At 31.3% G+C, this 144,179-nt stretch overlaps 3 protein-coding genes across 3 annotated transcripts; all 3 read left to right on the top strand.

Annotated features, from left to right (window-relative positions):
• Positions 1-60,649: 60,649 nt before the first annotated feature.
• Positions 60,650-97,295, top strand: LOC134684342 (leucine-rich repeat-containing protein 15-like). The gene is made up of 18 exons (XM_063543630.1): positions 60,650-60,785; positions 77,913-78,051; positions 81,424-81,492; positions 81,903-81,974; positions 82,973-83,035; positions 83,308-83,379; positions 83,930-83,998; positions 84,508-84,579; positions 84,786-84,863; positions 86,319-86,390; positions 87,326-87,397; positions 88,797-88,949; positions 90,783-90,860; positions 91,305-91,439; positions 92,067-92,216; positions 92,937-93,089; positions 94,834-94,899; positions 97,226-97,295. The coding sequence occupies exons 1-18, from the start codon at positions 60,674-60,676 to the stop codon at positions 97,293-97,295; spliced, it is 1,695 nt and encodes a 564-aa protein (XP_063399700.1). The 5' UTR covers positions 60,650-60,673.
• A 2,007-nt stretch (positions 97,296-99,302) lies between these two features.
• LOC134684341 (uncharacterized) lies at positions 99,303-132,130 on the top strand. Its single transcript, XM_063543629.1, has 34 exons — positions 99,303-99,442; positions 100,373-100,516; positions 100,929-101,078; positions 102,493-102,861; positions 103,075-103,281; positions 103,829-103,972; positions 104,525-104,716; positions 105,247-105,434; positions 106,110-106,254; positions 106,725-107,080; positions 107,725-108,013; positions 111,812-111,901; positions 112,625-112,797; positions 113,282-113,379; positions 114,673-114,898; positions 115,204-115,326; positions 116,091-116,275; positions 117,076-117,245; positions 117,590-117,843; positions 119,370-119,492; positions 120,131-120,342; positions 120,877-121,033; positions 122,229-122,392; positions 122,900-123,065; positions 124,173-124,498; positions 125,148-125,399; positions 125,936-126,085; positions 126,945-127,049; positions 127,511-127,618; positions 128,603-128,762; positions 129,800-129,977; positions 131,010-131,146; positions 131,664-131,759; positions 131,973-132,130. The coding sequence occupies exons 1-34, from the start codon at positions 99,303-99,305 to the stop codon at positions 132,128-132,130; spliced, it is 6,135 nt and encodes a 2,044-aa protein (XP_063399699.1).
• Positions 132,087-141,189, top strand: LOC134685216 (uncharacterized). The gene is made up of 9 exons (XM_063544728.1): positions 132,087-132,328; positions 132,669-132,859; positions 133,488-133,660; positions 136,188-136,412; positions 137,136-137,335; positions 138,288-138,358; positions 139,180-139,260; positions 139,794-139,994; positions 140,958-141,189. The coding sequence occupies exons 1-9, from the start codon at positions 132,307-132,309 to the stop codon at positions 141,003-141,005; spliced, it is 1,212 nt and encodes a 403-aa protein (XP_063400798.1). The 5' UTR covers positions 132,087-132,306; the 3' UTR covers positions 141,006-141,189.
• Positions 141,190-144,179: the final 2,990 nt, after the last annotated feature.

The following is a 144,179-nucleotide window of genomic DNA, read 5'->3' as shown; positions in this document are numbered from 1 at the left end:
TTTTTTTTATCACAAAAAACAACTACAAAGGCAGGAATACGGCAGTTATAAACAATTCGTTGGATGTGTTTGAGTTTTTGAACTTTCCATTATATAAGGACTTTTCGTTTTCAATTTGCCTTGGAATTCTTAGTTTTTTTATCATTAATATGTTGTACAGTTGTACACAGTGCAAAGTAATTATTCGACACTATTGTTTTTACAGCTATATATCATATTGTCTTAGCTGTATTTGGCATAACATTTTCGAAATTAGGTTATAACTTTTTTGTATTAGAAGCTTGAACTTCGCACAACATAGATTTTACTGAGCCTAATCAAATTAACCTAGCGACGCATAGCACCAGCGCATACCATTTTAAAGCACAGAGAAGAAAATACGCCGCGCAAAACACACTAAAGATAAAACCTGAACATTGGGATAATTTATGCCAACATGCCTTTATATTGAGGATTAAGAAGCTCGGTAAATAAATATTTGGCACAGAAATATCATGGATTTCGCATAATCACTATTTTAAAGCGAGCCTCACTATGCAGACGAAACGCGTGGTAATTGTATAATAAGCCCTTATAAGCATATTAATGAGTGTTTTCTTTCCTCATATACTAGAAGATAATTCATACAAGTTTGTTCTTGGACATGGTGATAATTTTCTTCTCTATTCAAAACAATGTTCGTACAATTGACAAAACAGCAGGTGTATGTATATACCATTAACAAACACCCACGTTATTTCATTGGTAAGGGATTTATAGATTGGTCGTTTTTTACTGAGACTTGAATGTAAGTGTTGCTCTCTACCTATTGCAGCTTATTCAATATACTGACCAAATTGCAATTTATTTTATTAAACCAAACTGTTCAACTGTTCAGAAATTTGAATGCACTGCTGTAGAAACCGATTTTCATGTCGTGAAAATACAAGGTGATAATATAAAGTATATTTACAATCTATTAAAACTTTACCTTTAAATGTTGTTATGACATAATCAGTCTACGAATATGTATTTCATTTTTCATTTTTATTGTTATTGTCATGCTGAAGGTGATAGGCAGTACTTTTGAATTGCTATAAAAATGTTCAATAAACTAAAGAATAAATTTTAGATAATAAATTGTCTTATAGAAATTGAAACCAAAAAGTAAAGCATAGACCTAAAACTGATTTCTAGTGTAGGGTTTGTCTTAAATGTAATGTTCTGTAGCCAGGCATTATTCTATTTACCCCTGTCATGAATGATGGCCATTATATGTTATATAATTATATATCTTTTCATTCGACTTTCAGATTTGGTATTACACTTTACCATCACTGTTGGCCTCTTTCGAAATCTGTCAAGCATGTGTTCTCTTTAAAATATAACAAAGTAACAAAGAGTATTCTACTATCCTGTTGAAATCAAAACATTAAAACTCTTTTTTATTCCAATCCTTTTTTTAAATTTTTATTATGAATGTATGATTTTGATGGTCTGGGGATTATTTGTTTTCATGTGTTAATTAAGACCTGTTAAGTCTTTGTTTAGAATATGCAGTTGCACATTTACCTGAACAGATCAACAACACACTGAATTGACTGAATAACTATTGAACAGTTCTTAATTGACTGTAAGTAAATTGTCTGCACAGTACTGAATTAACCGCAGTCGATAAGTCTGAAAATTGACCTGAAGACTGAACGTTATTTATTGGTCAGACACTTTAGATGATTTTAAGATCAAAATTTCCGTTTTAGACTTAATTTTTTCACTATTGTGCAACCCGGAGAAAGCGTTTTAATAATAAATTTTCTTTTATATTTCGATACCATATTTGTTTGATTTCGATAGGTTTTTTTTGAGGAACAAAACAAAAAAATATTATTTACTAATAAACCTATGCTGTGGCTACCAATATTTAATAAAAGGCTTCTAGGTTCACAAATTTAATATCAATCATGTTGTCATGCATAAATAGTTATCAAAGGTACATAATATATTCAATGATTCACTAGAAGTTTGTAACGAAACAGCAGAGCAAAAACACTTGAAAGTATACCTACATGATTTTAAACAGCTGTTAATACATTGCTAATACAATATGCTGTATGTTTATCTGAACTAATTGGTTAGAAACGCTATCCATAAACTTGTTTGCATGCAATAAGAAAAAGTATCTAAATCTAAGAAAACAGCAGTTTTGAGCGCATCTGAGTTCACACATGAATCTGCTTTATTTTTAAGTTCAGATCTGTCGACGTCATAAATTTGGCCATAGCAAATCAATTCGATGATATTGTTTTCATTCGCTCAATACTATCCAATAAAGAATATGATGTAGTTTGATTCTGATGGTTGGAGGTCAAACTAACATTTTCAGAACAATGAAAGCAATTACAAAAATGTGAAGTCTTGAAAAGAACAACTGTTTAGTTCTTGTTCAGAAACTTAAATACTTTATATATTTGTGATATTTTCGAAACAAATCAAACCATAAATTTATATCGGGTTGTGGTAATTTTGGTTTGAAAATAGATATATCTATTGTGTATTTCGAATGAATAAAAATAACAGTATTATACCGCTGTTTAAAAGTCATAAAGTGATTAAGAGAACGCTTTTGCTTCCGAAGAAAATAAGATAGTTTTAAGTTTAATATTCAATTGGCCGTTGGGTTTCTGTTTGATATTGGTTCAATTGTTAATCCTACAAGTTCGTTTTATTTTTACATAGTTGTATAAGAGAGGAGCGAAAGATACTAGTGGAATTTTCAAACTTATAGATCGTAAAAAAAAAAAAAAAATTGACAACGCCATGGCCAAAATAGAAAAAAATCAAACAGACAAATAATAGTTCAAACGACATAACATTGGAAACGATTCGAAATGATTACTAAAATTAAAAATGTGTTAATAATAATCTTAATTAACTCCGTACAATACATACCTTATACATAATTTCTATGTTTTTTTTAAATAAAGGCAACAGTAGTATGCCGCTTTTCAAAATTCCTAAATCGATAGAGAAAAAACAAATCCGGGTTACAAACTAAAACTGAGGAAACGTATCAAATCTATGAGAACTACGACACAACAGAGACACAACATCGAAACGTAACACACACAGAAACGAACTGTAATGTGACAATGGCCATTTTGCTGACTTGGTACAGGACATTTTTTGAAAAATGGTGGGTCTAACCTAGTTTTGTGGCATGCCAAACCTCCCGCTTTAATGGCAGTCTTAATTCTAACATTGAAATGACAACATTACACGACAGGGTAACAACAAATAAACAGATGAATTGAAGAAAACATAGGACAGAGAAACAAACGGATAATAGCCATCAAAAGGTAACAGGTAAAAAAAAATCCATACGCCAGACGCGTGCTACGTGCACACAAAACTATACTCAGATATAAAAAGTTTGAAAGCCATAACAACTTTAAAGTTGAAGATAGCCTAGGACCGAAAGTTCCAATATGTTGTAAGACCAGGGTCATCCGCCTGCCGCCTGGGACAAAAACATCATTATTATCAGGAATAATACATAGCCTTGCTAACAGCAAATTTTGTAAAATGACTATACAACAGATAAACATGATTAAACTGAAGTGGTTACCAGCTATTGAACAAAAACGAATACATTACAAAATCACAACCCCGTCCGTCATAGTCAATGCAACTGTTAGTTTTTTTCCCCGCTCTGTTTCTGATGATAACATACATGTAAAAATCGTTTTATACCAAACCGTTGATCAAGGGCCTAAATGTAAATCATGAAACAGGTAGCAGCTATTGTATGTTTTCTTTATTCATTTTGTTTTGCTCTAAGAGTTAAATGTATATGAAAATCATCCGTTTAATATTTGAGTAAAGTTTTTATTATGACCAAAAGCAATGGATTTTAGTAAGAAACTCATTATGCAGTATAACTGACATCTTCAAGAGGCAAAATTATTCCATAGGCAAGCTGTTTGATATATTGTGCTGACCTTCATTTTATCAACAAGTCGACATTCATACGGCGTGATAACTGTGAACCTGTTTTTTTTACCTAGTTTAGTCTTTAGTAGACGAAACGCGCGTCTGCCGTAAATACAATCCTGGTTTATGCTTTATGATTAGTTTATTTACAACAACTGGGTCTATGACATTGCTGGTGGAGTTTTAATTAACCGAGAGTATCACCACCAGGTAGTCAGCAATTTGACGCTGACATGAACTTTCAGAAATTTTGGTCCTCAATGCCCTTTAAGTTTGAACTTTATTTTTTTTATTTTTTTTTATTTTTTTTAATTTTTTTTATTTTTTTTTTCGAGCGTCATTGATGAGTCTTTTGTAAACCAAACGCTCGTCTGGCGTAAATATTTTTTATTTTATCCTGGTATATACGATGAGTTTATTTCCATGCTGCAGACCACTTGCAAGGCTGAATGAAATGAAAATGTAATGAAAACTATGGGTTCATCATTTTTCTTCCACCTGCTGCGACAATCCTTTCGTATAATGTGCGATAATTACTCACCAAATGCGACAATCCTTTCGTATTATGTTCAATAATGACCAATTCTACTTATGTCAACTTATTTTTTTGTCATGAACAATACGCGTTATGCCTTACGGTTAGTGTTTTAGATAAAGGATAAATCACTTCTTTACCCTTCTTGAAAATCCTACTTTTTGGTGAAATTGGTTTTTGCTCAATTTTTGAAAGATGTTCGTGTAGTTTTTATTATAGACACAAAAATATCAAAATCCAAAAAGCGAGCGCTTGAGATTCTTGCTGATAAAGTCAGTATCAAAAACAAAAATGCCATTATTCTATAAATAAATGTATTTGGCATAAATGATAATGGTCTATATAGAGATAGGAAGATGTTGTGTGAGTGCCAATGAGACAACACTCCATCAAAGTCACAATTTTGTAGAAAAACCATTATAGGTCAAATTACGGTCATTTCAATATGGATCATTGCCTCATACCGAACAGTAAGCTATAAAGGGCTCCAAAATATGACTGGTGTAAAACCATTCAAACGGGCTTGTCTATATAAAAAACAAAAGAAACGAAAAACACGTATGAAGCTCATCAACAAACGACAACTACTGAACGCAAGATCAGATCTTCTTCCATTCATTTGGCCTTTCAATTAATATTGTTTTGATTTGATACCTTCTGACGCGTTTTATCGCGTGTGGTTAGGAAGCCACTTGATTGATATTACTCATAATACAGTATATGTCCTTGAGGGTATCTTAACATATTTGGGGTGATATGTATGGCGTCAAGTACATTTTAATATATCAGAGTATCATTTAAGCTGAAAACACCACGACAAGACATCCTAAACATTAATACTATTTAACATTCATTTTATCACACAGTGCGGCCAAAATCAGGATCAGAAATATGCAACATCTTCTTTTTTATATAATGCATGTTTTTTCTTTAATGGTTAAATATTGATAATTCTTTTATGATTTGCATATCTATAACTACTTGAATAGGATTGGTCAATAAGAATTATTAATTGTATACACTTCGATAAACCATGTTTTCGAAATTACTTTCATAACCTTCACTTTAAAATTGACACCATTTCAGGTGAGAAAGTACACAAACATGAGTTTTCTGTAGATTTAGACCTGGTGTTTAAAATCAATCATTCAACTTTGTCAACTTATCTTATCATTTTATAGATATAAGAAGATAGGGTAGGAATACCAATGATACACCTCTTAAACCAAGTCACAATGCGTTAAAGTAAACCATTATAGGTCAAAGTACTATCTTCAAAACGAAGCCTTGGCTCACACCGTTAGCTATAAATGGCCAAAAAAACAACTTGTTCAAACCCATTCACTCTGTTAAACTAACAGTCTAATGTATATGAAAAAAAAAATAGAAATGAGAAACACGTATGATGCACATTTTGTTATTTTGGCTTTCTATTTCTGTTGTAAGGAATACTGACACGTTTAATAAGAGAAACAAAGTTCAAGTTTCAATAGTATTCCGTGAGATTTGGCTTTTAATAAACCTTTTTTTTATCACATTATATTGCATAAGTCATATTTGTACCTTGGACCTTTATAGCGATGGCATTTGGAGTTTGGATTTAATTTTGATAGGAGTCTTTTGTGATCGAAGTAAATACATTCGTATATCATTACAAGGTGTGTGACTTTGGCATTATTTATGTGTCAATTAAGATAACTAAAATGTGAATGAATCGAAAAGTGTATGCTTAAATAATAGTAAAAACTGTGTAATCAGTTTTTCAGTATTTGAGTTGTAGCAATATGTTGCAGATATTAGAGATTAGACAAAAGAGTCTAGAGAGATAGGTTATATATTTTGTAAAAGGAGTCATTTATCATTGAGAAATTTAATAGGAAAATTACAAGTATGTGTATAGCGATGGTCCATTTGAATATAGTATCAAATAACAGGTTGATTGAAGGACGGCACTTTAGTATGAAACATGAAGGTACCTCCACGCAACAAGTTTATCCTTTCTTAAAGGTTAGGTAACATTATCTGTTTGTTCGAATAATGATTATTTTGTTACGTACAACTGAAAGTTATCTCGATTCCTTATTATTGTATATTCTGTTCTATTTCTAAAGAATGCTTCATCATGAAAAATATTTCTGTGAGTTATATATCAAGGTTATATCACGGATTTGGCTATACCTTTTGGACCTTTTGGATTATAGCTCTTCATCTTTTATATAAGCTTTGGATTTCAAATATTTTGGCCAAGAGCATCACTAAAGAGACATGTATTGTCGAAATGAGCATCTAGTGCAAGAAAATTGGTACCGGTAATTTTATTAACATGTCAGTAAAACCTTGAGTGAACTAAAAAGCGTTCACCAAAGTTTAATCCTGTATCAAGGTTCAGATGATCTAAGATGATCTTTTATCTTTCTGGCATTTGTGCTAATGATCTATAACTCCGTCTCTAATTTGGCTTTTATCTGAATTTAAGCTCAACTGACGCATTTAAACTACGCGTGTAATTAGGCAGCAACTTGGGAGATCCTACTCATTAACAGGTTTTGTCCTTGAGGGTATCTGAAAAGACTTGGGGTGATATTTAGAACGTCAAGTACATTTTCATATTCCAATGTATTAATAAAGCTGGAACCGCCGCGACAAGAAAAAAATATAGAAATACTATTTATAATACTCATTTTATGATTCAGTGCGGCCAATGTTTATAAAGTATATATGGATCAGAAATTTGCATTATGCATGTTTTTCTTAAATGGTTAAATATTGGTGTTATCTGAAAAATAATTTACATACAAATAAATAGATATTAATACATGGCCTTTTCCATATCAGCCTGGGTATCATCCCGAGACCCCCATATCAGCCCGAGATGATACCCAGGCTGATATGGAAAAGGCCATGTATTAATCGCTTTATCATATACTTTCGACAATAGTTTTATGTAAGGCAAATAAACAAAAGCAATAACTAAAACAGTCAAAAACTTTATAAAAAGTTAAATTATGAATCAAATATGCCCAACAACAGCATCAGTACCTCTATATATATGTATGGTAACATTTCCCATAGAGGCCTTTTGAAACATTGAAAATTGGAAGAGTTTTATGATCAGTATTACTCCCAAGGTTGTTGTACGATAAAATGATTCATTATTGTCAATGGCATTTGTTAGCAAGTACTAAACTATACTCACAAAAGTTCCTGTAAATTTTGACGTCGTTATAAAAAATATCTGAGGTCACAATGGAAAAATAAACAACCGATACCGGGAAACACCGGAAGTAACTTGCACGAGAGGCACTGATAGTGTTTTTTTGCATGAGAGACACTTGCTATGAGTTATCAGCCCGGGTGGGAAATTATGGCTTATGCATGTCTGCCCATCACACATATACAAAAGCTATCATATTATTGCTAAGAATATGATAAAACATCATGTTGGATTCAGAAAAAAATCAATCCTAGATAAAAAACAATCAGTCCTTTTAGAAACTTGATGATTTATCCAGTATAAAACTGAGAAAGGAAAGGGGAAATGTGTCAAAGAGACAAAAACCCGACCAAAGATCAGAAAAAAACGTAAAGCCTTGAATGGATCTTCAATACAACGAGAACATTACGCACCCTGATGCGTGCTTCAGCTGCCCCCTTAACAAACCAACAAAAAAAATATGCTAAGTTCATCTTATGAAACTATACAAGAGTAAAAGTTCTAAAAAAGCTAATTGTAAATAAATCTGGTTGACAAGTCTTTCAAAGGATAATAAAAAAGCATTCAACAGTTAGAACATGTAAAAACAAGTCTAGACAATTTAGTTAATTTGCAAATATTTGAAAATAGAAAAATATTTAAGAAGTTGCATTAAAAAGGAAAGAAGATGGTTTCCTGAATTCATAGTAAGCTCGTATAAACATTTAGAGGGGTATATTATGTAATAAGGATCTCAGTGAAAATACTTTTTGTTTGTTTTCATATATTTGGTTTCTTTTAATGTTGTGTGTCTGTGATATATGTAAACACAGTTGTAGTTGTGGATCCAAATTATTAGGAAGGTGCATATATGGAATAATGGTGTAAAACACAGTATGCACTATCAAATGCAAAACTGGTTTGATTTTGTTGTTGTATTTCTCAGATCTATTTGTAATGTTTATTTCAATTTTGTCAATACCACGGAATTCTTAACAACTGTCATCAAGTGGAAAGTGAAGCAAGATATAATATATAGAGATAGGAAGATGTTGTGTGAGTGCCAATGAGACAACACTCCATCAAAGTCACAATTTTGTAGAAAAACCATTATAGGTCAAATTACGGTCATTTCAATATGGATCATTGCCTCATACCGAACAGTAAGCTATAAAGGGCTCCAAAATATGACTGGTGTAAAACCATTCAAACGGGCTTGTCTATATAAAAAACAAAAGAAACGAAAAACACGTATGAAGCTCATCAACAAACGACAACTACTGAACGCAAGATCAGATCCTCTTCCATTCATTTGGCCTTTCAATTAATATTGTTTTGATTTGATACCTTCTGACGCGTTTTATCGCGTGTGGTTAGGAAGCCACTTGATTGATATTACTCATAATACAGTTTATGTCCTTGAGGGTATCTTAACATATTTGGGGTGATATGTATGGCGTCAAGTACATTTTAATATATCAGAGTATCATTTAAGCTGAAAACACCACGACAAGACATCCTAAACATTAATACTATTTAACATTCATTTTATCACACAGTGCGGCCAAAATCAGGATCAGAAATATGCAACATCTTCTTTTTTATATAATGCATGTTTTTTCTTTAATGGTTAAATATTGATAATTCTTTTATGATTTGCATATCTATAACTACTTGAATAGGATTGGTCAATAAGAATTATTAATTGTATACACTTCGATAAACCATGTTTCCGAAATTACTTTCATAACCTTCACTTTAAAATTGACACCATTTCAGGTGAGAAAGTACACAAACATGAGTTTTCTGTAGATTTAGACCTGGTGTTTAAAATCAATCATTCAACTTTGTCAACTTATCTTATCATTTTATAGATATAAGAAGATAGGGTAGGAATACCAATGATACACCTCTTAAACCAAGTCACAATGCGTTAAAGTAAACCATTATAGGTCAAAGTAATATCTTCAAAACGAAGCCTTGGCTCACACCGTTAGCTATAAATGGCAAAAAAAACAACTTGTTCAAACCCATTCACTCTGTTAAACTAACAGTCTAATGTATATGAAAAAAAAATAGAAATGAGAAACACGTATGATGCACATTTTGTTATTTTGGCTTTCTATTTCTGTTGTAAGGAATACTGACACGTTTAATAAGAGAAACAAAGTTCAAGTTTCAATAGTATTCCGTGAGATTTGGCTTTTAATAAACCTTTTTTTTTATCACATTATATTGCATAAGTCATATTTGTACCTTGGACCTTTATAGCGATGGCATTTGGAGTTGGGATTTAATTTTGATAGGAGTCTTTTGTGATCGAAGTAAATACATTCGTATATCATTACAAGGTGTGTGACTTTGGCATTATTTATGTGTCAATTAAGATAACTAAAATGTGAATGAATCGAAAAGTGTATGCTTAAATAATAGTAAAAACTGTGTAATCAGTTTTTCAGTATTTGAGTTGTAGCAATATGTTGCAGATATTAGAGATTAGACAAAAGAGTCTAGAGAGATAGGTTATATATTTTGTAAAAGGAGTCATTTATCATTGAGAAATTTAATAGGAAAATTACAAGTATGTGTATAGCGATGGTCCATTTGAATATAGTATCAAATAACAGGTTGATTGAAGGACGGCACTTTAGTATGAAACATGAAGGTACCTCCACGCAACAAGTTTATCCTTTCTTAAAGGTTAGGTAACATTATCTGTTTGTTCGAATAATGATTATTTTGTTACGTACAACTGAAAGTTATCTCGATTCCTTATTATTGTTATTCTGTTCTATTTCTAAAGAATGCTTCATCATGAAAAATATTTCTGTGAGTTATATATCAAGGTTATATCACGGATTTGGCTATACCTTTTGGACCTTTTGGATTATAGCTCTTCATCTTTTATATAAGCTTTGGATTTCAAATATTTTGGCCAAGAGCATCACTAAAGAGACATGTATTGTCGAAATGAGCATCTAGTGCAAGAAAATTGGTACCGGTAATTTTATTAACATGTCAGTAAAACCTTGAGTGAACTAAAAAGCGTTCACCAAAGTTTAATCCTGTATCAAGGTTCAGATGATCTAAGATGATCTTTTATCTTTCTGGCATTTGTGCTAATGATCTATAACTCCGTCTCTAATTTGGCTTTTATCTGAATTTAAGCTCAACTGACGCATTTAAACTACGCGTGTAATTAGGCAGCAACTTGGGAGATCCTACTCATAAACAGGTTTTGTCCTTGAGGGTATCTGAAAAGACTTGGGGTGATATTTAGAACGTCAAGTACATTTTCATATTCCAATGTATTAATAAAGCTGGAACCGCCGCGACAAGAAAAAAATATAGAAATACTATTTATAATACTCATTTTATGATTCAGTGCGGCCAATGTTTATAAAGTATATATGGATCAGAAATTTGCATTATGCATGTTTTTCTTAAATGGTTAAATATTGGTGTTATCTGAAAAATAATTTACATACAAATAAATAGATATTAATACATGGCCTTTTCCATATCAGCCTGGGTATCATCCCGAGACCCCCATATCAGCCCGAGATGATACCCAGGCTGATATGGAAAAGGCCATGTATTAATCGCTTTATCATATACTTTCGACAATAGTTTTATGTAAGGCAAATAAACAAAAGCAATAACTAAAACAGTCAAAAACTTTATAAAAAGTTAAATTATGAATCAAATATGCCCAACAACAGCATCAGTACCTCTATATATATGTATGGTAACATTTCCCATAGAGGCCTTTTGAAACATTGAAAATTGGAAGAGTTTTATGATCAGTATTACTCCCAAGGTTGTTGTACGATAAAATGATTCATTATTGTCAATGGCATTTGTTAGCAAGTACTAAACTATACTCACAAAAGTTCCTGTAAATTTTGACGTCGTTATAAAAAATATCTGAGGTCACAATGGAAAAATAAACAACCGATACCGGGAAACACCGGAAGTAACTTGCACGAGAGGCACTGATAGTGTTTTTTTGCATGAGAGACACTTGCTATGAGTTATCAGCCCGGGTGGGAAATTATGGCTTATGCATGTCTGCCCATCACACATATACAAAAGCTATCATATTATTGCTAAGAATATGATAAAACATCATGTTGGATTCAGAAAAAAATCAATCCTGGATAAAAAACAATCAGTCCTTTTAGAAACTTGATGATTTATCCAGTATAAAACTGAGAAAGGAAAGGGGAAATGTGTCAAAGAGTCAAAAACCCGACCAAAGATCAGAAAAAAACGTAAAGCCTTGAATGGATCTTCAATACAACGAGAACATTACGCACCCTGATGCGTGCTTCAGCTGCCCCCTTAACAAACCAACAAAAAAAATATGCTAAGTTCATCTTATGAAACTATACAAGAGTAAAAGTTCTAAAAAAGCTAATTGTAAATAAATCTGGTTGACAAGTCTTTCAAAGGATAATAAAAAAGCATTCAACAGTTAGAACATGTAAAAACAAGTCTAGACAATTTAGTTAATTTGCAAATATTTGAAAATAGAAAAATATTTAAGAAGTTGCATTAAAAAGGAAAGAAGATGGTTTCCTGAATTCATAGTAAGCTCGTATAAACATTTAGAGGGGTATATTATGTAATAAGGATCTCAGTGAAAATACTTTTTGTTTGTTTTCATATATTTGGTTTCTTTTTATGTTGTGTGTCTGTGATATATGTAAACACAGTTGTAGTTGTGGATCCAAATTATTAGGAAGGTGCATATATGGAATAATGGTGTAAAACACAGTATGCACTATCAAATGCAAAACTGGTTTGATTTTGTTGTTGTATTTCTCAGATCTATTTGTAATGTTTATTTCAATTTTGTCAATACCACGGAATTCTTAACAACTGTCATCAAGTGGAAAGTGAAGCAAGATATAATATATAGAGATAGGAAGATGTTGTGTGAGTGCCAATGAGACAACACTCCATCAAAGTCACAATTTTGTAGAAAAACCATTATAGGTCAAATTACGGTCATTTCAATATGGATCATTGCCTCATACCGAACAGTAAGCTATAAAGGGCTCCAAAATATGACTGGTGTAAAACCATTCAAACGGGCTTGTCTATATAAAAAACAAAAGAAACGAAAAACACGTATGAAGCTCATCAACAAACGACAACTACTGAACGCAAGATCAGATCCTCTTCCATTCATTTGGCCTTTCAATTAATATTGTTTTGATTTGATACCTTCTGACGCGTTTTATCGCGTGTGGTTAGGAAGCCACTTGATTGATATTACTCATAATACAGTTTATGTCCTTGAGGGTATCTTAACATATTTGGGGTGATATGTATGGCGTCAAGTACATTTTAATATATCAGAGTATCATTTAAGCTGAAAACACCACGACAAGACATCCTAAACATTAATACTATTTAACATTCATTTTATCACACAGTGCGGCCAAAATCAGGATCAGAAATATGCAACATCTTCTTTTTTATATAATGCATGTTTTTTCTTTAATGGTTAAATATTGATAATTCTTTTATGATTTGCATATCTATAACTACTTGAATAGGATTGGTCAATAAGAATTATTAATTGTATACACTTCGATAAACCATGTTTCCGAAATTACTTTCATAACCTTCACTTTAAAATTGACACCATTTCAGGTGAGAAAGTACACAAACATGAGTTTTCTGTAGATTTAGACCTGGTGTTTAAAATCAATCATTCAACTTTGTCAACTTATCTTATCATTTTATAGATATAAGAAGATAGGGTAGGAATACCAATGATACACCTCTTAAACCAAGTCACAATGCGTTAAAGTAAACCATTATAGGTCAAAGTAATATCTTCAAAACGAAGCCTTGGCTCACACCGTTAGCTATAAATGGCAAAAAAAACAACTTGTTCAAACCCATTCACTCTGTTAAACTAACAGTCTAATGTATATGAAAAAAAAATAGAAATGAGAAACACGTATGATTCACATTTTGTTATTTTGGCTTTCTATTTCTGTTGTAAGGAATACTGACACGTTTAATAAGAGAAACAAAGTTCAAGTTTCAATAGTATTCCGTGAGATTTGGCTTTTAATAAACCTTTTTTTTATCACATTATATTGCATAAGTCATATTTGTACCTTGGACCTTTATAGCGATGGCATTTGGAGTTGGGATTTAATTTTGATAGGAGTCTTTTGTGATCGAAGTAAATACATTCGTATATCATTACAAGGTGTGTGACTTTGGCATTATTTATGTGTCAATTAAGATAACTAAAATGTGAATGAATCGAAAAGTGTATGCTTAAATAATAGTAAAAACTGTGTAATCAGTTTTTCAGTATTTGAGTTGTAGCAATATGTTGCAGATATTAGAGATTAGACAAAAGAGTCTAGAGAGATAGGTTATATATTTTGTAAAAGGAGTCATTTATCATTGAGAAATTTAATAGGAAAATTACAAGTATGTGTATAGCGATGGTCCATTTGAATATAGTATCAAATAACAGGTTGATTGAAGGACGGCACTTTAGTATGAAACATGAAGGTACCTCCACGCAACAAGTTTATCCTTTCTTAAAGGTTAGGTAACATTATCTGTTTGTTCGAATAATGATTATTTTGTTACGTACAACTGAAAGTTATCTCGATTCCTTATTATTGTTATTCTGTTCTATTTCTAAAGAATGCTTCATCATGAAAAATATTTCTGTGAGTTATATATCAAGGTTATATCACGGATTTGGCTATACCTTTTGGACCTTTTGGATTATAGCTCTTCATCTTTTATATAAGCTTTGGATTTCAAATATTTTGGCCAAGAGCATCACTAAAGAGACATGTATTGTCGAAATGAGCATCTAGTGCAAGAAAATTGGTACCGGTAATTTTATTAACATGTCAGTAAAACCTTGAGTGAACTAAAAAGCGTTCACCAAAGTTTAATCCTGTATCAAGGTTCAGATGATCTAAGATGATCTTTTATCTTTCTGGCATTTGTGCTAATGATCTATAACTCCGTCTCTAATTTGGCTTTTATCTGAATTTAAGCTCAACTGACGCATTTAAACTACGCGTGTAATTAGGCAGCAACTTGGGAGATCCTACTCATAAACAGGTTTTGTCCTTGAGGGTATCTGAAAAGACTTGGGGTGATATTTAGAACGTCAAGTACATTTTCATATTCCAATGTATTAATAAAGCTGGAACCGCCGCGACAAGAAAAAAATATAGAAATACTATTTATAATACTCATTTTATGATTCAGTGCGGCCAATGTTTATAAAGTATATATGGATCAGAAATTTGCATTATGCATGTTTTTCTTAAATGGTTAAATATTGGTGTTATCTGAAAAATAATTTACATACAAATAAATAGATATTAATACATGGCCTTTTCCATATCAGCCTGGGTATCATCCCGAGACCCCCATATCAGCCCGAGATGATACCCAGGCTGATATGGAAAAGGCCATGTATTAATCGCTTTATCATATACTTTCGACAATAGTTTTATGTAAGGCAAATAAACAAAAGCAATAACTAAAACAGTCAAAAACTTTATAAAAAGTTAAATTATGAATCAAATATGCCCAACAACAGCATCAGTACCTCTATATATATGTATGGTAACATTTCCCATAGAGGCCTTTTGAAACATTGAAAATTGGAAGAGTTTTATGATCAGTATTACTCCCAAGGTTGTTGTACGATAAAATGATTCATTATTGTCAATGGCATTTGTTAGCAAGTACTAAACTATACTCACAAAAGTTCCTGTAAATTTTGACGTCGTTATAAAAAATATCTGAGGTCACAATGGAAAAATAAACAACCGATACCGGGAAACACCGGAAGTAACTTGCACGAGAGGCACTGATAGTGTTTTTTTGCATGAGAGACACTTGCTATGAGTTATCAGCCCGGGTGGGAAATTATGGCTTATGCATGTCTGCCCATCACACATATACAAAAGCTATCATATTATTGCTAAGAATATGATAAAACATCATGTTGGATTCAGAAAAAAATCAATCCTGGATAAAAAACAATCAGTCCTTTTAGAAACTTGATGATTTATCCAGTATAAAACTGAGAAAGGAAAGGGGAAATGTGTCAAAGAGTCAAAAACCCGACCAAAGATCAGAAAAAAACGTAAAGCCTTGAATGGATCTTCAATACAACGAGAACATTACGCACCCTGATGCGTGCTTCAGCTGCCCCCTTAACAAACCAACAAAAAAAATATGCTAAGTTCATCTTATGAAACTATACAAGAGTAAAAGTTCTAAAAAAGCTAATTGTAAATAAATCTGGTTGACAAGTCTTTCAAAGGATAATAAAAAAGCATTCAACAGTTAGAACATGTAAAAACAAGTCTAGACAATTTAGTTAATTTGCAAATATTTGAAAATAGAAAAATATTTAAGAAGTTGCATTAAAAAGGAAAGAAGATGGTTTCCTGAATTCATAGTAAGCTCGTATAAACATTTAGAGGGGTATATTATGTAATAAGGATCTCAGTGAAAATACTTTTTGTTTGTTTTCATATATTTGGTTTCTTTTTATGTTGTGTGTCTGTGATATATGTAAACACAGTTGTAGTTGTGGATCCAAATTATTAGGAAGGTGCATATATGGAATAATGGTGTAAAACACAGTATGCACTATCAAATGCAAAACTGGTTTGATTTTGTTGTTGTATTTCTCAGATCTATTTGTAATGTTTATTTCAATTTTGTCAATACCACGGAATTCTTAACAACTGTCATCAAGTGAAAAGTGAAGCAAGATATAATATATAGAGATAGGAAGATGTTGTGTGAGTGCCAATGAGACAACACTCCATCAAAGTCACAATTTTGTAGAAAAACCATTATAGGTCAAATTACGGTCATTTCAATATGGATCATTGCCTCATACCGAACAGTAAGCTATAAAGGGCTCCAAAATATGACTGGTGTAAAACCATTCAAACGGGCTTGTCTATATAAAAAACAAAAGAAACGAAAAACACGTATGAAGCTCATCAACAAACGACAACTACTGAACGCAAGATCAGATCCTCTTCCATTCATTTGGCCTTTCAATTAATATTGTTTTGATTTGATACCTTCTGACGCGTTTTATCGCGTGTGGTTAGGAAGCCACTTGATTGATATTACTCATAATACAGTTTATGTCCTTGAGGGTATCTTAACATATTTGGGGTGATATGTATGGCGTCAAGTACATTTTAATATATCAGAGTATCATTTAAGCTGAAAACACCACGACAAGACATCCTAAACATTAATACTATTTAACATTCATTTTATCACACAGTGCGGCCAAAATCAGGATCAGAAATATGCAACATCTTCTTTTTTATATAATGCATGTTTTTTCTTTAATGGTTAAATATTGATAATTCTTTTATGATTTGCATATCTATAACTACTTGAATAGGATTGGTCAATAAGAATTATTAATTGTATACACTTCGATAAACCATGTTTCCGAAATTACTTTCATAACCTTCACTTTAAAATTGACACCATTTCAGGTGAGAAAGTACACAAACATGAGTTTTCTGTAGATTTAGACCTGGTGTTTAAAATCAATCATTCAACTTTGTCAACTTATCTTATCATTTTATAGATATAAGAAGATAGGGTAGGAATACCAATGATACACCTCTTAAACCAAGTCACAATGCGTTAAAGTAAACCATTATAGGTCAAAGTAATATCTTCAAAACGAAGCCTTGGCTCACACCGTTAGCTATAAATGGCAAAAAAAACAACTTGTTCAAACCCATTCACTCTGTTAAACTAACAGTCTAATGTATATGAAAAAAAAATAGAAATGAGAAACACGTATGATGCACATTTTGTTATTTTGGCTTTCTATTTCTGTTGTAAGGAATACTGACACGTTTAATAAGAGAAACAAAGTTCAAGTTTCAATAGTATTCCGTGAGATTTGGCTTTTAATAAACCTTTTTTTTTATCACATTATATTGCATAAGTCATATTTGTACCTTGGACCTTTATAGCGATGGCATTTGGAGTTGGGATTTAATTTTGATAGGATTCTTTTGTGATCGAAGTAAATACATTCGTATATCATTACAAGGTGTGTGACTTTGGCATTATTTATGTGTCAATTAAGATAACTAAAATGTGAATGAATCGAAAAGTGTATGCTTAAATAATAGTAAAAACTGTGTAATCAGTTTTTCAGTATTTGAGTTGTAGCAATATGTTGCAGATATTAGAGATTAGACAAAAGAGTCTAGAGAGATAGGTTATATATTTTGTAAAAGGAGTCATTTATCATTGAGAAATTTAATAGGAAAATTACAAGTATGTGTATAGCGATGGTCCATTTGAATATAGTATCAAATAACAGGTTGATTGAAGGACGGCACTTTAGTATGAAACATGAAGGTACCTCCACGCAACAAGTTTATCCTTTCTTAAAGGTTAGGTAACATTATCTGTTTGTTCGAATAATGATTATTTTGTTACGTACAACTGAAAGTTATCTCGATTCCTTATTATTGTTATTCTGTTCTATTTCTAAAGAATGCTTCATCATGAAAAATATTTCTGTGAGTTATATATCAAGGTTATATCACGGATTTGGCTATACCTTTTGGACCTTTTGGATTATAGCTCTTCATCTTTTATATAAGCTTTGGATTTCAAATATTTTGGCCAAGAGCATCACTAAAGAGACATGTATTGTCGAAATGAGCATCTAGTGCAAGAAAATTGGTACCGGTAATTTTATTAACATGTCAGTAAAACCTTGAGTGAACTAAAAAGCGTTCACCAAAGTTTAATCCTGTATCAAGGTTCAGATGATCTAAGATGATCTTTTATCTTTCTGGCATTTGTGCTAATGATCTATAACTCCGTCTCTAATTTGGCTTTTATCTGAATTTAAGCTCAACTGACGCATTTAAACTACGCGTGTAATTAGGCAGCAACTTGGGAGATCCTACTCATAAACAGGTTTTGTCCTTGAGGGTATCTGAAAAGACTTGGGGTGATATTTAGAACGTCAAGTACATTTTCATATTCCAATGTATTAATAAAGCTGGAACCGCCGCGACAAGAAAAAAATATAGAAATACTATTTATAATACTCATTTTATGATTCAGTGCGGCCAATGTTTATAAAGTATATATGGATCAGAAATTTGCATTATGCATGTTTTTCTTAAATGGTTAAATATTAGTGTTATCTGAAAAATAATTTACATACAAATAAATAGATATTAATACATGGCCTTTTCCATATCAGCCTGGGTATCATCCCGAGACCCCCATATCAGCCCGAGATGATACCCAGGCTGATATGGAAAAGGCCATGTATTAATCGCTTTATCATATACTTTCGACAATAGTTTTATGTAAGGCAAATAAACAAAAGCAATAACTAAAACAGTCAAAAACTTTATAAAAAGTTAAATTATGAATCAAATATGCCCAACAACAGCATCAGTACCTCTATATATATGTATGGTAACATTTCCCATAGAGGCCTTTTGAAACATTGAAAATTGGAAGAGTTTTATGATCAGTATTACTCCCAAGGTTGTTGTACGATAAAATGATTCATTATTGTCAATGGCATTTGTTAGCAAGTACTAAACTATACTCACAAAAGTTCCTGTAAATTTTGACGTCGTTATAAAAAATATCTGAGGTCACAATGGAAAAATAAACAACCGATACCGGGAAACACCGGAAGTAACTTGCACGAGAGGCACTGATAGTGTTTTTTTGCATGAGAGACACTTGCTATGAGTTATCAGCCCGGGTGGGAAATTATGGCTTATGCATGTCTGCCCATCACACATATACAAAAGCTATCATATTATTGCTAAGAATATGATAAAACATCATGTTGGATTCAGAAAAAAATCAATCCTGGATAAAAAACAATCAGTCCTTTTAGAAACTTGATGATTTATCCAGTATAAAACTGAGAAAGGAAAGGGGAAATGTGTCAAAGAGTCAAAAACCCGACCAAAGATCAGAAAAAAACGTAAAGCCTTGAATGGATCTTCAATACAACGAGAACATTACGCACCCTGATGCGTGCTTCAGCTGCCCCCTTAACAAACCAACAAAAAAAATATGCTAAGTTCATCTTATGAAACTATACAAGAGTAAAAGTTCTAAAAAAGCTAATTGTAAATAAATCTGGTTGACAAGTCTTTCAAAGGATAATAAAAAAGCATTCAACAGTTAGAACATGTAAAAACAAGTCTAGACAATTTAGTTAATTTGCAAATATTTGAAAATAGAAAAATATTTAAGAAGTTGCATTAAAAAGGAAAGAAGATGGTTTCCTGAATTCATAGTAAGCTCGTATAAACATTTAGAGGGGTATATTATGTAATAAGGATCTCAGTGAAAATACTTTTTGTTTGTTTTCATATATTTGGTTTCTTTTTATGTTGTGTGTCTGTGATATATGTAAACACAGTTGTAGTTGTGGATCCAAATTATTAGGAAGGTGCATATATGGAATAATGGTGTAAAACACAGTATGCACTATCAAATGCAAAACTGGTTTGATTTTGTTGTTGTATTTCTCAGATCTATTTGTAATGTTTATTTCAATTTTGTCAATACCACGGAATTCTTAACAACTGTCATCAAGTGGAAAGTGAAGCAAGATATAATATATAGAGATAGGAAGATGTTGTGTGAGTGCCAATGAGACAACACTCCATCAAAGTCACAATTTTGTAGAAAAACCATTATAGGTCAAATTACGGTCATTTCAATATGGATCATTGCCTCATACCGAACAGTAAGCTATAAAGGGCTCCAAAATATGACTGGTGTAAAACCATTCAAACGGGCTTGTCTATATAAAAAACAAAAGAAACGAAAAACACGTATGAAGCTCATCAACAAACGACAACTACTGAACGCAAGATCAGATCCTCTTCCATTCATTTGGCCTTTCAATTAATATTGTTTTGATTTGATACCTTCTGACGCGTTTTATCGCGTGTGGTTAGGAAGCCACTTGATTGATATTACTCATAATACAGTTTATGTCCTTGAGGGTATCTTAACATATTTGGGGTGATATGTATGGCGTCAAGTACATTTTAATATATCAGAGTATCATTTAAGCTGAAAACACCACGACAAGACATCCTAAACATTAATACTATTTAACATTCATTTTATCACACAGTGCGGCCAAAATCAGGATCAGAAATATGCAACATCTTCTTTTTTATATAATGCATGTTTTTTCTTTAATGGTTAAATATTGATAATTCTTTTATGATTTGCATATCTATAACTACTTGAATAGGATTGGTCAATAAGAATTATTAATTGTATACACTTCGATAAACCATGTTTCCGAAATTACTTTCATAACCTTCACTTTAAAATTGACACCATTTCAGGTGAGAAAGTACACAAACATGAGTTTTCTGTAGATTTAGACCTGGTGTTTAAAATCAATCATTCAACTTTGTCAACTTATCTTATCATTTTATAGATATAAGAAGATAGGGTAGGAATACCAATGATACACCTCTTAAACCAAGTCACAATGCGTTAAAGTAAACCATTATAGGTCAAAGTACTATCTTCAAAACGAAGCCTTGGCTCACACCGTTAGCTATAAATGGCCAAAAAAACAACTTGTTCAAACCCATTCACTCTGTTAAACTAACAGTCTAATGTATATGAAAAAAAAAATAGAAATGAGAAACACGTATGATGCACATTTTGTTATTTTGGCTTTCTATTTCTGTTGTAAGGAATACTGACACGTTTAATAAGAGAAACAAAGTTCAAGTTTCAATAGTATTCCGTGAGATTTGGCTTTTAATAAACCTTTTTTTTTATCACATTATATTGCATAAGTCATATTTGTACCTTGGACCTTTATAGCGATGGCATTTGGAGTTGGGATTTAATTTTGATAGGAGTCTTTTGTGATCGAAGTAAATACATTCGTATATCATTACAAGGTGTGTGACTTTGGCATTATTTATGTGTCAATTAAGATAACTAAAATGTGAATGAATCGAAAAGTGTATGCTTAAATAATAGTAAAAACTGTGTAATCAGTTTTTCAGTATTTGAGTTGTAGCAATATGTTGCAGATATTAGAGATTAGACAAAAGAGTCTAGAGAGATAGGTTATATATTTTGTAAAAGGAGTCATTTATCATTGAGAAATTTAATAGGAAAATTACAAGTATGTGTATAGCGATGGTCCATTTGAATATAGTATCAAATAACAGGTTGATTGAAGGACGGCACTTTAGTATGAAACATGAAGGTACCTCCACGCAACAAGTTTATCCTTTCTTAAAGGTTAGGTAACATTATCTGTTTGTTCGAATAATGATTATTTTGTTACGTACAACTGAAAGTTATCTCGATTCCTTATTATTGTTATTCTGTTCTATTTCTAAAGAATGCTTCATCATGAAAAATATTTCTGTGAGTTATATATCAAGGTTATATCACGGATTTGGCTATACCTTTTGGACCTTTTGGATTATAGCTCTTCATCTTTTATATAAGCTTTGGATTTCAAATATTTTGGCCAAGAGCATCACTAAAGAGACATGTATTGTCGAAATGAGCATCTAGTGCAAGAAAATTGGTACCGGTAATTTTATTAACATGTCAGTAAAACCTTGAGTGAACTAAAAAGCGTTCACCAAAGTTTAATCCTGTATCAAGGTTCAGATGATCTAAGATGATCTTTTATCTTTCTGGCATTTGTGCTAATGATCTATAACTCCGTCTCTAATTTGGCTTTTATCTGAATTTAAGCTCAACTGACGCATTTAAACTACGCGTGTAATTAGGCAGCAACTTGGGAGATCCTACTCATAAACAGGTTTTGTCCTTGAGGGTATCTGAAAAGACTTGGGGTGATATTTGGAACGTCAAGTACATTTTCATATTCCAATGTATTAATAAAGCTGGAACCGCCGCGACAAGAAAAAAATATAGAAATACTATTTATAATACTCATTTTATGATTCAGTGCGGCCAATGTTTATAAAGTATATATGGATCAGAAATTTGCATTATGCATGTTTTTCTTAAATGGTTAAATATTGGTGTTATCTGAAAAATAATTTACATACAAATAAATAGATATTAATACATGGCCTTTTCCATATCAGCCTGGGTATCATCCCGAGACCCCCATATCAGCCCGAGATGATACCCAGGCTGATATGGAAAAGGCCATGTATTAATCGCTTTATCATATACTTTCGACAATAGTTTTATGTAAGGCAAATAAACAAAAGCAATAACTAAAACAGTCAAAAACTTTATAAAAAGTTAAATTATGAATCAAATATGCCCAACAACAGCATCAGTACCTCTATATATATGTATGGTAACATTTCCCATAGAGGCCTTTTGAAACATTGAAAATTGGAAGAGTTTTATGATCAGTATTACTCCCAAGGTTGTTGTACGATAAAATGATTCATTATTGTCAATGGCATTTGTTAGCAAGTACTAAACTATACTCACAAAAGTTCCTGTAAATTTTGACGTCGTTATAAAAAATATCTGAGGTCACAATGGAAAAATAAACAACCGATACCGGGAAACACCGGAAGTAACTTGCACGAGAGGCACTGATAGTGTTTTTTTGCATGAGAGACACTTGCTATGAGTTATCAGCCCGGGTGGGAAATTATGGCTTATGCATGTCTGCCCATCACACATATACAAAAGCTATCATATTATTGCTAAGAATATGATAAAACATCATGTTGGATTCAGAAAAAAATCAATCCTGGATAAAAAACAATCAGTCCTTTTAGAAACTTGATGATTTATCCAGTATAAAACTGAGAAAGGAAAGGGGAAATGTGTCAAAGAGACAAAAACCCGACCAAAGATCAGAAAAAAACGTAAAGCCTTGAATGGATCTTCAATACAACGAGAACATTACGCACCCTGATGCGTGCTTCAGCTGCCCCCTTAACAAACCAACAAAAAAAATATGCTAAGTTCATCTTATGAAACTATACAAGAGTAAAAGTTCTAAAAAAGCTAATTGTAAATAAATCTGGTTGACAAGTCTTTCAAAGGATAATAAAAAAGCATTCAACAGTTAGAACATGTAAAAACAAGTCTAGACAATTTAGTTAATTTGCAAATATTTGAAAATAGAAAAAATATTTAAGAAGTTGCATTAAAAAGGAAAGAAGATGGTTTCCTGAATTCATAGTAAGCTCGTATAAACATTTAGAGGGGTATATTATGTAATAAGGATCTCAGTGAAAATACTTTTTGTTTGTTTTCATATATTTGGTTTCTTTTTATGTTGTGTGTCTGTGATATATGTAAACACAGTTGTAGTTGTGGATCCAAATTATTAGGAAGGTGCATATATGGAATAATGGTGTAAAACACAGTATGCACTATCAAATGCAAAACTGGTTTGATTTTGTTGTTGTATTTCTCAGATCTATTTGTAATGTTTATTTCAATTTTGTCAATACCACGGAATTCTTAACAACTGTCATCAAGTGGAAAGTGAAGCAAGATATAAAACCTGTTAAACCAAAATAACAAATAAGAAAAACAATATTCGTTCTTGTGTCCGTTTTCAAAAGTCGCTTGGATATTATTGATTGATAACTTTTGCACCGATATAGTTATGTTTGAAAATGGCGAATAACGAGTTTTCAAATAAGCTTTTTCAAACCGATAGTGTTTTAAGAAAAATGCTGTTTGCCTTTTTCTTAATCAAATCTGGATTACTTATAGTCAGTACAGTATTTTAGAAATTGTCTTTTTTATTGTTATTTGTTTTCAAAATATCTAAGAAGAATGTATATTATTGCAAATGATGGCCTTACATATCAAAAATGAAAATTATTCTCCATTTCATCTGCTCACTTTGTATTTATAGCGATAGTTTGACAATAATAAATACTGCCCTACCGAACCAATCATTTTGCCAGTTAAATTTAAAGTATCCTTGATGTTTGTGCTTCTCCAGGAACAATGTGTGTATTATTTGCTCTTTGGTCGGGTTGTTGTCTTTTCGACATATTCCAATTTTTCATTCTTAATTGTATATTGTTTCCCTAGAGAAGATCGTTTATTTTAACAAGAAGTAATTTTGATATCTTGAATAATTTATCTAAAGTCTGTATAATTAGTTAACAAATTTACTCAGTAATACTGATCAAATAATATTGCAGAAAAGTGCTTTAGGAAAAAAATCATTACTATATATTGAGTTAAGTATATAAAAATAGGATACAAAATCTTGAATTTGTTTTCCTAGGTATAATCAGAATTACTTTTTGGCCGTAATGAATAACGACTCATTTAATCTTACGTTATTCCGCACGTGTTTACAAATTTTCAATACAAATTGGCCAACAAACATAAAACAAGCCAATGTGTTAATGTGTAATTGCCAAAGATAGAGTAAGAATGTTTGCGTTGCTCCAATCTAATTTATTTCAGGACTAGTTCGTCACATTTGCTATAAATGCATATAAAACAAAACTTATTTTAATACTTCATATCAACCATTCTTTTTATAAATATTACAAAATTAGAATGTCATTATTGGTTTAATTTTGGACTCCTGTTTCTCATTTTTAATATTGTTTCCAATAGTTTTATATATATATATAACTATTAATCAGTGTCTTTATCACAATTGTTTCACTTTTAATTTTCTAAACTGTTCCATAAGAATATTGGATTTGCTATCTCTGTCATTAGTTTTGCCTCATTTATAGGCGAAAGAATTTGTTTTCTCTCAATTGATTAATGACTTTTGGACAGCAGTATACTACTGTTGCCTTTATTGCCACTGAAAAATTACTATATATATATATATATAGATTATTACATGGCATTTTTCATATCAAACCCTTTATCGGCCCAAGGTTGTGATATCAGCGCAAGAGCCGCAGGCTCGAGTGCTGATATCATGAACGAGTGCCGATAAAGGGTCTGATATGAAAAATGACATGTAATTATCTTTTTATCATATACTTCAGCAGATGATATACAGACAAGAACTATCAAAATTTAATTTTGTTTGTCTTTGCACTTTCAGAAAATATTTACAGACAACCAAAACAAATTCTTTACTTTAATTGTTTTATTGTTAAAAAAAAAGGCATTTTTTTTTTATGTTCTTCAATAATATTGTCACCTCATTTATGTCTTCCAAAACAAGTTTAACTTAATTCATTTTTGCTCCTCAACTATTTTGGGAAAAGTCTCATCACTCAGTGCCGTTTTCCGCGTTCTGTTGTTTCAATAAAATTTCCGGAAATGCACGAAGTTGCATGCGATAAACGTCACGGAAATTAACGTAAAAGGCATGTGATAACATTCCGGAAGCAGTCAATAAAGTTAACTTTTTATCAGCCCGCTATGGAAATTCTTAAGAATCTGGTCAATAAACCTAGTAATCTTTTCATAGCATTTTGATATTTTCAAGGTTATTGAACTGTAAAATTTTAGTGATATTTTAAACAAGTATATGATAAATATATATATATATTACTTTCAATGAGATAAACTTATCATAGATACCAGGATTGACATTTTGTATTTGCGCCAAATGCACGTTTCATCTATAAAAGGCTCATCACTAACGCTCGCATAAAAAAGGTTAAAGTATGCCAAATAAAGTACAAAGTTGATCAGCATTGAAGACTAAAAATTCAAAAAGCTTTTCGAAATGCATCAAAGGTATACATTCCTAAGGTAAAAAAGCCGTAGAACTTCAAAAGAAGTTAAAATAAGTCGAATAAAGTAAGAAGTTGAATAGCATTAAGAAACAAAAAATTCTAAAAGTATGCAAAAAAAGATAGGGTCTTGGTGACCGAATAGTCTGAGTAGTCGGACTACACTGTACTACTAGCCAGTCGACACTGAGGTGGTGAGTTTGAATCCGCACTGTTCAGGTGCCCTTGTCCTCGATCTAAATTGCCTAGGTATTTCTGTTTTCCTACATAAAGTGGGATGTTTTCTCCAGGCACTCCGGCATTATCTACCAATAAAAGTTGACCGGAAAGAAAAAGCATAACAGTGTTGAAATAAGTGTTAAACAATTTTCATTAATTAATCAATAAATCATTCAATGAGAAAGTAATACAATCACCATTAATCTCAGTAGCTTTGGTTAGAACTTGTTAACGAAATAAAATAAAATTTAACTTTTTATGAAATTAGTGATAATAATTTAATGTTTTATGCTTTTATATATTAGAAAACATCATTTTTTTTTATAATGTAAGAAAACAAAACCATTTGATTTCTAGAACATCTCCTAGTCTGCACATTAGCAGATGCTTCTAATGACTTGTTAACCAATGTTCTATATAATTTACAAACAAACGACAAATACCATGATTACCATTTCCCGCCATTCATTACATGTGTGTGCGCTTTTGAATTTTCCATTTTATTCCATTTTGATTTCCCTTGGAGATTGGCATTTTTGTTATCTTAATTTTTTGTTTATGTGTAACTATTAGACATGTTAAATGAAAACGCTTTGTCTTTTTTCTAATCTGATTTTCCTGGACCCCTTTTGAAACTTTTCTGCTGCTTTTAAAGTCAGTTACAAAATGTTCGCACTTCATGTCAAAAATCCTTTTTAAAATGTCCAATAACATTTAACAATAACCGCTTTTTTTCAAGTCTTACTCTTCTGTTTCCCATTTTAATTGTGTTCAGTGTGCACATGGTTGACCTGTAGTTTTGAAGAAAATTTGTAGCATTTGTCCTTTATGGCAATACCTGTAGCTATTGTTTTAAAGGAAATAAACAATAATTATTAACAAATCCTAGTAAATCAATGAACTTTAAATAGGTTTGATTTCAGTACATTCAAACTGGTACTTTCAAACACAACTGTGCTAATAGGCATTTATAAAGTTTTAATTTCCTCAATAAATATGTTCGTAAAAATATCACAATAATTCATGTATTAATATATCTTTGCTTTACATTAGAAATTAAGAATAGACACTTTCATATTGTCCTTGTTTGAACATGCATATGATGAGTTTATTTGCATTCACTTGGTCGATGCCACTGCTGGTGGACATTTATGTCCCCATGGGTATCACCAGCCCAGTAGTCAGCACTTCTGTGTTAACTTAAGTTATCATTGATATGTTCATAATTATAAATAAGCTGTTAACAAAACTTTGAAATTTTGAAAAACTAGGGCTTTTCTACCTGAGTCATAGATTACCTTAGCTGTAATTGGCAAAAATTTTATGAATGTTTGGTTCTCAATGTTCTTCAATATCGTTCTATATCTGGCCTTTTAAACATTTTTTTATTCGTGCATCATTGATGAGTCTTTTGTAGAAGAAATGCGAGTCTGGCGTAGATGTAAAATTTTAATCCTGGTATAGATACACAAAACGGACAAAACGAAGATAAGGCACGTACGGAAAGCTTCAAAACCTAAATATGATTACGAGTTCAAGCTAACAAATATAACTCTCGAAACAGTCTCGAAATACAAATATCTTGGACTTGTAATTACTGAAAATTTGGATTATAAGGAAACAACAAACGATCAAGTTTCCAGTGGAAGCAGATCATTAGGTTCACTTGTGTCGAAATACTATGCAATGGATGGAATGCACTTTGATGCATATACAAAGATTTTTGACTCGACAGTTTTACCTATACTAGATTATGTATCCGGTGTGTTGGGACATAAACGCTATGATTCATTAGAAAGACTACAATATAGAGCTATACGTACTTTTCTCGGTGTAAGTCTAACAACGCCTATACCCGTAATCTCTGGAGATATGGGATGGTATCCGATTCATCCTAGAATTCAGGTCAATATTGTGCGTCTTTATTGTAGACTAGTTAAATTACCTGAAACTAGAATATGTCGTAAAGTTTTCGTTTGGGATCAAAATATATCTACAAGATATCGTGATACGTGGTTCAATCACGCAAAGAAACTGTTTGATTCATGCGGACTCAACGATGTGTTTTTTTTTTCTAGAGAATCAACATATTATAACGCCATACTTAATCGATTCTGGGAAAACGCATTTAGAAAACGAACATAAACAATCTTGGTTAGACAATAATCACCAAATGCCTAAACTGAGAACGTATAAACTTTTTAAAACAGAATTTGAAACAGAAACTTTTCTAAAACGTTGATTAACTAGAAGTCATCTAAAAGGGACGAGTTAGAAACATTCAAGTAGAACGCAGAGCTTGTAAAATGGGCGATACAGACTCCGTTGAGGACGAAACACACTTTTTGATCCACTGTCCAAAATATACAGAAAAAAGGAACAAACTGTTTGAAAATATCTATGTAACATTCCGTGAAATATCTGGTCTTTCTGACACTGATAAACTGTGTGAGCTTCTTTATAACCACAAACTTAGCAAACTAGTGGCAAATGTTATAGCAGAATGTTATATCAGAACTGTAACACTATGATCATTTGATTTGAAAGTATCTATCTTATCTTTTTTGCAATTCGTTTATATATATAACGTGACACTAAATCATCTTCTTCTTCATCTTCTTCTTCTTTTTCTTCTTCTTCTTCTTTAATATGATAAACATCTACTGAAGATTAAGAGTGATTCGCGAACAAAAGAATTTAGAAAATGTGAGTAAGGTAGTAAATGGCAAAGAAAAGATACCAATGACACAATACTTAGAAAACTCGAGTTACACGAACCAACCATAAAACGGTAAGCCGAAATACCTTAACAAGAATACATTACTTATCATATGACATACTATCCTCTATCCTCGAGTTTTGTCTCCGTAGACTCGTCAATGTCAACCAAAAACAGAAATCCAAATCTGATATCAAGTTGATAAACATTGTGAAAAAGCCATTGAAAAGATATTTCATTGAAACAGTCATATGTACGCAAAGAGGATTTTATTGGGGGGGGGGACATTATTACTTGATTTAAAATGAATGTACATTTTCAACAAAATCATTTCTAAACTATAGGTTCATTAGGGTTTTTGACAAATACATATCAACTCATCTGATCCGGATTAATTACCACTTCAATGGATATTTCATCGAATAAAGTTGAACAGAATACATTGCTGACTGATAGTATGACATTTCATGCACCTCTGCATTAAAATTTAAAGAAAACAGCAAGTCTTACTAAAATGAACCATACATATTGTCAAGAGTTATTCAAAATGACTGTGCTTGTCATATAACAATGATTGTTAAACCTTGTTTGACCAAAGGGGCTCCGTTTATAAAAAACAACCATGAAATTTCGAGACCTTACCTGGTTTATTGAAGACTACTGTATCGTGAACTTATTATTATGATAAAATAATGATGTGAAAAATTGTTCGAGGAATGATAAAAATCATCATTAATTATTGTCAACATGAATGTTTTTTTCTCTGAAACTTCACATAAAAATATCCTGCACAGCAAGAACAGTTGATGCATTTGGTCTATCTATAAACCAGCTCTTCAATGTTAGTAGAAGGTTTTAAATTTTCAAATATTTTTACTTGCAGCTTAATATACATTATTGTTGAAATGCGCATGTGATGTAATAATATTGGTAACGATATTTTATAGACTTTCACGTAAGTTCATGCCACGTGTTTGTCTGTTTCAATACAATTGGTAAACTCATGTCTATCTATCCGTCGTGTTAATATGCAAGTGTCCAAGATACAGTATGCTGATGTCAATATATTCTTATATATTTGTGTACAATTTCGTAACATATTGCTAAAAAAGCAAATCACACCATTATTATTTCAGAACTTAATATCAAGCATTATTTTTATACATTTTGCCACATGTTTATTTTTACAGTTATTCTTGGACTACTGTTTCTCATTAAGAATGAGTAAAATTGTAAGTCTGTGTATGAAGGAGCAACTGGTACTTTCGTCGAGAAAGTATGGCAATTATCAAGATTCTTTTAACACCTTCATTTATACATTTTATTCAAAGCAAAACAAACACTAACACCTGCTTTAAACATGACACAAACAATCATTAACACCTACTTACATTGATAAAGATATATAACTGAAAATGACGAATTTTGTTTATCTCTTAGAAAGCATCATATGAGTATTTTTACAATCGTTCTAAATCAAAATGTATGTAAGCACCTGATCATTATGATTTTATGTGGTTCCATATAGGACTGCAGAAACGATAAGGACGAGTTTTATTAATTAATAATATAGCATGTTTCTATTTTGTTTACTCTTGCATTTAAATCTTCCTTTTTTAAAACTTGATCAAAAAGATGTGCTACCAATTACAAAGCAATTTTTTCATGTGCTTTCTCGTCACTATATTATAAATACAAGAACTTACAAAATCTCTTTTGTCAAATTTACTATCAACTGTGAAACCTTGCCTCACGGTCATAAAACTTTCGAGAATGAATTTTGTACTCAGACTCGAGAATCAACCAATCAAATTGCTGGATTTCATGTTTCGAGCATGATTTTTGTGCTCTGAGCACTGAGCAAAGTTTTATGCCTTCAAGGCCTGATTATTGGCGTTTATGTTTGATTGTTTTGCACATTTTCTTTGATTGTTTAGTCAATTGTGATGTATGTTGACATGTCTGCTGAATTCCAATTAATGGCATCTATGTTGCTCATCGAATTTTGTAAATTTAACGGAACTGTTTTACAAGTTGGAGGTATAGCTAGCTATTAAAACCAGAAAAAATACAATACACTTCGGGAAATCCCTGTACCAAGGCAGTTGTGTTCCATTTTTTAGTTGGACATTTTTAAATAATAACTTTTTTCAGTTAAAATCTTTTGAGGAGACAAAAAGATGATGCGGTCTTAACTTATACAGCAATGGATGAGTAAATTTCAGTATTCTGACTGAAACATATCATTTACCTACAAACCATCGGTACTTACTAACCCCTATTTATGAACGAATGTTAATGGTGATTAATTTCTTGTGACAGAGACCAATATGATTTGAAAATTCAAAGATTAACTTACAAACTGGTAATCATTATTAGAAACATATGACTACCACAACCTTCTGATACAAAATAAAAGTTAACACGGATGTTAAATGATGATGTGTATTACTGTTTCATTGATAGTGTAATAGTGCAATAAAGATCAGTTTAAGTTTAACATTATTTGAGAAGAAAAAACATTTAAAAAAATTATAAAAGCGTTGTCTTTAAAACTTTTCTTGTATTTATTATGATTAGAAAAAGGGTATAACTTTCATAATAAACAAATTCATTTGCAACAATACGACGAAAACGCCCGAATACCTTTTCACTAACAAATGTTTATAATCTTTTTTTTAATTTGATTTGTTAATATAATTCATATCTTTTAATTAAACTTGAATATAATCTGAAGATTTAAAAAGAGTTTTAATTTTTTTTATTCAAGTAGGACCTATTTCTAACTGTATTCCTAGCAATAATTTGAAGGTTAAATATTTATGGGACAGCAATCTATTCACGCAATAGAAATTCAGATTGTATTACAGCTCCCTGCTGTGGTTTTACTTACATTTCTTACAATCCCTGTTTTTGCCCTGTGTTTTTAAAATGTCGGATTTGTATTACTCAAGTCTTTGCGTTGGGCAATTTATAACAGTTAATATAAGATTTTCTGTAATACTTTGCCTATAATTTCTTATTTCGTAATTGTGATCGTTCTATAAATGTATCATATGTTACAACTTCCATTCTTTTTCTTTCTTCCTATCAACAAATGTTTTTGTACCTTTGTAGACTTACGTACTCTACAATGGAAGGCAACAACTGTTCAGTTCATTTCAGTCCATATATCATTAAGCACGGCTTCTATTTGGTGAAGTGTAGTTTACTATTTGTCTAAAACAGTTTAAAATCGTTCAATTACTGTTATGACAGTGTGAAATAAGATACACATTTAAAAAAAAACTAATTTACTTACTAAGTATGGATTATCACCATTGTATAGCATCAAAGTATTTGCTGCTTGTTGATTTTAAAACACAAATTAAGAACAATCAATAAGAATTAATATTTTCAAAATAGTTTGGGTCAGTTTCAGTACTATCAGTTCGACGTGACTTAGTAAGACATCATAATCAATAACAACATACAGACAAACCTTATTTGGGTACATGTATCCTTACCAAACATGTACAATTATGAATGAAAAACACCCACATATTTTTCTACGTTGGGATTTAAAGATCGAAAAATCCAAATTGAAGTGTGAACAAAATTCAAAACAAATCTGAATGTAAAGGTGGATGGGACAAAGATTCTTGTTTTCATTTTCAATTTTTCGGTTACGTTTATTATTCATCCTAATCATCTTTCCGTTTTATATATTCTTCCGTATTGTTCTATCAATTAACATCAATACACACATCTTAGTTTACCTGTTTTTTTATCTATAAATTTTGATATGATAAAGATCTACTAAGAATGCAAAACACGAACAAATGCGTAACCATACGAAAAGAGCATGTATTGCATATTTTCTCTAGTAAACTGAATTCACACAAACCAACCAGGGAACCGTTTGAAAAATAACTTACCAATTATTCAAGGGTTATAATCGACATACCAGACCATTGTTACGTTTGCATTAGACTCACCCCTGGCACACCAATATACTTGGATGGCAAAATAAAATACAAAGCTGAAGAGCATTGAAAATAATGTTTTTGTAGCACAGTGTACGTTGTCGTAAACAATTTCAATCCTTTAAGGCAAATTATACGTAATTGCGTACCTCTAACGGAATTTGGGATATACATGAGCGTCGTTAGTTACAAGAGTTATCTCCTCTTTTCCAATAATAGAAAGTTGGCACATGAAAGATAAGTTACATCGGGTGTATCATAAATCCAAACAAGTAGTCCTGTGCTATCTCAAAACTTTTCAAAGAAATTTTCAGAATGACACCAATCAGTAATCTGAGCTTCCTAGTATGAGTTAGTCTGACTGTATAACCACTGTTTTTTTTGTTTTAGAGACGCAGCGCCAGGTACATAAGGTGACTCGTGTTTATTTTAACAGAAAGTAAAAACTCATAAAGAACAAAGTTTGATAAACAAATGAGCCAGTATTTATTCTGCTGATCATTGTATCATTTAAAAAAAACCATATATCATATTTTTGAATAAAACTCACAGTGTAGCGTAAAATTGTAGGTAACGAGTATTTATAGTGAACGTGAATTTGGATGTTGAACTAGAAAGACAGTAAGTCCCGTTTTTTATGCAATTGACAAATTTTAGGATGATTTATAATTCTATGAAAAGTATGTTAGATACTAAGGTGTTACCAATCACTTTTGCAACATGTATATCATGTTTTATTGTATAAATCGGAAAACGAAGCCAGGTGAAAGAAAACCTAGATAAGATTTTCCGTCCACCAAACACAACGACTAAGAATTGAGCACTATCACACATATATCAGAAGTAAATTATATGTAATCTATATATCACGGTAACTCAAAGGTAATTTTTGGAGGAAAGCAAAATCTAAATTTTGACTATGGCTGAAACTGAAACCACACATGCATAATAAAAACATGTGTTTTTTTTTCAGATCAAATTCCAATTTGAAGGGATAGTGAAATTCGTTTTCTTTCGTTACGCTTTTATGTATCATTCAATAGAAGTGAATACAGTTTTGAAGTATATTTTGTCCTTTCAAGTCTCAATTGAAGATTACGATAGAATAGAGTATAAGAGTATATGACAGGGGAAGAAGGGGAAGGGTGGAGAAAATAATGTTCCGATGTCGGGAACAAATATACCGTCATTGTTTTAGATCGTATGATTGCCTGTAATATTTGGTTACATCCACTTTATCCAGTTTGGTAGCTTGGGTGTCCGAATAATTGACGAAAGATTATTCGTACACCTATTTACTTGACTACTCGGTTAATGTAATTTCAAATATCACAATAAAATTAGGGATCACGGACCTATTTTTTTATAATGCATAGAAATTATCATTTTGTTTAATATTGAATAATACTTGGAAAAAAGTTTTTAAACAAAACATTATTTTGCAACATGACCAGAAAAAACGCTCAGAAAGAAACCCCGATTATATTTTTTAGTACGACACTGTACGGTATAAAAGCGTTATAGGGTAGATACTAACAACGTCGCCGAATATTTCTTATTTTCCCCGCTAAAAATCAAACTTCCAGAGGATATTGTTTCAAACTGAGAACGGTTGCTGAGGTCTTGCTTTGCACCAATGGGTTTCGGCGTTCTTTTTAAAAATTGTATTTCGATTTGAAAAATATAGTCCAACGAATTAGAAATTCTTAACAAAGCAAATACGAATATATATATCTAGCGAATTCAATACACTTGGCATTAAAATACTTTTTGAATATATAAGTACATGTAGAATAAGATGATCAATCAGTCTGAGTAAGTTTCAGCAAATCTAAACTGGTACTTTCAAAATTCACCGTGTTAATAGGGACTTGTTAATTCTTATTTCTCAATAACAATGTTGATAAAACATCAAAATAATTCATGTTCTAACGTATTATTGCCTATTATGTGATATTATGAATGAAAACACCTACATATGTTTGTTAGTTGGGACATGCATATTTTGTTTTTATTACTGACGTGAATACAAAATTCAATACACATCGGATTTTTTGGATGAATGTAACTCAATATTTTTTTCTTTCTTTTTTAAGTTGTTTGGTTTTTAACATGTTATATCCCGTCTTATTTGTATATCTTTTATTATTCTTTCTATTTATATGAATTTAGACATCTTAAAAAGTAGCCTCTTGCTGTGTCATTAATGATTTTAACCTTTATAAGATATACTACAATTGTTTAATAACTTTAACATCAACTTAAGGTCTATTGTTAACCGATGGATGAACAACAAACAAAGATGTTAATCAATAATATGCAAATCTTCGAAGATTCCTAATAAAAATCTGAAACTAAATCTTTAATTACTGATATTTGTCGTGGCTAAAATAAAAATTGATGGAAAATCTACACCTGTCTACAAAACAACATAAATAACACAAGCCTTATGAACCAACAACAAAATACCTCATTCGGAACACATGATTTTTTTTGTAAATTAAACAAGCCTGAATTGTTTTTGTTTGAATTGATTTACATTTGTCGATTAAGGGTCTTATATACCTGACTGTGCAACATATGTTTTGTTTATTGTTAAAGGCCATACGATGACATATAGTTGTTATTTTCATTGTCACTGTGTCTCTAAAAGAGTTGTCTAATTACATGTAGTAATCATACCGAATTTTATTTTCATATTATAATATGACACACTAGACTTGCGTTTTGTTTACATATACTCGACAGTGGCACTTCTATCAAAACCGTTCGAGGGCCAGGCCTTATATAAAGACGAAAGCATTGACAAATTTGACGAATAAATTCAATATTTTATAACTTTTGCACTAATAGTATCATATGAATAAGTAATCGAACAGTTATTTGATTGAAAATACTAGTACTCAAATGCTCGTAAAATATATTGATTTTTAATTATTTCTTTTTTTACGATGAATGTATCTGTTCAACAGAATATATTTATTTCTGATAGTGGGATCAATTTACCAAATGAATTCAACATTTCCTAACATCTAAACTGAGTCGATTTAGATGGATTAGCAATTTGAGAAATAGTTTATCGAAAATGTAAATGTTCGTAGCAAGAACTCTTTGATAATTATTGTTTTATATGAACCTGTCTGTTCAGGAGATAAAGTAACTTATTGTTTTATATGAACCTGTCTGTTCAGGAGATACAGTTAATTATTGTTTTATATGAACCTGTCTGTTCAGGAGATACAGTTAATTATTGTTTTATATGAACCTGTCTGTTCAGGAGATAAAGTTACTTATTGTTTTATATGAACCTGTCTATTCAGGAGATAAAGTTACTTCTTGTTTTATATGAACCTGTATGTTCAGGAGATACAGTTAATTATTGTTTTGTATGAACCTGTCTGTTCAGGAGAATACAATTCGTACTTATAGTGACTTACATTTTCGATTGAAACTAAAGGCACAGGAAATGTTTCATATAGTCTTCATTACAAAACATTTTATGGCTATTGTTGATTTCTCCACTGATAATCATGTCTTATAATTGAAAACATTGACCGCATTTTTGTTGATTAATTTGAAGATTATCAACGGCCAGTCAGTCAATCTACTGATAACAGTATCGGTTATTTTCATATTTAATTGTGTAGAAAATATATAAAGGCCTTCTTTCCCATTAAACACTTGTCGAATACTTAATGATTTTGATAAGATCATGATAAAGAGAAGCATTGGCGAGAAAAAAAGACAACTAGCTGAATTTTTTTTAATTGTTTTTAGAATACAACATATATTATTATGCACATAAGGAATTGATTACATATCTACTATTATGTTCGAACATGTAATCAGCTCTTAAACATTTGTATTAGGTTTAGGTTTGAAAACATGTTTAACTTTGAGCAGAAAGAGACATTAATTGTCGAAGTGCGCATCTGATACAATAAAATTGATACCATAATTTTTCTGACTTTAACATGATTCCAAGTAACTTTTTACTGGTTTGTAACACAATCGTTAAACACACATTTTACTATCCATTGTATGTATGTGTGTACTTTGAGATTCCGCCAGTGTAGACGCACCCCTTGATTGACTGCAAGGGCACAGCGGGTCCATGTACACCCCCTAAGGATTAATAGAGATGTGTCCTTTACAATATTAACCTATCAGCAGAACAATTCCTACCCCGACACTGCCCAAGGGAGTGCGTAGGACACCGGGAAGTCTGTTATTATGTTGAAGGAAGCAAAAGTACTCGGAAAGAACCACCGGGCTTCTGGGTGGGAACAGACAACCCGAAGAGATTTCAGAAGATTGATCTCCAGGTCAAGCTGGAAATAATTTGACCTAACGAGACCCCCCAAGTATTCACACTAGCTTAAACTCAGGTCTGGATACCAGGGATGTGTGTGAGAGGGTGAAAATCCTACTAATGTACTGAAAAGTCGACGCCTCGAGTAAGAATCGTACTCGAGACTTTCCGCATAGTAGACATCGGTCTCAATAACTAGACCACGAACCCCATCCTGTTTAAGATAAATTATGTAAGCGGTGTTTATTGTTGTTTTATTGTGCACTCTTGTTAGATATTGCTAAAAATGCATATCAATTATTTTATTACCTTATATGCAGCTTTTTAAAATTCTACTCCATTTAGTTGCCAAGTTTTAAAATTCATTCTTAACCTCTTCGTGTTTTAATTATCATGAGTCTCAACTTATTTATTTACACATTTTATATGAAGTAAAACAAACAGTAACATCTCTTTCAAAAATGAAGTTACCACCTACTTATATTATATTAGAACATGATTCCAAGCATTTTGTTTATAAATTTTGGCACAACTTTTTTAGTATTGAATCCTCAATGCTCTTCAACTTTGTACTTGTCTGGCTTTATAAATATTTTGATATGAGCGTCACTGATGAGTCTTATTTAGACAAAACGTGCGTCTGACGTACTAAATTATAATCCTGGTACCTTTGATAACTAATTGAACCTCATTCGGTTGCCCATTTTTCGTTAATTCGTGTATTCATGTTTCTCATTTGCAGGAGTCACTTCTACTTTTGTCGAGAAACCATTGCAATCATCAAGACTTTTCACACATTTATCTATACAATGTCAATGTAATGAAACGATAACATGTTCTTTAAAATGAAATAAACAATCATAACCACACATGTTTATTGATATTTGATAAAGAAAAAAAATAATATCAGAAAGCATCATATGTAGCACAAAAGATGTACATTCTTAATTCTTCGGTAACATCTAAAACAAACAACAATCACCTTTCCGTTTTTTTTTTAATCTAATGAAATATAACAAATCTTTACTAATCTAATGATGAAAATCTACTGACAATTAAAAGGATAAGCGACATTCAAACGAATACTTAACCATACAGAAAAAAACCTATATATTAAAATTGTTGAAAAGTGAACCATCAGTCTACAAACGGTACACAGAAAACTCAATTCAGAAAAACAAATTAATAAACCCGTTGGATAAAATAACTTATGAAAAATACAACCTTGTTATAGCATTTTTTATATATAATGTTCTTTATTTTTTTCAAAACAATTTTTTTTTCATTTGGAAAGAAATTGTTGCTAAATACAAATAGATTGCAACTGAAATTACAAAAATAGTTAATATATTCAAGCCTTTCAAAAGCATGTAAATTGTATTGGTAAATAAATCAATAACTTTTATCTAAAAAAAAAACAGTGCAGAAAAAAAAAAATTGTATTTAACCTATAAATGATATTTAACCAAAAGGTTAAATTCACATATTTATGTGCAAGGGTTTGACCTAAAAGTTATTTTTCACACTTCAACTTTCCATTTCTGTATGAACATTCCAGCAGTGCTTGCATAAGTAATTTATTTCTCCCAGTTGATATGATATTACATAGATGGTATTTCTTATTCTAATGCAATCTTAATTTTTTTCATTGGCTAAAAGTGACCGTCAAATCCACAGTTGATCATGCGTAACTCAGGAAGGACCCGCTAGGCGTCGCTAGTAAAACTGCATTTGCGACCGTTCAATTGTCAATTGACTACAGTATTGTTATTCCTTAAATATGATTTCTTTTAAAGAAGTGTGCTGCGTACATGCACGCTATCTAACCAAGAGTCCGGAGTGACGAAATTGAAATCATTCCTCAGAAAATGTGTGCATGATTACGAGTTGATTAATCATTATGAGATATCTACTTTACAGAAGAAGACAGATATATTCACATTGCCGTAAACATGTTTCCGTCTTCCTTCCCCCCAAAGGACCTACCGAATATAATTATCATCGGTTGTTTACTTACGTGAGCAATACAATGGGTGCCGCATGTCGAACGGGATCCATGCGCCCTTCAGGAACACCTGGATTCATCCCAATTTTTTGGTTGTGTTCGTGTTGCCCAGTCTTTAGTTTTTTAATTTTTTGTTTAAAATTTGTTTTGGGTTAGATTCAGTAATTTTTATCTTGATATTTCAGTTTCGACCGTTTTAATAGTGACTAATTCATCATTCATGACAGACAAAATTCAAAACAATATTTGTGTTAATGTATTATTACTAAATATGTACAATTAGGAATGGAAAACAACCACGTATTTTCCTTAGTTGGGATTTGAAGTTTGGGAAATGAAAATTGACGTGTCAACAGAATTCAGAATACATTTGAATGTGTAGGTGGATGTGACTCAAAAAATATGTCTTCAATTATTCAGTAACATCTTATCTTCATCCAAATCATCTTCCCCTTTATCTACTCTTCCATTTTATTCTTTTAATTAACATTTATGAAGGAAGCTTTACAAACCTGGTAACTTTTCAATAATGACATTGTAGTTTATAGTTAATAACATATCGAAAAGTTAAATTTGATAAATATCAATTTATAAATAATACAAGGGATAAGCGAAAATCAAAGGAATGCGTAACCATACGAAAAACCATATATAAGAAATAGTCGAAAAGTGAAACATCAGTCTACAAACGCTCCATAGAGAACACAACTAACACGAACCAATCAGAAAACCGTTGGAAAAATAACTAATGAAATATACAAGGTTTATAATTGACACACCAGAGTTGCGTTATGTCGACATTGCCTCTAATGTGTGGCAGTCCAATCAATACAGATGAAAGGTCAAATCTAATACAAGGTAAAAGGGCAGTGAAAAAATTGCCGACTTCATTCAACACTTTAAAACATTAAAACTCATATAAAATGAATGCAGAAGAACTTAAAAAAGTAGTTCACTAAAACAAGTTAAACACTCGTTGAAAGATTGCTTTCATGAAGTTTGAAGCTGAGTTTGAATGAATGTGCCTAATACGGAGTTAACTACATGACCAACATCAACTAAAGAAATGGTGTTTTATTTTTATTGTACTTAATAAGAACTTATTATGCTATAAAAGAAGTAATGAAACAGATTGGCTCTGAGAATAAATGGAAAGACATTTATGTTCATCTGATACAGTAGCATTGATACCGTTAATGTTTTTCACGAGATTTCGCACGTAATACATTTGACAAGTGTCTTGTCAATCTATTATAGCAAACATGTAATAATAGAAAAGAAGTACGTGTTAGCGTTGTGCTAGTCTTTAGTTATTGACACTTTCGTCACATTCTGCTATAAATGTATTTAAAATAAACTATTTTTGCATTTGATATCAAATATTGTCTAATAATGTACACCATTATTTTTGTTCTATTCTTGGCCACCATTTTTCATTTAAATCATATGTTTAAAGTAATTATATCAATGTAGCAGCAATTTCTAATTTCGTGAAATTTTGACGAGTGTCAAGGATCTCAACACCTCTTGCTATAGGTTGTTTATAAAACTGAAAGCATGTTACGTGATTGTTTAAAAAATGTGTAACATCTATTGTATTACTGCCAAGTATATAATATTAATGGGAAAACAAGTGTATTGTGTTCATGTAATGCTTAATTATTCTATATACATGTACTTTTGATATTTTCATTTTATTTCTTCCTTCGTATTATTCTTTTAATGTATATCCATTAAGGCAGCTCAACTTACCAGTTATCGTATCATTTATGAAATATAAAATATGCTAAATTTGATATGAAATAATATTTTACTGAATTGATAAGCGATTAATCAAACGAAAGTGAAAACATACAAAAAAAGCATATATTTAATTGGCGTCAGACTGGTGCTAAAATCAATACAATTGGAATGTCAAATATAATACAATGCTGATTCTTGAAGGACATTGATAAAAGTTGTCATTATCATTCAACATTTTTTAACATTGTAACCCAGATGAACTGGATAGAGAACACGTCAAAAAATAGTTCACCAAAACAAGTTGAGTGCGCGTTAAAAGAATGTTTTTATGAAGTTTATAGTTGTGATTAATTGAATGTGTCTATTACAGAGTTAACTACATGACAAAAAAAAGAAATGACGCTTTTCTTTCTTTATATACTCCACCAGAACTTATTATCATGCACAGAAAAAAAAAAGAGAGATAAATGAAAGCACTTTGGCTATACAGATCACTGAAAAGACATTAGTTTTTTTTAAAGGTTCATCTGGAACAATATAATGAGAGCATCAATGTTTTTCACGCCATTCCGCGCGTGTTATACAATACATTTGGCAAATATACAACTATAGTCTTGTAAATAAACTCATCATAGATACCAGGACTAAATTTTGTATATACGTAAACGTAAATGTGTTACTGTCCGCGTGAAATTAAAAAAAAAGAACTGCATGGTGGCGTTTTATCTATTTCCGGACTTTCGTCACATTATGCTATAAATGCATATCAACAGCCTACTTAAGAAGTTAAGATCAAATATTGTCTGATAAATCTTACACTAAACTGAATTGCTAATTGCTTTTTATTCTATTCTTGGACTCCTATTTTTCGTTTAGAATTTGTTAATTATGTTAATGCAAGTGGGAGTTCTAATTATCATGAATCCGAAAAACTCTTGCTATAGGTTTTATTTTAAAAATGATCATTTTCAGTGTCAGTATTCACCTCAGAAACTTACAAAACCTTTGAATAGACTCATAAAGAAGGGATATAATTACGATACTGTTGTCAAGTCATTAAAGATTGCATATTTTGGCGTTAATATTGAGTCACTGATAAGGTCTTTGCGTCGGAACTAAACACATTTATGGTAAAAACAGTTGTTGGCATGACACGGGTTATGTTCTTCTCATATATGTTATGATGGTATGATACTTAACCCCTAACGGGAAGGATTTTGCCTGATGTTCATATTATGAAATCATAATCTTTCAGTCAGTTTAATTGAAGTCTGGAGCTGGCATATCAGTTAACTGCTAGTAGTCTGTTGTTATTTATGTATTATTGTCATTTTAATTATTTTCTTTGGTTACATCTTCTGACATCAGACTCGGACTTCTCTTGAACTGAATTTTGATGTGCGTATTGTTATGCGTTTACTTTTCAACATTGTTAAGAGGTATAGGGGGAGGGTTGAGATCTCACAAACATGTTTAACCCCGCCACATTTTTGCGCCTGTCCCAAGTCAAGAGCCTCTGGCCTTTGTTAGTCTTGTATTATTTTAATTTTAGTTTCTTGTGTACAATTTGGAAATCAGTATGGCGTTCATTTTCACTGAACCAGTATATATTTGTTGAGGGGCCAGCTGAAGGACGCCTCCGGGTGCGGGAATTTCTCGCTACATTGAAGACCTGTTGGTGACCTTCTGCTGTTGTTTTTTTTATTTGGTCGGGTTGTTGTCTCTTTGACACATTCCCCATTTCCATTCTCAATTTTATTATTTACTTAACATATCTTAGCCCGGGAGGACGATGCTGTTTTGACTTTCTCTTGATGTCACATAATTCTGATAGCTTATTAACTCATTTTCTGTACATTTGGAAAACAAACATAAAACAAACCAGACAAGGTGTTACTATCAAATATTAAATTTTTACAATAAACACGGACTTGTTTACTATTTGCAAGGCTTATTTATCATTGACACTTTTTAGAAATTTTTCTCACAACAACTATATTTCAGCACTTCGTATCAAACATTCGTTCATAACCTTCGCAATGCATTTAACGTACTAATTTAAAATAACACTTGTGTTTGAATGAATGTGCTTATCAAATAACTAATATCAACAAAAGAAATCATGATTTTTTTCTTTCTTGTACTTCAACATAACTTATTATGCACAAACAGAAGTGTTGAAACATATTGGCCTTGAGGGTCACTGACAAAAGTATTTATTATTTTTGTAATGTTTATCTATCTGGTACAGTAACAATGATACCATTGATGTTTTCCCTGCGATTCCGCAAGTGTCATACGTTATATTTGGTAAACAAACATAGAACTATGCGCCATTTCAATGTGTTACAGCAAACTTGTGATAGTTAAAAAACTACAAGTCTGTATATAAAATAATATATGATGATATGCAAATAAAATATGTTTAAACTAAACCTTATTTTATAATAACTGTACCTTTCACTTTAAGCTATTCATTAATTAAATGTAATTATGTAAATACCAGAACAATGTTTAATTAAGAGAACCTTTGGCGATTGTCATTGATCTTAACAACTCGTGTAATATGTTTCTTGTAAAAAAAATTAAAGGTTCATCTGGTCCAATATAATGAAAACATCATGGTTTTTCACGCTATTCCGCACTTGTTATACAATAGATTTGGCAACTATACAACTACAGTTGTGTAAATGTGTTACTGCCCGCGTGGGATTAAAGAAAAGAAGTGCGCATTATGCTACAAATGCATATCACAACAGCCTACTTTAGATCTTGATATTAAATATTGTCTGATAAAGTTTACACTAAACTGAATCGCTAGTTTTGTTTTCTTTTCTTGGACTCCTATTTTTATTTTCATTTTTCATTAAGAATCTGTTGATTATGGAAATGCAAGGGGGATTTCTAATTTCGGGAACCTTTTGCGATTGTCCTGAAACCTAACAACTATTGCTATATTTTTTATTTTAAAATAATAAGCATCATTTACTCAACATATCTTATCCCGGAAGGACGATGCTGTATTTACTTTGTCTTGATGTCACATGATTCTGATAGCTTATTAAGCCATTTTCTGTACATTTGGAAAACAAACATAAAATAAATCAGACAAGGTTTTCCTATCAAATATCTAGTATTTAAAATTAACAAGGTCTTGATTACCATTATCAAGGCTTATTTGTCATTGACACTTTTGAGAAATGTTTATAACAACAACTATATGTCAGCACTTCGTATGAAACATTCGTTCATAACCTTCGCGCTGCATTTAACTTACTAATTTAAAAGAGCACTTGTGTTGAATGAATGTGCTTTTTAAGTAACTAACATCAAAAAAAGAAATACATTTTTTTTTTAATTTCTTGTACATCGCCAGAAGTTATTGTACACAAAAAGAAGTGTTAAAACATATTGGCCATGAGGATCACTGAAAAGACAATTTAATGATCATCTGATACAGTAACAATGACAACATTAATGTTTTCCACTAGATTCCGCACGTTTATTACGATATATTTGGCAAACAAATATAGAACTACGCGCCATTTTAATGTGTTACAGTCTTTCTGGACACTTTCGTCACATTAAGCTATAAATGCATATAGCAATAGCCTGTTTTAGATCTTGAGATCGAATATTGTCTGATAAGGTTTACACTAAACTGAATTGCTATTTTTTTTCTATTCGTGGACTCCTGTTATATTTATCATTTTTCATGTAAATGCAAGAAAAAATCTTATTTCGGGAAACTTTAGCGATTATCATGAATCAGAAAATCTCTTGCTATAGGTTGTTTAAAAAAAATGATAAGCATTATTTACTTATAATATGCTAAAGCTAGCCCGGGAGGACGATACTGTTGTACTTTCTCTTGATGTCACATGATTCTGATAGCTTATTAACCCATTTTCTGTACATTTGGCAAACAAACATAAAACTAATGAGACAATATGTTACTGTCAAATAACAAGTATTTACAATAAACAAGGAATTGTTTACCATTTGTAAGGCTTATTAATCTTTAACACTTTTGGGGAAATGTTTGTCACAACTTTATCTCAGCCCTTCGTATCATATATTCGTAACCGTCGCACTACATTTAACTTACTAATTTAAAATAACACGTCTTGTGTTGGAGGTATGTGATTATTACATGAATAACATCAACAAAAGAAATGGTGATTTTTTTATATTTTTATTCACCAGAACTTTAATGCACAAACAAAGGTGTTGAAACATATTGGCCATGAGGGTCATTGAAAAAGATATTATTTTTTTTTAAATATTCATCTGATACAGAAACAATGATAACGTTAATGTTTGTTTCATGCGATTCCGCACGTGTTATACGATATATTTGTCAAATACACATAGAACTATACGCCATGTTAGTGTGTTACTGCCAACGTGTGGTAAAAGAAAACAATTATGTGTTGGCGTTGTGCTAGTCTTATGTATTTCTGGATACTGTAACCAAATTCTGCTACTATAATAATTAAATATCATAACAGTCTTATTTTAGATCAAATATTGCCTAATAAAGTTTACACAAAACTAAATTGCTTATTTTTTTTAGGCTATTCTTGGTCTCCTATTTTTCATTTAGATTGTGTTAAATGTAAAAATAAGAATACAAGAGGGATTTTTAATTTCGAAAACATTAGCGGTTATCATTGATCTGAACAACTCTTGCTATAAGTTGTTTATTAAACTCTTTTTATTGTTTTTTTTTGAGTTATTTACAAAATGATAAGCATTATTTACGAAACATGCCTTGCCCGTATGAAAGATGCTGTTTTTACTTTCTGCTGATGTCACGTGATTTAGATAGTTGGCTAATTGACTGTCTGACATTTGGCAAACAAACATAAAAAAAATAGACAAGGTGCTCCTATCAAATATAAAGTGTTTAGAGTAAACCAGATCTTTTTTACTATTTTCAAGGTTTATTTATCATTGACACTTTCAACAAATGTTTGTCAAAACAACTGTTATTCAGCACTACGTATCTCATAACCTCCGCATTTAACTTACTAATTTAACAGAACACTTGTGTTTGAATTAATGTGCTTTCTTGTACTTTACCAACACTTCTTATGCTAAAAAAACGTGTTTAAACATATTGGCCATTAGGATCACTGAAAGGACAATTTAATGATCATCTGATACAGTAACAATGATAAAATTCATGTTTTCCACTAGATTCCGCACGTGTTATACGATATATTTGGTAAACAAATATAGAACTATGCGCTATTTGTATTTGTTACTGTCAATGTGTGGTTAACTACATTAAGTATGTGTTGGCGTTGCTCCGGTATTTCTGGACACTTTAGTCACATTATGCTATAAATAGATATAGGAAGATGTGGTGTGAGTGCCAATGAGACAACTCTCCATCCAAATAACAATTTAAAAATTAAATGCATATCGCAACAGGGTTTTTTAGATCTTGATATTAAATAGTGTCTGATAAAGTTTTAAACTAAACCGAATTACTATTTTCTTTTGTCTACTCTTAGCCTTTTCTTTTTCTTTTATAATGTGTTAACTTTATAAATAATGTAAGTGCAAGCGAGATTTTGGTGTATTTAGATAAATAATTTGCATGATTCAATAAACATTTCCTTCCCACGAGGACGATGTTGTTTTAAATTTTTTCTGCGTGTCACGTGTTTTTGAAAACGTATTAAAAAGTAAAATCAAAATAATACTGAACTCCGACGAAAGGTCAAAACGGAAAGCTCCTAATCAAATGGCAAAATCAAAAGCTAAAACACATCAAACGAAGGGACAACTGTCATATTCTGACTTGGTACAGACATTTTCTTGTGAAGAAAATGGTGGATTAAATATGACTTTATAGCTAGCTAAACCTGTCACTCGTATAACAGTCGCATAAGCTTCAATTATATGACAACAATGTGGGAAAATAACAAACATTCATAATAGTTGATGCCAAAAATAGGGGTACAGCAATCAACTTTAAGTAATAATATAAATAACTTTGAAGCATGCAAATATGTAAACAATCATTTTAAACAAATGGAATTGATGTATTAGTACAAAGTCGTATGTAACAAAGAAACAGAAAAAGGCATATAGGCAAGGCATATTAGCAAACTTGAAAGACAAGAATACTAAATATATCATAGATCAAAAACACATTGACGGATTGTATAAGTACAGAGCCGCGTCATATGCAACAAAGAAACAAAAAAAGTCATATAGACAAGGCATATCAGCAGAAATGAAAGACAAGAGAACAAAACGTTAGAACAATAACACAATAACGGGATGTATATGTACAGAGCCACGTCATATTTTAACCAAAAAAAAACCCACAACAAGGTATAATTTATAGACTAAGCACAATATTTACAAAACTAAGCATAGAAATAATACAATAATGGGATGTATAAGTAAAAAGCCACGTCATATTTTAACCCCCCAAAAAAACAAAAACACAAAAAGGTATAATTTATAGACGAAGCACAATATTTACAAAACTAATCATAGAAATAATACAATAACTGGATGTATAAGAACAGAGCCACGTCATATTTTAACACAAAAAAAAACCCACAAAAAGGTATAATTTAGAGACGAAGCATAATATTTACAAAACTTATTATAGAAATAATACAATAACAGGATGTATAAGTACAAAGCCACGTCATATTTTAACAAAAAAAAAAACCATAAAAAGGCATAATGTATAGACGAAGCATAATATTTACAAAACTAATCATAGAAATGATACAATAACGGGATGTATAAGTACAAAGCTTTGTAAGACGATAGACATGAAAGATAACGTCAATACCCATAATCACCACTATAAGACCATCGTGTATTGTTTATGAAGTTGATATAGTTCAACATACCCTTGGATCTTTAACAAATACTTTTTTTGCTCATCTTGAATGTTTCCTTTCATTCAACTCATCATAGATATCAGGACCAAATTTAGCATATACGCCAGACGCGCGTTTCGTCTACAAAAGACTCATAAGTGACTCTCGAATCCAAAAAAGTTAAAAAGACCAAATAATAAGTTAACGTATATTATAGATATATGCAGGTGATGTGTAGTGCTACTAAGGTTTGGGAAATTTAAAATTTAAAAATTCAAATCGTATCGTTTGTTTGTGGCATAACATTTTGGAATTTTGGGTCCTCGATGCTCTTCAGCTTTGTACTTGTTTTGCTTAATAAAGACTTTGATCTGAGCGTCGCTGATGAGTCTTATGAAGACTAAACGCGCGTCTATCGTATCAAATTATAATCTGGTATCTTTGATAACCATTGTCATAGATTAAGTTACTACGATGACCGTGTGTGTCAAATTTCAGGAATTAGTAAAAAAAAAATGAGGCGGAGATTTCTTTTACTTCTAGTTCTGGGGGATAAATCAATGGAACCCAATCAGAAAAGTTAGATTCTTTATGGAAACATCATCATAAATATATGTGAATGTGAAATTTAATGACCTTGCTTCTTTGATCTGCTTGATTTGACAACTGTCTGCAAGAACTCCAAAAATATGAAAATAAGAATAGGTCTGCAAATAGAGGGGCACAGTCCGTTCTCATAGAAGTGTCCACAATTTGTTGAAACAGTCAATACCTTGAAATTCAACAAATTATGTTGTTAAAATGAAACCCAAGCATACTGAACACTTGTTCCTCTGTGTAGCATGTTTTACCTTTTATTTTACAAAATATGCCGTATTGTATCAAAAACTTCAAAATATATAGCGTATGCTACCATTTTTATGTTCAAAAGCATTGTGAATTAATTTTTTTTGACGATTTGTCAATTTTACATGGGTAATGAATGACTACAGGGTTGAAAAATTCAAAGTTTTGATAGTAATCTAGAAAATAGATCGAAATTTAGAATTATTCGGTTAATACTACTATACGAGTACACTGTTTTTCAGTATTTCCGAAGACCCTCTTTCACTGCGAACAATTTTTTCTCTCAATCTAACGGACAATTATTAAGTCGAACATGCAAACGAGCATGCAATGTATCGTTGTTTGTACAAACATTTGTGAAGCTTTGTTTTTTCTGATTCTTTTAAAAGACAGTCGTAAGAGAGTAGCGAATCATTAATCGATTTTCCTTACATTTGGCAAACAAACATACAAGAAAACGGACAAAGTGTTACTATCAAATATAGAGTTTTTACAGTAAACAAGGAATTGCTTTTACTATTTTCGAGTCTTATTTCGCCTTGACACTTTCGGGAATTATTTTTCACAACAACAAAATTTAGGCACATTCATTCATAAACTTCGCACTACCTTTAACTTACTAATTAAAATAAACACTTCATACATTTCGTGTATTATGTTTTCCATTTATATTACATTCCTATTCTTATGCAAAAGGGCAAAACAATGTTTTTCATGATGACAGAGATACGTGTATGTCTACAACAACTACTGTTCCACTGTAAAATAGTTACCATGTTCAACTCATTTCAAAGTTGGCGGATTTTATCGATAAATTAATTGGTTGCTTTTATCTGAAAACATTACTGCAAAAATGTTTCAATAGGACGACATGAAAGTATCGAGTTGTATTTGACCTAAAATGTTAGTTTATTGCAAAGTTTTTGATAACAATATTTATGTGCAAGGGCAGTATCCAAAAAGTTATTTTACACAAATGAACTTTTCATTATTGTGGCATCGTTCCTGCAGCGATTGCATATGAAGTATATATCATTCAGTTTATACGATACTCCAGAGCTTGCATATCCTATCATTATTTCCTTGAAAGATTTTAGCTGCTTACATGGAAGTTAGTAAACCGCGAGTTTAAAGTGCCAAACAAAGGCAACAGTAGTATACCGCTGTTCAAAACTCATAAATCCTTGGACAAAAAAAAATCGTGGTAACAAATTAAATATAATTTGAGTACAATGACACAACATTAAAATTCTCCCTTCAATACCGTTACAGGCGCCATCACGAGTTGGTTGATCGTTATGAAATATCTGTTTTACAGATAACGCCGGATATATTGAAATTGCGGTAAATATTATTCCTACCTCCTTTTCCTCGCATGTGATCTACTGAATAAGAATGATCACTGATCTGTTCGTGAGCAACACCACGGATGCAACAGGTGGAAAAACAATAAGTACACACCCGGAGCACATAATTTCACCACTTTTTTGAATGTGTTCGTGTTGCTCCGTATTTAGCTGTTATGTTGTGTTTTTTAAACTGTTGTTTGTCTTTCGATCTATCATATTTTTATATCACGAATGCACAAGTTGTCAAGATAACTAAAATTGTGGTAAGTACAATATACGCCAAAACATCTTTGTCGAAGAAGAAGAAGAAGAAGGAAAGAATTATATCTCAATTAACAGAAATCGTGGGACTATGAAACGATTTTTATATTACATTGATTGTGTACAGGTAGACATGACAAGAAGTTTGCAACTAAAATTGAAATTAACTACTCTCACTGCAGGTTTAAAGAGAATAGAAAAACTCCAATATTCATTTGAAATAACAAAAACATTTAATTACTGTTAGTATGTACATGCTGAAATAACTAGTAGTTTCTACAAAACATTGTGTGTTAATTTCGAATTTCTGATACATTTAGAAAATTTCATCTCCTACTTTAGCACCTGAGATCACCCTTTCTTTTTGTAGGGGTTTGTGTTGTTTATTTTTTTTAGTTTTTTTTTAGTTTTCCATGTTGTGTCATTTGTTCTACTGTTTGTCTGTTTGCTCTTTTCATTTCTAGCCATGGCGTGTTAGTTTATTTACGATTTATGAGTTTGACTGTCCCACTGGTATCTTTCGTCCTCCCTTTTTAATTGACATCAAATACAAAAATGAAGCAATCATCAAGATGAATTTTCGTTGATGAAAACTAATTTCTATTTAAAATACATTTGACTTTGTTCAAAAATATAAATGGGTAATGACACATTCCCTTGGACTCCTTCTATGTTATAAACGTGTTCGGCCTGAAGGAGACGACGTTTACCATTCCCTTTGTCCTTGTATTTTCGGTGTGTTTAACTTTTTTCTACCAGATCTGTCTGATGATTGAAAGGATATGTTTACCATGTTGATGTTTATGCTTGTTTTCAACTCCTACATTTTGTAAAAATACTCTTTTCATAATAAATCCTAATTTTTTGGATAACAAACTACTGATTTTGTAGCTTACTTTCAAGTCTTTTAAACATTTAACTTCCAAGTTAACATCAAATCATATTACAAATAAAGGTATCAGTAGCATACCGCTGTTTCCTGTTCCAAGATTTTATACAATCCCAAATAAATTAATTGATTACCGAGTCCAAATTGGAATAAATTAAACAACCCGTTTTTTTTCATCATTTTTCTCTCTTGAATGTTTAAAAAAGGTTATCTAAAATATAGAGTTTTCGTCTTATCTTTTCTGTCACTAACAATTTTTATCAACAATAAATGTATCTAAAAAAACAAGGTGACATGAAAATAAGCCATTTGTTGTTATCAATCGCATATTTATTGCATGTTAACATTGTGAAAGCTTTGACACAGTTCTGTTTATGAATGATTGTATCAATACGAAATATTTTAAACACATTTCGAAGGTCAAGTATCACGTAATTAACAGAGATTGTTATATATGATTATAATACTAAGTTTTGCTATTACATGTATACTAAAGTTTTCACCAGTAATGGCATTGCCATTGTAAATGATAACAACTTAATGAACAGAGATTGTTATATCTGATTAATCTGATTATGATAGTGCTATAACATGATAATGAAGTTTGCCATTCCGTTAAATGATAACAACTTATTTTAATCAAAATATTTATTTATATTTGGACAATTACTTACTGACACAAACATCATATGTAAATTATATCTACATATAATAAAAAGCTAGTATATGTGATATCATTTCCGTCTCATTCAATGCGTGATGAAATATATCGTTCATCATTTCAGAAATGAATGACAGTATTCAATAAGACAATTTCAATAACAAACTCCAACAAGATGAGACTGGGTGAATATTCCGACTGATTAAATAATCGATATATGTGATGGACACTCAGGAAAAAGTTACGGGGATGTTAGTGTTGTAATCTGTGGATTCATTTCTTTTGACTTTCACACAAAGATTATTTTTTTTGCATTTAAAGCTATTTTCTGATCAGGCCATAAAGGTAGAAAATGGGAAAAGTGCATAAATGTTTCAAAACTTTTATAGTTTAGTGAAATACAATTAAATCACTCAAACATAGAAAGTTCAGTTGGGATGTTCATATGAACTTATAAACGTGATTAAATAAAGATATTCAACTCACTTAGCTGTTGATTAAATTACTTATCATTTAGTGTTTGACCCCAGAAAATATATATCTAGTACGTAGAATTTATGTTTACCTTGATATCTTGTAGCAAGATATGCTTCGAGTACAAAAGTTAATTATAAAATCTTTAAATCCCACTTGCAAAAGAATCAAAGTTCATTTATTGTTATTAAGATTTATTTCGCATTTGATTATTTCAAATAAAGAATACAAATTAAAAAAAATAAGAAAATCATGATTTTTATTTTGACAAACAAAACTTCCTTGAGACATTTTGTTGTCTAAAATATGGTAATTGAAGGATTAACTAGCATTCCATTTCCTGACATCAGAAATCTGTACAATTAAAATTCATCGGATGTAGCAATATAAGGGAAAATGTTAAAAGGAGGTAAAGAAATATTAATTGACAGATGTTTCGATATACAGTTTAAATTGTACAGAGAATTTCGTTCGTTTTCTGATGTATTGTCATGAAATCTCGCCAGTAGTTGCAAACAGGGTTCGAACATTATGTCAATAAAGTAAAATATTATTACTACAATAAATCACTTCATTAAATCATTAAATCCCATTTATTTTCAGATTAGTTTTCAATTTGCTTTTTCATAAATAATCAAAGTCATCAATTACACATACATAAGATATATTAAATGTTTATGGAATTTAAGAGAACTTCCTGGTTTATGAAAGCAAACAATGGAAGTTATTTCGTGACACATGTTTTATGGTTATATTTTTTAAATACACATCAAAGACATGCTAGTTTGTATCACATGATATGTGTACTAAGTGAAATCTCTGTTGATAAAGTTTTTTTTCTTTTGCTCTTTACGGCGTTTTTTTTGGGGGGGGGGCGGGGGGAGGGAGAAAGTGAGTATTCGAACTACATAAATGCCTACCCTATATTTGAGCGAGGACTAAAAGAAACGCGACTTGTACCGAAGGGACATTCCAACCAATAAGTAGAAAATAAACACTAACAACGACATGGCAACAAAAAAGGAAAAAATATACATGACACAGAATAGAAAACTTAAGACTGGACAAATCGTTCCGCGAACACAGCTTAAGCCTTTTTTCTATAAGATATAGTCTAGTCGTCAGCCCATGCACGTGTGAGCTTCAAACAGTCCATCACAATTGTTTTGACAGATAGCTATGTATGTGTATCATAATTTGCTTTAAATACAAGTTTCACTATGTGTTTTTCCCCGCATATTGAAAATGCATAGTTGATAGGTTTATCGTGTTAAAATACACCTTGTGCTTTTTGTGTGTAGTCCTATAGCAGTATTGCATGTTTTCATTGAGATCTAACAGTATTAGTTGGTTGCCTTTTGAATCCCCATTTATTCATACAGCCTTTGATTGCAAATGCTTTTATTTTAGCATTCATGATGACTGTTAATAGAGAAAAGCGCGAAACTTGGTAAATGTAATTTTTATTTACTGAGATGAGGAAAATGTGATATGAAAATTGTTTCCTTTTTGAACATCACGTTTTTGACCTCAAGCATGAAAAACAAAAGCATTGGTAATCCGATTATTTGGACATATAACTTTTTTTCCATCTGTATGATTATAAAATAAACCCAAATTATTGTTAAATAAGATAAAGTGGTTTGAATGCAAAATGTCAGCAATTCATCAGAGACAAAATGACGTGGACATTAACAAAAACTCGTCAACAATACTAGGTATATATTTTTAATGTCAGTCACGCATTTTGTCTACATAAGACTCAATTAAAAAAAATGTGGGGTAGCCCAAATCAAATGCTATGTTAAAACCATTTGGAATAACAAACTTCAACATACTATAAACAGTTAATTTCAGAAAAATGAACATGCCAATTATATTTAAGGAATGACTGTAATATTTTTTCTGTCTATGAAGAAATAACATAAAAAATTTGGTGCGTAGCGGGTTATTTAACAGTGTGCACCACATGTTTTATTTTATTTCGAATAGACAAAAAAAATATTACAGTCGTTTCTTATAATTTAATTCTAAATTTCATTTTAAACCGTAGAAAACCATGAAAAAACGTTGATGACACATGAATAAATTATGTCTATGGGCTCATAACAAAATAACGTCAGCCAATCAGAAGACTCGTTACATTAAATTATTTCATGTTAACACGAAGGAACTAACTACTGGTTTGATGATGCCTTCGAGGAAAGTTTTCTACAACAGCTGCATCAATATAGTGGCTTTTAAAAACCCATCCAGGATACCTGAAAGATTCCACATCTGCAAGTCTGGTCTTGAACAATGGAAACTATATATAGTCTGCTAATGTTTGCCCCAATATTACAAACTTTAGGATAAACAACAAACGCAAAATTTATATGAAAGACAACATCCAACGACTCCAACGAATTACAAACTTCTGATTTAAAACAAAGACAGGCTGGATTGGACATAATTGGGATGGATTGTTCCTCCGACAACTTTGGATAATGGTGTTATTGAGATGGATTGTTCCTCCGACAACCTTGATAATGGTGTAATTGCGATGGATTGTTCCTCCGACAACCTTGGATAATGGTGTATTTGCGATGGTTGGTTCCTCCGACAACCTTGGATAATGGTGTAATTGCGATGGATTGTTCCACCGACAACCTTACATAATGGTGTAATTGTGATGGATTGTTCCTCCGACAACCTTGGATAATGCTGTAATTGCGATGGATTGTTCCTCCGACAACCTTGGATAATGGTGTAATTGCGATGAATTGTTCCTCCGACAACTTTGGATAATGGTGTAATTGCGATGGATTGTTCCTCCGACAACCTTGGATAATGGTGTATTTGCGATGGTTGGTTCCTCCGACAACCTTGGATAATGGTGTAATTGCGATGGATTGTTCCACCGACAACCTTAGATAATGGTGTAATTGCGATGGATTGTTCCTCCGACAACCTTGGACAATGGTGTAATTGCGATGGATTGTTCCTCCAACAACCTTAGATAATGGTGTAATTGCGATGGATTGTTCCTCCGACAACCTTGGATAATGGTATAATTGCGATGGATTGTTCCTCCGACAACCTTGGATAATGGTGTATTTGCAATGGATTATTCCTCTGACAACCTTGGATAATGGTGTATTTGCGATGGATTGTTCCTCCGACAACCTAGGATAATGGTGTAATTGCGATGGATTGTTCCACCGACAACCTTAGATAATGGTGTAATTGCGATGGATTGTTCCTCCGACAACCTTGGATAATGGTGTAATTGCGATGGATTGTTCCTCCGACAACCTTGGATAATGGTATAATTGCGATGGATTGTTCCTCCGACAACCTTGGATAATGGTGTAATTGCGATGGATTGTTCCTCCGACAACTTTGGATAATGGTGTAATTGCGATGGATTGTTCCTCCGACAACCTTGGATAATGGTATGATTGCGATGGATTGTTCCTCCGACAACCTTGGATAATGGTGTAATTGTGATTGATTGTTCCTCCGACAACCTTACATAATGGTATAATTGCGATGGATTATTCCTCCGACAACCTTGGATAATGGTGTATTTGTGATTGATTGTTCCTCCGACAACCTTACATAATGGTATAATTGCGATGGATTGTTCCTCCGACAACCTTGGATAATGGTGTAATTGCGATGGATAGTTCCTCTGACAACTTTGGATAATGGTGTAATTGCAATGGATTGTTCCTCCGACAACTTTGTATAATGATGTTATTGTGAGGGATTGTTCCTCCGACAACCTTGGATAATGGTGTAATTGCGATGGATTGTTCCTCCGACAACTTTGGATAATGGTGTAATTGCGATGGATTGTTCCTCCGACAACCTTGGATAATGGTGTATTTGCGATGGTTGGTTCCTCCGACAACCTCGGATAATGGTGTAATTGCGATGGATTGTTCCACCGACAACCTTAGATAATGGTGTAATTGCGATGGATTGTTCCTCCGACAACCTTGGACAATGGTGTAATTGCGATGGATTGTTCCTCCAACAACCTTAGATAATGGTGTAATTGCGATGGATTGTTCCTCCGACAACCTTGGATAATGGTATAATTGCGATGGATTGTTCCTCCGACAACCTTGGATAATGGTGTATTTGCAATGGATTATTCCTCTGACAACCTTGGATAATGGTGTATTTGCGATGGATTGTTCCTCCGACAACCTTGGATAATGGTGTAATTGCGATGGATTGTTCCACCGACAACCTTAGATAATGGTGTAATTGCGATGGATTGTTCCTCCGACAACCTTGGATAATGGTGTAATTGCGATGGATTGTTCCTCCGACAACCTTGGATAATGGTATAATTGCGATGGATTGTTCCTCCGACAACCTTGGATAATGGTGTAATTGCGATGGATTGTTCCTCCGACAACTTTGGATAATGGTGTAATTGCGATGGATTGTTCCTCCGACAACCTTGGATAATGGTATGATTGCGATGGATTGTTCCTCCGACAACCTTGGATAATGGTGTAATTGTGATTGATTGTTCCTCCGACAACCTTACATAATGGTATAATTGCGATGGATTATTCCTCCGACAACCTTGGATAATGGTGTATTTGTGATTGATTGTTCCTCCGACAACCTTACATAATGGTATAATTGCGATGGATTGTTCCTCCGACAACCTTGGATAATGGTGTAATTGCGATGGATAGTTCCTCTGACAACTTTGGATAATGGTGTAATTGCAATGGATTGTTCCTCCGACAACTTTGTATAATGATGTTATTGTGAGGGATTGTTCCTCCGACAACCTTGGATAATGGTGTAATTGCGATGGATTGTTCCTCCAACAACTTTGGATAATGGTGTAATTGCGATGGATTGTTCCTCCGACAACTTTGGATAATGGTGTAATTGCGATGGATTGTTCCTCCGACAACCTTGGATTATGGTGTAATTGTGATGGTTTGTTCCTCCGACAACCTTGGATAATGGTGTAATTGTGAGGGATTGTTCCTCCGACAACCTTGGATAATGGTGTAATTGCGATGGATTATTCCTCTGACAACCTTGGATAATGGTGTAATTGCGATGGATTGTTCCTCCGACAACCTTGGATAATGGTGTAATTGCGATGGATTGTTCCTCCGACAACCTTGGATAATGGTGTAATTGCGATGGATTATTCCTCTGACAACCTTGGATAATGGTGTAATTGCGATGGATTGTTCCTCCGACAAACTTGGATAATGGTGTAATTGCGATGGATTGTTCCTCCGACAACTTTGGATAATGGTGTAATTGCGATGGATTATTCCTCCGACAACCTTGGATAATGGTGTAATTGCGATGGATTGTTCCTCCGACAACCTTGGATAATGGTGTAATTGCGATGGATTATTCCTCTGACAACCTTGGATAATGGTGTAATTGCGATGGATTGTTCCTCCGACAACCTTGGATAATGGTGTAATTGCGATGGATTGTTCCTCCGACAACTTTGGATAATGGTGTAATTGCGATGGATTGTTCCTCCGACAACCTTGGATAATGGTGTAATTGCGATGGATTGTTCCTCCGACAACCTTGGATAATGGTGTAATTGCGATGGATTATTCCTCTGACAACCTTGGATAATGGTGTAATTGCGATGGATTGTTCCTCCGACAACCTTGGATAATGGTGTAATTGCGATGGATTGTTCCTCCGACAACTTTGGATAATGGTGTAATTGCGATGGATTATTCCTCCGACAATCTTGGATAATGGTGTAATTGCGATGGATTGTTCCTCCGACAACCTTGGATAATGGTGTAATTGCGATGGATTATTCCTCCGACAACCTTGGATAATGGTGTATTTGTGATTGATTGTTCCTCCGACAACCTTACATAATGGTATATAATTGCGATGGATTGTTCCTCCGACAACCTTGGATAATGGTGTAATTGCGATGGATTATTCCTCCGACAACCTTGGATAATGGTGTATTTGTGATTGATTGTTCCTCCGACAACCTTACATAATGGTATATAATTGCGATGGATTGTTCCTCCGACAACCTTGGATAATGGTGTAATTGCGATGGATTGTTCCTCCGACAACCTTGGATAATGATGTAATTGCGATGGATTGTTCCTCCGACAACCTTGGATAATGGTGTATTTGTGATTGATTGTTCCTCCGACAACCTTACATAATGGTATAATTGCGATGGATTGTTCCTCCGACAACCTTGGATAATGGTGTAATTGCGATGGATAGTTCCTCTGACAACTTTGGATAATGGTGTAATTGCAATGGATTGTTCCTACGACAACTTTGGATAATGGTGTAATTGCAATGGATTGTTCCTCCGACAACTTTAGATAATGATGTAATTGCGATGGATTGTTCCTCCGACAACTTGTATAATGGTGTAATTGCGATGGATTGTTCCTCCGACAACCTTGGATTATGGTGTAATTGCGATGGATTATTCCTCTGACAACCTTGGATAATGATGTAATTGCGATGGATTATTCCTCCGACAACCTTGGATAATGGTGTATTTGTGATTGATTGTTCCTCCGACAACCTTACATAATGGTATAATTGCGATGGATTGTTCCTCCGACAACCTTGGATAATGGTGTAATTGCGATGGATTATTCCTCCGACAACCTTGGATAATGGTGTAATTGCGATGGATTGTTCCTCCGACAACCTTGGATAATGGTGTAATTGCGATGGATTATTCCTCTGACAACCTTGGATAATGATGTAATTGCGATGGATTATTCCTCCGACAACCTTGGATAATGGTGTAATTGCGATGGATTGTTCCTCCGACAACCTTGGATAATGGTGTAATTGCGATGGTTTGTTCCTCCAACAACTTTGGATAATGGTGTAATTGTGATGGTTTGTTCCTCCGACAACCTTGGATAATGGTGTAATTGTGAGGGATTGTTCCTCCGACAACCTTGGATAATGGTGTAATTGCGATGGATTATTCCTCTGACAACCTTGGATAATGGTGTAATTGCGATGGATTGTTCCTCCGACAACCTTGGATAATGGTGTAATTGCGATGGATTGTTCCCCCGACAACCTTGGATAATGGTGTAAATATTTATATTAGTACTTTTTTTAGTTTAATAAGCCCATAAAAAGAAAGGCAAAACATTAATTGAAAGAATTGTTATGTATATTTCTACCCATTCATTGGCAATATGAAATTATCTTGCTATGGGTGTTCCATACCTTTTTTTTTACAACGTAGGCACGTAGCTTTCTAAGATTACAACACCTTCAGACATAAATATTGGACAACTGTGTCATTATTTGCTCGATATGAATTGTTACTGCTTAATGATTCATGAATCAATGATACATTCAAATTGCTCATAGAAAGCATACCCTCTTACAAGACAATCACAAGCGATGAAGATCTTGATTTACAATAAAATTCATCATGAAATGGTAAACGATTACCTGGGACAAAAAATAGTATTAGTGGCCAAATTCATTTAACGTAAAATATGTTTGAGGCAGTTTGAACATTAGTTTTTTTTAAATTTTTAAATTTATCAACGAATAGTGGATTATGCTACTGTTCCTCAACCACTATTAATTAAAGATGTCCCTAAAGTATCTATAATAAATTTAATCAATAATGTGTTTAACCTATATATCTTTTACGTAAAATTACTTAAGTGTCTTCATAAAATTAAAACTTAAACAATAGCATTCAAAATTTATCTACGTTAACAAATCGTTATCAATATCTAGAATATTTAAAGCACCGTTTTACAATAAATACATAAACAACAATTCATAACTTTAAAATGTGAGATTTTAGATTTTAAAATTAAATATCGACGTTGTGACGATTTAGTAGTATCATATGCATCCGTGTGGTCGATGTAATGTAAAAAGTAGGAAGGAATAAATATATGAAATGTATCATCTGAAATTTCTCGTACTGTTTTGCATTATTCCTGGGATATATTTGTGGTCAGCTGATTCGTACTGGAGTAAATACTCATCTGAAGGAATTAACTATAATTCGGGTATGTATTATGTTTTTATTATTTGTTTAAAATGATCCCTTTGATATGGAATCACCAATGTCGAATAAGAGGAGGCTACGTTCCAAAATAATTTACAACAGGTCAACAAATATGAAGGAAATATACACATAAATTAAGAATACGTAAGCTGGTATTCGCCTACTGAAATCTCTGGATTGCAAACGTAAGCAAAATATCGACAACTAGATATGTAGAGGTAAAAAAAGTGAGGCTATGTTATCAATAGACAATTTTTTTCACTGAACCACCAGTAATATGTCAGGGATGATATTTCCTTATATGAAAAAAGATAATATTTCCAATGTTATACGTAGTATTTATATGTATCATTTTGTTATAAACGCCAGGCGATCAATAAATTACATATGGTATGTTGTTTCAACCAAGATAAACTTTTACAAGATTATAATACAAAGTATACTTTTTTTTTATTTAAAAAAAAAAATTAATAATTTATAGATATTGGTGAATGTTTTGATGAAACTTGTTATACTTATAGACTATCGTTGGTTATCTCAACGAGATTGATTTTCTCGCTTGAGCTGGTACAGCGAAAGTGAGAAAAGCAATCGAGTTGAGATGACCAATGATTATCTGTTTATCGCTATTTTACCTATGACGACGTTGTCAACTTCAATGTAAATTTCGTTAGCAACGCCTCGTGGCCTTCTTAGTTTCTAGCGATAATTTTTCCATCTCAAGCGAGAAGCATGATATGAAAAATATCACATAAAAAGATCAAAGGAAAAATGCACAAAATAACGATAAATTTAGTTCACGATAATTCTACGTTTAAATGTTCTAACTAAACAGCACTTAATGATGTTCGGTTGGATTATAAATAATGCATGCCACTTCATAATAAGATTTATAATGCCATTTTTATTTATTTTTTATTTTTTGACATAGTTGTTTGTTTTACAGTAATGAAGATTATAGCTCAATGTTGCCCCCTTATTCTTATACGTTAACCTATAATGCATGTTTGTTTTGCACACTCATTGCTGTAAATATGATGGAATTGTCTGCGACTGTCATACAAGTGACAGATTTAGCTAGTTACAAACCAGGTTTAATCCATTTGTTTTTTCAAATCTGGAAAAATCAATACTTATTAGGGATATAACAATTGTTTTACATTCGCATCAAGTGTTTTGCCTTTTAGTAGCCTCATAATGAAAACTGTTTAAGGTGGCATGGGAGTCCAAAATAAAAATGATAGAATTTGTTCATACTTTGCCAAAATGTAGTATCTATTGATACATGTTCAAAAATATTATAAAAATGATAGGTCACCGCGCATTTTCGCAAGCTACAGGTTGTGACAAAATGACAGATTTTGTATGGATTATACAGGAAAAACATTTTTTGAATAGAAACTAATCAAAATGATAGAATTGTGAAATAAATTAAGAAAAGATAGCTTTCAGACAATGCTTTGAGAATATAAAAAGAAAAGATAGGGTCACCGTACGTTTATTCCGACTAAAAGACAAAATCGGAAAATTCCATGTAAAGTCCTTCAGAAAATGCACTGTTTTAGAGTTATCTCCCCTTAAAATATCAATTTGAAAATATTTAAAAACAGCCAAAAATAATCAACACTTGTAACAATATTAATATTTTAAAGTTATGTTTTTATGAATTGTGTCTTTTAAATGAATATTCACATTAAATATCTGCATTCCGCATCAAATTTTGCTAACTTGAGAGAAAATACGGACCTCAGATTCTCTGTTTTTTTACAATCCAAGATGGCGAAGACACCCATACCACCTTAATACTTGAAAAATCGAGTCCATGACATTACCAAATACAACATGCACTTTCAAGACTTGTGCCACTTGTGAAGTATGGTATATATGCCCTTCCGGGGTACCTCAGATCAATCCAGGTTTGGTAGGGGTTCGTGTTGTTCATTGTTTAGTTTTTATGTTGTGTTTTGTGTACTATTGTTTGTCAATTTACCATTTTCGACTTAATAAATTGAATGTCCCTCTGGTTCTTTTGCCTTTTTTCAGTATGTTTAATAAGGAATAGATAACATGCTTATTCTTTTTATATTCAGTATTTTCCTCAAATTTTGTCGTTTTCCTTAATGTAACAATGTCTTTGCCTATCTTTCAGTTCGTAGTTGCACTTAAAATCAGAAATCGGTAAATTGTTGTCATGCTTTTTTACCAGTCTCACGCTTTTTTCTCGCCCAAAACATGACTCTGAGTATAATATATCATCAATATTAACAATTATCCTCGAATTAGATTGAGTCGATACTAGACCTGCTTCAGTCAAAAATGCTTTCATTGTGGAAGCTTATTGACTTTGATGATTGTGTAATAATATTTGAAAAATCTAACACAAAAAAGATTCATTATAAAGAATACTCTGATAGGAAGTTGAGATCTACTTCAGTAAAAAAATCGTCAATTATGGAAGGTTATTGACTTTGATGTTTGTGTAATTACATTTTGAAAATTTTACGCAAAAAATATAACTTTGATATAAAAGAATACGCTGATAGGTAGTTGAGAACTACTGCAGTCAACAATTCGTCCATTATGGATGCTTATTGACTTGGATAGTTGTGTAACAACATTTGGAAATTAAACTAGAAAAAATAAATATAAAAGAATACCTTGATATGTAGTTGAGTAACAAAAAAAGATAAAAATATCTTATAATTCTTGTATGAAGATCATATTAGACAGACAGTCACTATTATCACAAATGAAATCACCCTTACATTTAAAAACATATTTAATCCGCTCACCAGCTCCGAAATCCTTGTTCCAAAGTTTCATTATTGTCGACAATCATCATCAAGATCATAAAAATATCTTATTGTATGAAAGGGCATTATAAAATAATTTAAATTAATTTTTATATATTGCGGACTTAAAATTGTAGATATGTCTGTGTTTTTTGATTCTTATTTATATTTTTATTAAATCTTTATATTTGTTCGTCCTGTAATGCAAACAATATAACAACTTGAAGATATTTGGTTTGCATTTTCAACCATTGAAGTGTCAATTTAAATTTCTATTAAAACAAATTTACTGCACTAAGACACGGATAAACTACATCCTTATTCAATGTCAAACAAATAACTCATTGTACGTGGTATATATCAAACTATATTACTGGCCGTTGGTACGGCAGATTCAAAAGGTAACACCGATTAAAATCTGCTATACACGATTTCTTGATTTAATGTAGTCATACTGCAATCGGAAACGTAGTCTCACGTCTGCAGGACACGATAGTCAAAGCTAGTTCTTACATAAGCAATACGTGACAACATATATTTTCGTATATTGCGTACCATCAGCTGGTTGTTAATGTATAGCAAGATCATAGAGTCCTATTTTTTTCTTAACTTGATTCAAAGTTGTTTCTTTACTTTTTTTTTATGTGTTGTGATTTATTTAAGAGGAGCAACACATTAAAACATCTTTGAGTGTGGCAAATCAATTTCAGGAATTTCAGTTTTCTGACCGCTTATATGCCCATTAGAAATTTTGCACTATTTAACAAGTTAATAAACGATCCCTCCTCCTACTAAGATATATATGTGTAACAGAAAAAACCCATAAAAGCATACTGTAAAATCAGTTGGAAATGGCTAACCTCATTAAAAACTCAAGAAATCTTATAGAGAGATGAAATCACGAAATTTTGACCCTACGAAATTTTGACCCCACGAAAATTAATGTTTTCAAATGTATTTCTGAAAAAAAACCCAGAGCATACTAATTGTCTACTTTTTACATGTTCAGCATTGTCTCCAATTGGAATTCCAAACATTTATAGTAGATCTGCAAAAGGCTAAAAATATGAGTTTTTTCTTTACGGTTAAAGAGATTATGTGCGTTAAATGTGTGAAACATTCAATGTCTTATGCATATTCTATGTTATGTCTTGTGTACTCTAATTTGTCTGTGTCTTTTACGTGTTTAGCAATGTCATGGTTTTATCTATGAGTTCGAATGTCCCTCTGGTATCGTTTGCCTCTCTGTTAAGTGTTTTCAGACAACCTGACAGAATCCAATGGTTCTTTACAATATTACCTTTTGCATAAAGTACACAGCAATAATTGAGGAGTGGACGGATAATTTTAGGCATAAACAGAGCAGTGCTGCTGGCGTTGCAACGTTATATTCATACTATTCCGAATCATCATGTTATATTTGCTAGTCTATTAATAAACAAAAATGCCTATTGCGTTGCTTAAATATTGATATATGCGTTTCCTTTGTGAGTCTTAGTATATGGATTTTCTGGGATTCAGATTTGTGACTTAACAATGAATATTTTATCCAATATGTCGGTTTCACCATTATTGGTGATTAACAATTCTCTTAGACAGACAGACAGTCAGTCAGTTTTTGTAATTACATCTTTGTGTAATATAGATCAAATTATTCTATTTCTACTGGAATGTGTCTGCATTTGTTTATTGATTCTAAATTTAAAACGTAATATGTTGAAATATCCTTCATCAATTATTAAACACGTAAATTAAACACAAGATATGATTATACAAATAAATCTTCCGAAGTTTAGATAACTTCCTGGTTTACAAAGATAAATCTATATGAAAAGACGGGAAAATACCCAGTGAAAAAAGTGAAGGATATATTTCTATAAGTTTAATTGGAAAGATCTGCGAAGATTTGTAGGACTCTTAATTAATATTGATTGGGTGTCATATACATGGTAAAATTACCAATGTTATTTCAACTGATTGGGGTTGTAGCTTACATATTAATTTGCATTAGGAAATTCTATTTGTAGATGTGTATATTAAGGATGAGTGTTTTCAAAGTTATTATTGATTTCTAATTTTTAATCACCTATCAGTGTCATCAAACTAATTTAAAAAAAGAATGTCTGGACACTACATTGATGAGTTTACCCCAAAACACTTATATTTAATGGACTGGTCTATTATAAGCGAATTGAATAATAAGGAAATAAAAAAATTGCCAGATATAACATAAAAATCCTTATATCTAAATATTTGGCATTCCAAACAAAGATTAATTTTATTCTAATCGGCCAATAATGAGAAATTAACATCACTTGCCAAAAAGTGCAAAGTTAAGGAAAATTGAGGACCAGAGAGTCTTATAAGTTTTTCCTAGTACAGCGAAGGTAATCTTTTCATGAGGTACACAGTTTCCATACATTCTTGTTCAAAGACAACCACTTAACAAGTCAATCAATCTTGGTATATATGATGAGTTTATTTGAAGGTTTAAAGCCATCTCAAAATGTTATTATTGATCGAGGGGATGAAACATTATATGTTTTGTTTATTTACATTCGTATGAATGAAATTCTTAAAGATTAAATGATGAGATATAACTATATATTTGTGACTTAGAACATATAGTATAATGTAACAAAATATTTAGGCATTTAATAAAATTTGATTTAAATCGTTATTGTTTTGCTGGTTCAACGAAAATTAATAAATAAATGAGAAAGATATCTGTATGATCAACAAATAAAACATTTACAAAATATTCTTCATTTCCTATAACTTTTTACAAATTATCCATGTGACCACACATTATCAACGTCATTCGTATTATTTTCAAATTAGCATTACATCAATAATTTTCATAACATGTTCTCTATCCAACAATACAGTGCTTTGTGTAAGAAACAGTCATGTATATGTATGTTCTATTGTAAAGTGCAGTATTTATGTTAAGATCACACTGTACAACTATAATCAACTGATTTTATTTTATTTCATATTTAAAATAGTTTATGGTCCCACAAAGTTCTATTTTAAACACATTATTACATTTGGTGTACTTCGGAATGTATTTTTGATAGTTTCGATGCAAAAACCTAATATTTTTTCTAAACAGTTTTCACTTTTATTGGAATCATTAGAATGAAAGACATATCACTGTATCGTATTAACTTGATTACATTTCAAACTGTATCGTATGATGTCAAACAAAATATGTCCGTCTCTGTATTTTCATAAACGATGTCAGTAAAATTAAAGACTTCAGTTTTATTACACAAACAGATCTAACATTAAACAACCCTATGTTCTCCTGTCCTTTTTTTAATTGTGGCTTGATTGATTTACTCTTTAACTTCATGTTTGATTTGTCTTCCCAACTCGTTGTTCAACATATTTTGCTTGGTCGTCAAAGATGATACTTTTGAATACGAAATACGCTTCTGGTTTACCAAATGTTTAGTCTGATATATTTTATGTGTTTAGCATTATACCGATGCCACTGTTGGTGAGAGCCTCGTCCACACGCCTGTAACGACACAAATTTTAAGCACTTCTGAGTTGCCATGAGATATAATTGATAATTTTTTTTAGTGTACCTGTATTTGAGATTATGAAATAATTAATTTTTCGAAACAATACGTTTCAGTCGTTCCCTAGGCCTAGTTTGCTTTAATTGTTTCTGTAACAATCTTTAGTGATATTCAGTTTTAAAGCTCTTCCAGTTCACTATAGGATTGGAATCTTTTATGTGTTTTTTCCACCTTGACTTGTTTTAATATCTATTGATTGATTCTTCATTTAAAGCGTAATCTATTGATACAGGTTCCATAAATAATTGAACACGCACAGTAAACACTAGATGTGATAACAAATAAAACTTCTGAAGTCAAAATGACTTCCTGGTTAACATTAAAAGCAATGTATAGAAAATGTGACAAACTAATACCAATGAAAGATATAAGGTTTATAAATATGTTGGTAAGCATTGTGGGACATATCTAAGAAGATGACGTAACATAATGAAAATTATTACTTATACGTTCCTATTGATTAAAGAAGTTTTGATTATTCTATTCCTTCCGAATCCGGTTCATATCATTCGTGCATTTTTTGGAGACATTATTAGGAACTTCAATTGATTTTGGATATTTCAGTTTCACATTTGAACTATATACCACAATTTACGACATTCATGTGTCGTTCTCTATGATTGGTTTGACTTTTTAGGACGATAAAGTTATTTTGGTAATGCCTAACGGTGTTTATATTTCCCAATCCGTTCACTATACCAGTGTCTGTATTTACATTTTATATTTCATCAAACGTTATCTTAAATGATAAAACAAATCAAGATTGGATTTTAATTAGAACAAATTATTTTTAACTTTTGATAAATTACTTGATAGATTCAAAGAATCAATAGAAAGTTCGGCTGTATATGAAGAATTATGATTACAAACAGAATATAAAACAACTTTATTTTTTTTCGGTATTGTTGTTTTAAGAGTCCACAAGTTTAGACACGGTCTATACATTCCCATGGATCCTTTGAATAAATTTTTTATGTTATCAATTTGACATCGTTGTACGATCTTTGAATATTGGTACTGATATTGATTTTGGTTTATTTTTTTTAACACAACTAACATTGTAGTGATGTGGAAATCTGACGAGTTGAATCAATTCCAAATTATGTGTTCGCTGATTAGTTTGTTTCCTTGGTAATGGAAGCATTGAGCACTCACAAACCTATTTAACCGACATATTTTAATAGTGCATATCCCATGTCTGTTGTACAGTGTTTCTCGTTCGTTTCCGTTTTTCATATCTGTTGTGTGTTAAATATTTTTAATAAAAGAGGACTAATTTTCTTGTTTGAATTGTTTCACATTTTGTAATGTTGGGGAATTAGTGGCTTATTATACAGTATTCGTTTCACTTAAGCTATGTACGGTTTACAATATATTTTTAAATGTACGTAAGTCAAGTTAGAAACAGACAATGTTAATAGCACTACAAAACGTAAGAATATACAGACAAATATTACACGACAAGCCACAAACAAACACATTAAGGCAAGGACAGATAAAAAACGTCAGGTCTAATAATAATTCAAGGTTCGTGCATTAATGTCAGATCCAAGAGTATACGTCAACGAATTTTCAAAACAATATCGGTCTATATATCAAACGTCGAGGTACAGATCGACAAATTGCCAATTCAAAATTATTCTTGAAGGACAATCATTAAAAATACAATAGGGATTACGCCGAAATCACACGAACAGCAAAAGTAATAAAAAAGTACATACATATTTTTTTAATTTATACTGTGTATACTATTCATGTAAGTTCCTTAAATACCATTGATCAGTTGTTTGATCACAAATATTGAAACAAACTTAGCATTGTCTTCTGTACTTAAACTGATAAATTTGTACAATTTGAAGCAATAATGAAAAAAGTACATCCCATGAAAGTCGTAATTCATTTCCTATTCTTGTTATTGACTGCACCAAATATTGTTTTTGTTTGTGAATTAACAAATTTAATACTATTTAGCATAGTGGAATAAAATTGTCGAACCATTTAATAAACTTATTTGAAACGGCAATGTACTGCTGGTTCAATAGAAAATAATACGAGGAAAAGTACTTCGATAATGATCCATCAATAAAACATAAACACACACTTGTCTATTCTTATATTATCTAACAAATTATCCACACTTTCCCACCGTCATCAGAATTATTTTCAAATTTACTTCACATAACACTTTTTCAATCCAGGTCTTGTTTCTACAGAACAATGTTTTGTTTAATATATTACAGTTTATAAGGATGTTATATCGTAAATTATAAAACTATAATTAACTGACTTGACGAGCTTTTTGGTATTTGAAATAGTCTTTCTTCTATATTTAAAGATTCATCTAAAATAATTTACTTCTACGGAATCTGTAATTGGTTGTTTCGACGCTGAAACATAAAAATATATTTCAAAACAGTGTTTAAATTTATTGGATTCGTTTACAATTAATTAAAGACTGAAACTTGCACTTTTTGTTTAATCTTGATTACACTTTGCACTATTTCGTGCAATGTCAAATATTAAATTTTGTCACATAATGTTCTTAAACAAAGTCATCTAAAACAAAAAATATGACTCAAGTTGTTTATTATTAAATTAACATGTTAAACAATGGAAACCCTATGTAATACTGCTCTTTTCTGATGTTTTTGATTTTCTTAAGGGTTGATTTTGGCCTTCAAACTTTTAGATTTGATCACCCCTGATAAATCTTATGACGCAGATTTCATAATCTGTTGGGATGTGTTTTTCCAATTAGGAATTGAATGCTTCTTTTTGTAAATTCATTTGGGTGTAAAAGGGTTGACCGCAGTACAATTTATTTGAAGCGCGGAGGCATTCAATACTTGAAATTACATTTTTTCGCTATGATCATGAAAAATCGATTATTATTATTTATCTGTTTACCATGTTCACGGCAGAACCTGTGCATCTTTTTGTGATAGCACGTGTCATCATGGATCTTAAACTTCATTGGGATATGAAGGTGAATTTTAGTATGACGCACAAGCATTGTTATCCAATAAAAATAACAGATTCTTCTGAAAAATACATGTAATGTAATGATTATGATATAACGCACTACTCGGGGTACTACATACCAATATCAAAATAAAAACAGTATAAAAACATGTTATAGAAAGAAAGAATTTTTTTTTAGAAAAAATGTGATTTATGAACAGGGATACTGGCTAGTATTTGTTCTTGAGCAACATATTTTCATGTGTTATTGAATATATTCGATATCGCAAATACGCGTCTGGCACCTTTGTTAACAACTAATTTTTCAAAATTATGAAGATAGTAATGAATCAAAAATTATATGTGTTTCTTTAGAAGAAAAAAAAACCGTCTAAAATGTTGGAGTGCTTAAAAATGTCATATCCCTCACGCATTTAAAGGGAAAAAACCGGTTGATAATTTATTAAACAGGGAGTGGCATAAATATTTCTCAACACATTACATTAACTGGTAAGAATGATCCGTGCTAATCTTGTCCGTTTTCTCGGACAAGGAAGTTCACGTCGTACATTTCGATAACTATTTGTAATTACTGATTATGTGGTTTAAATATTTTCTACGGAATCCATGTTAATTCATTTGGTTTGTTGTTTAACATCTGATTATACTAACATTAATCTTTTTTTTTTTTTTTTTAACAACATAAATAAATATTTATTTCAAATATTGGCTTGTTACAATATCATTCAGGAGTCCAAGCTCCTCCTGATTTTCCCTGTTACAATCCACTAATCACTCAGGGTAGTGATTAGTTGCAAAATACATATTACAGTTTTACATCATGTATAATATATCAGATAATATCACTTAATCAGATACTATGACTATTCATATGTTTTCTAATAGTTGCTAAAACATTACTTTTAATTTTCAAACATACTCTTCTATTGAACTCATTGAGAAAAATTGAGAAAACATTGACATTTTTTGTCTTTTGATCTGATATGTAGTAGGCTTTGTGAATTGAAAAACCCACAATTGTTAAAAAATAGTTTAAGTCAAAATATTCTTCTTCTGAAGTTTTATATCCAAATACTAAGTGTCTTAGTTTTATCTAACATTAATCTTAATATTCTGTAAGATTTTTTTCTAACAATTTTATTTCCCAAATACATGAATATGCAGTCATCAAATATGAAAAAAAATAGCAGTGTTAATACTCATACCTCAGTTAAATGTTAAAAGCAACATAAATTAAAGCAACGAGTAAAATTACTCTATTTTTGCGACAGTGGCATGCACAGTACGTTATAATAATGGTGTTGTTATTACCAACAATTACCGTTAACGTCAATAGGTAAGAATTTTACCGTTATTCGTCGTGAAAGTACCACCCATTACGACCCTCCTATTACCTTCAGACAAAAACAATGTCATAGGTGTCCGTTCCAATTTGTTATTTTTTCCCTTAGGTTGAAACAAACAGATAGCATAGGTTTGTCTTACTACGCGTTGTATAAAATTTATGACAAAACCATAAAGTCAAATTGTTATAACTTTTACACGGTGTTGTTGAATACTGTTATAAAGTATTGCAAACTAACATTATTTTGCAATGTATTGCATAGGGACAGGTTTCGTTTAGTCGATTAATTGTTTTGACGTTTTTTCTAAACTTAAGTTACTTTGTCACAAATGAATGAATAATCTAACTGTAAACCACTCCAATATCCGAAATAAGTTAAAGAAGCGACTTGCATAAAAAAATAACTATGTTTTTAAATTTCTAGTTTCATGTCTTCACGAGTAGTCTAATCGACTGTTCAACAGACCACGAAATAAAATAAATAATCCAAAAAATTAGGTTTTGCCACAAAATTTCGAAATCCTGTTACATAAAAAATCTGTATTAACACTGATTTATTGCATTTCACACTTAAAAAAAAAGAATAATAGTGTTAATTTGAAAATGTTAACCATTATACTTTCCTAAATTGAAACTAAATGGGAAAGAAAAAGTTAATAAGTAAATTTCTTTTTTTATTTTATCTTTTTACCTATCAGATACAGGAAAATGATAACTAGGATACACGAAAATGTATTCAAAAGTGATTGTTATCAAGGATTTATTTTTTATTAACTGCAATAAACAATAAGGGTTAGTTTTCCAATTTAAATATCCTATGTAACTTTAAATCAAATGTTGATTTGTTTACTTTGGAAATTTAAGATTTAAATACAATAAATTTGCACGTTGGATTTACTCGGGTGCAATGGGCCGCTATACGACCTTTCACTATAGCTTACCTTCATACGACACTTTTAGTTCTTTCCTATTATAATAGTGTGCAATGTATCGACTGGCGTTTTGCTTGTTATTTTGTCCACCTTTAGTGAAAAGTTTGTGGACTGCACATAATTATTGGAATACTAAGTATTCCCCTCAAGGAATCAGTTACAATTCTGGTAAGCCAGCAATGATTCTTCTGAAGTAATTTCTTTATTTTTGCAGATTATATAGTTGATAACATATTGTACCTTTCTTAAAAGATACATCTTATACATGGTAATTTTTAAAGAGATTTTTTGCTTCTTTTTTTAAAATTAAGTTTGCAATAAAAAAACAAATGGAAAACAACACGTTTTATAATTTATTTCGTCCGGATTTACCGTCACCAGAAAAGAAACAAGCCAAATTTTTGAAATTCGAAGATAGATAAGTAACAAAAATACCTAAATAAAATAGCCAAATTCATCTAAAGCCAAATTTGCCTGAGTGAGTTGAAACCTTAGTTTTATAATAATTTCAAAATCTATAAACGGACAATTTTAGTAAAGTTTGTTAAATCGTGTCAGTACCGAAGCACTGATACCCTCGGTACGTCAATTTTATTCCGAGATATTAGGAATAAGATATAACTGTTCTGGACTAATATGCTTGGCATCTAAATAAATGTATTAAAAAGTAAAATCACAAAAATACTGAACTCAGAGGTAAATCAAATTGGAATGTCCATAATCACATGGCAAAATCAAATAACAAAACGCATCAAAAACGAATGGACAAGAACTGTCATATTCCTGACTTGGTATATTTTCAAATATAGAAATATCATTAAAGATACCAGGCTTATGAATAAGTGTACCAAATTCGTTGTTTCTACTTAAATAGATCTAGGCTTCAGTGCAAGTATGTTCCCGTTTAGCATAAAGTGAAACCAGATTTGAAAGTACTGCCAAAATATTAAATACAACTTTACTGTTTAGCTATTAATAATAACATACTACTATATAAAAGTTATGGGCGACGAAACATCTTTCGATTTGGTTATCATTGGCATATATGGGGATTATAATGTAAATAAAAACAAATACTGCCCTTCATAATGTTAATGGCTGATATGCATCAAAATAACAATACCATCGTCAATGAAATATGTGTTCAAAATAGGTGAAATAACACATCAAATCTACTGAAAAGGAGAATACGATCATTTTGTTGATTGTGCGATTAAGTATTCGAAGTTACAATATTTGGCTGTAAAACAATGTCTTTTCAAAATGAACAATATGATACGATATCAATTTTAAACGATTTAAAAAGTTAAAATAAAATTTACAAGATATCAAAAACATAAGTTAGGTTTAATTGGTTGATGACAGATATTGAAATAGTTAGAAAAGTATTGTTAAGACCAAAAACCAGATGGGTAACAATTTATAAGTGAAAACTTTAAAAACAATATAAAGATCAAATGTCTTGTATGTGACTAAGAACACTATTTTTTGTATCTTGGATCAAAAGTATAAAAAAAACACTTTAGAATGGTTTAGAGGTTCCAAAATGAATGAATCGTTATGGCTATATGTTAAAGTATATTAATAAACTCCTCATAGATACCAGGATTAAATTTTGTATTTACATGTACGCAAGACGCTCGTTTCGTCTACAAAAAACTCATCAGTGACGCTCGAATCTAAAAGAAGTTACAACGGCCAAATAAAGTACGAAGTTGGAGAGCATTGAGGGCCAAAATTCCCAAACATTTTGCCAAATACAGTGAATGTTATCTATTCCTGAGGTTAAAACCCTTAGTTTTTTTTAAAATTAAACTAGTTTTGTAAACAGGTCATTTATAAATATGACCATATCAATGATAATTCATGTCAGCACAGAAGTATTTTATGGAAAAATTTGTCTGAAATCTTCAAATTTCAAAAAATCCTGTTTGAATAGAGGAACAGTTATGACACCAATATACATTGTTTCCAGGGATTGGCTTTATTCCTTCTTGTGCATTTGCACCAATGAAACTTATATAATAATTCAATGGTGGAATGTTTAACTTCATAAAAATGCAAAAGCGCTGATGATTAAATCAAATGTACAACTGTTTCCGAATCAATCACTTAGAAGATATTCTTATTACATATATATACGTGTTGATAAAACAATAAGGTAAATGTTACGTAGCGATAATATCTAAAATAGTCAGTCTTTCATGCTTTTTTTTAATTTTATTAATTTTGTAAAGTGTAATCGGTTCAATTATTTAAATTTGCATTTGCACTAATAAATCTTCTATAATATTTCAAAAGTGCGTTTTTTAACTTCTTAAAATTCTCAAACTGCTAATGGCTAATAGTTAAATGTACAACTGTTTCCGATTGTGAATCAACCCCTGATAAAAAGTTCTTAGTACATATATGAGTTTCTAAAAGACAAACAGAAAAAGCACCTTGTGAAATTCTTTAATTTTACTTTCTGATATATTGATGATGTTCTATCATTGAATAACCCGTATTTAGCCAATACTTACATATCGTTTATCCCAGTGAACTTGAAATTAAGTATACAACTGATACTAGAAGGACTACTGCATACCTGGATCTTTTCCACAATATTGACACAGATGGACAACTTCACACGAAAAACTATGATAAACGGGACGATTTCAACTTCCCAATTATCAATTTCCCATTTCTCAGCAGTTACATATCCTCTTCCCCTTCGTATAGTGTTTACATATCTGAATTGATACGTTATTCTCGTGCATCTTCACACTATATGGACTTCAAATACAGGAGTGTGCTTCTAACGCAGAAACTGTCAAACAAAGTTATGAGGAGGACAGATTAAAAATGACACTTCGTAAATTTTGCGGACACCATCACGAATTGGTTGATCCATATGATTTGTCTTTGTCCAAAACTAACAAAGGTCATTTTTACCACTTGTTAGATTGTGGTTTGTCATTACGTCGTCTGATCTTTTTATTACTGAACGTTTCTTATTCCCGATTGTGACTGTTTTGTTGAGTGTGTATCGCATTGCTATAAGACGTGTCACCATCCAAAATTCATGTATCTTATCTAGTTTTGATGTTAATTTTGTTATTTCTCATCGGATTTTGTCAAATGTCTTAACGTTCGAAGTTGTAAATCTTATTTTTTTCTGTTGTATTCGTGTGTTATTGTTAAGATAATTAATCATCCAGTTCTTTTATTAAAATTTAGTTTGGATCATCGAAATTTATACGATATATTTGGTTTACAGTTTGATTCAGAAGAAACACCGACATAGCTAGATAATACAATAAATTATCAAATTACTACCACAATTTGATATTAATTAGTCTTTTAATTTTTCATTGTTATTAATAAATGTTATATATAAGTCTTACAAATCTAATCTTGAATTCTATCTTATTTTGGGAAAATCGTTTTAGAAATTCAAATGTGACGTCACTTTGAGCGTTGCACTGGCTTTGGGTAATTCGGCTGTGTATTTTTATGTGCTGATATTTAGGTTGTTTTATGTAATATATCCGTTTTTATTCTGTAGTTAGTCACTACTTCGGTTTTATCATATATATCTATTATATAGTCATTTTTATTCAATTTACTCTTTGTAAAAGTATGAATTATCTTAAATAATAAGGATGTTCTTATCCCAGGTAGAAAATCCTAGCCTTATTGGTCACAACTTTTTGGAACTTTTGGTCTTCCGTGCTCTTCAATTTTGTACTTATTTTGGCTTTCAAATTTTTTTCATCTGAGCGTCACTTGTCAGTCTTGTGTAAACGAAACGCATGTCTGACGTATTAAGTTTAAATTTCGTGTGTTTCTCTGTCCTATATTTTCTCCCATTTATTTGTTTTGTAGTCCTGTCATATAATGTTGCCATTTTAATGTTATATTTAACATTGTCATTAAAACGGGAGGTTTGGCATGCCACAAAACCAGGTTTAACCCACCATTTTTTTTCTGAAAATGTCCTGTACCAAGTCAGGAAAATGACCATTGTTATATTATAGTTCGTTTCTGTGTGTGTTACATTTTAATGTTGAGTTTCTGTTGTGTCGTAGTTCTCTTATATTTGATGCGTTTCCCTCAGTTTTATTTTGTAACCCCCTTTTTATTCTAAAGAGGTATACTACTGTGCCTTTATTTATAATGGAAATGATATGTAGCGATAATCCTCATAATATGTCTTTCAGGTGTCTTTTATTTCTTTTAAGTTAATAAAGCGTAATTGGACTGAACTGAATCTTGATACATCAAATTATGAACTGTATATATTGGTCCCTTGGTTTCTTCAGGTGAACAGGCTATTTATCAATTCGTGAAGTTACTTTAAATATGTGTCTGAATGTATTCGAAATGTGCATTTGCACTAATGAAACTTCTATAATATTTCAATGGTGCGTTTTTGGACTTCTTAAAAATTTTAAAACTGATGGTTAAATCAAATTTACAACTGTTACCGATTGCAAATCAATCCCAGAGAAAAAAGTCATATATTAATTAATAAAGGTAATGATATGTAGCGATAATCCTCATAAAAGAGGGACTTTTACTGTTTATTCTCTTTTTCTTTAAATAGAGAATGCCACAAATACAGTTGAGACTGCTTCTTATTTTGACTTACATCTAAAAACTTGCAACAAGAATCGGTACAACTAAACTTTACAACAAAAATAAGGAGTGTAGCTTTCAAAATTGTGAACTTTCTATTTCGTCAATATAGCAAAATACAGTATTGCAAATAAATCTCCAAGTTGATATCATATTCCAGAGCTTGCGCTGTGTCCTCATTTCCTTGATAGAGGTTGGTCAGATAAAAACTGTTTGACGAAACGCGCGTCTGGCGTACTAAGTTATAATCCTGATACTTTTGATAACTATTTGACCTAGGATTCTAAATGAAGAAGGTAACGGCAGCCCTTCGAACGTTGAAACGCAGACGTATCATATTTCGGTAATGGAATATCCACTTACAAGGATATATTCAAATTTTCGTAGCCACAGTTCTTTCCTCTTTTCTTTGATTGTGACATTTCCGGGTACGATTTATCATCGATTTCAGTTTACTTGTCATTAGCAACATGAGCTTCAAGGTTCAAGAAGCAGGAGCATGATATGTGTGCTTATCCTACCTGAACACCTGATATCACCTTAGACCAACTTCCATTTTCCATGCTGTGTGGGTTTGTTTTTTTAGACATTCAGGGATATTTTCATCATTTTTTTTGATTTTTTATTTTCCATTTGATATCGTCTGCCTTTTTGTACTTGCGTCGGTTTATTATCAGAATTTGAATACAGTACACAATATGAACTTGGTTCTACCAGAGGCATTTAATACTCTGGTTCTACGTACACGACGTTAAGTTTCTATATTGACCAGTTGAGTATATGTTGAACATTTTAGCAAACGCCATGTAAAAATTAAATAAAAGATGATTGAATACAACATAGCAAACTGTATTTTTCTCCTTTCAGATGACTCAGAAAATGGAATGTGGTCAGACGATGGCAGTCCATACCTGCCAGACAGTAGTTGGGGCAAGTCCTGTTCTGGATGTACATGTCAGTATAAGCAAAGTTCATTAGAAAAACTTGGAACATGTACAAATAGCATGTAAGCATATTAAGGAAAGACAAACTGACTTATTTTGAATACTACATAAACATTTGGGAGTCATGAAATATTGAATTATTAAAAAAGTGAATTTACAGGAGCGCTGTGCTGTGCACAGTCTAAACTACACGTGACAATTATGTTTTCAATCTACTCATAATTAGAAATGGTGAACTCACAGGCACTTGTTACGGAATTTTTTTTTCCTATTGTTATAATAAGGTATATAGGGGAAAAAAATTCTGAGACTTGTGGGTTAACTGTACTATTTTGAATTTCAGGCTTTTCCATCAATGAAGTATGTTTTTATTGTTGGACTTTTGTTTCATCGACACACTTTATTTGATAATTTAATACACTACAGTATATATGTCTTCATATTTCGTGTCTAACTCTTAGAATCAGATTTATATACTCCAAAGTACGTTTGAGGTATAATATAAATGTAATTATTGTTAAGACTTATACAAAAAATCCACTGGATTTGTATTGCGTTAAATTTCATTCGAAGATATCATGTTTATTAATCTGCTGCAATCGGCTAGCATTCAGTAAATTCTAATTCGGTGAATACATTCAGCTTCTTTTTCTTCTTGTTAACGTGTGTTTAAATAAAACCAAAAACTTTTTTCAAAGTGTAAGTCACATTACAATAACATAAGCTCAATATTAAGCTTTTATAACTGGTGTTGGTTTGCTGAGTGTTTCACGCTTACTGACCTTCATTACTATTTACTTTTGATCACTTTTAAGAAATTGATATCTGTAACATATTATACTGGATCATACCAGAGACATATAATACAAATGTCTCTGATCATACTGAATTGTTAATTTTTAAAAGCAGATTTTTTTTGTGCAGGTCGTATGGCGACGTTTTCATAGATTTTATTTTTTTCAAGTGGATACTGAATATTTTGTGTAGATTCAAAAATATTTAGCTAGCTATGGTTGAATGATTATAAAGTTGAAGGAATATAAAATTTCTTTATTTGCCACAGTGCGATTCGTTTCTTTCCCCTTTCTCGTACATCTCATTTTAAAAATCGCGACTAGTGCGACATGGTACCACAACTGAGAATATATTATAGTCTTAGCTAAGCAAAAAAGTCCGTCCAAAAATACATTATTAACATGGACATGTCCAGAGATTTTCATTGTATATAAAAAAGAACATATGGTATGATTGCCAATGAGACAACTATCCACAAAAGACCAAAATGACACAAACATTTTACAACTATAGCCTTCAACAATGAGCTAAGCCCATACCGCATAGTCAACTATAAAAGTCCCCGATAAGACAATGTAAAACAATTCAAACGAGAAAACTAACGGCCTTATTTATGTAAAAAATGAACGAAAAACAAATATGTAACACATAAGCAAACAACAACCACTGAATTACAGGCTCCTGACATGGGACAGGCAAATGTGGCCGGGTTAAATATGTTAGCGGGATCCCAACCCTCCCCTAACCTGGGACAGGGGTATAACAGTAAAACATAAGAAACGAACTACAAAAATCAGTTGAAAAAAGCTCAACTCATTAGATAGACAAAAAATAAAAGTGGACGTGGCCGGGTAATTATATATACATCCCAACACAAAAAGACACAATGAACAGATCTGAGAGTACTCGCAGTTATCTGACAGCTAGTTCAAAGCCAATTACAACTAATAAAAAAATCATGCCTCCAAGACTAAACCAATGCCAATTTGCTTTATCGTGTTTATACCCCCCTCCACCCCAAAAAAAACAACCCCAACAAACATGACAAGAACAAACAATAAAAAAAGGTTCATCTTCTTGTGAAGTTCAGGTTCATCTGAAGGAATTAAAAAATATGGCCGGTTTTACACCACAAAATTACCATAAGTACACATAAATTGATGCATCTAGGAACACTTTAATGCATGGCAGGCAGGAGGGGGTGGGTGTCACTAACCCAAGACAAAAGGAGGGTTCCAACTACATGTCCCCAGTCAAATGCATTGAATGTCCCCTTACAGGACCTAGATATGCACAAATTATTTATAGTTTATGATTCAGAAAATTGAACACAGTACCTTGATTTTGATGTGCATATTTTTTCCAGTATGTGCTCAGAAGAGCGAAATAAACAAACACAAGGGTTTCATTTGATAGGGTCCACTCAGATACAAATTTTCAATTACCTGAAGTTGGCAGAGATGTCTATTGTCTATTTAAATCAATACAACTAACAACATGTATTGACTTTTCCCCAACTTTGTTTAATTTGGCACCTCCTGCAGGAAACGAAAAAAAATGAAGAGCAAAATCAAGTAACAGTTTTTAATATTCTGAAACTTAAATTGCATTTAAATTTTAATTATCTAGGTCCTGCCATACTCTAAAACTTTTCAAGATGCATGTCTGTCTGTTCTCAGAGTCAGCATGGTGAAATTTGTAGTGTAAATACAATGTACCATACCCGTAGCCAGGGGGGTCAGTGGGTTCGGACACCCCCCCCCCTGAAGAGAAATAAGCACTGTTGAAGTCAACATTCTGTTAAAATTGTGACTGTATAAGTCGAGTTTGTGGGTCCAAATATCCCCCCATGGAAATTCCTGGCTACAGGCCTGAATACGGCCATATTTGCTTAAGGTTTTGATGAACCTTAATTCATGGATAATAGTCAAAATAATTGTGGTGTCTTGAAAGGCTAGCTTTTTTTATTTTGATGTGACGCCTTACTGTGTCAAAGCAAAACAAAAAATAGCTTAAAATATTTTTTTTTATAATTTACATTTTTTTCTTATTTTTAAACAGATTTTATTTTCAAAACCATAAAAAATACCCCCGTTTTGTTTAACAAGCCTTACAAGGTAACAATAATAATCAAACTCAATGAAATTTTGAGGAGACCCTTAATATGCATCTTCCACTTCTAGACTTAACATGCTAAAAGAAAATTTATATAAAAGAAAATATGAAGCACTCAAATATTTGTCCTAAGAAATTACAAGACACTGTTCTTTTTCCAAAAGATAGTTATGAAGTCATGATAACTTAGTTATACTTCAGTAATTTTTTATAAACATCTTCTTAAAGCAGTAAAAAACTAAAGTCCATTTTTTATATACATGTATATATTTGATTAAATACCTATATCACTAGAAAAATGCTTATTTTTTTAGGGGAGTAACCTTTTCAATCTTTATTATGTTGAGTATAGATGTTAACTTGTTGATTAATTTTTTTCCCCCGTTGTATCTTCTAAAACTAGGCCATTCTAAACAAGATACATGAATAATGATGGCTCATTGGAGCCTCTTAGTAGACTTTAGAAAGAGCTTCATGAGATTTATATGTTCACTTATTCACTTGATGTTCAATCTCTATTTCAGGTCTGTGATAGGACTCACTATTCCAGATAACATTACAGCTAAAACATTTCCAGTCACAGCAACTTCTATGTGAGTACCCTTTTCAAATTGTCAACTTTTTTTTCCATGGCTTAGTGCCATTTTGAAATGCTGGTTATATATTTAATTGGGATTCAAGTCATTTAAAACTTCAAATTAAAAAAAAAAGGATGAAAAAATGTAAACAAATGTGACGTTAAAGTTAAATAGTAATATTAGATTCTTAAAGAACAAATTTTAAACAAAAAATTATGTAAAAACTGTTAAAAATACAATATATTTATGTATGATAAATTTTAAAAACCTGTGTACCATATTTGGTTCAGTATAAATGTATGCATTGGTTCAATAATTCCAATAAACATTAATATTTCAAGAAACTCAAATCACATAACATTGCACAAAAGAAGTTTGAGTAGTAACTTTCCTTTGTTAATTTATGATTTTTTCCTATTTTTCAGAAATTTTTTAGGATGCACTTTTACACATATTTCAGAAGATTCATTTTCCAATATAACTGGTTTAACCACATTGTAAGTACACTATCTCTTTAAGTCTTTTGATCTGAGAGGCTGTGTAAGCTATAACCTTCACTTAGAATCCGTCTTAAATTGAATTTTGCTGTATTTTTAGATAACAGACTTTTAATACTTAAGCATAGAAGATTGGGGAAAATCATCAAAGGAAAGCTAAATTTAACAGAGAGAAATTCAAACTCATAGGTTGAAAATAAACTTACAATGACGTGGTAAAAAACAAAATAATGTAAAGACAATCAACAGAATACAAAACACAACATAGAAACTTAAGACTGAGCAACACAAACCCAACCAAAATCTTGGGTGTTGCAGAATTGAGAAGCAGATCCTGCTCCAGATGTGACACCCATGAAAGAACAAAGCTGGTAGTTAGTTTAATTTGGTATGTCACATTGGAGAGAAAGGAGACTGGATTGTGGTTATGACACTTGGAACATAACTGTCATCATCTATGAAATCTGATATTCCATAACTGTCAAACAACTATTAAATGTGTCTATAAATTTTTGAAGGGACAATTTTAACACTTGGAACTCTTGGTTCGATATAGCTTCTTGTAATCAGCAACTATCCATAAAAGGCATGCTGTGGAAATCATGCTAGAAAATGCAAACCCTGGAATATTGTATCAACTGAAAAATACATACTCCATATGAAAGCAGTGCAATAAGGGCGTATCATTGCCCTCTTGGCACAGCTCTTATTGCATGTAATACACACTTACTTAACTGTCTACGGCATGGTTTCCAAATAGGTTCTGTCTTTTTTTATGCTATCACACACAATTTTGTATATTTATTTGGACTCTTATAATCATTTTTTTTTTAGTTTTTGACTATTGCATCATGTAACATTAGTCCTTAATTCTTATATAGCCTGGAATTGGTTTGAAAAACTATTATATTTATGAGTTTAAAAATTCCACATATTTTAAAATTATCTAAACACATATTATAGTGTCAACATTATATTTTGTATTTTTATATTTACAGAACCATTTGCAAGAGTGGTCTAACTTTTATGCCAGATGTCAGCAAATCTCAGATTACCACACTGTAAGTATAGGATAGTATTGGTTTTATTTTGGCCTAGTGGGATATATAATTTCAAAATGAGGACCTTTCAATTAATTCTTTAATTCATTTTATGGATATATAAGTAAAATTTCCATTTTTATTGACACACACAGAATAATTTATTTATAAAAGTTCAGAATTTAGCACATATAAGTACAATGTACCATTTACATGAATGACCTTGACTTTCAAATCACAAATGACTTAATGAAAAACCTTGTTGTTTTAATCATGCCTCATTCTTTTTGTAGGAATTTGATAGACAATAGTATAACACTGGATTCTAAATACAAGGGAACCCTTCCTGATACAATAGAATATCTGTAAGTTTTACAAGGAAACACTACCAAGCACTTTAAAATGTTAGTACAATTTACAAGGAACACTTCCAATCACTGACTAGAATGTCAGTACATTTTATGAAGTAACACTGCCAAGCACTATAAAATGGCAATACAATTTGGACTGGAAATGGGGAATAAGTCAAACCGACCAAAGAGCAGACAACAGTTGAATTAAGGCAACAAATGTTTACAAGGGAACATTACCAAGCACTATAGAATGTCATTATTTTACAAGGAAACACTGCCAATCACTTTAGAATGGCAGAATGTTTTACGAGTGAATGCTACAAAGCACTTTAGAATATCTATGTTTTACATTTTTAAGTGGACACTAACAAAACTTATAGAATGTCAGTATTTTTGACATGGGAACATTACCAAACACTATAGTATATCTGTAAGTTTTAAAAAGGAACATTACCAAGCAAAATAGTATATCTGTGCATTTTACAAGTTAATGTTAACATTTAATAGTAGATTCAGATGTTCAAAACAATCTGGTTTAATTTAGATTGCTTTTTGATTTCAGAGCTTTGACTAACAATAAGATATATTGGTTACCCTCAGGATTTATCAATGGTTCAAATCTCCGACTAGTGTAAGTTTTATGTAGACTTAGTTGACCTACTGAATTAGACTTATAATTTGGTTTGTACTAACAGGAGAAAGATGACGGGTTCCACATCTGAAGCCTGATCTGTTGACCCTCTAGGGCAACTGAGATCACCCCATTTTTTGGTGGGATTTGTGTTGCTCTATCTTTAGCTTTCTATGTTGTGTTTTGTTGTTGGACTGTTGGTATTTTTTCTTTTTTATGCCACAGCATTGCCAGTTTATTTTCTACTTATGAGTTTAAATTTCCCTTTGGTACCTTTTTTCTCTCTTTAGTTAGAAGCAATAAGCAAATATAATGACCACATATACATGATATATCAATAAATATTTTATTCTTTTTGCAAAATGCTTTTTGTATTATTTCAAAAGTTTGTATTCATCAATTCAAGGATCCTTAGATGTAATTAGGGCTGTCTTCGTTTGCTAATGTTTTATCAAATTGACTTACAAGTTTAAAAAAAATAACCATTGGAATTTAATTTACACTTGTAGGAGCCTGGGAGGCAATGAGTTTGTTAATTTTCCAGCAGCATCACTTGGTGAAATTCCAAATATCATGTATTTGTAAGTATAAAAGACAGCAAGATTTTGTTATTGTTTCATGTTTCAAGAAGAAGATCCAATATTATGTATTGTAAAAAAGCTTTTTAAAAAAATATCATATAATTCTATTTTCACTTCATACTCAGAAATCTACATTCAAGCATAAGCATGTTTCTAATCATTTAACACCTCTTTGTGTTAATGTAAAAAATAATTTTGTATTTCAGTGGAATAGAGAGTAATCAGCTGATACAGATTTCATCGAACCATTTATTACCACTAAATACATCAACATTTGTCCATCTGTAAGTAATATCTGTTTGGACAATGTATTGCTGTTTCAGAATGTAATGCATTCTGGGAAATATTTTTTTGACCATGTATATAAATTTTAAAGTTTCAAGTTTAACATATTTCCTACTGTATTTTCCTTAATTAAGATTATGCAAGTCAACTTGCTTCTTTCTTCTGCAAAACATTAAACTAGCTAATGGAGAACCAGATTACAAAATCATGAGCAGTCTTAGACTGTAAGATTAAAATTAAATTTTATGAATTTACAAAAGCTTACTAAATATTCATCCATGGTGATCTTCTATATGTTTATGTATTGATTGAATGTATTTCAGAAACATTATTGGCATCTGAAAAAAAATTTCTAATAAAAACATGTCAATTTAAATAGTTAAGATATCCCACATGCATAATTTCACTGGAGATATTGTTTAATAATTTACTTTTAGTACAAGTCATATTCTGTGCTATCTCTTGCAAATCATGTAACATACGTTGCTTCAATATGCTTGAGTTGGAAAGATAATAAAAGTGTAATAAATATATCTCTAGTGAATAAATTTAGGAGTACAAAAGTAAAGGATTGATAATTGAGAACATAAGATAAAATTAGCCCTTACTATGCAATTGTTAAGTTACGAGCCAAATGAATTTCAATTTTCATTTTATTTTTGTTTTCCACAGTACATGTTCTCTCTAGTTTCAAAAAGGATTAGTCAATTATCATATCATAGAAAATACTTTGACAAGTGTAAGCTATTTTTCAATGTCATTCATTGTAATCTTAAAGACTGAACAAATGAAATCTCAGACCTAGAAATATTTGACTGCCAAAAAAGAAAATTTGATGCCTAGGAGCTGGGTGGAATTTGATTGTGCTTACATTTGTAGGTAATAGAAGAAGGAAGTCTACAAATGTTCCAAACATTATCTTTAAAGTTTTTTTTTACAGAAGATGAGAGTTATGAAATTTAGAAGAAAGTGTTAAAATACTTTATACTTGAAAAATACTTTATACTTGAGAAGCATCATGAAAACTATTGCAGTACTGATAAACAATTTTATAATATTTTTTTACAGCTGATTTCAATGAGTGTGCAGCTAAAAGTGATCAAATGTAATATCTTTGGTTATCTTGCTCACCAGCTGAACCATGAAATCATTGATTGGTAAGGTACACTACCCTCCTTTTGAAATAGCTTAGCCCTACAGACATATATAGATTGGTTATCTGTCAGACTAGTCTACTCTTAAAAGCGGGTAGTAATGAATTCATGGTTCAGTTAGTAAGCAACCTAACCAATGATATTACCTTTGCCTACACACTCATTGAATTCGGCTGTAATAATTAACCGCACAAGAATAGGTGGATCTAACTCTTTTTTTTTTAAATCTACTAAAAGAATCTGGTAAAACATATTTATGACAAATTATCAATGACTAATCAGGGTAGTTGATTTTTTTAGGAATCTCAGTAACAATGCTATCCAGTATGTTCAGAGAGGAGCTTTAAACAAGATGCAAAACCTGAAAATTTTGTAAGTATGACATTATATAAAATTTACAGAGTATATACCAGATTTTCAATTATTGATTTATCAATTATAAATATGAAAGCACATCAAAATGTTCTATTGATTTCTACAAATATGTGATATGAGAAGATTTCGATACTTTTAAATTACCAGATTATTACTGCCATTATGATTCCTGTGCAGAGGAAGATACGTCAATTTTCCATTTGAGAAATATCAGATACATCTTTAAAAAGCTAAAGATCTTGTCTTGTTTTATTTATATTTGGTGCCAAAACATTTTACCAAAATTTTGAATTCAATTTTGTAAATATATTTTTGCGTAAGAACTTGGATAAAGTCAAGAATTACACAAAACTATTTGTAAAATGTCCTTTTATAAGTCAATTCAAACATATTTATGATGTCGCAGTGATTTAAAAACTGATATTTGTACTCTAAAGAGTACTGTCCTGTACAATCTTCATCAAAATATTTAATATAAGCATACACTTGCTCCAAAGGAGGAATATACTAGATTACCTTTGTCCGTCTTTAGCATTTTCTGTCAGTATCTATTTTTTTTCACATTTTCTCATCAACTACTAGTCATAGTTTCTTAATTTATTGCCCCAAGCTTCATCTTGTTATCCGATAATGTGTGACATATTTTCATATTTTTTCAATTCAATTTAAGGGGAAATTTGCAACTTTAAGATGTAATAAATTATATTTATAATTACATATAATAACAACATCTAGATTTTGCTAGCACATATGACAAGCTGCTGAAAGTGATAATCCTTCAAACAGGCTTATTATAACAATGTGAACAGTTTTAATAATAATTCTTTAATTTTCGAAAAATTATCTATAAAAAATTACTAAATTTTCTTTGTTATAAGGTAATGATGGAAATTGTGAGCACAGACTTGTTTTTCATATTAATTGTTTTTCAGAGAACTGCATGGTAACAGTATATCACAGATACCCAAAGGTGTATTTGAAGATCTGAAAGAACTGATACATTTGTAAGTTATTGTCTTTATCAGGCACATCTGAATCAAATATTTATGTTAATTTTGTCAAATATTTTGTTAGATATTTTATCAATTACTATTTAATTTTCATCTTAAAATATCTCAAATGTTTAGAGGACTATGCAACTGAAGCTGTGTTACTCACAGTGGCATTCAGAAGTAAATGAGGGATATGCCTTAAATTTCAGAAGAATTAAGTTATGTCCCTAAAGCTGGGGTCACACATTCACAATTTTTACTGCCGTCCTTGACAGGACCCTCCTGATTAAAATTTATTAAAAGTCTGATCAAGATCCTATGAATCGTGGATGGAAATTCAAACTTTTATTAAAATTTGTAAAAACAAAAAGTTAATCACGACAACAATCAGATATTGTTCAGGAAGCGTTGATATTCAACTGTTTCCAAGCTAATTTATCCTGATAATCCCGTTCTAAATCCCCTTCTCATCCGATTTGTATCTTTCACCAGGTAAAATACGACCAAGTCTGTCACGACTGCGTCCCAATTCTACCGATTGTAATCCAACAGAGATCAGATAGTGTCAAGACAGTGAACCGAGGCTGACGGAAGTTATCCGTTCGAAAACTGTCGGCATACTCAGAATTATTAGGTACTGTCTGAACGTAATCCAATCATGGTCCGCTCTATCGCATTGCAAATGGCTTTGTCTGGTCTCAGTCGTATTATTTTCTGTAATTGTCGGGACTCTGACATGGGTATCATTGACGAATTAAGAATTAATAACAGAACTGTTTCGGAACGGTTTCGGCAAAATGGATCGCAATCGACAAGATCTGGATGCAATCTGGACTCAATCGGCAGAAAAACAGCAATGAAAAACTTCTCCAGATCATTCCCGTTCCACAGGAACCCGTCCCGAATACACAGAACATTGTTAGGAATTCCATCTGATACAACAGAATCTGTCACGACATAGGCACGATTGTAATCCGACTAGACAAAATCGGCTGAGTTTCACAGAATGTTACGGGACGCACATTACTGTCGGGGTGCTTTGCCGAACTATTTGGACCCTTCCTGACCAATGGGAATCTGTTATGAACTATAACGACTGCGTTCAGACAATAATAGGACATTCCAGATAATTGAGGATACTAATCAGACTTTTTCACTTTTTGTGTCGTATTGCTGTCTGATCTCAAACGGGAGCAATAACCGGCAAAGTGTGAACCCTGCATTCATGACAGTTGTACTTATATGGCTTTTATAATTTTATGTAGTCAGAAATTTTTCTTGGAATTGACTGTGCATAAAAACTACAATAAACTTTATGATTATATTGTAGAATATTTCTGAAAAGGTATGGACAGTTTCTATAAGATATTTTGGGGGCAAATTTTATAACATTGAAAAATTATGCTTCTAGGGACCTTCATCACAACAAATTGGAGAAGTTGACCTCTGAATCCTTTATTGACCTTGAAAAGTTGATTGAGTTCAGACTCCACAGTCAGAGTCCAGCAATGACCACCATTTTATTTGATTCTATGATCAACATTGGTAAAGCTTTGAAATATCTGTAAGTATTTAAAAAGCTGAGTCATGGCAATTAACTTCAGAATTTTTCATTGAAAATATTGACTAGAATTATTCACTAAAAGGACTATGATGTGTTAAGATTGCAAACCAGAGATACCTATAGACAAGAGGAAATATACAGTCATTAGTTTTTCAAAGTGAACATACACACAACCATGATACTTTATATAATATTACTGCCAACTTTCACGATTTAGGCGTGTACTACACGATTTTGACCCTTTGTTAAGATGGCACGATCGTGTTCCTGAAAAACCCTCTAAAACACGATTTGGTGAAAATCTACACGAAAAATTTTGTTGTTCCCGATTTTGAACTGTGTTCAATGGAGGACAATCATGTTCAGCCAATCAAATTGCATGTTTCTCATGATCAAATTAATCAGCCAATCAAAAACGTTTTCTCTCAAGATTATTTTAACATGCTAGATATTGAACTTGTGTTGTATTCCTCTGTTTGTTGGTCAGAAATGTAAAATCGTGAACATGGCAAATGATTTTTTAACTGCAAGGAGGTTCTTACACAGAATAAGAATAAAATCATGTCTGATTGACAAACTTCAATGATGCAGTACTACCATGAAGATAATAAATAGTAGTTTATTCACTAATTTATTGACATTACACTTGCTGTAACAGAATTTTATTTATGAATTCAATTAAATTACCAAATCATTTAAAGTATAATGTACTATTCATTATATTTCACATGGAACCCCCCCTCCCAACATCAAGGGGTCATTTTACTCTTGAAAAAAATACAATAGAAAAATGTAGATTTATTAACTTAAAAATGGGAAATTCTGACATTATATTTGGAACAGCTTTTCTAAATGAAGGGTCCAATTATTTTAAATTATTAAGAATATATAAGGCCAAGAACATATCAAACTTCTTGGACATGTGTTGACCATATAATACCAGATAGATCATAAGATGTACATGTATAGTCCTTTGGGAAAAGTTTCTTCAAATAATATGAATGTGTGCTCATTTGTACTTAAATAGTGGTTTTTAATGTTCTAACATTGAGGGGGTATCCCTAGGTGTTGTTCCCAACATGATAAAGGTTCTTCTTTGTGTATAATTTTAAATTTGAAAAGTAAACAACTATTTAGTATCCTTACACATGAAAATAATTCCTGGTCTTACAGCTACATGTTCATATTTTCTGCTGATATAATAAATAGAATCATGCAAATAAACTTAAGAAAAAGACATGTAAGCTCATCTTACAAATATGACACTTTTTCTAGACCACAAAACAGCACGCGCAAAATGATCGTCGCAAAGAATTGTAACCTTTGAAATTGTTGTCGCGCGCTAAAACCCCCATGGGCATTTTCAAAAGTTGGAAGGTATGAATATAACTTAATATGTTAGTAGTTAAGATGTGTCTTTTAGTGATCATTGTGATCCAGGTGGCCAAGTAGACTTAGTAATTCATTACCTGTATCAACAGTCTGTTAATACTAAGGTGGTGAGTTCAAACCATGCTGGCCACTGAAGTGGCTTTAAACAACAACAATCAATTAATCAACTTGTCATCAAAACAATATAGTTTAGAGTACTTCGTGAATTTTGAAATCTTCAAAAGTATATTTATCCTTATATGTATAAATACTTTTCTAGGTTGTTGGGTTGCTGTCTTATTGACATATTAAAAAAAGCATTCGTTTAGACTTCAAATTTTTCTTCTCAGTTTCTTGAAAATTTGAAGTAAAAGGATATTGCTTTATTTCAAAATATTTATTTGTTAAAAATGTAATCACATGTATGACTTATTCATATGTAAATAATGAAATATATTACAGATTTATAAGTCAAAATGGACTAACACATTTACCACACCAAGTTTTTATGGAAGCCAACTTTACAGAACTCATAGAACTGTAAGTTTTTGTTTATACTTTGTAAATTGGTAGAAAATTTTGGAAGTTTTTAACTCAATAAAACACATTTTTCATGATTTTTTATACATGCACAATAGAATATCTTTTTTTTTTTTTATTATGATTTTTTATACATGTACAATAGAATATCTTTTTTTTTATTATGATTTTTTATAAATGTACAATAGAATATCTATTTTTTTTTTTATTATGAGTTTTTATACATGTACAATAGAATATCTTTTTTTTTTATTATGATTTTTTATACATGTACAATAGAATATCTTTTTTTTTTTATTATGATTTTTTATACATGTACAATAGAATATCTTTTTTTTTTTTATTATGATTTTTTATAAATGTACAATAGAATATCTATTTTTTTTTTATTATGATTTTTTATACATGTACAATAGAATATCTTTTTTTTTTATTATTTTATAGATATGCAGACAATAATTTGATTAAAAATGTAACAGAGCTTGGGGAAAGTGGTTATGGTATCAAACTAAGACCAACTTATCTTAGGAAGAAAAAACAACTGGTAGCCTTTTCCACCACTCCTAATATTGTGAAATTGTAAGTTTTTAGATAATGAGAGATTGTGTAAACTCTTTCAAACTTTCAATATATTATATACCCTTCAACACTTAATTAACTTTGAGAATTTTCATTTATTAAGAGTAGATACTTATAAACTATAGTCGCTGTCAGCTGAAATTTGTAGTGGTTATTGGTAAAAATAATCTAAATTATCATTCATGTTAGCTTGTGATATAATTTTTCACGTTCAATTTATAAATCGCCATAAGAAAAACCGCTTCTGACCTTCCTTTTACGTGATTGCACTGTAATAATCCTGACCTTCACATTTTCCAAAATGTTTTTCATTGTACTTCCACCATCTTTGTTTCTATGAGGATCCTTTATTTACATATGACAATGGTCACTTTCGGAGTTTCAGGTGATATTCTTGTCATTGATGTGATAAAGTTTCCCACGCTGAATGTAAATTTTCTGAACTTGAATTCCACGGCAACAGTTCGGGTAAATACAATGGCTGATTCCACCATTCTAAATCGTCTCGGAAAATGTGAAGATCAGGAATAAATAGAGATTTTTTTTAAATTAAACTAAATTAGATTTTTTCTTGCTATTTCTTATGTTATCCTATGAGAAATAATTTAAACTATATTTTCCATACAGGTATTTACACAACAATTTGATAGAGATGGTAAACAATACAGATTTCTGTGAACTTCAGGTCTTACAATTGTTAAATCTGAGAGGCAATCGACTGAATGAGACACATATTCAGGAGGATGGATTCAAATGTTTACCTGTATTAAATTATCTGTGAGTTCAAGTTCAAAGTTCAAAAGCTTTTTTTATAGACTAAGTCAGTATATATAACAGAAACCATATTTTTTTTAAAGCTCTATTGAGCCTTTATATTTTCTTATTACCAAAAAAACGTTTAAAACTTGCACATTTTAAAACAAAGCAAGCATGCTACAAATACAAGAGCTTACACAAAGCATATCATAAAATTAAAACATACATATAAAATATAATTGACAAAAAGTTAAATATGTTATACTTTGCAGAAGTATTAAAACTACATTGAGCAAATAATATAGAGAATATAAAGCACTTTAAAAAGTTGTTTACATATTTGAGATGCGCATTGGAAAGATATAGATATTCTTATATCTCATTCATAATAATAAAAGTATGGATTTTAGTACAGAAAAAAGAAGGTTTTAATTGTGGGGAAAAGAAAATAAAACAAAATACATTGGACAATACACAACAGAAACAAATCAGAAGCATGCATAAGGAAAATTTTCAGGTTTTCAGACCATTTTTTGGCGCAACCAAATGATTGATTGATTGATTGTTGGTTGCTGTATGTCGCATTAGCACAACACAACCAAATGATATCTGTTGGCTAAAATATATTAATGTTTTCATTGAAATCAGTTAGTTTCTATACAAAAACTAGCAGATATAACTGAAACTCCTCTATTAATGCATTTACCTGAGACCTTAAAGAATTATTTCTATATTTTACAGAGACCTTGGTAGTAACCATAACATGCAGTATGTACCAGTTGCCCTGACAACACATGAGAAATTGCCTTCCATTCAGACTTTGTACTTAGATAGTAACATGATATCTGTCCTACCATCAGAGACTTTTACTAATGTTTCTACACTTGTCAGTTTGTAAGTTTTTAGGTTCAGTGTGTGATATTTTTATGAACAGGAAAAGTGGATTATTAATACACAGCATGTTGACATGCATCATTACACATGCATGACCTTTTATCAACAGCTTTATACTAAGAATTGTCGCTCCTTTATTGTTGATCGATAATACAACTGCATGAAGCAGGCACAAATTAACAAATTTAAAGTATTATCTTAACATTGATAATTTTTATGAGTTTAAATCTTTGGATATGGATATTTATGACAATGTTGTTAAACCTGTGAAAAAATAGATAACTTTTTTTTAATAGCTGAATTCCCTAGGATGATATTTACCCGTGATACACTGCAGAACTTGTGAACATCCCAGCGATAAAATATATAGGGATCAGCTGTAGACGTGTTTAATACTTGCAAACCATGTTTTGGTGATGGTATTTATTGTGATTCCCTGTAGACTTTTGTAGGATTTGTCCAGCACACTCAGGCGAAGGAATCATTTCTTTCAGAAATGCTCTGCTTTAAACTTTGTACTTGTTTGTATATTTGTGACTATTGGCAATATGGAAAATGACAGTGAAGGCAAAGAGGATTTTCCACTTAATGTCAAGCTGGTACATCTGATGTGGTTATCCACAATGAATCTAAATCTAAATTCATCTTCAGAATTTATTAGACTTGGTTTCGATTCCATTTGAAGTGATTTCAATGATTGAAAAAAACAATATGCCCACGTTTAGCATTCCACTTGGACAGCAAAAAGTTTTGATACAAACAGTTGGAAAGACTTAAGGTACAAAAATCAACCCAAAAAAAACGATTTGTTTTGGCCCAAGATTACATTAAGAATGTTTATATCATTGAAAAAGCTCAAAATTATCTCCCTTTGGTTCAAAAATGACATTTTTTGGCATAAAAATTGAAATATCTTTTTTAACACATTGGTGACCTATTTGTTTTATTATTTTTTTCAAATAAGCTGTACATAAAACTAAATAATTGTAAAATTTATGTGATTATTGTAATTAGGTTATTTTTTGATTTCGATCTTGCCTATATTTCTGCTATTTGTTCAACAGAAAAAAAGGACATTAACAAAAATGTATGCTTTTTTCGGAGGCAAATTGTGAGCTTAAATGAATGGTGACCCAATATTTTTATTTTGTTTTTCTATTAGATATAGGATAAAGTTAATTAATAGAAAAAAATTGGCAAAATCCTATATTAGAAAAAAAAGTTGATTTATACCCGCGAACCCCCTTAAGGACGATTGCGCTGAAGCAAGAATTATGGCTGACACACACTCATGTAAAAATAAAAATGAGACGACACAGAGAACTTCAGCTCTGATCCAAAGTACTAGTGGCGCTGGTAACCAAAATGACAATGTAGATAACCAGGATATTCATTTATACCTTATAGAGGTTATTAAGATCCAGCAATAATTTCAGCTTGCTACCATTGTAATCCTCTCTTGTGGTACTTTGTGATCTTAAACATGTGCTAGTATGAATTTAATTAAGGTTCATAATAAAAACTGTTCATTTCTAAAAGGAAATGAAATGCTCAAATTATAACTGTCCGCACATGAGTGCATTATTTTATGATAAACATCTTTATTTTCTTTGCCAAGAGTTTTTTCTTGTTGTTAAATTAAAAAAATTAACAACTCCCAAAAATAAAGCTTTGGGATGAAGATATTAAAACCATGTGAACATTTTTAATATGAAAAACAATGACTTCTTTTTTTCTTCATTAGATATCTTCAGAGTAATAGGATCATAGCTGTTGAAAACAACACGTTTCCTGAACAACTGAGAACATTGTAAGATTTATAGCATTCTGCTTTATATATGTATAACAACCATGATAATTACGGTACTTTAGAGCTAGAAAACAGTTTGTTTCTGCCTTCCTTTATTGCTAAGTATCTCCTTTTATCCATGTGCTACGATGTATTTCCTTTGTAAATAGTTGACTTTTGTGCAACAATTGTCATACTTGTTAACTTTCCCTCATTAAGAGGGAACTTGCATTTATTATAACTGACCCAACACATATTTCCATGAGGTCAAAATATTCTTCATCAAACAAAATTTCAATCTAATTTCTTATTTACAAAATGTTGTTTTTTATTGTCAAATCTATGTCCAGTCTCAAATCTGTGTCAATTTTTCATCTCTATTTCCAAATAACTGTTAAGTTTCTCCACTGTTCAAACAATATATTTTTTCACTTTTGAAAAATCATTTCATTTCTTGAGTTTTTCAAATTTCTTTTAAGGCAGGAATGGTAAAAATTGTGCAATTTATAAACATTGGTTGATAATGAGAATTGCAGGATATGTATAGGTGGTTAAAAAAGTCATATCATTTGACCATTTTGTGTTTCATTCCCAACACTGCATAGCTATAGATTTCTGATGGTATGTGACTTTTGTGTGGCAAAACTAATTGTCTTGTATCTGAAGTATTGGGTAAATTTCCTGACTTTAGAACAGAAAAGAACATAGATTTGAGACTGTAAATAGATTTGACTTTACATATATATTGCTGTTTATAATGAAAAAGGTCCCTTTTATTTCACACATTTGTTTGTTTTTTCTCAATTAAAATAAAAATATGAAAAGTGATAATGAAGAATTCCAAAATAAGATTGTCAGCAAAATTACCCTCTAAAAATGTTTTTTTTGGTAGAGACAAGTAGTTAACAGGTATGAATAATGTGTATTTGATTGTTAGAATATTTCCTGTAGGCTAGAACAGTGTCAAATGAGAGCTAGAACAGTGTCAAATGAGAGTAAAGCATAATGTTGATGTGTCTTAGTTTTCAGCATTTAAATTTTCTTGGTTAATGTTTTGCATTGGATGTGTAGTTGCTATCAGATATTTATCAAGTTTTATGATTAGAAGAACCTCATTATTGATAATGAAAAATGTGAGAATAAGGAGTTTCTTCTTTTTATTTTACAAAAAAGAGGTTCTGAATGTGAAACCTGTGATCATGTAGTGTTTTTTAAGGAATTTGTTGTAGTCCATCCTATAACTATACTTAACTTGCAAATACATTATCAGAGAAAATTATTTTTTCGGGAAAATTCCTCAGTCAAACAAAGAACATGTTTCATATATAAAGAAAAGATGAATATGTGATGGATCACTTGAAAGTTGGCCTATTGATTATCTGAATTACATGAAGAGACAATGTTGACCCCAGTAATTTTTATAATAAAAACTATAAAGCCTCTCTAGATGATAAAATTATCTTTTTGATCTGTGTACCATGGTTTTAGGCTCTTGACCATTTAAACAATCTTTCTTCTCCCATTCAATAATTAATTTTCTTTGCAGGGGACCTGAGTTTGCTCTTGGCATTTGGTGTTTTTATTTAGTTGCTTAATGTTTAGGATTGTACATTATGTTTTGTTTTATATCCCTTGTCATGCTTGTCTTGTAGAGACTAGTGCATTATGTCCAGTGTTGTCAAACTTTCAATCTCATCGGCAACTATTACAAGTGTGAGCATGTAACCATTTGTATATGTGTTCTTGTGGTTAGTGTGCTTCCTTGAGTGTAGGAGGTTATTAGTTCCTTACCTGGCATGGTCAAATCAAGGACTTGAAAATTGTTTTTTGGTGACTTTCAAAAAGCATGCAATTTATAAAGTTTATAGTTGGCTAGACTAGTTGGATGGTTGCCAGAATAATGTGTCTGGGTATTGTGACATCTTCTTGGGGACGTTGGGAACTGTTAAGTTAAAAATCACCCAATTAATATATAAAAGAAATGACTTGCATCTTTCCAGGTTGTCAAAAGGATTCCTTGTAAACACATAAAAAATAGATTACCCTTTAGTTTATGATTGAAAAGCTGCTAGAGACCTTACTATTTACAATATATCTCATTTCCAAAGCATGTGCTTCAATACTGCATATGTATGTAGAATGGCTAGTGTATGTAAATGTATATTCAAAAGGTGTTATTTTTGTTCAAATATTCAAATATGGCACAAAATTTTATATTTTCATCTAGACTTTTGCCAAAGCAACAAAAATGACACCAACATTGGAATATTCTTGGTTACAGCATACCATGGTGGTAGTAAATGTGCTTCTATTATTTGTATAATATTTGATGATGTTATTTTTTTAGGTACCTTTATAATAATAGAATAGTAGCTGTAGAAGATGGTGCTTTTCCTTATGAAGTAAATACAATGTAAGAGGATAAGAGATAGATCATATATCTCTGTTGAGCTACAACCCTGAAAATCATTTGATGGTAGCAAATGAGAGATATTACATTACTTTGTAATTTGTTTGAACCCTTTGGCTTAGCTTACTGGTCTATTAGTATCTGCTTGCCAATGAACAGCATGTAAAGGAACAGATTGTGAACCATTTTGCACATAGTGATACAAGCACACCCCACTTGTTTGCATTTAAAATGAATTGAACTTTTACACTAGCATAGTTCAAGACCAAAGGATTGTGTTGATGATGCTGAATTGACTGTGGTGCTCCAACCCTAATTTGTTCTCTTTAAATGAAGGGAGATAGCAAAATATGTATGAAAATATACTGTAACCTGCCTTAATCTTTCATAACTAATGCTAGCTTTATTTAAATTAATTAATAAAGTAACATGGCATTAATTTTTAATTTACAACCCGTTAGTGTACAAAGGGAAGCAACTTTAGTTGTTCTACGTAGGGGTAAAATTGGCAGGTTGATGGTGCAAAATCAGCAGGTGCCATATCAGCAGATGAGTGATCTAGACCCGTCTCGCCTTGTCAGACACCTGAGTATTCCAACATCCTGTTTTAATTGACACATTTTTCTGGTCCCAAAATATACCTATCCTTGCAGAAAAAACCTGAGCATTCCTACACCCTGCCTTATCTGACATTGTTTTCCAGTCCCCCAGTGTGTCAGATAACACAGGTTTACACTAATTCTTATTCATTTAAGGAGGCTCGAGGGTATAAAAATTTCAGAAAAAAATTAAACATTTGTTTTTCAATACAAATTTTATTTGTTACCCTTTGTAGTTGTTACTTTATCATATGGTACAAAAATCATTCAAAACAATCAATTCGTGTTGGCCCCAGATGACTTTTAAAATGTATACATCATTGAAAAAGTTCCAAATTATCTCCCTTTGGTGAAAAAATGCCATTTTTTGGCTTTAAAATTGAAATATCTTTTTCAACTCATCGGTGACCTATATTTTTTAATACAATTTCCATATAAGCAGTACTTTAACTAAATTATTGTAAAATTTGAGCGATTTCTGTAATAAATTTCTTTATTTTATTTCGATATTAACTTTATTTCTCCTATTACTTCATCAGAAAAAACCCATTTTTACAAAAATGTATGCTTCTTTCGAAGGCAGATTGTGAGTGCAAATGAACGGTGACCCCACTTTTTTATTTTATTTTTCTATTAACTTTAAGATAAAGTTCATTTATAGAAAAATATAGAGAAATCCCATATAAATGATTTAGACCCGCGAACCCCCTTAATTGATAAATTCCTCAGCAATTTAACCTTAATTAGCAGCTGTTTAGATGAATGATAATCTGTCCTTTCACAGGGTCTAAAAGGGAAAAAGGGGAAAATTTTTAAAACCAGAAACTAAAAATTAACTTTGACATATCATAATTGTTTCAAAGATTTTAAAAACAACTTGCTTACACCCACCACACATCTTTCCCCCTTGGAACTTCACTCTTGTTAATAAGTGTGATTTTTAATGCAGAAGGCATATATATCAAATTTTCACACGAACATCATTAAAACGATCTGAATACATAAGGACGATATGAGCTAAATGTTTTTTTTTATTACAATAATTTGTTTATGACAGTGCTTAATTTTTGAAAAGTGTATCAATGCAATTTTGTTTCATGCAGTAATCTATCATACAAGAAATTTTGATATATATTGAATAAGTGATATTTCTCAAAACAATTTGGTATTTCAGCATATCTATTTGAATGTGTAATAAATTTTAAGTTTGTAGTAAAGGGTTGCCTCCAAATCTAGTTGACCAATTAGTTTCCCTTTATATGTTCAATAGCTAATAATAACTTTATGGTTCACTTAACAATCTATGAATATTTAATGCATTAAATACTTATTCAGAAATTTAAGATGCAAAAATTAAAAAAAATATGACATTATGATAAAACTCATGAAGATTATTTGTTTACCTTTACAGATATATGTCGAATAATGATTTTAGATTTATACATGAGCATCAGTTCTCATACTTGTCTCAACTGAGGTCATTAGATTTAAGCAACAATGCCATAGACTATATTCCAGATGATGCCTTTATCAATGCTGCCAGTTTAGCATATCTGTAAGTTTAATTATCATACAAAAGTATCTTTCTTGTAGCCACAGTACATTTGATTTAACATGGTTGTCAAATATCTTATGATGTTTTTGAGTACAAATGGAAGACTTTATTGATAGAAGAAGACTATTCTTTTACCTCAATTCATGTTTCAATTTAAGTACCTAAACTAATGTAACTTTTTAAAACTCATCTATTACCTTAGATTAGCCTGTTTTTACTATAGATGTTGGGATGCATACCACTAAACATTGACCTTTGACATTATATCTTAACTCCATGTCATATTTAAAAAAAAAATTAAAAATTTAAGCTTCAAAATCTTTCAAATCTTTTGATATTTGGCTTGTTGGTATAAGACCTGAAGATGGTGTACGGTATTCTGCATTTCTCTTAGTCAATTACACCGAAGTACAGGTCAACTAAAGATGGTCTATTATACAGTGTTCAAGTCAATTTGATAGGGCAAACCTCACCATGACTCATTTCTTGCAAAATGTTTTTTTGTTTTTTTGGTCCTTATTGCTCTTTAGCTTTCTACTTTATTTGGCCTTTTTAATATCTGTTGGTTCAAGCATCACTGATGAGTCTTTTGTAGACGAAACCTGCTTCTGGCGCAAATATAAAATTTCAATCCTGGTGTTTTTGATGAGTTAATTTCTCAGTTCACTGATCGACATATAGTGTAATATAAAGAAAGATCATTTTCTAAATTGCTTTAAAATATACATGTATATTTGGTTATTTATATTGTATTATTATCTGTAATGACTCTTTGTATTAAAGTCTGACGTGAAACGTTTTGACTTTCTGCATCAATATTGTATCCAAACCATTTATCCACCTGCATAAGTCATTCTGATGTAAAATACATACATATTTTAAAATATGTGTATTAGATTATTCACATTTTTCTCAAATATTTAATTGCAGACAACTTTCAAGCAACAAAATAACACATATAAAGAAAATACACTTTGAGAGTTGCCCCTTGACATCTGGTTTGTATCTATCTAACAATGAGATCGGATGGATAGAAGATGGATCGTTGAATCATGTCACATCTTCTGGAACATTGTAAGTAGAATTTTAAGTCAAATTTCATTGATCATCATGTCTTTAATTTATGATTCATTGAATGTTAATAAAATTTTGATATACTTCATAGTAGAAATTAAGCATTTGCCATAATGATTTATATCATAGTCGGTTTATATTTTGTGGATAGGATTCCTTGTATTGAATTCAGCTAGACAGAAGGAAGCCATGTACATGTAAAACCTGTATTTTTAAGAAGGTATACACTTTCTTTTGGACTTACCTTTTGTTGGAGTGTTTCAGAAATTGACATTGGATTTTGTTGTTATCTTCAGAAAAATTGATATGGTTAAGTTTGCTATAACCTTAAAGCTTGAGTTTTTGGTCTGAATTAAATCAATTGATTGTAGTTGACTTTTAAGAGGAATTGCTTGTGTTGTTTTTATTTCAGCGATTTCTCCAGCAACAGATTGTACAAGTTGCCAATGAACGGAACCTTCCATGACTTGTCACTGTCAAGTACCAATGGTTTAAGGCTTGAAAACAACAGAATATCTGTCATACGACCAGACACATTTAAGGATGTTAGCTGCTATACACTGTAAGTAGTTTTATGTAATTAAACAGATGTAAAATTGAGAATGGAAATGGGGAATGTATCAAAGAGACAACAACCCTACCATAGAAAAAATAACAGCAGAAGGTCACCAACAGGTCTTCAATGTAAAGAGAAATTCTCGCACCATGAGGCGTCCTTCAGCTTGCCCCTAAACAAATAGTTCAGTGATCATGAACGCCATACTTATTTCCAAATTGTACACAAGAAACTAAAATTAAATAATACAAGACTAACAAAGACCAGGCTCCTGACTTATTAAATGAGATAGAGGTTAACAACTATAGGTCACCATATGGTCTTCAACAATGAGCAAAACCAATACCACATAGTCATCTATTAAATGCCTGAAAGTGACAAATGTAAATCAATTCAAACAACTAAAAAAACTGTAGGTGTGCCTGATTTATGTACAGAACAATGAACAAAAAAACAAATATGATATAAAGCAAAAAAACACAATTACTGAATTTCAGGCTCCTGACTTAAGATTGGCTCATACTGAATGAGGCAGGTTCAACATGTTTGCTGGCGCCCATCCCCTAACTTGGGAGAATTGTGTAACAGCACAACATAAAAATAACTATAAAAAGCAGTTGAAAAGGGATTAAATTATCATATCATTACAAATCAGAAAAAAACAATTACTAGTAACAAAAATACTTACCAGATGTTTATACATCCCACAACAAATAGATATCAAGTACAGATCTGTGAGTACCTACAGTTACTGACAGCTAGACCAAAGCCATTAACAACTAAAAAACAATTTAACTTATCTTAGACTTGATAATCAATTAATGCACATCCAACATCTAATGGATTTAATGTAAATACATCATAAACAAAAACATGACCTTGTGCAATGCAAAAGTACAGGTATTGAGGAATTGTAGAACTGTTGCATATTTTTGAAATATATTGATTATAGAAACCAATATGGTTGTATTAATTCCTCACTTACAAATTGTCTGTTCCTAACTTTTTAATAAGGTTTCATCCTTTGTCAAGTTATAAAAAAAACATTTTCATAGTAGTTCTGATCTGAAATTGAAACTATATGATGCGAACTGCAATTTTCTACTGCTGCTTGTTCAAAAAGTTCTTTAATTTTTAATCTGAAATGTTGACAACTATTCCAACTAGCTAAGATTCTAAAACTTTGAGTCAAAGTTATCCAATGACAAAGTCAGACCTTCTTATTGGTATTAAATATAAATGATCACCAAGAATTTTAACCTCCTGCATACATTTTTGCTTAGGTATTCCTGATAAAATTAAACTGAAGACACTCTTAAAATACAGCTTATCTAACTCCCCTTAATCATTCTACATTTTAAAGTATCAATAAATATACAAAAATATAGCTGTCCCCAAAACTATCTTTTATTTATTTCAGAAATTTGCAAAATAACAGAATCTCCCGTATTGAATCTGGAGCATTCCAAGATGTCACAGCAACTCATTACTTCAATCTTGACAACAACAAAATTAGGGTCATAGAATCAAATGCCTTTAATACTGTGTCAGCTGGAGCTTCTTATTATTATGGTACCTTTTCATTTAATGGAAACCTGTTAGGAGAAATTCAGTCTTATGCCTTTAATGGGACAACCAGTAATGATTTCCAAATGCAGAATTTAAACCTAGGAGTCATACCATCTTATGCCTTCACAGACTTCACTTGCAGAAGAGCTTACTTGCAGTCCAGCTCAATTACTGATATAAAGAAACATGCGTTTTACAACTTCCGAGCCAATGACTACTTGTAAGTAGCCAATTATATTAATCAAATATACAAATTAAATTTGAATAAAAGACTTTGTTTCTGATGAATCAAGGAAATTGCAGATTACTTTTCTAATTACTGAAGACAATAATAAAATATAAGTTTTACATGACAAAATTCAACTGAAAAATAATGAATTATAATAGTATAAGTGCATAAAGAGTATTCCAATTTTTAAAATTTCCATTTCAGCTATCTCAATAATAACCAACTGACAACCATATCATCATCTATTTTTGGTGGAACATCTTATGTAGAATATCTGCAAATGTACAACAACGGATTAACCAGTATTACGTCTGATGGATTTCGTAATGTTGATGTTGATTACATTTACCTACAGAACAATGAACTAACTGTCTATCCCATAGCATTGAATGAAATTACTCCAATTCAAATGTAAGCACAACCAGAAAAAAGTTTCACAGGAGTGGTTGTTAGAATGTAAAATTGTTAACATCCCAATATTTTATAAAGGTATACATAAACCTTTCTCAATATTATTTGCTCCTATTTTGTCAAGCTGGCTCTCTCTATTTCCTCTGAATTTCAAGAAGGGACATACAATATGAATTGAAGGTAGAGATTGAACAATAGATGTGTTAAGATTTGAATAGTTTAAACTAAACATCATTTTAATCATCTGCCTTAAACTATCTATTATTAGCCCCTAAATAGAAAATAAAGAAACTTGAATTTTTATGGATATTAAAATTCATGGTTTTGACAATGACTTCATACATTTCTTTAGGAAATTTTTAATTTAATGAATTTTGAGATTTGTGGTTCAATAGCAACCCTCAAAATATAGTAAAAATGGTTTTAAACAAACAATGAAAAATCCGCAGTAGACAAAATTTCCTGGATTGTTAAGAAATGTTATTTAAATGTATTTAAAAAAAATCAACATATATTGAAAGTAAAATTGATTTGTTAAATATTGCAGACATTTGTACAGTAATGTGATCAGTATAATACCTAAAGGATCGTTTAACAGTCAGACTAGATTACAGCGTTTATACATGTACAACAACAATATAACACAAATATCAGCAGGTCTACTCACTCCAGCTACCAGTTTACAAATTATGTAAGTACCAATAGATGGGAATTTTTAAACATGAGGGTGTTTTTAAGTTTTTATTACGACCAAAGGTTTCACTTTTATCTCTGTTACCTTAAAAAGCTCTTGAACAAGGGTAACAAAATTTGCTATTAAGATTATTCATCACTAATAGAAGGGAGGTTCTCAAAAGAAGAGAAAGCTGAACATTGATATGCATGAAAAGCAACTTCTGAGGATTGGTAAAAAAAAATGTTACCAATCTGACTTTTTAAAAACAGTAAAAGGATATTTACGACCATCAAATTAAAAAAAAAAAGAGTGTCTGTTAATTTTCAAGCATAGTTCGGTTATATCCATTTGAATGCAACTGAAAGGAAACACTGGAAATATAAATTTTTAAATAATTTTCATGACAACTGTCGTGCTGAGCATGCATTCCTTGCACAATTTGAGACCATCAATCATGTATTTTATACTTTGAAATGCATGAAATTATCTAACCAAATCAAATGACTATGTCACAGAATTGTAATAAGTGTTCTTTTGAAATTATTTATTTGTCAACTAAATTTGCAGTGATTTCCGAGACAACCAGATCCAATATATAGAAGAAGGGTCATTTAATGGACTGTCCTCGCTACAGACATTAGATTTAGGACAAAATGTCATACCATACTTTCCGTCAGTTATACTACCATCCATTTCAACACTTGACTTGGCAGATAATAGAATTGAAGCATTGGGAGGCCTTAATCTAGGAGGAAGTGTGTAAGTATTTTTGTGCGAGTTTTTATGACAAGTGTGTAAGTATAAGTGTGCACACTTGACAAATGTATAAGTATGAGTGTGCACACTTGACAAATGTATAAGTATATGTGTGCACACTTGACAAATGTAAAAGTATGAGTGTACACACTTCAAGTCACTTGACAAACGTATAAGTATAAGTGACTAAGTGTACACATGGTTTAGTACATGTATGTCCCCAAGACTAAAGTATAAATCAGTACACATCTAACAGATTTAGTGTAAAGACATCATAAACAGTTTCAGAAGCATGTGATCTTGTGTATTTTGTCCTCGTTAGGACAAGTTTTTATTTTATCTGTGGAAATACCATTATACACTAAGTGTTATAGGTAGACCATAAACTTAAGTCTGTTTGACCAATCTAGTTCTATATTTATAATAACTATTAATGAATTCAGAGGACACTAAAAGAAGCACCTAAACTAAACTTATATTCACTTGTCAAATACCAGTATATACGTAGTTTATATTAAAAATGTTTCTTACAGGAATTTAGACAATAATTTCCTTGGTTGTGAGTGTTCAACAGTGGAAAGTTTGTACAATGTAAAGGATGGCCTGTCTGCTAATACCATGTGTTACAGTCCTACAGCATTACAAGGGGTTCTGTTTGCCTCCTCACAATCCAGCAGTCCTGACCACTTCACTAAGAAAGATGTGGCATTATTCCAGTGTAGTAAGTCAATTCATCTCAAGTATTTAGGAGCAAAACAAAACAGTTTTTTAAAAATAATAATTTTAGGACATAATATGAAAATATTTTTTGTATTCTAAACATCTTTTATTTTTTTATTTGACAAATAAACCCCAAAAATGTTACTGTCACAGAAATGCTTCATGTGTATGTACTGATTTATTTGATATTATAATAATATAATATTTTGTAAACAATAAAAAAAATGTGTCATTTTTTTTCTTCTAGTTTTCTTATGTTCAAATTGTATTGAAAAAATATTTATGATTAAAAATATTGTATACATAAAATTTAGCAAATCAGAAGTTTTCATATGCATACCTGCCAACTTTTCAAAATGCCCATGGGGGTTTTGCAAGATGGCTGACATAGTCCTAAAAAACCTTCAAGGACCTGCAAATACATTTTAATGTTGTTTTTTTTGCTTCTTCATACTTTTATAAGCCTAATATGACGTCATTGTGAAATTAATTGTTTTGTTTAAATTGTGGGCAAAATTGCTCTTTCAAAATTTCAATTTGGGAGCCTTAATGAGGGAAATTCCCCGCAAATAGTGACAGATGGCAGGTATGATATGTGTAAGATTTTCTAAAGCAGTGAATGTTATTATGGATAATGGACAATACATTAACTTATACATATTTGTTTGTATTTTAGGCGGGGAGAATATTGTAGGCACAGCAGTATCAAGTACAAACATAACTATAACATGGAATAGACCATCATATATTTACTCTCTTGTTAATGCTAGTAATGATGAAACTGAAACAGCAGAAAAAGTCACAAACACTATTGAAACATGGTAAGTATATTACAGTAGAACATGCAATTTTTACTTGGTGGAATGTTATAATAGTTTTTAATTTACACCTTTTTATCAGAAAAGAATAGGATTTGAAACATGAATAAAGATAGATCTAACAAGTCTCAAGTTTTAAACAAAATACAAAATGAAAATTTTAATTTCATTTAGAGGAATTGTCCAATAAATGCATAAGATACATCACACTGCATGTAAAGAAACCACAAGTCAAATATCAAAGAACATATAAGGAAAGTCATCAAAATGTATAAGCTTTCATTCCAAATATGCCTATTTGTTTCCCTGTAGACAGTTTTGTTGTAAAAGGACATGAACATTTTTTCTTTGATTCAAAATGTTGATTTCTATGCACATATTTTTTTTTTATGAAATGAAATGAAATTCTGAAAGAGTTATTTTGAAGGACTTGCTTCACTTGTGTATGTTTATTATAACATTTGTACTTTTAGGGAATATTTAGTGACATGCACAAGTAATACGGCTACAACCCTGACAACAATACAGACAGTTGTATTAGATTTCCCAGAATGCATTATTAATACACCCTGCAACACCACTGCAGACAACACAACAGTCACATCCAGTAACTCAACAGCTAACAATACCACTGTCACTGACTGTAACACTATTGACTTAAATTGTACCAAATCAACTGATCATACTACATCTGTGTCATTTAGTGATGTGGATGGGTTACTTCCCCTGACTTTATATGAATGTGTTATTGAGTTGACTGTAGACAACTATACCAGTGCTAAGAGTTTACCTACGTTTATATTTACTCCTGCTGTCATTACTGGTACTGGTAAGTAACTCACTCAATTATTGTAAATTTTCGAGAAAAAAAATATTTGGGAATTTATTATTGCAATTTTTTTTAAAAATGGACAAAAAATTCAAGATCTGTTATTATGATCTCAGGAAAATCTAGGTACAAATACATGTACTATTTTATAGAACAATCTCAGGAAAACCTAGGTACAGATACATGTACTATTTTATATAATGATCTCAGGAAAACCTAGGTACAGATACATGTACTATTTTATATAACGATCTCAGGAAAACCTAGGTACAGATACATGTACTATTTTATATAATGATCTCAGGAAAACCTAGGTACAGATACATGTACTATTTTATATAATGATCTCAGGAAAACCTAGGTACAGATACATGTACTATTTTATATAACGATCTCAGGAAAATCTAGGTACAGATACATGTACTATTTTATTTAATGCAAGTTCTTATTGTTTTAAAAGATATATGTTTTCACGGACGTCCTGAAAACAGAAAAAAAACCATACATAACGTGCACCCAAGTATAACACGCAGGGACAAAGACAGAGAAAAAAACCTGCGGCTTATTTAACGATTTTAACGGTATGTATCATTTTCTAGAATGCAAGTTATTATAAAGACTCAGTCACATTACTCTTTTGATAGGAAATGAAACAACTGAAAACAACGTTACAACAAACACAAAGGACATCAACATGGACATGACCTTTTACGATTTTAGTGCAGGTCATGATGATTTCAGCTCTACCAGTGGGATATTGTCCGTTAGTCCATTCCATGTGACCAGTCCACTTGGTTCCTGGCTGGCTATTTCCAATGATCCAACTGTTGATACATTCTCTGATTGGTTTAGATCGGCATCATCTAATATTGTAGTTCAAGGGGGAATAACTCTATCTTATGACAACAGTACTACTACTTCTGTTGTTAGAAGGTAAAAAAATATACAGGTTTATAGAATTTTTATCTAGTAGAAAAACAAACGAATGCTAAAAAATCTTAATGACCAAGCAGCCTATTGTTTATGGGCATCAACCAACACAACTTGGTAGTGACATCAAAGCTCTATGACGTTGTTTCTAGCTAAAAAAACATCAAACTAAAATGTCCTATTTCAATTTTTTCACGGATTCCAATATGGAGTACGTTTTAAAACAAGTCTTTCAAGAAAAGAGGAATTAAGTGTCGTGCTGATATCTTGTTGAAATTTAGCACAAATGGACACAAAAGATACTACACTATATTAAACCTTCTTTCTTATAAAATTAATAAAATATATAAATTTTGATATCGACTTTTTGCATTTGCGCCGATCTACATATAATTTATTTTATTCTTTCTCTTGCGTAGATTTTTTCTTTGGTATGAGCAGATTGTGTACAGGTTAATAAGATAGGTGAAAGTTGTTTTCATGCCCAATTTATGGGCATTGTATTTTCTGGTATGAGCATCCTTCTGTCCAGCTTCAGATTAAAGTTTTTGATCAAGCTGTTTTTTAATGAAGTTGAAGTCCTATCAACTTAAAACTTAGTACACATGTTTCTTATGATATGATCCTTCTAATTTTAATGTCAATTTTTCAAATATTTTAAAAGTTGAGTATTCAGAAGGTCAGGCCAATAAACAATAATTTCTAGAAGTTTTGACATGCTGGATACGTATGCATGTAACTGATGTCTGGATGATTCTCTTAAAATAATGTCGGATCTTGCAGTGAAGTTAAAATTTATTTATACTGCTTATTTGACAAAATCTTATAGATAAAGATAAAATTATGACAAAGTGTCATTGTTGTTTGTCATTTGTTTCATTTCAAATTATCTTAAAGGGAAATGATAAAAAATTCTCCTGATTTCACTGTAGCTTACAGCTAATTTCCTAATGTATGTAGATCATCTCTTTGGTTAGCTTGCTTGCTTTGTTTGTATATTTTGTATATTTTTATATTTTGATAACGTCCAATCTAATTTAAATATAATACATACAGGTTTATATACCTATATATGAAGATGTCAATAATCTTAATTTCAAAGCTTGAATAAAAATTTACACAAAGCAAGGAAGCCAACCAAACTTTGACCCTACATGCATTAGGAAATTAACTGTAAGGCAAAACATATTAATAAAATTAATACTCAGCGAATATAAATCAAAATCAAAATTTTCGGTGTTTAAAACTAAATTGTTGTAAATTTATCTTATGACAAAAACGATTGCTCAAAGAATAATATCAAACATTTAATCTCTCCCTTTCATTTAGCTACAACTATGACTGGAAAGAGTGAAAAAAAAATTGAGTTTCAATGCCGGCAACAACCTTGTCTTTTTTTTTAATTTCCAAAATGAGCAATTTAGATTTCTAACATTTTATTCTGTTGAAGAAATCTTACTTTGGAGTTTTTTTAACGGAAAATTATTTCGAAATTAATTTTTGAATTAAAAACTTTTTGTATTTTATATTTACTGTCTCGTTTATTCAAAACACATAAGGTAGTAATAACAGGAATTGCATTTCATGATAGATGTATAACGTTTTGGAATTAAAAACTTTAATTCATATATATTATACCTATATTTTTAATTTCCTTAAATCTTACCAATATTCAGAAAAAATGAATTCACAAACTAGATGGAGTCATTTCTATACGTTCGTCTTAGTCATGAAAAAAATGTTATAAAGAAGTCCGCCTATGCTTTTGTATGTCCGTCTGTCAACAGTCTTGAATGAGTTCGTTACGACAAACTTCTAAAATTGACGTTAAAAAAAACCCCACACATTTAGTCTGATATAGTCAAATACTCTGTAAGTTAGTTAATACCATCTTTAATTTCTTTTTTTTATTTTCAATAATTTTGCTAATAAGGGGCAGAGGACAAAAACATTCTTTCCTAACAAAAGCGGCGTGAAAGGTTACGTCAAACAATTTTCCATTCCAACGGATGGTGTTTCTGAAGGTTTATGTTGTTCAGCAACAACATCTTATTCATAAGATTTGATACTGATACATGCATTTAATCTCTTGTATAACCGGATGATAAAGTTGGTGAATATAGTTGTTAGTCTTGGAAATTTAAATATGGGTTTCAAACATCCAATTTGCGAAACAGTGCACCCGCTGAGCAAGGAAAGTTTGTACTATGACGTCAGATGCAATGTTCTGAAGAAAGACAACTCTTTTATTCAAAACGAACGAGAAAAAAACATGACGGGAAGTATTATAGTATACAAATGTCGGGTGTCCGTCCGTCTGTTCGTCCGTCCGTCGTCCCGTCTGTCCGGTGTAAACATGTCGCACCGTAACTTGAGAACAACTTATCCAAATTTCATGAAACTTAATATAGTTATTTCTTATGATGGTCAAATGATCTGTATACTTTTTGGTGAAAATAAGATTTAAACTTTTTGAGTTTTAGCATTTTGTAACTAAAATAGGTTTGTTTTTTTTCACATGTCGCACTGTATCTCAAAAATGATTCTTGATTATGGCTTAACAACTTTAAACACTTCTTAGAGTTTTATTAATCTCAATATCCGTATACTGAGTTATTGAGCATTTTGTAAAAAAGGGGAAGGGGATTTTTACATGTCGCGCCATATCTCAAAAACAATTTATGATTATTGCTTAAAACTTTACACATGTCTTTGTAATATTAATCTTAAGATCTGTATACTTTTTGGTGATGATTCAAAGTTTTATTTTTGAGTTATTGAGTATTTTGTAAAATAGGGGAGGTTTTTTTACATGATGCACCGTATCTCAAAAATAATTTATGATTATTGCTTAAAACTTTACACACTTCTTTGTGATATTTAGTTTTTTTGTAAAAAAAAAACAGGGTGGAGGGTTTCACATGTCCCGCCATGTCTCAAAACCATTATATGGTTATTGCTTAAAACTTTCTCAGAAACTATTTATGATTATTTCTTTGTTATATTAATCTTAAGATCTGTATGCTTTTTGGTTTTGATTCTAAATTTTATTTTAGTTATATTTAGTTTTTTGTAAAAAAACCAGGGTGGGGGTTTCACATGTCCCCGCTGTGTCTCAAAAACAATATATGGTTATTGCTTAAAACTTTCACAGAAACTATTTATGATTATTGCATAAAACTTCCACACAAGACGTCAAGCATATCATGCGCTCATGGCGCAGCTGTTTATTTAAATACTAGAAACGTTTTTCATTTTTATGTTTTATTTTTGGCAGGAATGAAAGAAATCATATTTCTAAAGATCAAAACAAATTGAGTTTTAAACTCTTGAACATGTATTTGATAGATACAAATCTACGTTTTAACGTGAAACAAGAATTATGCTTGTAGGTTTGATATAAAGGATTTTATTGAGAGTTTAGATAACAAGTAAATATTATGTTACTATTCGGGAAAACATGAAACTGAGGTTGCTATGGTGACAAAACTAAGTCGGTGACCCCCAATTTATTTCATCATAGTTTGTTTCTCAAATCATGAAATACCTTCACACTAAATTTTAAGGAAAAATCACTGTTAGAAATGAATAGGCTGTTTGTTCTTTAATCACTTTGAAGATTTTTATAGCTTCAATTGTAGGAATATAGATTTTGCAAAGTATGACAAGAGATACTGTAAAATTGGGAATTTTTAAAGGGGCATTCATGATTGGCTGTCAAATGCTTGTTCACCAAGTTGACTCAAATCTGATATAAACATTTAAAAAGGCATGGGTCTTAATATATTTTTTATTATTTAGATTTTACTCTGGTTCCTTCTTTCCTGTGGATAATTCTGGTTATGGAGCAGAAGGTCAGACAGATTGTGGTGGAACACTTCATAACTTTGCGTAAGTTGTCATTGTAACAGATTTTTTTGTGTATTAAATATGTAATTTCATGGACTTGATTTTCGTATTTTTAAAATTACAGCTCATAATCTTTTTTTGCCAGAATTCAAGTTATGTCATCAGCCTGCATCTCTTAAAAATTGGTCAATGCAAGTAATTTCAAATGGTTTCTGATAAAAAGTTAATGTGTTCTATGCTTCCATGGATCTTTCCAAAATTAGAACATATTGCTAAACTCCTTGAGGACATTGTAAATATTTTTTTCTTAATTATTTTTCTTATGTATGTTCTATGTGCAGGCTGTTTATATCTTTTACTTATAGATTATCCTTGGTTTTCTCAACCAGATTGATTTTTTGCTTGAGCCAGTACTTTGAAAGTGAGAAAAGAAATCAAGTTGAGATGTAACCACTGATAATCTGTTTATCGCTGTTTTACCTATGAAGATGTTGTTAATTTCCTTGACATCAGCACTTGCATGTTCCATTAGTTTCTACCAATAATTTTCATATCACTCGACTCCATTTTCATATCACTTGACTCCATTTTCATATCACTTGACTCCATTTTCATATCACTTGACTCCATTTTCTATGTCACTCGACTCTGCCGAGAATAGAAATAATCAGTCAGCAAGATCAAAGGAAACATTTGTAAAATAGCAATAATGTAACTTACTGTTTTATCTTATGATTATTTTAAATGATTGATGTTGTGTTGTAGCTTCACATCAGCCATAAGAAGTGGTATAACCTTCAGTGGGTCAGAGGTCATAACCCTGGGTGGTGGAGAAGAATTGTGGTTGTTTATAAACAAGAGACTGGTCGTTGAAATTGTAAAAAATAGAACAACATCTGATGTACCTTGTCAGAAAATAGATTTATCAACAGCAAATGGTAAATGCATATTATTGCAATACTTAAGATTAGCTTTCATCACTGCCACTTACAGATCAGGTTTATAAAAATACATTAAGATAAGTGATGTTTGACATCTGTTCTATCCCAAAACTTAGTTCTTCAATGAACAAAATGATGCTGATTAATCCTTTGTAGTCTTAAGCAAAAGCTTTGAAAATTGATTTAAGAGACAGAGACTAAATAAAAACCCTCTCTACAGAAATGATCTCATGTCAAAGGTAACCTTATTATGGACTATTTATTTGTAAGTTGAATACCAAATGAAGATGTTTGTCTTAATGTCTAGATAATACAAAAAATTTATACTTAAATTTCTTCCTAAGCTACCACTTTATTGTTTTTTTTTTATATTCATACATATAATTTATACTTATTTTGTAGTCAATATGCATAGCACTTAAATTAAGACCAATAAAACTTTACCATGGTTTAGACTAAAATTAGTTATTGTTTAATTTAGGAGGAGGCTATGTTATTCCAGAAGCAGGTGTTTTAGTAAATGGAGATTGTGTTGGGTTATCTCCCCTCACAAGTGCAACTGTTTATATAGAACTAGAGGTGAGTGATGTATGCTGTCGTAATTTCTGCTTCTTGCATGTTTTGGTATAGTTATAAAGCCAGCAAATACGAATATCTCATAAAACTAGTAAATATACGGAGTAATAAATAAATACTGACATCAAATATGTTGTCTGTTCTCTCTCGTCATTGGTAGCGTGAATAAATGATCAATAGTAAAAATTATACTTTTATTAAACAGCCGATATGTTTCCATACAAGTACAATATTCCAACAACAATATATAATAAACATACGGGGCGAAGTTACTTAAATACTATTCTTTCTCATGTATTTTCCTACGGGTCAAACTGGGATTATCTTAAATATTTCAAAGACAATATAAATAAAATGCAAGGCATACAGCTAATGCGCTGCTTCTTACCTCTAGGACCCCCCGGGATGAGCCTTGCTGCAAGCCAAACGTAAACACAGCAAAGACTCACGAAATGTGAGGTTGCACTGCTATTTATTTCAAATTACCGGAAGTAAATATTGTAAGCAGGAAGAAAAACATAACGTAAAACGCTTACATAAAATATAGGAGTCCTCGACTCAAAATGCTAATAATAATACAATCTTATGAATAATCAAATCTAGACATATTAATTCTTCCAGTTAAGAGCTCATAAATGAACACTTTTGGGTTCATGCTTAACATATTGACCCAATGGTAACGTTCTGAACAATACATGACAAAGTTGCGCCATATACGACGTTATCGATATAACTAATAACATAAAGTAAAACGTACGTTAATTACTCATTCGATATACTTAACACTAGAAATAACTTCTGTCAACTTATATAAACTCTCTTATTACAATAGATAACAATATTCTTTTACTTGGAAATAACCAAAACACACATTTACAACATATGCAAATATATATTTGAATATTACTCCAGCTAGTGAGCTAACACTGTTGTGTTTATTTAAGTTGGAGACTCCTGAAGTGGATACTTTAGTGGTCAATAATTAAAATCAAAAAAATTACCAATATTCATACACTTCATAAGTCTGCAATTTTATTTAAATGCTAGTCAACATGTCTCATCTCCTAGACATGAGTCATCAGGACAATTTACTTATGGAATAATGTTATTGAAGTTCAAAGTGTGGTCCATTGAACTGCACATAACAAAATGTGTTGCTCTTTGTGAGACAAATAGTGCAAAGTAAAATATATCTTAATTGCTTTAAGATTTACAAGATTTATGTCACATTTTCCATAATTATGTTATATTTTTGCTTTAGCCATGTTATAATAACCTTGTTATCACATTTTACAGGTAGGAGAAACATACCCACTTGAGATTTTCCATACAGAGAGACATCCTTGTACATCAGAGTTGTTTATACAGTTTGAGAATGTAGATCTACCAGACAATGGATCATTGCCATTTAATTATCATCTTACGCCCAGGGAAGATCTTCATGTCAATGGAATTGTGGGAATTTTTAATATATGGGATATTTTTGCTACAGGTCCATCATTTCAAGTTGAATTAATATCAGGTAAATTAGAAATTCTCACTGTTAAAACTAACATTACCATAAAATGTCCAGCACACAGAAAAGTTTTTGGTTTAATGAATGGTTAATGCTCAACAGTTAAAACCCTTTTGACCATATTATTGAAAATATTGGTTTACATCACTTGGGTGTATTTACTATAAAAACTGTAAAATAAAATGAATCTGGACCCTTTAGCTATACATGTCATATAAAGTGAAACATTAGTATAGGCTTGACACATTTTTTGTTTACATTTGAAAGGAAATCAAGTGTAAGTTATAGTTTTCATGATCTTTATTTTTAAGGAAATGAAGCTAGACATTTCACTCTAAAAGAAGACACATTGGCCAATAGAAATGCTGCTACTACAGTAACTCCACCTACCTTTGAGTATGCATTTGTCAAAGGCACAAATATGTCATACGTTGGTAAGTATTTTACCCTCTTATAAAAAAACAATTCTTTAATCTTGATAGTTCCCACAGTGAAAGATGTTAGGAAATTTAATAAATTTAATAATTTTCTGCGTATCATCTCGGGTTTAATCCCACCAAACAAAGTTTTTGAGGGTCTATGTCTGTCTGTATGTTTTGGATAGTAACAAAAATGAATACCCAGGTGTTGAACACTAAATTAGGATGTGCATACATGAATAATTACATTAGATGTATGTTACATCATAATACTTTATTATGATTGGCTAACTGTTATTCTGTAAGCAATTGCATTACTCAATAAAACTTATCATTCATGACAACACGTGGTCCCACAATAAAGTGCACAAGTGAATTAAATAAAACAATTATAAAATTCGTGTTTTCATGATTATAATATACTAAAAAAAATGTAATTTTAAGTATTGAATGCTTCTTTTTGAAACTTCATAAGCATTCAATTCTTAAATATACTCCTTATTTGGCATTTTTAATTACTTTCATAGACTAGTAGAATGGGATAGTCTGGTAATAAATAATAAATAAGCTTTATTTAGAGTCGGCAAGGTATACAAACAGAGACAAACATAAGCTCTAATGAGCTTTTAACCAACATTAGATTTTATAGGGTATTCTAAAAAAAGAAGTTTTGTTATCTTTTATTAATAGGCTATAATTTTGCATTTCTTATCCTTGGACCAAGTATATGAAAGTCATTGAATTTTTACTTAAATAATAAGAAAAATAATTTATTTCAGAATGTGCCCCTGAAGTATTGATTCCTGAACCGAATACACCTGGATCAGAAATGTTTACAATAAGTACCAGTCAAGTATTGTTGACCTTGGTAACAGAATCAGACTATGAAGTGGAACAAACTTACACTCTTACTTTGAGAGTAGCAGATACAGGCTCAGGGCTGACTGGTTCCCTTGTCATAAGGGTTAGTTTAATTGAGATTTTAATGCAACAACACTTGTAAAGTTCATTTTGATTGGATAAAGTCACTAATTTTCATGGCATCAATTGACAATTGATGCTAGAGAAAGTACGTGCAAGCGCAGACGAAATATGACAGATTTTAAATACATGTTTTAACGTTGTTTTCTGTCAGTTTCATTAGAATGGAGATAACAATATTGTATTTTAAGCTCCAACGTCATCAATTAGTGATTTGGTGGTCGCAAATACCCGTTTACTGTCTCCCCTTATGCTTCGCCAGTAAATTTAATTTGCGACCATCAAATCACCAATTGATGCTGGCAGCTTAAAATACAATACGATTATCTCCTAGGTAGCAGATACAGGCTCAGCCTTGACAGGTGTTCTTATCATAAAGGTGAGTACTTCAGAATTATAAACTAAAATAGACTGCAAAATTGACAACAACACTTAATTTACAACTTTTAGTGGTCAACATGTTTGGCCCATTATGTTTGCATCTTCGGGTCCAGAGACAGTATTTCACAGTCACGTTTAAAAAATGAAACAAGACAAAAGCAATAGATTTATTTACAATATGGATGAGTTTCATTTGTTGACCTATTGATACGAAGCAAATGACATGAGCTTTCTAGCATTTTAAGAGATATATTACCACAAGGGACCCAATTGATAAGTTATTTCTTCTCGGTTCATATACATGTGTATAAGTGGATTATAAAGAAAATATTGTGATAACTTGTAGTCTATTTACTTTGTATTGTCATTATAACTAACATTGAAAGAACCTTATTTATACAGGTCATTGTACAAGATGTGAATGACAACTGTCCAAGTTTAACCAGTATATTGTACATCACACCACGACCTATACTACAGTTAGATCCTTTGTTTAATGTACAGTCACAGGATTCCGACAGTGGGATCAACGCTGAGATACAGATCTACATATCACCTGTAATATATGAAAGGTTAGATCAATTACATATACTTGAAAAAGACCAACAATATAAGTTGTAGATAGTTGTTTAAAAAGTGTATACCATGATCTCACTAATTTATTACTCTACCAATCTCCATTTAAATAGATTATGGAAGCTAGAGTCCATGTTTTTATGAGACTCCAAATATTAGTTTGAAAAAAAATGAAAGATATGATAATGTCATTAGGTACGTATTAAGCTTGAAGTTTATTAGAAAACATGCATTACTTGTTAAGTAGGGTGTAGGATACAAGATGACTACAACCTCAATTTATCATTTGCTATTTGATATCCCAATATTATGAGTAACTTTATACAAATTCTGTTTTAAGTCCACCAGTAGATTATACCTACATTTCTGATATCAGACGTCAGGTATACAATGGAAGCACAGAACTTACGTTAGAGATAGTTGGGATAGATCAGGGGACACCACCCAGGGGTAGTGCTGTCAACGTTACAGTCAATATCAGTAACACCTGCCTGATAGATGAGTTATTGGACAGAACCAATATGTTATTTACTGTCAACCAATCATCTGGTGATGTCTACCTCAGAATACCAGGGTACTGGGTCATTAATTATAGTAAGTTTTACTCCACAAGTTGTATAAATTTTTGTTTAGTACAGCACTGCAAATACATTTTCCTTTTTAAATTTTAATAACAATTTGGTTTGAAAAGAGTGTCAGTTACTCATGTTTATCCTTTGGTACACTTATAAAGATGTTTTATTTACTGTAAAGTGAAAAAAGGGAAAAATGGGTTTGAAAGCTATTTTCAAAATTTATTACAATGATACTATCAATAGATTTTTCCAAAATGGATATCATTTGCATGTATTATCTCAATATACATTTTATGGCCTCAGGTTTGTCAGTGGCTTATCATTATAATAATATAGAAACTTTGAATCTTATAGCTATATAGTCTACCTTTAAACCTTATGAATATATTGTATTTTTATACCCCATTTATGTGCATTATGTTTTCTGGTCTGTGCTTCCTTTCGTCTGTTCATCTGTTCATCCATTCATTTGTTAGTCCGTCTGTCCTGCTTCAGGTTAAAGTTTTTGGTAGAGGTAGTTTTTATACGCCCGGGAAGGGACGTATTATGGTATACCGTTGTCCGTCCGTCCGTCGTCCACACTTCGGACAATAACTCAAAAACACCTTCACCAATTTCCATAAATCTTTAGTGAATTGTTTATATCTATTGACGTAAGCTCCCTTTCGTTTTTTTTTTAATTTCAGATTTTAAGTTTTGGATTTATGGGGCTTTATTCATAAAAAAAGGGTGATTTTTAACACTTCGGACAATAACTCAAAAACACCTTCACCAATTTCCATGAAACTTTGGTGAATTGTTTATATCTATTGATGTAAGCTCCCTTTCAAATTTTATAAATTTCAGATTTTAAGTTTTGGATTAATGGGGCTTCATTCATAAAAAAAGGGTGATTTTTAACACTTCGGACAATAACTCAAAAAGGCTTTCACCAATGTCCATGAAACTTTGGTGAATTGTTCATATCTATTGATGTAAGCTCCCTTTCAATTTTTATAAATTTCAGATTTTACATATCCGTGTTATGAATTTTTATGCTTAAAAAAGGGGGGATTTTTCCAATTTTGGGACAATAGCTAACACTTTCACAAAATTTTATGTATGGATGAAAAATTAAGACAACAAACTTAGTTAAATTTGAGGTAGCCTTAATAGTGCCAATTTTTTTGTGCATTTTTATTTATTATTGGGGGGAGGGGGGGTATTTGACAGGGCTCACACTATTTCTAGTTGATCATATAAATTCATTTAAAGCATAAAAGACAAGTTAAAAGAGCAACGGGTGTATCATGCGCTAAAGTGCAGCCCTTTATTGATAAAGTTGAAGTCCAATCAACTTGAAACTTAATACACATGTTCCCTATGATATGATCTTTCTAATTTTAATGCCAAATTAGAGGGTGTTTACCTGATTTTTACGGTCCATTAAACATAGTAAATGATAGTGCGAATGGGGCATCTGTGTACAAGGGACACATTCTTGTTGATTGTGTTCACATGTGTAACAGCGCTCATTTCAGTTATTTACCATTCATCTATTTTTAGCCTGCACAGATTATATTGGTATATATAATGGTTTAATAAGAGATGACCAGATGACTGCATCGTCATCCAGGAGTAAACTGACCCTACCAGACAGAGCCAGATTGGAAAATAATGCATCTGATCGTAAGTCACACAGAAAACTTTAAAGCCATAATTAGATGTTTATAATTCTGCTTGGAAAATTGTAGTAAAAGTGTGAATGGAAATCAGTGGAAAAAAAACATAAATTAAAATAACAAACCAAAACAAAAATTGCAAAAACTACCTGGTATGACTGCACACAATATTAACTGTCAACTTATAACTAAGAAAAACCCAGACAAATAAAGAAAACACCAAACACGAAAAGAATCAAAAGTTTGTATTTTGACATCAAGCTGGTCAGCAAGAGTCAGATTAATATGTCAGTACATGGTGTAAACAGCTGCTACCTTGGTAACTAGCTTGTTAAAAATCTGACTCAGCAGCATGACTTTAATTCATATCCCATTCAACATATCTCTGTCCTAATATACATGTAATATTACCACTGGACATCAATTTATGAATTCATATAATACATATGTTCTTTTACCATTGACAAATTTCATATTGTCATGAATATGACAGTTGTTTTGCCTTCGTTTGATGTGTTTGAGCTTTTGACTATAATGCTATGTGATTGGTGCCTTTTCTGTTTTGAATTTTCCTTGGAGTTCCTTATTTTGTTATTTTACTTTTTCTTTTTAATATCCTCTATTATCAATTGTTCTATATTACAGCTGTGTTTGGTCCTCTTGCTGGAGGATGGGTGGCAGGAACCAACGACCTTGACCAACATATAGAGGTCAACATGGAAGAATTCTATCCGATTAAACAGATACATTTACAAGGTCAGCAAGATGAAGCTAATTGGGTAACAGCATTCAGAGTTTATTATGTTGATAATACAACAGGAAACTGGACACTTTACAAAAATGATGTAGGGGAATTTGTAAGTAAAATAGGTTTACAATGAAGTTATATATAAATATTGCGACTCTTAATTTAGGTATTGTCAGCTAAACAATGTATATATTTCATGTTTTAATCAGTATACTGTGAATTTATTTTCGTTGGTGTCAATTTTCCTAGATAAACATATGTTCGTGGATATTTGATTTTGTGGTTTTGCCAAAGTTGCATACATTTATCCTTAAGAAAATTTTTCATTCGTTGAACATCAAATTTTGTGGTTAAACTGTACCCATGAAATCCACGAAAATTGGTATCCAACAAATAATAATGAATTTTACAGTAATAACAATTAAAGCCTTTATCAACTGTTCATGAAATATTTTCTGTGTGCTTTGAAAGCTGTGAAGCATTGATAAGCTGTCTTCTCATGTAAAGTGTGCATATTTAAAAACTAATCTCGTACAAAAACAATGAAGTATTTTCATGATAGACATGCAAAATAAATTGTAACTCTGCCAGGATCTTGTCACAGTTACATGCATCAGAACAAATAATTTATTTCCAATTTAAGATATTTCTTGGTAACAATGACCAGGACACAATAAGGACTACAGATCTTAACCCACCAATTGTGTCTCAGTATATCAGAATTAACCCCAGGAATTGGACAAACAACATTGGATTAAGGATGGAGTTGTCTGGATGTCCTCTAGCACTACAGTATTATTGTAAGCTGGAATTGTTCACTTTAGAAGTTTCTTACTATGAAATGTGATAATTATTTTTTTTTTATTCTAAAGACCAAATTAAAACTGTATATGACAGCTTATTTTTTAAAGGATGAGTAAAAAGAATAGAGATGTGATATACTTGCAAATGAGACAACTATACATAATCAAAGTACTGAAGTACTTAACATTGGATGACCATAAGTTCTTGTGGATGGTCAAAAGCACTTGTCTCACAAAAAAAATCACATATCTCTTTACCTGAAACTGAGGTAAATGTACAGAGATATATTTTTTCTGAGACAAGTTCGTGGATGATGAATTAATGACAGGAAATTCAACTTCACAGTAATAACTATTATATTGTAGTGATACAAATCAGTATACACTGATTTGTTGTTATATACTATATAAAAATAACAGTTACATATATATGATTTCCATCCATTTGTATATCATTCTATTCTACAATTCTAATAATATTGTAATGCAAGTGCATGGTGGACACTTTTCTGTAAAAAATAGATTTTTCTAAAAGATTGGATACAAGTAGACATTCATTTTTTCCCGCAAAAACAATTACAGAGTTGCCGGAATTGTTGCAAAACATTCTTTAGTATTCTTCCGCATGCTTTAACACAAATTTTCCGTACATGTGCATTGATATTATCAATGATTATTCACCTATATATATAAATATCTAACTACAAAACACTTTTATATTATAATTTATGTTGTAAACAAAAATATTTTTATCAGTATTCATTGAAGAGATGTATTTATATTAAACCATAAGGAATGTTATTTTGCACTTGTTTATGTGCGCATATTTATCATGTTTATAGATTGTTTGCAAACCAAAAACTAATTTACATAATGGAAATTTAGGCAATAGTAATACATCTGAATTACCTCAAGGTCATCGCAATGTAAAAATGACTGGACAAAAAATGCGAATGAGATATTTTTTTTTAAAAATCAAATAGAATTAAAAACCAATAATTTTAAATTTACATGTATCAAGTCTCAGTATGAATTCAGCCAACAATTCATTAAAGAAATGACAAAAGCCAACATCAGCCATCTGGTATTTTAGGTTTTAATTTCTTTTAAGAAGTAAAATAATTGTATATCTGATTATAAAAAGCATTAACCAACTTTTATCCTCTCTGATTTTCCCCCCCAATATTTACAGATGATACCAGCTGTGAGAGGTGTTATACCTCCTCTTATTGCCTGGGAGATGGAGAAACACATATGTGTGGACGATGTGAGAATGGCACAGACCCATGTGATAGAAGTCCTACAGAACATTCATTTGGTGCACAGTCAGAGTGTTCACCTTGTCTGGATGGTTGGGTAGGTGTTGATCATTAAATGAATAAAATGAGGCATGGTGTATATAAATATGTCAATGAGACTGCAACAAATGAACACCAAAATCCAAAATACATCTAATTTAGATTGTTGGAATTGTTCAGTCCTATGAAAAGGAATCATTTGGTGCTCGAAGGTTCCAAGGTCATTTGGGAAAATAATAATAATGATAAAGAAGGTGTGCTGTATTTTATTATGACAAAAAATAAACCACTAGATATCAGCATGTGATGTTCAAGGATTGGGATAGGAACTGTGCATACTTTGTATGGAAGGTTATACCTTAATATATGATAATAATACATATGTTCTAGGATTACATATGTGTTATATTTTGTAGAAATATGAGGATAGTTAAATTTAACCATGTGATTTTTTTTATATATCCTAAGATTTACAAGTATGTTATATTTTGTTGATATGGACTTAAGTATATCTAAGAGATAATTATAATATGTCTTTTTATATGTCATGTGTAATATTTTGTAGATATGTAAGGATGGTTACGCCACACCATGTGCTAATTATACATATGTATTGGGATGTAATGATACATATTGCCCTGACACATGTACACTTTGTGAGCCGGGATATGCCTGTAGAGGTGGACAGAGATATGTTTGTCTTCCAGGGACCTTTTCTAAGGGCAGTGATGGTAAGAGTATACATAAAGGAAACAATAGTTTACCATTGTTCAATAGTCATAAATAGATAAAATACATTGCATTCCAAAGTAAATTTTATGAATTAACTACCATTGTTGATCTCTGCATGCTCATTTTGGGGAAACCATCACATGGCACAATGTGAAGTAAAACTATTTGATTTGCGAGGTCAAATTTGTCAGGGAAAAATGCAGTAATTTGAGGAATATGTATTGTTAACAGATGTTTAAATCAACCAAGGTTAAGTTGTAAAAAACAGATGGTCAGTTGTTAGTGAGTAACAAAATCTTCACTAATGACAGAATTTTCAACTTTTGTATAATTTTTTTTTGTATAAAAGGCTATCATAGGAAAGAACAATAATGTTGAAACTACCAATTATGTGACATCATTAAGAATTTGCTACCAATCATAGCACTTGAAATTATCTGTTTATCTCACACGACAAGTTAACCCATGGATCTTCATGCATTTATTGAATGCACTCTAGGTATTTATTTTGTTTTTAGGGGCTAAGATACTAGAGTGGGGTGCTCATTTTCGCCATATCTTTCCATGTTTTCTACAGTTAATGTTCAGGTCTATATGTTTTTGAAGTATACTGATATTTCTATATGAAGATAACTTCAAATGCAAAACATTCCTACAATGTAAGCTTGAAAACATGTCTGTTTGAAAATAATCATCTGTAAAGTTAGATTAAAGTGTGTTTGAAATTTCCTGAAGTTTTGTCAATGGGGGACACATATTTGTCGTTTTTACACATCTATTTAAAACCAAATAACTGCAGCTTTATATATTATTTATCAAATAAATTTTATTATAGATGAACAGCAGACATTTCAAAGGTGTAAAAAACAGAAATTTAGGTCAATCAGTCAAAAGATTACTAAGAAAAAAATCTTTGAAAATCCTGTTTTTCATTCAGGATATTGACCATAAATGGTTGTCCGTTTTTTTATCTTTTGCAGTAAGTGCCGTAATTTTGTGTCCCCGGCGAATATGAGCACCCCACTTTAACAATGCTGAAGAAAAATTGAAAGTTAATGCACTACTCACCAATTTGATAAAAATAATCTAAAGGTATTTTTTATTAGAATTTTGCACCATATGTACAGAAGGATTATATCAGGATGAGCCAGGCCAATCAGAGTGTAAAAAATGTCCATCTGGTTACTATAGCAGCAAGTCAAAAGACCGCTGTAATGTGTGTGATGTTGGATCCTATAGTCTAGGTGACGGGAAAGTAGGATGTATTGCCTGTACTAGTACTACAGAATGTCCTTGTATGGGAAATACAGCCTGCTTTGAAGCTGGGGGTAATAGAGCAGGGTGTATCAACAAAGGAGCAGGGAGTTATGAATGTCTAGACTGTCCAGCAGGATTCATTGGTGATGGAGTGACCTGTGCTGATATAGATGAGGTATTACATGTTTTATGGAACATTTAGCGTGTGTGATACCATATATATATTTTGGCGATTTTGTTCTATCGGCGAAAATTTACAACCCGCTAAAATATGGGGTTATTATAGCGGGTTGTAAATTTTCGCCGATAGAACAAAATCGCCAAAATAAATTCCCCCAAATTTTAAAGGGCACATGCAAAGGTATTGAAAATGTTTTAAATTCTCCAAAATAATAACCGCCAAATTATTTCGTATACCTTATTCAATTGAAATTGCGAAAATTTTACACCCACGAAAATTACCCGCTATCTTTTTTTTTCATTTTTTTGTCTTTTTTTCAATGTAATGTCGTTTAGAAGAATAACAAACAGTAGCATTATTTTGAATAAAAGGATAAAGAAATGTTATTTAATTGTTAATTGCCTGACCAAAATAAGTTCTAGCAATTTCTAGCAAAATAAAAATAAAAAATGGATGCACAATATGTTTACTGCAAAACAATGGCGTTTTTAACCAATTTATACAACAACAAAAATTTCATAATATTTCATTGTGTTATGTTTTTAATTGGCATTTTATAGCCAACTTAAAAGCCATATAATCATTTTTACTATCTCAACAAAAATTTTAAATATTTGCCAACTATAGTTGTTATCTTTTGTAGTGTGCATTACATCATCCTTGTTGGAACACATCAGCCTGTATTAACACAGTTCCTGGTTACCAGTGTCTAGCATGCCCATATGGATATACTGGTACATATGAAGATGGACTGGCTTGGAATAATACAGTCCGAGTGTTTGAGCTAATGAACCAAGAGTTAGCTCCCCTACAGGAACAGATTTGTGTTGATATTAATGAGTGTCTGACAGATAACGGGAGATGTGATCCACTGTCTCCATGCGTTAATACTAACGTAAGAAAAATATATAATTTTCAGTTATTCACATTCACCAAACAATTTCCTATATCTGAAAAGAAACCAATTAGTATAGTAATCATGATTCTGACAAGGATTACATATATAAAAGTAGTTTAGATAACAGGTAGAAAATGGCTGGACTGAATTTCACTACAATATTCATATCAACTAATAAATTGCATATGAAAAAGTATCCTGATCTTTATTTCTACTGCAATTTTCAAACATTCAGGTATTAGTGTTCTGTTGTTTAGATTCAATCATATTATTATAAATGAACATATGACATATAAAAAAAACAAATGAATAAAAGGTAATATTAGATTATTTTTTTTTTAAAAAGAAACTATCAAAAATATGCTACAAACACAAATACTTCAAATATAGAAAAGAAATTTGATATACCAAATAGGAGGCAATAAAAAACTGTGTTACGTTTGAAAAAAGTATTTTTCCATATTGATGTTTTGTTTGTGTTAGATTGTCATACACTTGGACAGATGATAAACAGCGAAAACTTATTTTAACAGGGTAGTTACTACTGTGGGTTTTGTGCAGAAGGGTATGCTGGTATACCAAGTATTAACTGTTACTCTTCAAACTACTGTCAGACTGGACAACACACCTGTTCACAGTATGCTACCTGTATTTACCTAGGACCAGGGGAGTATTCTTGTGAGGTTTGTATTGTGTTGAGTTGGCACTCATTTTGACCAATTGATGTTGTTTAAGAATTGTCTGAGCATGCTACTTTTTTATGGCCCCGCAAAGAAGTTGTTGATGCCATATAGTTTTACCCTAGTCTGAAATACTGAAATTCCAAAATTTAGTAATTCCGTCATTCTGTAGTTCGGAAACAAACCATTATACAGAGTTTTTTTCTAAACGCCTTCAGATATTGGGCTGATTTTTGGTATGTAAGTTAACCATGATGAGTTACAGATCAAGTTTAAGTTTTGTTCCGCTCAGCTAATTTTTGCAGAAATTACAGCCTTTGGACTTTAATAAATTGTTGAAAATCACAGTTATACAGACTTTTTTTCTATACGCCTCCAGATTTTGTGCTGATTTTTGATATGCGAGACTACCATCATGTTTGTGTCCGCAAATGTTATTCAAACTGCAGATTTTTCAACTTTTTGGGAGGGGCCATTCGTGTCGCTTTGACACATCTAGATTTTACTCAGACCAGGAACATATACCTTTTAAAATTAAAACTGTCACAAAAACTTATATATAAAATTTGAAAAGAAAATACTAAAATATTTGTGTAAAGTAACAATTACCAATGCAGAAAGAAAAAAACCCAAACAAGTTCACAAAGCACCCAAAAATTTAAACGATTCTTAAATTGTGGCAGCTGTTTGTTTTAATTAGTTTGAATTGAGGTGCACTCATATTCCATTGCTTTGTATTTAAACTTAAGCATTTTTCATAAGAAAAAATAAAGAATTAAGGATAAGAATAAAAAAATATACACAGTTGACTGCTAGTTTGCTATGATAAGCTTTTTACTATAAAATATATGTTTTGTTTCAGTGTAACATTGGATACACAGGTACTGGTAAATACTGTGGTTTAGATTCAGATTTAGATGGACACCCAGACATAACATTACCATGTACAGACTGGGGTTGTTATCGGGTACGTATCAATGGTTTCTGAGGTCATGTTATTCTTAAGATTCTTCATTTAATGTCATCGAGGAACAAAAGAGTTAATCAATCTTTTATAAGTTTTTATGCTTATATGCTATTATTTTTTTCACAGAATTACCAAAAGTGAAAAAAGAATCATGCAACAAGCACCGGTGAAAATGTCTGTGTATTTGATATATGAAAGAAAATTTATAAAAAGGAACAAAGTGAGGAGCTGTGATGGTAGATTTCAACCTAATAGCAGGATTTTTTTGTCTTCTTACTTCTTCTGTGATAGTCCTTTTTGATTCATATAAATTAATTGTATGGAATATCATTTGGAAGGACATACTGAAACAGCCCTGTTTTTATACTTCTTTTCATGATATAAGTATGAAATAAAGTTAAATACTCAAAACATTAGTGAAATCACAATAAAGTGAAGCTATATGTTTATCTGAATTACAGGATAATTGTCGGATGAAACCAAATTGTGGACAAGAAGATGCTGATGGAGACAGAATTGGCGATGATTGTGATAATGACTCAGATAATGATGGTACTATCGATCCTTTAGTAAGTCTTATTATTGAAGGTAAACGAATAACTGATGGCTACAATAATGATTCAGATATCAATTGTATCTTTGAAACTTTTGTAGGTATTATTAGTAACAGTGGTTACTAAAAATGGAATTTTGTAAGCGTTCAACAATTATGGCTCTACAGGCATACCAAATTTAAAATTATACTAAAGGAGTAGGTCCGGTAAGGTCCGATTTTGGCCTCAAATTTCAGGTTCATCTAATGAAATATTTTAGACACATTTTAAACACTTAAGTGTCTATTTCAATTGATTCAATTAGTTAATGTGAAAGATTTTAATTGATTAAGTAATTAAAAACGCTCCGATTCAAGCTTAAAAATGAAAAATCTATCAAATATGCCAAAAATCGTTACTTTTCAGATGGTTTTTGTCAAAAATGAAAATGGCCGCATCTATGTTCATCTTCAACCTTTATTTATGTTATGTCTTATCATCAAATACACTGTACATTTCAATATTATGAATGAACATGAATGGAGCCACTTTCATTTAAGACCAAAACCATTTAAAATTAAACTAAAATGCTAAAATGTGAAGATTTCAGTAATTTAACATGACTTAATGATGTTAGTACCCGATATATGTGCATTGTATTGTCAAAAAACAGCCAATATTTGTGTACCAGAAGCATTCTTCATAAGGATCACATTTTCACTGTTTTGTAAAACTGCTATATTTTGGGGCCAAAAAGGGGTCTTACTGAACCTACTCTTATAGGTGAACCATCCCCCTTTTTATATCTTGGTCAAATAATAGGCTACATTGATGATTTATTGCTCAAAACAAGACAAAAAAGGTTCTTAGAAAAGTGCTTACGGTATTAACAATTCTTTCCCACCTGTATTTGTACAAATTGATAAGAAATTTCATGTCAAATCATCACTTTTTGTTTGTTATAAGCATTTAAAAATTAGAAGTGAAAACTTTTACCTGTTAACTGTTGATTGATTACAGGATAAATGTCCGTATGTACATAGTTGGGATAGAACAGATACAGACAATGATACAGTAGGTGATGTGTGTGATAACTGTCCGTCCGTCACTAACACAGATCAGATAGATACAGATAAAGATGGAGTTGGTGATGCCTGTGATACAGATGATGACAATGATGGTATGTTAACACTTCCCATATTATAAAATTTAAACTTTTTGAGAGTTAAAGGACAAGGTACGATAAGGCCTGTTTTTGGCCCTCTATTTTCTAAATTTTGTTTTGGAAAGCTACTTAATTATTACATTAAAATATTCCCTAAGGTTTGAAGTTTGTTTGGATGAACTTCAAAACCATTAATTTCAGAAAATGGGTGAGATTAGGGGGGTAAAAGGGCATCAACAAAGGAAAAATAATGATTTATGGCCATTATTTCTTAAAATTTAATAGCGTGTGCGTATGTGATCCTGAAAAAAAATGGCGATTTAGACAGCAAAAACAGTTCTTATTCCAGAAAACAGTGTTGTAAACTCACCTGCAAAATGAATAATAATTTAATTTACAATATTTGAATAATAACAGAAAGATAAGCCTCCTTACCTAACACAGTTGCAAAATTAGTGGTTTTGAAGTTCATCTAAACAAACTTCAAACCTCATGGAATGTTTTAATATAATAAGTAGCTTTCCAAAACAGAATTTCGAAAAATGAGGAAAAGGGGGGGGGGGGGGTGTTCAAATACAGCCCTTATCTTACCTTGTCCTTTGGGATTGATCAATATCATAGTTTCTGATATGTTTTGGTACAGGTTATTTGTGGGGTTGTAATCGCATGATCAAATGACATTTATGCATGAAATAAACAAAATGAAGTCCAAACAACAATTTGTGCTTGGCAGAATATAATAGCAGTGTCAATTATTATATACATGTGCAATTGAGATTCATGTGCTAATTCATGCCGGACAACATTCTTCGAAGAGTATCATTTAATGGAATCGTTTTCATAATATTATTTGTTTGAATGAAAGGCAAAACTTAAGATTGACAACTTTCATCAAAATTGAAATATGGTTATTTCTGGGGAGTAGCATATTCACAGTAAATACATTTTGAATGAAAATAATGCTACTTCTTTTGTCAGATCCACTAGTACTGAAGCTAATGTAGAAATTAGTTCTTCTAAAGTTTTAATTTAAAATTTGTTCTTCATTTTAGGTAGACCAGATGGTACAGATAATTGTCCATTGACAACCAATCCAACACAAGTGGACTCAGATGGTGATAATGTTGGTGATGTTTGTGATAATTGTATAAGTATAGGAAACACAGCCCAGACAGATACGGATCAAAATGGATATGGGGATAGCTGTGATCCCACTTTCAATAAGGACAGGTATATCAACACACATTAAATCATAACATATTCTTTGACAATTACAACTGGTTTATATTTATCTATTTTACAAACTGTAAATACAGAAATTACTGTGATGTTCTTGCTTTTGTAAATAATGACACAGAAAATTATAATAACAATAATTTAAACTTGCATTTTTTTTTTGGTGAGGCTATATCAAATGAACTTAATTGAATTAAAATTTATCTTTTGCTTTCTGAGGAGGAACACATATATACATATATAAATATCAGGTTGAAGATTTAGATGGTTTCATAAAATTCATAAAAGAGGGTGTTTCTTAGCCTCAATCTCCTTGTAGCTTGAGATGAGTTGTAACCAGGAAACATCCTTTAATTTGAAAGACTAGAAAATCTGTAGATCATGTTTTCATAGACATAGTCAAGGACGTGGACTCATAGTGTCATACATTCTCTTTTGGTTTGACTAATAAAATTTAAATTACTTGAAGAGCATGCTATTAAAAATTTGTGAGAAAAATGTGATAAAATTACAATAGTGTAATTTATTTTTTGTATTTAAGGATTTTTTGTATTTTTTGCTGATAACCACAATTTTTATGCCCCATTTATGGACATTATGTTTTCTAGTCTGTGCGTCCATCTGTTTGTTTGTTGGTCTGTCGGTCCCGTTTTAGGTTAAAGTTTTTGGTTGAGGTAGTTTTTAATGAAGTTAAAGTCCAATCAACTTGAAACTTAGTAAACATATGCATGTTCCCCATGATATGATCTTTTTAATTTTTATACCAAGTGAAAGATTTTATACCGTTTTCACGGTCCATTGAACATAGAAAATGATAATGCGGATAGGGCATCCGAGTACTTGGGACACATTCTTGTTATTTCTTTATTGAATGAAAAATTTGTTGGAGTAATAACCCTAAACATTTTAACAAAATAAAAAAAAACTGATTGATAAAAGAGTTTGATAGAAGTCTGCAACTAATTTTAATCAAGAGTTCATGTAGGAAATAAAACAGTTGAGATATTTTGACTTCTGTTTTGATAGAAATGTAAATGAAGCTGTTAAGAATTTTATGTTAAATAATCATCATTCCAGAGATGGAGATAGTGTCCTTGACATCAGTGACAATTGTCAGGAGGCAGCTAATGGTGAACAGACAGACACAGATGGGGATGGTATAGGTAAGGTCATATGTACTTTATAAAAAAACAAAATATTTTGTGCATGTAACAGTTGACAAATTGCTCGCTATACCAGTTAATAAATGCAGCAAAAAATCGCACAATGAAAACAAAAACAAGTAAAAAAAAATAGTCATAAACCATCGATCCTTATAAATTACCACAACATATTCAAGGAAAACAATTTAGAAAAAAAAATAAAAATATTATGGTTTCAGTCATATTTACTAGCTGTTTCTTACAAAATATCATTAGAAGATGTGATGACTGCTAAGAAGTTTCCTTTTCATCAGAAACCAAATTATATAGAAGTTAGCAATTATAGATTACAGTATGGTCTTTGAAAATGAGCAAATCCCATACAGCATAGTAAGCAATAAGAGGCCTTGACATGACATTCAAGTGCATATGAGAAAACTAACAACCTGATTTATAAAAAAATATGATAAATCAGCAGTTAATATTACAATACTGATGTTTCTTCAATGAATGTCTGTATTTATGTTTATAATTGTAGGAGATGTTTGTGATACTGATTTAGATGGTGATGGTATTAACAACTCTGATGATAATTGTCCATACCTTAAGAACCCATTACAAACAGATATCAATGGTATGTATATGTGTGAAGCAGTAGGGACAACATAAGAAGGGTCTTTTTTATGCAATCTAGAAGTTGAGCAATAATCAATCAATCAATCCATTTATAAAAAAAAAGTGAGTTCATATTGTTTGAAGGTATTTAAAATAGAAATTTGATATTGTTAATTGAACTGTTAAAAGTTTCCTTTGCAAACTGAAAATATAAGTATACTGTACAATTCAGGAGACCAGGTTGGTGACGATTGTGTAGTAGACTCTGATGGGGACGGTATAGATGACAGTAATGATACCTGTCCATATAACAAATATATATCTACAACTTCTCCCACCATTAATATATATTGTATTATTCAGGAGACCAGGTTGGTGATGATTGTGTAGTAGACTCTGATGGGGATGGTATAGACGACAGTAATGACACCTGTCCATATAACAAATATATATCTACAACTTCCTTCTCTGATTATATCTCTGTTGATCTGTATCCTGGTTACAGTATAGAACCTCAATGGAGAGTAAAGGCAGTAGGCAGGGAGATATACCAATTAGCTGATACTATGAAACCAGTCATGTTATTAGGTCAGTTTGTTGGTTACAATGTACCTGTAGATTAGAATTGTGAAATAAATTAAGTGAAATCAGTGACATTTTACACACATGCAACAGAAATTTATTCAAAATGTCTTCAAAGTATGTCTGTATAGATGAATTCTGAAAATTAAGTTATGTTTGATTAAAACCCACTCTTGACTTCATATCATACCTTTAGAATAAAATTGAAAATGGAAATTGGGAATGTGTCAAAGGGACAACAACCAGACCATAGAACAGACAACGGCAGAAGCTAGGTCACCAATGTTTCCTTTCTTTCTTGGCAAAAAACCTTATTGTATTCAGTTATATATAATTCTATAAATAGGGGAGCAGACATATGGTTCTATGAAATACAGTGGAACTGTTTATGTACCGTCAGACAGGGGAGATAACTACATCGGAATAGTGTTTGGTTATGTAAACAATAGAAAGTTTTATCTATTGTCATGGAAACCAACTAATTACAACTTTGAAACTACAACTTTTCAGACTGGTGTTAAAGGACTCAATTTAAAGGTAATTATGTAGAAACTTTTTACCTATCTGTGTATATTTGTATTATTTTAAAGTTCTGCAGGATAATAATATCCCTTTATAAGTTTGAATGTATTGAATTGGAGGGAAAATATTCTCTCTTGTCTTTCACATGTTTTATTGCATTTGGGTTCCATGTCAATGCACGGTAATTTTCATTCCAAAACAAGGGTCTTTCATTATTCTATGAATTGTACAAAGTTCTTTTTAATATGAATGTTTAAATAAGAATGATGTTTGTTACAAAAAAAAGGTACATTGATAGTTCTGTCTTAAAAACCTAAAGTTTCCAAGAAAAAATAGTTTTTGTAGTCCAGTATAAGTAATGAACAGGTAATTGTATGTAGAGTCTTACTATAAAGTTTTCATTTTTTAAGTACTCATTTGTTATTTTTAAGGTTTAAAATACGTTTAATACACAGGGGTCAAATTGTTGTATATTTTTCATCTGCATGATATGCCGTTTATGACATATGGTTTCAACTTATACTTTTGGATAAGATATGTTTTTAATAATTATTTATTGGACTATGGTAACTTAATAAGTACTTTTTAAAACTATGATTAATGTCTTTATCATTTAAATGTTATCCATATTTCTTTAAAATAGGTAGTGAACTCAAATACTGGTCCTGGACAAACATTAGCTTATGCTCTGTGGCACAGTAGTACAACAGTGAATCAGGATACAGTATTATGGCAGGATGGTAACATGACAAGATGGAGTAATTACACATCTTATAAATGGTTCCTATGGCATTATACTGACTTAAATAAGATCAGGTAGATAACTAAAGTATGGATCTAAAACTGAATCTAAGACATCCACAGATAATTTATACTGATAAGATGTGATTGTTGAAAAGATGCATTCATTCAATTTTAATACTGACTACATTGTATGTCAGCACCTTCAGCCATGTTTGATGGAAATATATAAAGATATTTATATCACAAATCCTACAATGTTTCATACCTCACTTTATGCATGTGACAGTTGTACTATACTTGGAATACAATATTGGCTGCAACTTTTTTTTTTTTTTTTTTTTAAATTAATCAAAGTTTTATTGCACTTTTGCTGTTGACAATTTACTCAATCTACAGCTTCAATTAAGTATCTCTTAAATTACCCTAGATACTAGCTTATAAGTCGGAAGTTTGGGAGTAAAATTCAGAACCCAGAGAGGGGTACCGACTTATAAGCGAGATCTAGAGACCAGAGGAAAAATCGAAGCTCGAGAACAGTGGTCAGGAGTGAATTTCCTGGTCAAAACTACGTTGGTGATTACCAAACCTACATAAATCCCTAAATTGAAAGTTTTTGGCGAAAATAAATGACTACAATACTGTCTTTGTGTTTTATTTGTTCTCTGTTAACCTTTTTCCAACTCGAATAATTCAAGCCCTTTCCGTGTCTGATTTTTTCCCACACGAAGGCTTGAACTCCTTATGATCATTGGCCGCGTCGCCTGCTCTCTGTGAGAGAGAGCAAATCAGCGGCGATCAGGATAATGAGTCTGCGCAACTATCTTGTAATTGTCTTATCAAACACGTGTGTTCAATTAACACAAATCCGATAATAATTAATTAACATCAATTAACATTAATTAACATCAGTTTACATCAATTAACATCAGGAACTCCTCCTTCTTTAGCTGCCAATTTAAATCAAAATTCCCATATTGCAAAGCGGTGTGAATTTTCCGGTTGACGGTCTTTATTGAGAAAGACGTTCAGGAGTTAATGTAGCCTTCGTAGATCAGCGGAATATAACGACTTAATTATTCGGGTTAACCTTTTTCTGACAATTTGTATTGAATTGCCGACTGTTTCCGGTTAGTGTATTGATTTTCATGGTCAAATGGTTTGTGCATAAACCCAAAAGAAAGAACCAAGAACCAAAAATGTAAACGAGATTACAATGTACCAACTATGTAAAAGGATGTATTCAGTTGAGTTATTGTGTCATTGTTGTGATATAATGATATCAATTCAATACTTATAAATCATACAATAATAAAAAATAATTTTGATAGTCATTCCTAAGATCAAAATATTATTCATTAAAATGTCTCAGGTAAACACAAAGATTACAAAATTAATAGGCAAGCCAATATAATCCATTGATAACCCCTAATTAAGAGACAAAGAGTTGTATTCACTAAAGGTGTGAAAAATATCAGTGATAGGTGAACAGATGACACTAATGAGTTGGGAGGTATTTTAATATAAAGTTGATTAGCTTCACTTAATTTTTTTTAATCCTTTAATCATCACAATATAAAAAGAATTATGAAGTCTACATGCTTCTTTAACACTGAGTTATTTGTGCTGGGAAAAATATTGATTGACTTTAAAAAGTTTTAGGTTCATATTGGTTTATGTTCGCTTTTCTCAAACAATAGGTTGTTAGTCATACCCTATAAAATCATTGATGCATTACGTAAACAACACATGGCCAATCTGTAATCAAACAGTGAACAAAACAACAGGAATAAATACATCTTTATTATTAAAAGCTATATAAATTATCAAAATCAACATCAACTAAATTCAAATCAAACAAACATTCATGCTGGAAATGAATAGTATTCCTGTATTTGCATTGGTTTTACCGGCGTTCAGTAAAATGTCCAAATTTCGTCCGACTTATACGAGGGTCAAGACTAAATCCTCAGAATTTGGAGCTGAAAAGGGCATCCGACTTATAGTCGGATCGACTTATAAGCGAGTATCTACGGTAGTTATTGAATATCTAGGGAAAAATGTTCAGTAAAGTATATCTATAAAGTTAGTTACATATATTAAATAGGTTAGAGCAGTTCTACAGAGTATACATTTGTACCGGAAAACAGTATGTTTTTCAACATAAACTGTATATGGATTTATTTATTAAAGCTTCACTGAACCGTGAATTTGATGATGATCTTTGATACGTACTTACAGCATGACTTTTCAGCCAACAAAAAAAGAGGTCATAGATATAGATAACCATATCCATTTGCCTATCTAGTTTGGTTTAAGTTTGGAGACATAGAAGTCAATTTTCCTTTATGGTTTAATTATTGTGGACAAATGAAGTGCAACTTTTGTTGTAATTGAACGTTTTAGTACAAATAAATGAAATGTAAATTAGATTGATTGATTGTTGGTTGCTTTACGCTGCATTAGCACAAAAAGGCTATGTGGTGGCGAAAATGTAAATTAGAACAAACACAAATACTTGAGTGAAATCTTCCAAATGCAGGCTCTAAACCCTGCAGAACCAAACAGAGCAAAACTTTATAATTTTTCATAATCATTTCAGATTCCAATTGTATGATGTAGATTCATTATTAGCTGACAGTGGTGACATCTATGACACCAGTATAACTGGAGGTCGTGTTGGAGTGTACCAGTTTGGCCAGGAATCAGTTCTATGGTCTGATTTGAAGGTCCAGTGTATCCCCAGAGAAAATAAAGCTTTGTATCTTGATGGAGTGGATGATTATATTGTGCTTACCAATATCACTCGTTTAGACATTTATCAAAGGTGAGTTTAGAATTAATTAATGTATACAATTTATAGAATTTCATTTTCATGCCCATATACTGTAAATCAAACCTATTTTCGTGAGCGGTGTATTTTTGCGACTTCTCGAGGAAAAAAATAAGGAATATATATTTCGTTGCAAATAAGTAAATCTTTATTAATCTACATCAAGTAAAGAAGAAAATCTGGATTATTAAAAGCTGCAAAATGGAATAGTATTGGTGTAAAGGGAAATAAAGTATCCGCGAAAATAAGTTGGTTGATAGTAGTTTTAGTGCCAAAAAACAAATATTGACTTCTGCACATGCATTGTTATTGACATTTGAAAAATTTAGCTCTTGAGGTTTAACAACTGTCATAATTTTTTTCCCAAAAGATGGTACCTAAATTATGATTATTTTGTGACTTGAAGAAACTTCTTTCACACACAAAAAGTATAACTTCAAAATGACAAATCCTATACTTGGCATGTAGAAATAAGAATGAAAGATAAAAGCATAAAACCTTATTTGAAAAATTGAAATAATAGGAAGTGCTGATGGCAAAGGTCACATGACAGACACAGGATGCTGACAAGTAGTTTCATTGTCCTTTTAAAATAATTATTTAAACTTTAATAGTCAATCAACTCCATGCACTTTTTTGACTGTGCACTAATAAAAATGTTAACTGTTCCCTACTTTTAATAAATAATGTATAAAAAAACTGTATTGCTATCAACAGTTTTTCTATTGGACTGTGGATAAAGATAGACTCATTGGCAGGGGGTGATATGCCATTATTTTGTACAGACACTAGAACTATATGTCTATGGTTAGATGGAGGTTTTATACATGGATCTTATGGAAACAATACAGTAACATCAACATCCACTATCAATACAAACCAATGGATCAGTTTGTTATACATATATGATGAATCAGGTGAGATTATACTAGAACTTTCAGGTATGATTAAGTAAGGACTTTCAGGGAAGATTGTTTCTGGTAAAAACACCCTGTTCCCCATGCTTTATAATTTCATTTTAGTACTAACTGATTGAGCTAGCTGTGTCACTTTACCTTGAGACTTGACTAACTACCTTGTTTTATTTACTAATGTTTGAAAATCTATAAGATTATTTTTGTTTCCCATTTACTGTGGCTTCATTATTAATTGTGGAGTATAATTTGTTTTAGTACAAAAGGTAAAGGAAATTAAGAATTAAACTTCATGTCAAATATTACATATATCTTAAATAAGGTATTTTTTTTGGTAAAGATTGCAATCAAAATCCTATGGTACTTACTTGATAACTAAATCTTTCAAGGTTTATCACTACCTTTTTAGATGCACAAAATATAGTGCATTGATCATAACAATAAATATATCCTATCAATGCACATTTCTAGAAATTTATCAAAGAAATGTGTGCTCAGATATTTGAGTCACGAAATGATGTTATTACTTCTCAATAGATTTAAATAACTTTTGCAAGGTGGAGGAATCTAATATCTGTTTAAAAATATCAATTATGTCATTGTTAAAGTAATCTTTTAAAAATTAACCTCTGGTATCTTTCGTCCCTCTTTTAGCTAAACTTTAGTAATAATGAAAATAATGAAAATTGTGGTGACCTTTACTATTCCTATTCCTATTACTATTTTATTTACTTATATCATTGGATTGCTATCTATAAAAGATTAAATAACAGATCTCCTTTTATTTTAAAGGTAAATAACAATATTGTTTTTGTCTTTTTTAAATGCAACAAAACTTTAAAAAGAATATTAAAAAATAATGTCTTTTTTCAAATTGTGTAAATCAGGCTTATTTTACTACTAATGATTTGATGATTTAATTTTAATATTGGCATTTTGTATTGATTGTTTGTAGAATACTCGATGACTTTGTATGTGAATGGAATCTCAGCTGGTGTAACAAGTGATGTTATACCTATTGATCTCGTATGTATAATGAATTTAAACATTTACATGTGTTTTCAGTTTATAAGTTTGCAGAAAAAGTCCAAAATATTTGAAAATTCTTAACCTAAATATATAAGAGTCAATAGAACAAAAGAAGACCAACATTAACAACAAAACAGAACAATAAATCAGGGCTAACAAAAAATAAAATTACAAAAATAAGAAACTTCAAGGAAAATTTTAATCACAAGTCCCTTATTAAATGTGTAAATTAATACTTTTAAAACACATATAACGAAAGGAAAGGTACTAAGCAAACGGTACTTTCACAAAAGTAATAGATACCAAATATTTGATAATATTGAGATATCTTCTTTAAGCAGAATACAAGACACACAACTAAAAAGAACAAAATGATAATAAATTAATACAAACATTCCGAACAGTAAATAATTAGTTTTATAAAATTTTCACATGTAATGCCGTCCATTTCTTCTCTGTGTAACTGCCACTTATTTCCTGATGAGCATGATATTAGAAAATCTAATGAATAATTAGTACAGATAAGTTTGAATAATGTTAAGAATTTAGTTTAAGAAAACACAAGTGAAGCCCTGCTCCTTTAAAGAAGAAAATAATTCCTCTGTGGTGAATACTATTTGATAGATTTATAATACTTATTATTAATTATCATCTTTCAAATTCAAGATAGATCAATAAAGTTGCTGTCATAGTTTTAATTTTCATTTCAAGGGCATATCTTGTTTAATACATTTTCTTGATGAGCCTATTACAATTACATTTACCAACAAGTTATGGTAGCCATCTTGAATTTAACATTCAAAATAATTTTATTTTAGACACAATATACCACAGATGAAGATACTTTATTTTTCCTCGGGAAAGACACAAATAATTTCTATAAAGGTTATGTTGATGAGGTGAGACAAAGAATAGATAACTGCATTATAATTTCACTGAGCTATTGAAATCAACAGACCACATCTAATGAACAACAGGTTCTTGACTTAGGACAGGTGCAAACAAATGCAGTGGGTTTAAACATTAAACTACCCACCTTCTTCCTTACTCGAAAAAATAGTGTAACAACATAACATAGAAAGACACTATAAAATATGGATTGAAATGGCTTAACTCAATCAAGGACATATTACCACAAGTGAACATACACTGAACAAATAAATTGGATCTAAGACACAATGCAAATACAAAATCATTAATAGTGTTGAATAAAAAAGGCAATAGTAGTATATCACTGAGAGTTGTTAAATAATTGCAGAAAGCTCACTATAATCCTGAACAAATAACCTTGCCCCCAAATAAAAAAATGTACACTGGTAAAAGAAAATTTTGTTGTAAGGTATACAGTATAAATGGAGAATGGAAATATTTAAAGACTTTTGATAGGGAAAATAAGATTTGTTATTCTATTAGGTAATTTTGTTTATTTCAGTTTGTGTTTTATAATGTGGCACTGTTGGGAACAGAGATTAATGATCACATCCATTTACCTTCAATCACAAAATATCCAACATTCCACAGATATGGGCAACTATACTATAAAATGGACCAGACTACTGGTACCCTGTATCTGAAAGATGAGGGACTACTTGAGGTACCAGGTCAAATACATGGCAGTCCTATTTTTGAAGATGTAAGTTATAAGTGAAAACAGAAAAATCACAAAAATACCATACTCTGAGGAAAATTAAAAACGAAAAGACCCTAATCAAATGAAAACATCAAAAGGGCAAAAACACCAAACGAATGGATAACAACTGTCATATTCCTGACTTGGTACAGGCATTTTCTTGTGTAAAACATATCTCTAAACATTTTGGTCTCAAATAACCATGTTGAGTTAAAAAAAAAAACACTTTTATTTACACAGCATTTTCTACATCAGTTATCTGGATGATTGACACAAGTTTTCCATTCAATTGTTATAGAAGAACCTACAACTCTGAACCAATGTATAATTGGAAGTTGTGCAATAAAATGTGTATTTGTAGGATTTGATACTGTTACTGTACTGGCAAGTATCATTCACTGCTTAATGCTCAGCTGTACAAAAGTCCTGACTTCTGGGTCTGCTATGCTCTCTGGGGGAGAGAACATAAGCTGGCAGTGGTAGTGAATAAACTCATCATATTGATTGTTAGTGTTTTAATGCCACTTATTAGCCCAACTTTTGGTCTATTTCGTAGCAGCCAGTTTTTGCTAATGGAAGAAACCACTGACCTTCAATAGGAAAACTCACAACCATAGTCATAGAGTCAAGTGCATTTTCAAGAGTGGGATTAAAACTCACAATTTCAGTTGGGACTGGCTTGTGATTATAGTAGTAGAACTAATATGACTCCTCGGCCTGCCAGGTCCCTTAAGTCATCATATATACCAGGCTTAAAAACATTTCAACGAACCTAAATTTGTCAACAAACGACTCATCTGTGACGCTTGAATAAAAAATGTTCAAAAGGCAAAAAAAAAATAAGTTTAAGAGAATTGAGGACCCCAAATGTAAGTATGTATGTTGCTTTGAAATGAATATTTGGACAAACCTGATAGATAACTGAATGGTGTTACCCAACTTGTATTTTTTTTTATCTTCATGCAGAGCCTCCAGGATTATAGCAGATTTAATTTGGAATATCCTGATAATTAGCAAGGAAATTGGTTTATATGAATATAAAGGACAGAAGTTCCAGAAGAAAATATCAACATATTTGAGAGAGATGATACTATGGGCCACAGCAATTGACAATGTTTGATGAACTGTTATTAGATATATATATTGAATAAAATAAAAATAAAACTGTGATATATGATATATTTTTAAGGTTATTTTTTATAATGTTGATCGTTATACATTTTTTTTTAGAACAAACATGTTATAAAAATGCAATATATTTTATAATAAAAATCTTCTTTATGAAATTATGACTTTATATCTTATTATAACTTGACTTTTGTAATTAATTTCAAAGGAATCTAATATTATTAAATTACTGATTAATGAGGTGTTGTTTTGTAGAAGTGGCTGGATTAAGAAAACACACAGACCACCAAAAAGATACCTTGCAAATGTAACTATTTACTTGCTTTCAGTATCTGTAGATTCTCTCAGGATGCTACCTTCCATACGATACTGAAAATGATTTAAAAGTTTAGTTGAAATCTTTGGATTATTAAAAAGGAATTGTTCATGAGGATTTAAAGATTTTGTTTTCTGAATAACATTTAAGGGCACAACAGTTTGTGTTTAAAGATAAAGTGAGTTCATTGCTGTTGGCTTCTGAAGCTGACCTACATTATGCTGGTTCAGCAGGATTAATAATTGTGGTGTCAGGTTTTTCAATGACAAATTGCAAATTTCAAAAGTTTACAGTCAAAAAGAGAAAATATTTTTTCTAATTAAAGAAAAAAATAATATATTCATATGCAATATGTTAAGAATGAAAGCTTTATTTAAATCCATATGATATTAAATGCTATGAGAAAATCGGCACTGGAGTTTACTAGCACGTAAAATACCCATATGGAACATTGATGTGGATAAAGAAAGGCTATACATACATCTATCTGCGATTATCTATAATTCTGTTTGTCATTTGAAACAAACATGAATCAACAACAACTGCTGAACTACTGACTAGGGACATAACATTAAGAATTTTTAAGGGTTTAATATTGCTTGTGAGTGCATTACCCTTCATTGGATCAGTTCCTTTCAAATATGAAGGTTTTACTTTGTTGGAGTGGCGAATAAACTCATTATAGATACCAGGATTAAAATTTTAGATTTACGTCATACGCACGTTTCGGTTACAAAAAAATCAGCAGTGGCTTTATAAGAAAATGTTTGAAAGGCCAAATCAAGAATGAAGTTGAGTAGCATGAAAAATTTATAATTCCTAAAAGTTTTGACAAATACAGTTCGGCAATACATTCCTAATGTAGAAAAGCCTTAGTATTTCAAAAAGTTTTGTTAATAGTTAATCGAGTATTATGAACATATCAATTATAACTCAAGTCAATACAGAAGTACTAACTACTGGGCCGGTGAAATAAATCTAACCAGCAGTGGTATCGACCTAGTGGTTGTAAATAAACTCATTATAGATACCAGGATTAAAATTTTGTATGTTCGCCAGACGCGCGTTTCGTCTACAAAAGACTCATCAGTGACGCTCGAATCAAAAACTGTTTAAAAGTCCAAACACAGTACGAAGTCGAAGAGCATTGAAGACAAAAAATTCCTAATCATTTTGCCAAATACAGTTAAGGCAATACATTTTTTAGGCAGAACAGCTTGAGTATTTCGAAAATTTAAAGTGAATTGTTTTGTTCAAACACACGATGCATACTCGGCGACCTATATTAATATACTATAAACTGAAGGAACTTGATACATTTGCAATTAGCTGTAGGAATAATAGTTCCAGCTTAAAATCTGATTGCTAAAGTCTTCTATTGTTATTCATACACGACAAAAATAATCAATGAACAAAAGAATTTGTCAACCATTTTGGTTATTTCTACCAAATGTTTGAGATACTGAAATAAAGGTGTAAAGATTCTTTTCTGATATCAGACATAGATATTGGGCAAGTATTATAAGATCCTTGTGTAAAGAAGTGTATGAAATGCATTTAAAATACAGCAAGCACGTTATAAAATATTGAGTAAAAAAAAAACGAAAAACGAACAAAGAAAAAAACCACCAGAACTTGGAAAATAACTCAAAATCAGGATCAGGACTACATGATAAACCTTTTATATCCCGTTTCCAAGGACACCAGTAGTAATAAGAATTCTTTGTGTCATTCAATCTCCCATTCAAATTGGCAAAATTGCAATCTCTAAACAACCAACGAAAATACTAGACACATTGTGATTTTTTTTTATCGTGATATTAAAGTCTTCCCTTTATGCTTTTTGCGAAACAATAATCTAAGTTTAAGTAATGTTATAATACGACCCAAACATTTTTGGGATCGTATAATGGTATGATGTTGTCGTAGTCTGCGTCGTCGTAGGTTTCCGAATAATAACCGGCCCGTAGCCAGGAATTTCCAAGGGGGGGGGGGGGGGGGTTCGTTGGACCCACAAACTCTACTTTAACAGTCACAATTCGAACAGAACATTGACTTTAACAGTGCTTATTTATTTTCGTCCGAACCCCCGACCCCCCCTGGCTATGGGTATGATAATAACTTACATTTAAGTTAATAGATCTTTATGAAATTTTTTCAGAAGGTTCAATACCACAAATGGAAGGTTGGGATTGATTTTGGGGATGATGATCTCAACTATTTAGGAAGAAGCATTTTTCTTGTTTCAGGATAATGACTTGTGTACAAGTATTTTAATTGCTCTAAACTTATACCGCAATGTTAAAACCAAAAGTAGAAGGTTTCGATTCATTTAAGGGGTTATGGGTCAAATTTTAGGAATTAAGGGCCAATAAGGGACCAAAACAAACATTTTTTTAGTCTCCAAACAATAACTTGTTTGTAATTGTATGGATCTCTCTGAAATTGTACCACAATGTACTATATAACAAAGAGGAGACTGGGATTAAGTTTGGCTTAATATCCCAAAATATGTAGGAATAAGGGGCCAAAAATGGGCGAAAAGGAAGCATGTTTCTACTTTCCAAACAATCATGATAATAACTTTTGTTTACGTGTATGGATATCTCTGAAATTGTACTACAAGGTTCAATACTACAAAGGAAAACATGGGATTGAGTTTAAGGGTTATTGCTCCAAAAGAGGAGGGGGGTATTTCCATTTTTTAAGGGATTCCTTTGTTTGTCAAACTTTTTTTTTTGAAT

Source organism: Mytilus trossulus, chromosome 9 (assembly GCF_036588685.1).
Source record: "Mytilus trossulus isolate FHL-02 chromosome 9, PNRI_Mtr1.1.1.hap1, whole genome shotgun sequence".
Taxonomy (NCBI): Eukaryota; Metazoa; Mollusca; class Bivalvia; order Mytilida; family Mytilidae; genus Mytilus; species Mytilus trossulus.
The sequence above is the reverse complement of the archived record's forward strand: the minus strand, read 5'-3'. Positions and strand labels throughout refer to the sequence as shown.

Excerpts from the sequence above, each read along its gene's own strand:
- LOC134685216 (XM_063544728.1), top strand. The coding sequence starts at position 132,307 with ATGAAACCAGTCATGTTATTAG. Across the intron at positions 137,336-138,287 it reads ATACATATATGATGAATCAG|AATACTCGATGACTTTGTAT; the intron begins GTGAGATTATAC and ends GATTGTTTGTAG. Across the intron at positions 139,261-139,793 it reads ATAAAGGTTATGTTGATGAG|TTTGTGTTTTATAATGTGGC; the intron begins GTGAGACAAAGA and ends TGTTTATTTCAG.
- LOC134684341 (XM_063543629.1), top strand. The coding sequence starts at position 99,303 with ATGTCGAATAATGATTTTAGATTTATACATGAGCATCAGTTCTCATAC. Across the intron at positions 126,086-126,944 it reads CAGGGGAGTATTCTTGTGAG|TGTAACATTGGATACACAGG; the intron begins GTTTGTATTGTG and ends GTTTTGTTTCAG. Across the intron at positions 131,760-131,972 it reads ATTACAAACAGATATCAATG|GAGACCAGGTTGGTGACGAT; the intron begins GTATGTATATGT and ends TGTACAATTCAG.
- LOC134684342 (XM_063543630.1), top strand. The coding sequence starts at position 60,674 with ATGTATCATCTGAAATTTCTCGTACTGTTTTGCATTATTCCTGGGATA. Across the intron at positions 78,052-81,423 it reads GGAACATGTACAAATAGCAT|GTCTGTGATAGGACTCACTA; the intron begins GTAAGCATATTA and ends TCTCTATTTCAG. Across the intron at positions 84,580-84,785 it reads ATTCCAAATATCATGTATTT|TGGAATAGAGAGTAATCAGC; the intron begins GTAAGTATAAAA and ends TTTGTATTTCAG.